Raw genomic sequence first — 144,179 nt, 5'->3', positions numbered from 1 at the left:
CTTATTGCCGAGTCGTAATGAGGTTCTTAGACCCTTCAGACGCTCTCGAGGTAAGAGACTTGGTGGCTAGATCAGCAGGATGTGCCATTGTATTTTTCTGGTCTTGATATCGAATCTCGAGAGCGACAAATAATTTTGTAATTTTTCTTTTTATTTAATAAATTTTATCTTTATTTCTCCATTAATCATAGAGTTACTATGAATCAATCCAAATCATATATTTCAAAACAATATTTTAATTTCAAAATATTTCTATATTTAATCGGAATTCCAATAATCAATTTCGCGCAAATGCGCAGAATCTACTCGTATTCTTAGCATTGTGCTTTTAAAACCCGATTTACACTGGACTTAAAACTTATTGCCGAGTAGTAATGAGGTTCTTAGACCCTTCAGACGCTCTCGAGGTACGAGACTTGGTGGCTAGATCGGCAGGATGTGCCATTGTATGTTTCTGGTCTTCTGTTCGAATCTCGAAAGCAACAAATAATTTTGTAATTTTTCTTTTTTTTTAACAAATTTTATCTATATTTCTCAATTATTCATGCAGTTATGATGAATTATTCCAAATCATATATTTGAAAACTCTATTTTAATTTCAAAATATTTCTATATTTAATCGGAATTTCTAGAGTCAAGTTCGCGCACATGCGCAGAATCTACTCGTATTTTTAGCATTGTGCTTTTAAAACTAGATTTACACTGTACTTAAAACTTACTGCCGAGTCGTAATGAGGTTTTTAGACCCTTCAGATGCTCTCGAGGTACGAGACTTGGTAGCTAGATCGGCAGGATGTGGCATTGTATTTTTTTGGTCTTCTGTTCGAATCTCGAGAGCGACAAATAATTTTGTAATTTTTCTTTTTTTTTTTAAATACATTTAATCTCTATTTCTCTATTTATCATAGAGTTACTATGAATCAATCCAAATCATATATTTCAAAACAATATTTTAATTTCAAAATATTTCTATATTTAATCGGAATTTCTAGAGTCAAGTTCGCGCACATGCGCAGAATCTACTCGTATTCTAAGCATTGTGCTTTTAAAACCAGATTTACACTGTACTTAAAACTTATTGCCGAGTCGTAATGAGGTTCTTAGACCCTTCAGACGCTCTCGAGGTAAGAGACTTGGTGGCTAGATCAGCAGGATGTGCCATTGTATTTTTCTGGTCTTGATATCGAATCTCGAGAGCGACAAATAATTTTGTAATTTTTCTTTTTATTTAATAAATTTTATCTTTATTTATCAATTAATCATAGAGTTACTATGAATCAATCCAAATCATATATTTCAAAACAATATTTTAATTTCAAAATATTTCTATATTTAATCGGAATTCCAAGAATGAAGTTCGCGCACATGCGCAGAATCTACTCGTATTCTTAGCATTGTGCTTTTAAAAATAGATTTACACTGTACTTAAAACTTTTTGCCGAGTCTTAATGAGGTTCTTAGACCCTTCAGAGTCTCTCGAGGTATGAGACTTTATGGCTAGATCGGAGGGACGTGCCATTGTATTTTACTGGTCTTCTGTTCGAATCTCGAGAGCGACCAATAATTTTGTAATTTTTCTTTTTTTTGAAATACATTTAATCTCTATTTCTCTATTTATCATATAGTTACTATGAATCAATCCAAATCATATATTTCAAAACAATATTTTAATTTTAAAATATTTCTATATTTAATTGGAATTCCAAGAATCAAGTTCGCGCACATGTGCAGAATCTACTCGTATTTTTAGCATTGTGCTTTTAAAACTAGATTTACACTGTACTTAAAACTTACTGCCGAGTCGTAATGAGGTTTTTAGACCCTTCAGATGCTCTCGAGGTACGAGACTTGGTAGCTAGATCGGCAGGATGTGGCATTGTATTTTTCTGGTCTTCTGTTCGAATCTCGAGAGCGACAAATAATTTTGTAATTTTTCTTTTTTTTTTTAAATACATTTAATCTCTATTTCTCTATTTATCATAGAGTTACTATGAATCAATCCAAATCATATATTTCAAAACAATATTTTAATTTCAAAATATTTCTATATTTAATCGGAATTTCTAGAGTCAAGTTCGCGCACATGCGCAGAATCTACTCGTATTCTAAGCATTGTGCTTTTAAAACCAGATTTACACTGTACTTAAAACTTATTGCCGAGTCGTAATGAGGTTCTTAGACCCTTCAGACGCTCTCGAGGTAAGAGACTTGGTGGCTAGATCAGCAGGATGTGCCATTGTATTTTTCTGGTCTTGATATCGAATCTCGAGAGCGACAAATAATTTTGTAATTTTTCTTTTTATTTAATAAATTTTATCTTTATTTATCAATTAATCATAGAGTTACTATGAATCAATCCAAATCATATATTTCAAAACAATATTTTAATTTCAAAATATTTCTATATTTAATCGGAATTCCAAGAATGAAGTTCGCGCACATGCGCAGAATCTACTCGTATTCTTAGCATTGTGCTTTTAAAAATAGATTTACACTGTACTTAAAACTTTTTGCCGAGTCTTAATGAGGTTCTTAGACCCTTCAGAGTCTCTCGAGGTATGAGACTTTATGGCTAGATCGGAGGGACGTGCCATTGTATTTTACTGGTCTTCTGTTCGAATCTCGAGAGCGACCAATAATTTTGTAATTTTTCTTTTTTTTGAAATACATTTAATCTCTATTTCTCTATTTATCATATAGTTACTATGAATCAATCCAAATCATATATTTCAAAACAATATTTTAATTTTAAAATATTTCTATATTTAATTGGAATTTCAAGAATCAAGTTCGCGCACATGTGCAGAATCTACTCGTATTCTTAGCATTGTGTTTCTAAAACCAGATTTACACTGTACTTATTGCCGACTCGTAATGAGGTTCTTAGACCCTTCAGACGCTCTCGAGGTACGAGACTTGGTGGCTAGATCGGCAGGATGTGCCATTGTATTTTTCTGGTCTTCTGTTCGAATCTCGAGAGCGACAAATAATTTTGTAATTTTTCTTTTTTTTTAACAAATTTTATCTATATTTCTCAATTATTCATGCAGTTATGATGAATTATTCCAAATCATATATTTGAAAACTCTATTTTAATTTCAAAATATTTCTATATTTAATCGGAAATTCTAGAGTCAAGTTCGCGCACATGCGCAGAATCTACTCGTATTTTTAGCATTGTGCTTTTAAAACCAGATTTACACCGTACTTAAAACTTATTGCCGAGTCGTAATGAGGTTCTTAGACCCTTCAGACGCTCTCCAGGTACGAGACTTGGTGGCTAGATCGGCAGGATGTGCCATTGTATTTTTCTGGTCTTCTGTTCGAATCTCAGAGCGACAAATAATTTTGTAATTTTTCTTTTTTTTAAATAAATTTTATCTCTATTTATCCATTAATCATAGAGTTACTATGAATCAATCCAAATCATATATTTTAAAACAATATTTTAATTTCAAAATATTTCTATATTTAATCGGAATTCCAAGAATGAAGTTCGCGCACATGCGCAGAATCTACTCGTATTCTTAGCATTGTGCTTTTAAAACCAGATTTACACTGTACATAAAACTTATTGCCGAGTCGTAATGAGGTTCTTAGACCTTTCAGACGCTCTCTAGGTACGAGACTTGGTGGCTAGATCGGCAGGAGGTGCCATTGTATTTTTCTGGTCTTCTGTTCGAATCTCGAGAGCGACAAATAATTTTGTAATTTTTCTTTTTTTTAAATAAATTTTATCTCTATTTATCCATTAATCATAGAGTTACTATGAATCAATCCAAATCATATATTTCAAAACAATATTTTAATTTCAAAATATTTCTATATTTAATTGGAATTCCATTAATCAAGTTCGCGCACATGCGCAGAATCTACTCGTATTCTTAGCATTGTGCTTTTAAAACCAGATTTACACCGTACTTAAAACTTATTGCCGAGTCGTAATGAGGTTCTTAGACCCTTCAGACGCTCTCGAGGTACGAGACTTGGTGGCTAGATCGGCAGGATGTGCCATTGTATTTTTCTGGTCTTCTGTTCGAATCTCAAGAGCGACAAATAATTTTGTAATTTTTCTTTTTTTTAAATAAATTTTATCTCTATTTATCCATTAATCATAGAGTTACTATGAATCAATCCAAATCATATATTTCCAAACAATATTTTAATTTCAAAATATTTCTATATTTAATCGGAATTCCAAGAATGAAGTTCGCGCACATGCGCAGAATCTACTCGTATTCTTAGCATTGTGCTTTTAAAACCAGATTTACACCGTACTTAAAACTTATTGCCGAGTCGTAATGAGGTTCTTAGACCCTTCAGACGCTCTCCAGGTACGAGACTTGGTGGCTAGATCGGCAGGATGTGCCATTGTATTTTTCTGGTCTTCTGTTCGAATCTCAGAGCGACAAATAATTTTGTAATTTTTCTTTTTTTTAAATAAATTTTATCTCTATTTATCCATTAATCATAGAGTTACTATGAATCAATCCAAATCATATATTTTAAAACAATATTTTAATTTCAAAATATTTCTATATTTAATCGGAATTCCAAGAATGAAGTTCGCGCACATGCGCAGAATCTACTCGTATTCTTAGCATTGTGCTTTTAAAACCAGATTTACACTGTACATAAAACTTATTGCCGAGTCGTAATGAGGTTCTTAGACCATTCAGACGCTCTCTAGGTACGAGACTTGGTGGCTAGATCGGCAGGAGGTGCCATTGTATTTTTCTGGTCTTCTGTTCGAATCTCGAGAGCGACAAATAATTTTGTAATTTTTCTTTTTTTTTAATAAATTTTATCTCTATTTATCCATTAATCATAGAGTTACTATGAATCAATCCAAATCATATATTTCAAAACAATATTTTAATTTCAAAATATTTCTATATTTAATTGGAATTCCATTAATCAAGTTCGCGCACATGCGCAGAATCTACTCGTATTCTTAGCATTGTGCTTTTAAAACCAGATTTACACCGTACTTAAAACTTATTGCCGAGTCGTAATGAGGTTCTTAGACCCTTCAGACGCTCTCGAGGTACGAGACTTGGTGGCTTGATCGGCAGGATGTGCCATTGTATTTTTCTGGTCTTCTGTTCGAATCTCAAGAGCGACAAATAATTTTGTAATTTTTCTTTTTTTTAAATAAATTTTATCTCTATTTATCCATTAATCATAGAGAAACTATGAATCAATCCAAATCATATATTTCCAAACAATATTTTAATTTCAAAATATTTCTATATTTAATCGGAATTCCAAGAATGAAGTTCAACACATGCGCAGAATCTACTCGTATTCTTAGCATTGTGCTTTTAAAACCAGATTTACACCGTACTTAAAACTTATTGCCGAGTCGTAATGAGGTTCTTAGACCCTTCAGACGCTCTCGAGGTACGAGACTTGGTAGCTAGATCGGATGGATGTGGCATTGTATTTTTCTGGTCTTCTGTTCGAATCTCGAGAGCGACAAATAATTTTGTAATTTTTCTTTTTTTTTAAATACATTTAATCTCTATTTCTCTATTTATCATAGAGTTACTATGAATCAATCCAAATCATATATTTCAAAACAAAATTTTAATTTCAAAATATTTCTATATTTAATCGGAATTTCTAGAGTCAAGTTCGCGCACATGCGCAGAATCTACTCCTATTCTAAGCATTGTGCTTTTAAAACCAGATTTACACTGTACTTAAAACTTATTGTCGAGTCGTAATGAGGTTCTTAGACCCTTCAGACGCTCTCCAGGTACGAGACTTGGTGGCTAGATCGGCAGGATGTGCCATTGTATTTTTCTGGTCTTCTGTTCGAATCTCAGAGCGACAAATAATTTTGTAATTTTTCTTTTTTTTAAATAAATTTTATCTCTATTTATCCATTAATCATAGAGTTACTATGAATCAATCCAAATCATATATTTCAAAACAATATTTTAATTTCAAAATATTTCTATATTTAATCGGAATTTCTAGAGTCAAGTTCGCGCACATGCGCAGAATCTACTCGTATTCTAAGCATTGTGCTTTTAAAACCAGATTTACACTGTACTTAAAACTTATTGCCGAGTCGTAATGAGGTTCTTAGACCCTTCAGACGCTCTCGAGGTAAGAGAATTGGTGGCTAGATCAGCAGGATGTGCCATTGTATTTTTCTGGTCTTGATATCGAATCTCGAGAGCGACAAATAATTTTGTAATTTTTCTTTTTATTTAATAAATTTTATCTTTATTTCTCCATTAATCATAGAGTTACTATGAATCAATCCAAATCATATATTTCAAAACAATATTTTAATTTCAAAATATTTCTATATTTCATCGGAATTCCAAGCATCAAGTTCGCGCACATGCGCAGAATCTACTCGTATTCTTGGCATTGTGCTTTTAAAACCAGATTTACACTGTACATAAAACTTATTGCCGAGTCGTAATGAGGTTCTTAGACCCTTCAGAGACTATCGAGGTACGAGACTTGGTGGCTAGATCGGAGGGATGTGCCATTGTATTTTACTGGTCTTCTGTTCGAATCTCTAGAGCGACGAATAATTTTGTAATTTTTCTTTTTTTTAATAAATTTTATCTATATTTCTCAATTATTCATGCAGTTATGATGAATTATTCCAAATCATACATTTGAAAACTCTATTTTAATTTCAAAATATTTCTATATTTAATCGGAATTCCAATAATCAAGTTCGCGCAAATGCGCAGAATCTACTCGTATTCTTAGCATTGTGCTTTTAAAACCCGATTTACACTGGACTTAAAACTTATTGCCGAGTCGTAATGAGGTTCTTAGACCCTTCAGACGCTCTTGAGGTACGAGACTTGGTGGCTAGATCGGCAGGATGTGCCATTGTATGTTTCTGGTCTTCTGATCAAATCTCGAAAGCAACAAATAATTTTGTAATTTTTCTTTTTTTTTTAACAAATTTTATCTATATTTCTCAATTATTCATGCAGTTATGATGAATTATTCCAAATCATATATTTGAAAACTCTATTTTAATTTCAAAATATTTCTATATTTAATCGGAATTTCTAGAGTCAAGTTCGAGCACATGCGCAGAATCTACTCGTATTCTTAGCATTGTGCTTTTAAAACTAGATTTACACTGTACTTAAAACTTACTGCCGAGTCGTAATGAGGTTTTTAGACCCTTCAGACGCTCTCGAGGTACGAGACTTGGTGGCTAGATCGGCAGGATGTGCCATTGTATTTTTCTGGTCTTCTGTTGGAATCTCGATAGCGACAAATAATTTTGTAATTTTTCTTTTTTTTTAAATAAATTTTATCTCTATTTCTCCATTAATCATAGAGTTACTATGACTCAATCCAAATCTTATATTTCAAAACAATATTTTAATTTCAAAATAATTCTATATTTAATCGGAATTCCAAGCATCAAGTTCGCGCACATGCGCAGAATCTACTCGTATTCTTGGCATTGTGCTTTTAAAACCAGATTTACACTGTACATAAAACTTATTGCCGAGTCGTAATGAGGTTCTTAGACCCTTCAGAGGCTCTCGAGGTACGACACTTGGTGGCTAGATCGGAGGGATGTGCCATTGTATTTTACTGGTCTTCTGTTCGAATCTCTAGAGCGACAAATAATTTTGTAATTTTTTTTTTAATAAATTTTATCTCTATTTCTCCATTAATCATAGAGTTACTATGAATCAATCCAAATCATATATTTCAAAACAATATTTTAATTTCAAAATATTTCTATATTTAATCGGAATTCCAAGAATCAAGTTCGCGCAAATGCGCAGAATCTACTCGTATTCTTAGCATTGTGCTTTTAAAACCAGATTTTCACTGTACTTAAAACTTTTTTCCCAGTCGTAATTAGGTTCTTAGACCCTTCAGACGCTCTCGAGGTACGAGACTTGGTGGCTAGATCGGCAGGATGTGCCATTGTATGTTTCTGGTCTTCTGTTCGAATCTCGAAAGCGACAAATAATTTTGTAATTTTTCTTTTTTTTTAACAAATTTTATCTATATTTCTCAATTATTCATGCAGTTATGATGTATCAATCCAAATCATATATTTCAAAACAATATTTTAATTTCAAAATATTTCTATATTTAATCGGAATTTCAAGAGTCAAGTTCACGCACATGCGCAGAATCTACTCGTATTCTTAGCATTGTGCTTTTAAAACCAGATTTTCACTGTACTTAAAACTTTTTGCCCAGTCGTAATTAGGTTCTTAGACCCTTCAGACGCTCTCGAGGTACGAGACTTGGTGGCTAGATCGGCAGGATGTGCCATTGTATGTTTCTGGTCTTCTGTTCGAATCTCGAAAGCGACAAATAATTTTGTAATTTTTCTTTTTTTTTAACAAATTTTATCTATATTTCTCAATTATTCATGCAGTTATGATGAATTATTCCAAATCATATATTTGAAAACTCTATTTTAATTTCAAAATATTTCTATATTTAATCGGAATTTCTAGAGTCAAGTTCGCGCACATACGCAGAATCTACTCGTATTCTTAGCATTGTGCTTTTAAAACCAGATTTACACTGTACTTAAAACTTATTGCCGAGTCGTAATGAGGTTCATATACCCTTCAGACGCTCTCGAGGTACTAGAATTGGTGGCTAGATCGGCAGGATGTGCCATTGTATTTTTCTGGTCTTCTGTTCGAATCTCGAGAGCGACAAATAAGTTTGTAAATTTTCTTTTTTTTTTATAAATTTTATCTCTATTTCTCCATTAATCATAGAGTTACTATGAATCAATCCAAATCATATATTTCAAAACAATATTTTAATTTCAAAATATTTGAATATTTAATATGAATTTCAAAATTCAAGTTCGCGCAAATGCGCAGAATCTACTCGTATTCTTAGCATTGTGCTTTTGAAACCAGATTTACACTGTACTTAAAACTTTTTGCAGAGTCGTAATGAGGTTCTTAGACCCTTCAGACGCTCTCGAGGTACCAGACATGGTGGCTATATCGGCAGGATGTCTCATTGTATTTTTCTGGTCTTCTGTTCAAATCTTGAGAGCGATGAATAATATTGTAATTTTACTTTTTTTTTTAAATAAATTTCATCTATATTTCTCCATTAATCATAGAGTTACTATGAATCAATCCAAATCATATATTTCAAAACAATATTTTAATTTCAAAATATTTCTATATTTAATCGGAATTTCATGAGTCAAGTTCACGCACATGCGCAGAATCTACTCGTATTCTTAGCATTGTGCTTTTAAAACCAGATTTACACTGTACTTAAAACTTATTGCCGAGTTGTAATGAGATTTTTAGACCCTTCAGACGCTCTCGATGTATGAGACTTGGTGGCTAGATCGGCAGGATGTGCCATTCTATTTTTCTGGTCTTCTGTTCGAATCTCGAGAGCGACAAATAATTTTGTAATTTTTCTTTTTTTTTAATACATTTTATCTATATTTCTCAATTATTCATGTAGTTATGATGAATCAATCCAAATCATATATTTCAAAACAATATTTTAATTTCAAAATATTTCAATATTTAATATGAATTTCAAAATTCAAGTTCGCGCAAATGCGCAGAATCTACTCGTATTCTTAGCATTGTGCTTTTGAAACCAGATTTACACTGTTCTTAAAACTTTTTGCAGAGTCGTAATGAGGTTCTTAGACCCTTCAGACGCTCTCGAGGTACCAGACTTGGTGACTATATCGGCAGGATGTCTCATTGTATTTTTCTGGTCTTCTGTTCAAATCTTGAGAGCGATGAATAATATTGTAATTTTACTTTTTTTTTTAAATAAATTTCATCTATATTTCTCCATTAATCATAGAGTTACTATGAATCAATCCAAATCATATATTTCAAAACAATATTTTAATTTCAAAATATTTCAATATTTAATATGAATTTCAAAATTCAAGTTCGCGCAAATGCGCAGAATCTACTCGTATTCTTAGCATTGTGCTTTTGAAACCAGATTTACACTGTACTTAAAACTTATTGCCGAGTCGTAATGAGATTTTTAGACCCTTCAGACGCTCTCGATGTATGAGACTTGGTGGCTAGATCGGCCGGATGTGCCACTGTATTTTTCTGGTCTTCTGTTCGAATCTCGAGAGCGACAAATAATTTTGTAATTTTTCTTTTTTCTTAGTAACTTTTATCTATATTTTTGAATTATTATACAGTTATGATGAATTATTCCAAATCATATATTTGAAAACTCTATTTTAATTTCAAAATATTTCTATATTTAATCGGAATTTCTAGAGTCAAGTTCGCGCACATACGCAGAATCTACTAGTATTCTTAGCATTGTGCTTTTAAAACCAGATTTACACTGTACTTAAAACTTATTGTCGAGTCGTAATGAGGTTCATAGACCCTTCAGACGCTCTCGAGGTACTAGAATTGGTGGCTAGATCGGCAGGATGTGCCATTGTATTTTTCTGGTCTTCTGTTCGAATCTCGAGAGCGATAAATAAGTTTGTAAATTTTCTTTTTTTTAAATAAATTTTATCTCTATTTCTCCATTAATCATAGAGTTACTATGAATCAATCCAAATCATATATTTCAAAACAATATTTTAATTTCAAAATATTTCAATATTTAATATGAATTTCAAAATTCAAGTTCGCGCAAATGCGCAGAATCTACTCGTATTCTTAGCATTGTGCTTTTGAAACCAGATTTACACTGTACTTAAAACTTTTTGCAGAGTCGTAATGAGGTTCTTAGACCCTTCAGACGCTCTCGAGGTACCAGACTTGGTGGCTATATCGGCAGGATGTCTCATTGTATTTTTCTGGTCTTCTGTTCAAATCTTGAGAGCGATGAATAATATTGTAATTTTTTTTTTAAATAAATTTCATCTATATTTCTCCATTAATCATAGAGTTACTATGAATCAATCCAAATCATATATTTCAAAACAATATTTTAATTTCAAAATATTTCTATATTTAATCGGAATTTCATGAGTCAAGTTCGCGCACATGCGCAGAATCTACTCGTATTCTTAGCATTGTGCTTTTAAAACCAGATTTACACTGTACTTAAAACTTATTGCCGAGTCGTAATGAGATTTTTAGACCCTTCAGACGCTCTCGAGGTACGATACTTGGTGGCTAGATCGGCAGGAAGTGCCATTGTATTTTTCTGGTCTTCTGTTAGAATCTCGAGAGCGACAAATAATTTTGTAATTTATCTTTTTTTTTTAATACATTTTATCTATATTTCTCAATTATTCATGCAGTTATGATGAATCAATCCAAATCATATATTTGAAAACTCTATTTTAATTTCAATATATTTCTATATTTAATCGGAATTTCTATAGTCCAGTTCGCGCACATGCGCAGAATCTATTCGTATTCTTAGCATTGTGCTTTTAAAACCAGATTTACTCTGTACTCAAAACTTATTGCCGAGTCGTAATGAGGATCCTAGAACCTTAAGACGCTCTCGAGGTACAAGACTTGGTGGCTAGATCGGCAGGATGTGGCGTTTTATTTTTCTGGTCTTTTGTTCAAATCTTGAGAGCGATTAATAATTTTGTAATTTTTCTTTTTTTTTTAAATAAATTTTATCTATATTTTTCCATTAATCATAGAGTTACTATGAATCAATCCAAATCATATATTTCAAAACAATATTTTAATTTCAAAATAATTCTATGTTTAATCGGAATTTCAAGAGTAAAGTTCGCGCACATGCGCTGAATCTAGTCGTACTCATAGCATTGTGCTTTTAAAACCAGATTTACACTCTACTTAAAACTTATTGCCGAGTCGTAATGAGATTTTTAGACCCTTCAGACGCAATCGAGGTGCGAGACTTGGCGGCTAGATCGGAAGGAAGTGCCATTGTATTTTTCTGGTCTTCTGTTCAAATCTTAAAAGCGCTTAATAATTTTGTAATTTTTTTTTTAAATAAATTTTATCTATATTTTTCCATTAATCATAGAGTTACTATGAATCAATCCAAATCATATATTTCAAAACAATATTTTAATTTCAAAATAATTCTATGTTTAATCGGAATTTCTAGAGTCAAGTTCGCGCACATGCGCAGAATCTACTCGTATTCTTAGCATTGTGCTTTTAAAACCAGATTTACACTGTACTTAAAACTTATTGCCGAGTCATAATGAGATTTTTAGACCCTTCAGACGCTCTCGAGGTACGAGACTTGGTGGCTAGATCGGCAGGATGTGCCATTGTATTTTTCAAGTCTTCTGTTCGAATCTCGAGAGCGACAAATAATTTTGTAATTTTTCTTTTTTTTAATAAATTTTATCTATATTTCTCAATTATTCATGCATTTATGATGAATTATTCCAAATCATATATTTGAAAACTCTATTTTAATTTCAATATATTTCTATATTTAATCGGAATTTCTAGAGTCAAGTTCGCGCACATGCGCAGAATCTACTCGTATTCTTAGCATTGTGCTTTTAAAACCAGATTTACTCTGTACTCAAAACTTATTGCCGAGTCGTAATGAGGATCCTAGAACCTTAAGACGCTCTCGAGGTACAAGACTTGGTGGCTAGATCGGCAGGATGTGGCGTTTTATTTTTCTGGTCTTTTGTTCAAATCTTGAGAGCGATTAATAATTTTGTAATTTTTCTTTTTTTTTTTAAATAAATTTTATCTATATTTTTCCATTAATCATAGAGTTACTATGAATCAATCCAAATCATATATTTCAAAACAATATTTTAATTTCAAAATAATTCTATGTTTAATCGGTATTTCAAGAGTCAAGTTCGCTCACATGCGCAGAATCTACTCATATTCTTAGCATTCTGCTTTTAAAACCAGATTTACACTGTACTTAAAACTGATTGCCGAGTCGTAATGAGGTTCTTAGACCCTTCAGACGCTCTCGAAGTACGAGACTTGGCGGCTAGATCGGCAGGATGTGCCATTGTATTTTTCTGGTCTTCTGTTCAAATCTTGAGAGCGATTAATAATTTTGCAATTTTTCTTTTTTTTTAAATAAATTTTATCTATATTTTTAAATTAATCATAGAGTTACTATGAATCAATACAAATCATATATTTCAAAACAATATTTTAATTTCAAAATATTTCTATGTTTAATCGGAATTTCAAGAGTCAAGTTCGCGCACTTGCGCAGAATCTACTCGTATTCTTAGCATTGTGCTTTTAAAACCAGATTTACACTGTACTTAAAACTTCTTGCCGAGTCGTAATGAGGTTTTTGACCCTTCAGATGCTCTCGAGGTACGAGACTTGGCGGCTAGATCGGCAGGATGTGCCATTGTACTTTTCTGGTCTTCTGTTCGAATCTCGAGAGCGACAAATAATTTTTTAATTTTTTTTTTTATAAATTTTATCTATATTTCTCAATTATTCATTCAGTTATGATGAATTATTCCAAATCATATATTTGAAAACTCTATTTTAATTTCAAAATATTTCTATATTTAATCGGAATTTCTAGAGTCAAGTTCGCGCACATGCGCAGAATCTACTCGTATTCTTAGCATTGTGCTTTTAAAACCAATTTACAATGTACTTAAAACTTATTGCCTAGTCGTTATGAGGTTCTTAGGCCCTTCAGAGGCTCTCGAGGTACGAGACTTGGTGGCAGGATGTGCCATTGAATTTTACAGATCTTCTGTTCGAATCTCGAGAGCGACGAATGTTTATATAATTTATCTTTCTTTTTTTTGTTTCTATCTTTTTTGAGCAAAACACTCGAATGCCCCAAATTGTTTATCGTTTAACGATGTGTTTGAACATTCTGATATTTTATCTTTTTTTTACCTTTCAGAAATTGGATATTCTGATATTTCATCTTTTTTACTTTATTTATACTGATGTCTTAAATTCATGAATGTTTTAGAGATACTGTATGTATTCTTTTATACATCAATTAATTACTTGTTTCAATATTTTTATAAACGTTATGCTCTAATCATGGCCCAAAAGCTAATTTTAAATCATTAGATTTTTTATATATTTTCAATTGAAACAGTGCCCAATATGATGATGTGCATAATTATATATTTTACTTGTTTTAGATCGTGAATGAATTGTTAAAAAATGTCCTACAAAATCTAAATATTTATGGAATTGCTTACTCCCCTTCTTAAGCCCCGGGGTGGGAACCTCGAAATAAGGATGAGATGCTTCCGGTATGGTGGTTGAATCTCGCCACCCTGGGGGGTACACAAAAAGGTGGGGGATCTTGCTCCTTCCATCGATGACGGGACATACTTCCTTCGGGAAGTGTTGTACCGTTGCCGGTGATGACCCTTAGGACTCAACCACAGTTCCCGCTGTTATGTATCTGGCAACAGCCAGATTAGAAAAAGGAACTGTTATGTATCTGGCAACAGCCAGATGAGGGAACCTTCCAGGCTGTGTGACGTGCTCGTGTTTTTTTTTTTACCTTTTTGAGTTCCGTAGTTCTTAGTATTGTACTTGTTCGGTGTAGTTGTTGTTATGCTCGTTCGTGCCTGTGCATCTTAATACTAATAAATGTTCTTTGCCTGTATGTAAAACGAATGGTATCGTCTCTCGGTCTACCTTGCATACATGACAAAAGAGTTGGCGACGAGGATGGGATCTTAGAACATTAGTTTTGAATCTTATGATGCGTCTGTGGAAGACTGGACCAGTTATGTGGAACGTTTAGAATCTTACTTCGTTGTTAATGGGATCGAAGATAAAATGAAAGTCCCTGCTATTTTAAGCCTTATGGGAGCAACAACGTATAAATTGTTAAAGAATCTGGCCACTCCCAACATTCCTTCTGAATTGACTTATCAAGATATCGTAAAATTACTTTCGGAACATTTGAATCCTAAACCACTGGAGATGACAGAACGGTTTCGTTTCTACAAGAGGAAGCAATTTGAAGGTGAGTCCATTGCAAATTATTGTGCCGAATTACAAAAACTGTCGATACACTGTAACTTTGGGAACAATTTAAGTACGATGCTTCGTGATAAATTGGTGATGGGTCTCAAAAACGAAAATATACAGAAAAAGCTGTTAGCAGAGGATAAGTTAACATACGAAAAGGCTAAGAGCATTGCATTCGCAATGGAATCTGTTCAGAGAGATGTGTGCGAAATTCAGAATCAAATGGTATCGATAAAAAAATTACATAGTTCGCAAGATAAAACTATCAAAAAAGACTTTTCTAAATTTAAGAAATCTGAACCTACAAAGAAGTTTGATAAATCTCGGAAATGTTACAGATGTGATAGTACTCAACATTTAGCTCACGAATGTAAGCACAAGAACACTCAGTGTAGGAATTGCTTAAAGAACGGGCATTTGGCAAAAGTCTGCCGCTCAAAACGTAACGAAACAGTTAAACAAATAGAATCTTGTTCTGAAACTGTACCAGTTAATAGCGTTAAATCACCACGACATGCAAGGGATAAGATTTTATTAGAAATTTTTGTTGAAGGGAATAAGTGTTTATTTGAATTAGATACTGGAGCTGCTATTAGTTGTATGAATGTGAATGAATTTAAGAAACTTTGTCCGGATGTAGCCATTAAGCCTACCAAATTATTGCTTAGGAATTTCGATAATTCTATGTTAACATCAGCTGGCCAAGCAGTGGTGCAAATTCAATACAAAGATCAAATTAATACAGAAACTATTTATTTGGTACATGCAAAAGTAAACGCAGTTTTTGGTCGTGAATGGTTGAGAAATTTCCAATTAGACTGGAGCTCAATTAAAGCAGTTCGGGTTGGAAATTGTAATTCTCGAACCAATAAATTAAATATCTTGCTTCAAAAGTATGAGAAAATTTTTTCTCCGGGTATCGGGAAACTGGAAAAGTTTTGTTGCCGTCTTCAAATGAAACCTAATTACAAACCGGTATTTTTTTAAACCTCGACCAGTACCATTTGCTTTAAAAGAAAGAATAGAAACTGAACTTAAGAGGTTAGTTGCAGAAGACATCATTGAGCCGGTGACATATAGTGAGTGGGCTACACCAATTGTTCCTGTTATCAAACAGAATGGGAACCTACGAATCTGTGGTGATTATAAGGTGACTATCAACCTGGGACTAAAAATTGAGCAGTATCCTTTACCCCGTATCGAGGACATTTTTGCTGAACTGTCAGGAGGGGAGTTCTTTACTAAAATTGACTTATCTGAGGCATACCTTCAAATGTTAGTTGATGAGCGGGACCGACATCTATTGACGATCAATACTCACAAGGGTTTGTTCCGTTACAAGAGAATGAATTATTGTATAGCCTTAGCTCCGGCAGTGAGGCAGAGAGCCATTGAACAAGTTTTATCAGGCATCGCGGGGTACACGTATTTTTAGACGATATTACCGTAACGGGGAGAAATGATCAAGAGCATTTTGAAAGGTTAGAATTAGTACTACAGAGACTAGAAGAATATGGTCTCAGAGTAAATAAGCGGAAAAGTGAATTTTTTAAGAAATCTGTGAATTATTGTGGTCATACAATTGATAAATTCGGCCTCCACAAAACACAAGAAAAAATCGATGCAATTACGAAGGTACCAGTTCCAAAAACTGTATCTGATTTGAAGAGTTTTTTGGGTTTAGTCAATTACTACGGAAAATTTATTCCCAACTTATCTACTCGTGTCGCTCCTTTCAATAATTTACTGCAGAAAGGTACTAAATTTTTGTGGACTGCAGAATGTGAATAAGCTTTCAAGGCATTGAAACAAGAAATTGCTTCAGACCGAATTTTATGCCATTATGATCCTAAGTTACCTCTTGTATTACAAACTGATGCATCACCAGTTGGAATAGGAGCAGTTTTAAGTCACATTATGCCAGATGGTTCGGAAAAACCAGCCATGTTTGCATCAAGGTCATTGACTAAAACGGAACGTAATTATTCTCAGATAGACAAGGAAGCATTGAGTATCGTATGGGGAGTAAACAGATTTTATCAATATTTATTTGGTCGACATTTTGATCTCATAACCGATCATAAACCCCTAGTATCAATTTTCGCACCTAATCGTAGTTTACCATGTCTATCAGCAACACGAATGGTTCATTATGCACTTTTTCTCCAAGCATTCAGTTATACAATCAAGTATCGAAACACAAAGAATCATGGCAATGCCGATACACTTTCACGGTTACCACTAACAGTTGACAAGGACTGTGAGTACTTGACTGAAGCAGACGTGACAAATATTTCGCAAGTTGAATTAATGCCTGTTACAGCAACCGACATAGCTAGAGCTACTAAAACTGATAGGAAATAGTTCGAACTGTATGAAAGTTTAAAATCTGGAACTGAATTACCTGTGCCTTGGAAAGGTAGAGAATCTGAATTTTCATTGCAAAATGGTTGCATAATGTATGGTCATAGAGTATGCATTCCTGAAAAGTACCAGAATCAAGTTTTGGAAGAACTTCATGTTGGACATCCTGGAATTGTCAAAATGAAGGCCTTAGCTAGAAGCTACTGCTATTGGCAAGGTATTGATGCCAGTATAGCCAATTTTGTTCAGAACTGTTCAGCTTGTATCGCAACGAGGAACGAACCAGCAAGGATAAATCGACATCCGTGGGAATGGCCAAATGGCCCTTGGCAAAGGATACACGTTGACTACGCTGGCCCTTTTATGGGGAAAATGTTTTTTGTAGTCTCTGATGCATATTCGAAGTGGATAGAAGTCATTCCGATGAAAAATATTACAGCTAGTTTTACAATTCATCATCTTCGTATTCTTTTTGCTCATTATGGAATTCCCTTAACTTTGGTTAGTGATAACGGCGCAAGTTTTACTAGTTACGAATTTCGACATTTTTTGAAACTGAATAATATTAAACATATAACTTCAGAACCTTACCATCCTGCTACGAACGGACAGGCAGAAAGAATAGTGCAGTTGTTCAAAGCTTCGTTGAAATCGAGTAGATGTGATTCTGGAGATCTAAATGTGAAATTACAAAGATTTTTATTACAGTATAGAATAACTCCACATTCCCTAACGGGAGAAACTCCGAGTGCCTTGTTTTTGAAGAGATGTATTCGCACTAGGCTTGATCTTTTTAAACCAAATTTGAGAGACAAAGTTGTTCAGAAACAGAGTTCGAGACTTGACACAGAATCTATCTTGCGTGAGTTTCAGGAAGGGGAGAAAGTAGCCGTAAAAAATTATTCCAGACCTAACAAATGGAAAATTGGAACCTTGAGTTATAGCATACAAGTTGGAACTGAAATTTGGAAGAGACACGTAGATCAAATAAGGAAATGTGGGAAGTCGATTGAATTATCCCAAGCTGCTACTGAAATTCCAATTTACGATAAAGAATTGAATTTTCCAGATGAGCCAGTATCCGATGATGTTGCTGAATCGGAACCGCCTGCACCTGTACCTGAAGTTGTCCCTGAACCTAAGGATGTACCTGTATCTGCCACTCCAAGTGATGATATGCCACCTAGCCCTGTACCAGATGCTTCCGGAAAGACGAAAACTGATGTGCTCCTCCGACGCTCAAACCGAATCAGGAGACCTCCAAAGAGACTCGACCTGTGACTCTATATTTTGTCGGGGAGGAACTGTTATGTATCTGGCAACAGCCAGATGAGGGAACCTTCCAGGCTGTGTGACGTGCGCGTGTTTTTTTTACCTTTTTGAGTTCCGTAGTTCTTAGTATTGTACTTGTTCGGTGTAGTTGTTGTTATGCTCGTTCGTGCCTGTGCATCTTAATACTAATAAATGTTCTTTGCCTGTATGTAAAACGAATGGTATCGTCTCTCGGTCTACCTTGCATACATGACAGTGTTGCTGTTGTGGTGGTCCGGTCATTCAGTATTATTTATCCATGTGCCTTCGGACGGGTTAGAGAGTAAGTGATATGACTTACTCCCCTTCTTATATTTAGTTATATATTCTTGTTATTCGATTTTAAATAAACTTCAGTGACCAGAACCGACTAAGTTACGAAATTTTGAAGCTTATTTTTAATAAAATCAAAAAAAAATTGCTTTGATACGTGGAGCGTCTATTGAAATGATTGAAGGTCATCTAACACAGAGATATTCAAAGTGTCATAACTCGATCACTCGGTTTTAATCACTGTAAAAAGATTTTTCTTTAATAAAGAGGGGCTATTATATTAAATATGATAAATAGGATAGAAAAAATATATAAACATTTAGACTTTTTACAATTTTTAACATTATATTCATGAATTCAAAAAAAAAAAATCTGGACTTATATACATGCGTCTAACATTTAAAAATTAGTTATCGGTTCACAATTACAGTTGATAGCCGGAATACATTCTGTCTATACATACATGGAACAGAAAGATACTAATTTCTGTGAAAAATCAACGTTTTATGCTTTGTTAGTTTTATGGATCTACAAACAATACTTTCGTTTAAATGTCATCTATTGCAGAATTTGAAAAAGAAATTGGAAGAATATATATTCTGAAATAATTCTATTCTCTATTCTCTTCTGAAATAATTATAAGATATTTCTTAAGATATTTAACAAAATAATGTATTTCACATAAAAACATTTTTTTTAATGGAGACCTAAAACACGTAATGCATTTACGAAATACCAATTTTATGAACAAAAGACACCGTTATCTAATAGCACGTTTTTAAATACATTTCCTTTCGTGTCAGCTTTACTATATTTTCAAACCCTGTATGCGAAATGTGCTCCACTGAAATGTTAACAAATGTTAGAAATTGTGTTGCTTGACAAGTAGTTTTTGGGATGAAGAATAGCACTGAGCAATGCAATGCATACTTTACTAAAAATGAAAACTAATTTTAATGGTTAATGATAAAAAAATTGAAAGTTCCACTTACAAAAAAAAGTATTATTTATTTCTTATTTATTTTCAGAAATATTTAACAAGAGTTTTAATCCAATAAATAAATCAACTGTACACCTGAAGATGATTAGCTCTTTTCCTGCCATAAAAATGCCCTATAAATAGCTTTTCCCATTTCCTTTATACTATATCTTATATATCCTTTTCAGATTATTAAATAATATCTATTGAAATACAACATACAAAGATCATTTTTATATAAAATTATTGCAATGTAGCCGACAAATTTACAATTTTATTAAGTCCCAAATTAATAACAAAGCATAAAAGTTTATCGTCGCCTTCAAATCTATTATTCTTTATAAGTAACTATTTCTTATGTCATGCAAAAAATTTGATTTAGTCATTTATCGAAATTTATAATCATATCGTGCATCAAAGGCAAGATCATAGTCAAATCTTTCAATTAAAATTCGCATTGAACTAAGTAAGAAACTGAAGAGTATTTCACATGTAATACTCTAGAGCTCAGAATTTGCTAAAGCAATTCAGAAAATTTTATGCAAGTGTTTATCTATATATCGACATTTTAGCCGTAAACCCCCACTCTGTAGAACATCTCTATTTTCCTACAACGCAATTGAATATATTTATATTCTTTTGAAAAATATAGTTTGTAAGCAACGCTGTGTTGATATATTATTTCATCGTTGAACTTCATTATAACTTATTTGAACCAGATTATAATAGCAAAATTTAGTTTGCTTGTTAAAGGAATGCTTTCTTTTGACACTGCCATAGAAACTAAAGACAAATGAATATAAATATTGTTTATAAACAACGTTGCGATAGTACATTATTTTATAGTTGAACTTAATTATTACATAACTCATTTGAACCAGACGATAATAGCAAATTTAATTTGCATGTTGAATGAATACCCTCTTTTGAACATTGGCATAAAAAGGGCAGACAAGGGAATATAAATGCACTAGAACTATTCTTAAGAAATAGGGCACCGTAAAATAAAAATGCTTTTGTAATTATTTCACGTTTTAACACCAAGTATTATATCTACGTAATTTATTATAGTTTAATAAGATAATATAATAATTATCTTATTATAATTTAGTATAGTATAAATTTAGTTTGCTAAATTAATGCACTCTTTTGACACTGGCATAGGGACTGAAAGTAAGGGAATATGAATAATATTTTTAAGCAATGTTGTAATAGTATATCGTTTTACCTCATAATAATAACCTGAACCTCATAATAATATAATTCATTTAAATCATATGATACAGTACTGTGCAAATTAATTGGGACAAACATTTTTTAAGAAAAGTGTTCCTTTCTAGGGGATTTTCTGCCTCAAACGGTTTCAACTGCATTTTCTTACAATGCGCGACTGACCTTGACTAGTCTAAACCGGTAATTATGACATATCTAAAATTTTTCCCTTCAGTTGCTGTAAGAAGCGGTCGCTTGTGTGTATTGTCTTCTTCTGACGTGTATTTAAAAAATGGATATCACTCCCAGGAAAAGGACTAGAAATGTTACCCTTTTGTAATACTTCTATGACTGTGAGGGATAATGCTGCAGCAGTTGAAGTTGGAAAATCCAGTGTTTCTAGGATTATTAATCAGCAAAAGCATTTTGGGACAGTGTCTCCAAAACGAAAGAGCAAATGTGGATGCAAACGCAAGACCACGCCTCGATCAGACAAATTTCTTGTACGAAATAGTACAATGCATCCTTACAAAACAAGTAGAGATCTTCAGAGAAAATTAATAGCTACTGGTGTGAACGTGGATTCATCGATAGTTCGACGAAGGCTTATTGAAACTGGGAGATTTCCTAGAAAACCAATCGAAAACAGTTATTAACACCTGCAAAAAGTGTTTGGATTGGCCAGGAAATATCAATCATGGACTGCACAAGATTGAAATAAGATTGTATTCAGCGACGAAACGCATTTTCTTGTTCAAGGGTTTCGACCAAGATTTTTCAGGCGAAGTGGTGGAGAACCCATCAGGGAACACCTTATTCAAACAGATAAGCACCCTCAGAAACAGATGTTTAGGGGGTTATTTTACTTCTGGAAGACATGGCAGCTTAGTACCAGTTGAAAGGATGATGAACTCTAAACAATACATTTCTATAATCGAAAGTAAAATTGTGCCTATGATACAAAAGTTCGCTGTTGGTGTTGGTATCTTTCAACAAGATCTTGCTCCATGCCATACTTCTAAGCTAGCAAAGAATTTTTTTAAAGACAAAAAAGAACGGTTTTAGATTGGCTTAGTAATTTTTCTGATGTAAATACTATCTAAAATTTTTGGAGCATTGTAAAGAGACGTCAAGCTAGAGGAGGACATATTTTGTATTAGATTGCTATATCGTGCATGTAAGTTAACCTATACTAATTAAACAACATTTGTGAAAATTTGTGTTTGTCCAAATAAATTCGCATAGCACTGTAGTAAGAAATTTAGTTTGCTTATGAAATGAATGCTTCCTTCGACAGTGGCATTCGGGCTGTAGCTAAGGGGATATAAATGCACTAGCACTATTCTCTTAAGAAATGGGGCGTACGAAAAACAAGAATGCTTCTGTAATTATTTCACATTTTAAGATCAAGTATTATATGGAATTAGCACGTAAGTATGGGATGATTAAAATGATTTCAATCTAGATTTTATTCATCTTTAACTATTTTATATAGCCGCATTGCTCGAAATTAATATGCATTTATGTATAATATTCTTATTTAAAAAATTAAATTTATATAATATACACAGTCTTTTTAATCCTTTGTCCTCGAGACCGTTTTCGTGTGGACGAAGCTGCAACCTGAGATGTTAATTAAATCTCGCTTTCTTCATTCATCGTTGATGAAAAATTGTTAAAAAACTATATATTGTTTATAACTTGATTGGGGCAGAAAACACGAAGACTAATATTAGGCATAGTTTCCAACTAGAATTGCGTGCCTGTACAAATTAGAATTGAAGATATCATGTTTCAAAAAATATCCAAATTAGCTCCTTAAATATTATTTAATTAACAATTAGTGCAATGTTTTTTTTCACTGAAATGAGTTTAAACATATATTAATGACCTGTGAAAAAACTGGATTTTTAAAGTTAAAATTTTTTTAAAAATTTAAAAACACCTTAATTCTAGAATGAAATTGTACACATATTAAATTATAATTTGTCTTACTCAAATGAGTGAAAATTACTTTCTTATTGCTGTATACAACTGAAGAGAATGAAAATTCAGTATAAATTGCTCGAGTTTAGAGTTTCCAAATTCTGCCAAATAAGGCAAGCATAATTCATAAGATGAATAATGCTAAATATTCGATTGAATACAAAATAAATGCGAAACATGAGCTTTATTTGCTAAATTTCTATATAGATACATGCAATGCAATAGTTAACAAGATTATTGCAGCAATGCAACACATCTAATAAATGTAGTGTATATAAAGTAAAATATCAAAAGCAGTTTTACATTAATAAGGCATACATGCATTTTAAGTAATACATTCACATTAGATTCATATGCTCCAACTTGGAATTAAATAGCATATATGAATTCTTAATAAAAAAAAACTAAAATTTTCATTGATGATTAATAAAATGGTGTGAATGGGGGGAAATCGCTGAATACATCTTTACAAATTACTATATAATGGAAAAGGATTTTTTTAATTAGAGGTTTTAAATGTATAATGCATATTAAAATATATGAACACTTCATTAAGTAATTAGGAAGAATGTTTCTTCCAAATTTAATTCATTAGAAACTCATAATTCAAAACTCAACTTCTCTCATCATAATTGAAAAATGGGAATTAAAAATTAAACTATACCATTCATTTCATCCATTACCTATTCCAGGAATAAAACAATATTCCCGACAGTCTATCCATACACTAGTTACGAGATTCTCTTAAAAAGACATTCTGATCACCGTGGTGATCAGGCACGATGATCAAATACTTTTTAAGAGTACAAAAGATATTTCCATTGGTTGGCCGGCCGAACCAATCAAAATGTCCTTTGTCCGCGGATCAAGATTTACAGAAAATTAAGAGCCAAAATATACAATATTTAAAACTCACGATTTAAAATTTTCCTATTGATATTGCTAAATTTTATTTTAAATTTAATAAAAAGATTTTTAAAAATATTTATAAATGGATGCAATGAATAGACCAAGGTGAAGTATTTCTAAAACTTAACTTATATGCAATAATTAAATTTTAACTATCTTTAAAATTTTAACCTAAAAACAATTACTAGAATTTAAGATGAAGATAATGCATGCAAAAAAAAATATTACAATACAAGAATTACATTATCTTTAATATAAAAATTGTTCTCAAGCATTCAAATTAAAAATTTGTTTAAAGACTTTGAAATGCGATTAATAATACTTCTATGTACTTGAATTATTTTTCAAAACTCGGGATTATTTTATGTATGCCAATACAAGATTTAATTTAGAGAAAAACTGCAATACTTTCAACCTCATTTCAAAAGATTAGAAAAACCAATATATTTGTTAACAATGCATCTTTCTACCTCGTATACATAATACAGAAGCATTTTTTCCTTTAAGGAATATTTCATACATTAATCAAACACAAGTACATATTAAACGCCACATATTATATTTTGTACAATTCTGAACTTTTAGATTGAAGCTCTGATTATCAAGTTTTCGAGTTTGATAACTAACGGAAATTTAAAGAAATTCCTTTACATAGTTGATACTAGCATTACAGAGATCAAAATCCTCACAAAAGCAATCCACACAAACTTCGTTATAGATACAGGAATGAAACACTTATTCGAACATGAAGGATTCTTTAATAATCGTCATTCAAAATTACTAAATGAAGTTTTAGAAATAAGCAAGGTCAAGAAATGGCTTCAGTTACAACGAAGTGGTGCAGTTTTATTCATAAAATTGGTTTGTAAATGGAAAGAAATTCTGCCGATATAATGGCTAAAAAGATTACAGTAATGAAATTCAAGATTTTTAAAATTGTATAGTGGCAATCTGTCATGTCAAACAATTCTTAGCAAATTCGGTAATAAATATGTTCTCAAATGCAATTTATAGAGGAAGGTACCACGAAAATTAAATCTAGGTTTTGTTACAAATTTGTTATGTAGCTGTATTTACAATATCCGTTTCTTCCATCGAGTCAATTAGTTCTTTTCGAGATTTGCTTGTGAACATATTGATAATATAAATTCAAATATAGTCTTCGTCCGTAATTGAACTGTGCAGCTTCCGCACTCCAATATGCGCTTGATGAAGGGTCCAGGTATTGTCTGTTATTCCAGGATCACTTCGATGAAAGAGTGTTCTTAACAGACACCTGAAGGGAATATTAAATATTTTAATCAATACAATTTCGATACCAATTCCATTGAATGCCAAATAGCATTAATATTGCTCATAAAATGTAATCCATAAATATGAAGATTATAGTTGAAGAAATTGCCTATTTAAATCTTTTTTCCAAGTTCATAAAAATTAAATCGTAATAAAGCTATTTGCACTACTTTAATTGCACTTGTAGAATTTATATAAATATTTCAATTATTGATCATAGTAAAACGCCTTTTCCTGAAAGTTTCGAGTATGTATTATTTAAGATAAACTGTGATGACCAATTAATAACTTTGCTTAATGAAAGATTAATAAACTTTTCAAAGTTTCTTCGCCAACCACCCTTAAAATACTCGCCAAATGTCTATACCGATACAATGAAATGTAGCTAGAAAAGCATTTAGTTTTCATTCTGTGGGCAGAAACCAAAATATTGGGATTTTCACATTAGACTCTTGAAAAAACAATGTAATTAATGCCCTTATCACGTTATTATTAACTTAAAAATAATGAATCATTGAGAAGAGGAAACTGAAAGTCTATAGCAAAAAAAATTATGCTCCTTGAAAATAATCCGGAAACAAAACGATTTAAAAGAAACGCAATTACCCGACATTTCTCATTCTGTTAGTGCACCTGAAGAGGCTTCTAGCAGAACAACATTTTAGTAGTGAGGAGGACTTGCAGAAGGCTGTCACACGGTAGATTCATTCTCCATCGACCGATTTCTTCAGACACTATAGTTGCAGAAGTTGATCTCGGAATGGCATCAATTTCGCCATTTCGCGTATTGAGAAATAGCTGGATACGCTGCTTCTTTTGGTAGATATTTACAGATGATTGTGGTTTGCCTCCTTACAGCTTACTGGAAATTTGCCTTCTACAAGAATAAAAATGATTAGAAAATGCCATGTTCTTGCTATTTAATTTGATTAAGAAGTTGAATGTATACTTGGATTTCCAATGTTTTGATATTAGTAGCGAGTATTTCATAGCATCCAGATTAGTTGCTGTCAGTTCAGAGCATGTGTGGAACCAAGAAAGCAGTATCTTCTGGTGATGAGTGATACGCCCTTAGTCAGAAACAGATCAGGACTATAGATCAAAACCTATTCGGAACCATGTTTAAAAAATATTAAGTTATAAGAAGTAATAAGTCAAATTATAAACCTATTTTACATTCGTAAAGTAGGTTATTTAATGATCAAATGTATGAATGAATATATCCTATATTCATTTCTGTATGACAATTACCAAAATTTTTGCAACATGCCGATATCGCTTCAGAATCATTCAGGTCACTTTCTTGTGTTGAGAAATAGCTGGAAAGCACGCTTCTGTCTTAATAGAAGCTTCCATATAAATTATATGTAGTTTGCATCTGTATGGCATCAGAAAACTTGCTTTCTAGAAAGAAAAAATTTGAAAATGCCACGGCGTTTCGATTATTTCAGATAATTAATAAAATTATGCATTAGTTATATTTCAAATAATTCAGTAACTGAAATTTAGCAATGCAAGTATATAGTCATTTTTGGTGAATATTTTACCACATTCAGCATAAACGGCGTCAATTCCAAAGCTATATGGTATCACGAAAGCCTTTACTTCATGGATGGATAACATGTCTTGATTCAGAAAAAGACGTTCAATATAAGCAGAAGGTACTCCAACATTTATATATCTATAAAAGCAAAATGATGTACATTGGTAAAGTTGCAATTTAATAATCAAATTCTATCTTTATTTTGGTATGGCTATTATCAGTTCTTGCAACTTACCGTTATCTCTACGATACCATTCTGAGAAAAAAAAGTTTCTCTATCCCCCAGATTGCTGGTAGAGAATGTCAAAAACTGAAGTAGTCACTACAAATGAACATTGACAGATCGTCAATAAGAATTTTATTTAATCAGGTGTACATGCATTGACATAATTAGAAATAAAAAGAGCAAAGTACACAAGAATTCATTTCTTTAGAAGCTATCAAACGCTGGCAGTATTTTAAATATATTTGTAAAAATATCCATCTAGACTTGTTATTAATCATACTAATGTGTTATTTCGAGAATCTTTCGTGAGCTATGCAAATGTTTAAGAACATAAGTTTTGCATTCAAAGTACAGTCAATAACTGTCTAATTAAGATTGCTGTACAGTTTCTCCACCAATCGTCGTTTAATTCTATTCAAATAAAAGAAATCATAAAGTGATTAAATGCAATTTCGTTTGAAAAGCATTTATTTTATGTAAGAAACCAACTGAAATTTTGTGCATTGTTATATTGAGACAATAGGGAAAACGTTTTGTACTTCTAATTAGTTGTATATATGCCTCTAATTAGGACTAATAGGATTAAAAATTGATTTTTTACAAATTAACAGTAAAATGTTTTATTCAGAAAATCAGATCCTCGAAAGCCAGAAGCTTTAAGAAATAATTAAAATTACCTGGAAATATTTCTTGTTCTATTTTTGCACTTTAAGAGAGGCTTCTGGAATGGCAACATTTTACTTGTGACGAGGAGACATGCAAAAGGCAGTCGCAAGTTTGTTCCATTCTCTGGCGATTGATTTTTTCGGTCCCTCTACTCACGAAAGTTGATCTCGGGATGGCATGCGCTTCATTTCCTCTGCTTTTCTATTTTCAGAAATAGCTGGAAATTCTGCATCAGTAATAGATGTTTACGAGTAATTATGGCTTGCCTCCTTTAAGTTAAATGTTTTCTGGAAAATTAAATAAAATAGTTAGATAATGTCATCTTTGTGATTTCAATATTATAAATAGGAAATAAAAGGATACTTGAATTTCCAGTATTTCAATGTCATCTGTAGTGAGCATTTTACAACATACATCGCAATAGATGTTAGTTCATAAGTGTGGGAACCGAGACGGCAGTCTCACTTTTGGTGTCAATGAGGACCCTTTATTCAACAAAAGATCATTACTATACATCAAACCTATTCCAACCTACATATACTTAAATAGTAATATAAAAAATAGTAAGCAAGTTTAATTATATAATAACCTACTTCACATTCGTAAAGTTATTTAATAATCAAATGAATAATTATAATCTAAATTCATTTTGATATGATAATTATCAAAATTCTTGCAACTTACCTCAATGATTCTGAAGAATATCAGCAACACTTGCTAAGTCTTATTCTTATGTTGACAAATAACTGGAAATTCTGCTTCTACTTTGATAGACGTTTCCAAGTAATAATGGTTGCTTCCTAATTTAAGATAAATTTTTCATTAGAAAAATATTTGAAGATACCACGGTGCTTTGGCTATTTCTGATAATTAATAAAATTGTTAATTATACTTCAGATAATTCAGAAACTATATACATGCGTTACCAAAATTGGTTTTTATTGAGAATTTCACCACATTCAGCAAGAATGCCGTCAATTCAAGACACATGTGGAATCACGAAAGTTGCATTACTTCATGGGTGGTTAGCACGTCTTTATCCAGAAAAACAAGTTTATATTAAACAGTATGTGCTTAAATTTGTATATACCTATAAAAATAAAGTATACGTTGTTAAAAGATGCAATTTAATAGGTTTTGACTATCTTTATTTTTTTTATGGCAATTATAAATTCTTGTAGCTTACCCTTATCTCTCCTATACCATGATGAGAAAAAGTTTCCATATCATCCAGATTGCTGCCGAATATGTGTCGGATATAGAAGAGTCACTCTACAAATGGACATGGGCACATCTCCAATAAGAACAGAAATTTTATTCCATTATTTAAATCGGATATACATGCAATCAACACAACCACATTTTTTTTTAAGTTAACAGCAATTTAATTCCCAATTGATAAGCAAACTACTCTCAGTATTTTAAATGCATTTGTAACATGTTAAAATAGTTTTATTTATCCTAGTGTTAGTTCTCAATCTTACGAAGGGTATGCAAGCGTATTATTTTAATGACAAATGTTGCCATCAATTAATTAATCCTCCTTTTAACAATCATTGATTATACTGAAGAATACAGTACAGTTTTTCCTCCGAGCGCCATCAAATGTCCTCCAAATAGAAGCCAGCGTAGTGATAAAATGAAGTTACGCTTGAAAAACATTCAATTTTCATTCTATCAACGACAGTTGAACTTTTGTGGTTTGACATATTTAGACGTTATAAAAACACTGCTTTGTGATCATAATGAGCCACATACACACATCTCATTAGGACTAATATAGGATTGAAGATTTTTTAAATCAATAGTAAAATATTTCATTCACCCATAAAAATTCTAGGGAAGCTGAAGACTTTAAAGGCAGAAAAAATTACCTGGAAAAGTCTATCCTGTTTTAGCACTTCGAATGGTTCCTTCCTAACCAGGCAACATTTTCCTGGTGAAGACGACATTCAGAAGGCTTTCGCATGCTGGCTCCATTTTCAGGCGATTCATTTATTCCACTGATGCATTTGCAGAAGTTGATCTTGGAATGGCAAGCCCTAAAGTTTCACAGATACTTATGTTGAGAAGAGGCTGGAAATGTTACATCTGTTACGATAGACGTTTCCAGGTAATTATGGTTAGCATCCGTTTCTTATGGGAACCCGCTTTCTAGAAGAATAAAACGATTAGAGAATATCATGTCGTTTTTTGCAATTTTAATATTATAATCAAGAAACCGACTATACTTGTATTTCCAATATGTTGATCATCTGTAGTGAGAATTTCTGTAGTGATCATCTGTAGTGAAGTGTAGTTGATGTCAGTTCAGTTCATGGGGGAACCAAAGAAGCAGTCTCCCTTTTTCATGGCGAGTGGTATCCAGAAATACTATAGGAAATAAGCGTTCTAACCTATGCCTACTTAATGTGCACTTAAGTTGCAATTTAATAATCAAATCGAATGTTTATATTCTATAATCAGGCATGAAAGTTGTCAAAAATCGTTTAACTTACCGTTATCTTCGATAGCATTCTGAGAGAGTTTCATAATCATCCAGATTGCTAGTGGAGAGAATTTGTGACAAACTGAAACGGCAATCATTCCATAGACGAGGCTTGAGGGATGTGTCATTGTTCCTATTATTAGTATCTAATGCATCTGACAATCAATTCACATGATTCGACAGAAACCTTCTGGTATCAGTGAAACATTTTAAGTTTAAGGTAACTCCAAATTTCTGTTATATTTACCCACCGAATTGCCTTTATTTCTTGCGCCAGCTACTACTAATAAACCAAAAAGTCGTAATGATGCTCTCTGTTACAGCAGACAACACCAAGTATCGCCTATGTAATTGTGGTAATATCACCGCTAAAAGGCCGCTTCTGCTAAATATCCAGACATTACGAACATTTCGTCCGTACTCAATCAGCATATCAAAAGTATAGATTTCTTCGGAATTCTGAAAACTTACGAACGATTCAAAACTTCATAACCAAGAAATTACATTAATCTTTCCAATACGGCATCTATTCAAGCTATGGCAGCGAATCTTACAAAATCAATTTCGGTTAGAATTTTTGAACTGAAGTTTTTAAGCCGAATTTATTCTTTATCCTTATGAAATCGTCTGCTCATTTTTAAGTTGACCGTTTCTATCGTTAATAAGTTAAAAAATACAAAATTTTCTAACTTATTCACCCAGTTTGTTATGAACAAGTTTACTCTTAAATAAAATATATTCAAGACTGAACAATATTTTCCTCAAGTTTCTTTTTAACATATCTATTCCTTCTCATAATGCTTTTAGTATATCTAAATAGAAAAAGGTAAAGTTTGATTCAAAATTGTTCAAATCGTTTCATTCAAATTAATAACTTAAATTTTGAAATACTCGTGATTTATCTCGAATGCTGCATCCAACACAATTATATTTCTTAAAATTCATTCCTAGTTCTATTTTTGCCGATTTCTCCAGGTCATTTAATTGCAATTTAAATATGTTCACATTAAAAATAAATTTGTATTAAATTTTTGTTTACTTGCAATACGAAAAATACAAACAAAATAAGTTCGAAACTAGCAAAATATTTCAGCTGAAGTAGGCTCAACTATTTGATTAAAGAGTTATTGCCTCTTAAATATTTGTACATTTTTATGGCGGATTGAGACAGAATAGAGCCAGACTGTGTGTGATAACGGATGAATTATAGGAATTATGAATAGGATCATTCAACTGCATGGAATAGCAAAACGTTCAGGCTTACTGGTGTAAAACTTGCCGTATAGGCAATAGAGGAAATTTCACTCCGAGAGTAAAAGACCTGAAAGTGTGAATGAGTTCAGAACATTTCGGCAAAACAGTATAAGAATATGTCATGGAAATGCAATTGGTACATTTCTGAATATTAAAAATTCCTAATTAATTTTTAAAGGAAATTAAACATCAACTTTTTAAGCAAAGATTTAGAAGTTTTGAAATGAATCTATGGTTAATTCTCAATCAATTACTCTTTCTATAACGTCTGGTTAAGCGAACGTATTCCAAGAAATTAGATATTTAAAGATTCCTATTAGACATTTCATAGAATTTAAATTTAAGAGTTGGGAAGGATTTTTTTTTATCAAGCTCTAGCACTAAGAAATTTATAAGGAATATATCTAGTGAAGTCACAAGAAATTTATAAAAATGCTACTTTATTCAATCCATTGAAGTAGTAAGTGCTGTGTGTCTGTCATTCTCGTACCATAAAGAAATAATTTCGATTATCCGTCGGAATCAACTTGAATTACGAAAGGTGACTAATACGATTCCAATTCAGATTGATTCTATGAAACACCGTCACAAACAGGACCTCGACAATTAAATCTACTTAATTAAAATTTTCCTCATAGTTTCCATAACCTATAAGTTAGTCAAATTCAAATACAAAAGTGCGTTTAATATTAACAAAGTTACATTTTCATTTAAAATTTAGTTAATTTTGAAACGACGTAGACATTCTGTTCTTCCATCATTCCCAATGGATACGGGCGTTTTAAATTCTTAACTGATGCCCCATTGTTTCGTCCTTTTTTCCTTCCAAGACCACAATATTTTTCACGAAGATTAATTTTCTTAATTGCTTTCATTTAAATTCTAATTTCCACAACTTAATTCAATAATTCTTACAAAATCACACACACTGGCCACATTGTCACCACGATGACTCCATCTCATAAGCACTCACACTGGCCACACTACAATCACAATTCATCTCGCACACAAATTTCCTACACCGCCTCCATACGACGACTCCACAGTCTCGTACACACGATTCCACATTTCTCGCACACATTACCCACGCCACCAAACAACGACACGATTCCACAGTTCTCACACTCATTACCCACGCCAACAAACAACGACACGATTCCACAGTTCTCACACTCATTACCCACGCCAACAAACAACGACACGATTCCACAGTTCTCACACTCATTACCCACGCCAACAAACAACGACACGATTCCACAGTCCTCGCACTCATGACCCACGCCACCAAACAACGACACGATTCCACAGTCCTCGCACTCATGACCCACGCCACCAAACAACGACACGATTCCACAGTCCTCGCACTCATGACCCACGCCACCAAACAACGACACGATTCCACAGTCCTCACACTCATTACCCACGCCACCAAACAACGACACGATTCCACAGTTCTCGCACTCATTACCCACGCCACCAAACAACGACACGATTCCACAGTTCTCGCACTCATTACCCACGCCACCAAACAACGACACGATTCCACAGTTCTCGCACTCATTACCCACGCCACCAAACAACGACACGATTCCACAGTTCTCGCACTCATTACCCACGCCACCAAACAACGACACGATTCCACAGTTCTCGCACTCATTACCCACGCCACCAAACAACGACACGATTCCACAGTTCTCACACTCATTACCCACGCCACCAAACAACGACACGATTCCACAGTTCTCACACTCATTACCCACGCCACCAAACAACGACACGATTCCACAGTTCTCGCACTCATTACCCACGCCACCAAACAACGACACGATTCCACAGTTCTCACACCCAACAAAAAGCTCAGAATCCTCGCTCTCATTACCCAACCCACCAAACCCGACACGATTTCACATTTCTCAAGCCGCCAACACCACACAACGAGTCCTCCGCTTTCACAACCATTTCTCACTCAGAATTGCATACAATATCCAATTACGCGATAAGCGATTTTCAGATATTTTTACTACCAGGCCCACAACACAACTTTTGAGTATGGCCAATTAATCCACAGCGCTTTCGCTCCACATTTCAATAGAGTCGGGACTTGCACAGCCTTCTTACCTACTATGATCTCGCACGGGTTCTGTTTCACATACAACCATCAAGTATATTGATTTAACGCCATAGATCGCATCCTTGGGCAAGATCGCATGACAACTTTCTTAATACTCATCAAAATGTAATTTTCCCATTCGCACAACGCACCTTTCAATCTGAGGATTGAATGTATCCTACTGCCCAAGTTCGAAAAACATTTCGATGAACATTTTATGTCCAAAACGATAATTTAAAATATTCAAAAACCCAGAGTCGATATTCCTAGTTTTGATGAGAGATGTATCGAGTTAAAGCAGGTTAATAGTAGTGCAGGATTTACGATTTATTCAACAGCCATAATTTTGTGGATTCTATACAAAAACTTCCTACATTCTGCGTAACTTACCAATTTATAAATTTAAAACATTCCCATAATCGGGGCAAGTACCGACAGCTGTAAACTCCCGGTCATGCACTTTGATAGCTCCGTTGGTTACAATAAAGATGCATTCTGAATAGAAGATGAATTAAGTTTAATTTGTATCAAGTATCAATTTCTAAATGTGAAAGCGATATTTGGATGCACGAGTCTAGTTTTATTGCATCTTTCATTTCTATGATTTGATGTTAAAAATTGACAAAGAAGTGAATACAAGATCAAATATATTTTTCTAAATTTCAACAAATTAAGTTTATTGTTAACCTAAGGCAGCTGATTTCGAATCAGAAACGGTTCAATTGAAATACACTTCGATTGAAATGTTAAATTACTTATGCAATAGCATATAAAATTCACCGTTTGGATACATAAAGTAAATAGATATTCATTAAGTCAGCAATAAGTGTAGGGCACTAGTAAAATATAGAATGTTGATATAATATAGATTTGTTCGATTAATGGGAACTAATACGTAGGACATTAAACCAGTTCACAAACAAGACTCACACGCGCATCGAATAAATGAATTTTTAACTCCGCAATTAAGAGTATATATGCAATTTAATGTATTAACTCTGCATGCAAAAATCATGAATACTTCAATACCTCAAGTATATAATTAAATAGCAAATGTCCCAAATATTTAAGAAGCTATATAGAATAAGAATATCAAGAATACAATAAAATAAGAAACTATTTTAAGAAACTGCAAAATCTCTGATCAAAGAATCGACACAAGTAGGAAACTAAAAAGACCAAAATACAAATTATTACTCGGCAAAATTAAGATGCATAGAATCTTGTTAAAGGATATAATTCAATTAAAATTTGTAGTTACTTCATGAAATGACTTATGCTTTATAGAAAAGAATTTCATGTTTTAATATATATCTAGCAGAGATTAAACCAAATTCCTGCAGGATTAAACTGACCCCTATTTCTATCGTGTTATTTTTTGCATCTTCTTTCATTGACCGAGTGGAGTTCTTAATGGTAAGACAAGCCTACTGAACATTTCTAGTAACAATTTGTCGCTTCATTGATATGCTAATTATATGCAGTTAAAAATTGCATAAAGTATTTTAAAATTATAGAATTTTTTCTTCCGGTTTAATAATTTATATCGCGTTTTAATAATAGAATGAATAAATTGATAATAAACCTAAAAAGATTGCGTATTCAATTTAGATTTTATTAGGCGACCTGAAATTTACCAATTCAATTTAAAATGAAGCTTTGAATAGCGACATGTACTGAAGGTTTCTATTGCATTTGAAAAAACTAAGCTCAAGGAAAGATAAACTAAAAACTCGAAAGATTATAAATTGAAGCATTCGAGATGCGTTAGTAATATCCCAAGTTGAAATTATACGCGAAATTAAGTTAAATACTTTGGACAAAGATAATACTTAATGGATGGACTTTTCACTCGGTTAGCGCTGAGAAATAGAAGGCGTTGCTAAAAATAAAACTGAATTTTAGTTTGAGATTCATTTTGGAAAATTACATTAATTCAAATTGAGAGAATACTCTAAATTAAGGAAAGAAAAATTTTAATTTTAAGGATTTTTTTTATTGCAAGGTCATTCTAGTTTTATAATTCTTATTCCTATACGAGAATGAATGTTTGAATTATATGATATTTTGAACTAAACGGAGGATCTTAACGCGTTAATTTTTGAACTCTAATATTCTGATTCAACAGGGAAGAAATATCCTTGATGTACGAATATTCCGCATAAACAGCCTCCGAGCAGCTAAAATACCACAATAAATAGACATACCCAGTGAAGTCCAGTTCGGCAGACGACAATATCCAACATTTTAGCCGTCATCCTTAAAGACCTAATATGGCGTGATGGCGTTTTGTCACGACATCGAGGAACTAGTATTGGATTTTAAATAAGCAACATGGGAGAGTGTCACTTGCTGCGACTTCGGCTTCAACATGCGCACAATCCATCATAAGGAGGGTTATATCTGAACTTTAAAGCGAATATACTTCACCAAGCAAAGAATCACAAAATAAAAAACTAATCATTTTCTGAGACTTTATCAAGTTGTATGAGGTAGAAAGTGTTCATAAATTGTTCTCTTCTTCCAAAAATATATAAAAGTGGCTCTGCAGCAAGAACGAGGAATTTTTAAAAATTACAAAAATTATTATTCGAATTTGAACCCGAAAGGAACATCCACAAGAAATATAAATTTTTTAAAATAAACAACAATTATTGCGCCAAATTTAAAAATAAATCTACCAAAACTAGCGAAAGGAGAAATAAAGGTGGTCTGTGCTCATACCATAGACAGAATGATTACTTTAAATATTATCAACTGGAATTTTATGTCAAGGGCATCAAAAAAAGCAATGGTAAGCAATATAGATGTAAATGAAGAAACAAGATGAAAATATTTGGTTTCGAATTTCAGCTAACCTTCGTTGATATTCCTGCATGACATCCTCAGGGCACTACGGTGGCCTAGTGGTAGGGTCTCTCCCACGTAATTGGAAGGATTCAGTTTGGAAATTCGATTCTACTAAAGATTCATCGTTAATGCAGGCCGTGTGAACGCCAAACAGCTATTGCAAATATGCAAAATTTTGGAGAGAAAACCCTACCAGAGGTGTCACCCTCATCATCGGAGCTCAAATTTACAAGGTCCATAAAATATGATAGAATCTAAAATACTAAGTTAAAAAATATGAAATGACCTAAATTATTTCAGATTAATGCTATCTTCATCAAAAAAGGGATATTAGTAACAACTCAGTGATATAAAGATATGATGAAATGAGGGGTTAAATTATTTTAAAAAAATTCAATTCGCATTATACTTTTAAAATACGTTCCTAACTCAAAACATGTATTCTCAGAATCTAAAGAAGTCTCTTCGAAAGTTTCAGAAAGGATAAGCAGACATTAAAAAAAAATCAGATGTCAGTATGTTGTTTCATTGACCTCTATGCATCGGATCAATTTCTTTTTTTTTTTTTTTTTTACTGTCCTTAAAGTAAAAATCCCTCTAATAATGACATTTGTTGAATGAAATATTTTTATCACATTTTCCTAATATTCAACCAAAGCTGGCAGATTTATTTTTAAATTTATAGCAATAATTATTGGTTATTAAGGAATATTCTTATACTTTATGCATGCTTCTTCCGGGTTCAAATTTGGAAAACTGTTCTTTATTTAAAAGAAATATCCATGCTTGCTGCAGAGCCACCTTGCATAGATCTTTGGAAGAAGAGAAGGCTTTTTAAAACTCGTCAATATCTTTACTATTTAAAAGTTTCAAAAGATAGTTTTGTAGTTCTTTGCATGCTGTAATAATTTTTTTTATGATTTTTGTAAAAGTTTAAATATTTTGAATAATGCTGGGATCGTTATATTTTATAATTTAGTATCTTTTGCCTTATTAAGTGATATCTTAGTATTTTGATGCCATATTGATTGTTAAGCGGAGATAACCATTGAACGGTAAATTATAATGGGTAAGTTGTATTATTTCAAGTTAAGTTTCAAGTAAGTCTAATAATAACTATAAATTGTTTTTGCGTTTTAAATCTATTGTAGAATATTTTGCTCGCTAAAATATCCATTTATATTAAATGTTTCTTTCGGAAAATCTGAACGGTGCTACTATTTTAAACCCAGACTTTCTTTTTTTAAATGTTTCCATAATTTATATAATTGGCGAAAGATCAATTTTATACATATGACACCTTCGTTTACTAGAAAATTGAATTAATAAATAAATTTTAACTCTGAAATAAAAGTTTTTGTTAACTCTATGGGAATACTTTGTTAAAACATTCAAATATAAAATTAGAAAAGTCAACTATTTTTTTTTGTAAAATTTGCTTTGGCCGAGTGAACAGAATGATTTTTATATAAAACATTTGTTTGACATCTTAGTTTTAACATGTAATATTTTGCTAATTAAATTTAAAAAATCAATTCTAAAAGAGAAGTCGCTTTTTTTATTAGCTTATGGGAATTCTGCTTATTCTAAAGAATAGAAAAGTAAAAATTTTGTACTAATACTATATTACTGAAATTTTCTAAAATCAAATTTTATTTTATCTATTTGATGAAATTCGATGTAAATTTTCGCTACCAATATGTAAGATTTTGGTTTCAAAGCTTGTCAAAAACGAAGAATAGTTCATATTACCACAAAGTTTTGAGGTTGATTACTACAAATAATTTACTTTATAACTACAAATTTTTCATAGCTGCATGTGACCATATTCTTCTGTCTTAAAGAATTTTGATGGGTAAAAACGGTATCTGGAGTAAAAGTATGCGCAATACTCAATAACCCGTAGTTTGACCAAAAACTCCTTTCCTATTATTTAAGCATTTCATTAATGAGGCAATTACTTCAATGACGAATTCAGATTTATTTTAGTCTAAAAAAAAAAGAAATTTAATGTTTCGGGCAATCGATATTACACATATTTTGAACATTTTATGATTTATGTTAGCTTAGTTCCGTTCCCTTTGCTCTTTTATTCTACCTGAGTGTTATAATGTTCATTCTAGAAACGTCTGAAATTTAGCTAAGGAGCCTTTCGGGTTATCTGAACTTCCAATATAGCACTAGCTTATTAGGATAGTTATAAATGATTGTATTTTATTCTGTACAATAAAAGTAGCAAAAATGGTAAACTCTTACGTTAGAAGATCTGAGGATGACCAACTCAAATTCATCTGCTTGAGACTACCCAGCTTCAAAATATCGAATTAATTCAGTATTGTCATTGATAAAAAACATTTTATTAGGCGGTCATTTCTATTTATTGTAATAAATTGTTCCAAACCATAGCTATATGTCCAATTATAAGAAATGTATATTCTGAGGGGGAAATGTATCGGAATGACCATTGCAATAAAAGCTCCATAATTATTAATCGGTATTTATAGTTCAAGTATTTAAGAATTGGAATTCATAAAATTCACTTATTTATAGTAATAAAGATAATGGAATCTTATTTGAAAAACGTTTATAGGAATATATTGTAGTTAATTATTGCAACTTCAAAAAAAATTTCATTTATAATTAAGGAAATAAAAACTATGAGAATCGCTGAAAGAAGTTATAATGGATGTTTTCATTATTGCAAAAATGAATAAGTTATAATATTTCGTCACGATCTGACTGTATTTCGTTCAAACACGTCAACTAAATTTGACTATTTTTCAAAACTTTACATCAAAAGAAATTTTAAATAATTTGATTAGCATAGACTTTACATTTAGCATAGACTGTGGATGAATGCTTCATAAATAAAATCTGATAATTAGCATAGACTTTACATTTAGCATAGACTGTGGATAAATGCTTCATAAATAAAATATGATAATTTAAAACTTCTCTTTTGCATTAGAAAAGTAGACCTAACCAATAAGTAAAGTTTCCTACAAATTGTTTCCAAAAAATACTTAGTTCGTTTAATTTCAGGTTTCCAGATTGTCGAAGCGAGCTCGTAGAAATACGTAAAGCATTTAATATTTCAACAATATACACTTTGCAAAACGTGTGCTACGAGTGTCTTGAATGTTTTATTTATCTTAATGGTTTGGTAATTAAAACTCCAAGTAACTATGCATAAAAATAGTTGAACTTAAGCATCTAATAGTACAAATTTGTCTCGTATTGTAAACATAACTTTTCAAAAGTGAAATTTTACAATGTATTGTGTATTACGAACTTTGCATTAAAATTCTTTTCTGCCAAAAAATTCTTCTATAGAATTGGTAACCAAATATTTTTTACGCATTATAATGTATCCTCTTTAGAATTGTTTATTTATAGTCGCTTTCTATTTACATTATATTTCTTGTTGGTTATAACTAGCAAATACTGCCTGAAGTTGTATTTTTTGAATTTGTTTTATTCATTTCAAACACTTTCGATTCCTAATGATTTTACTTGCCTAATTGTTTTGGAAAAAACTCTCTTAAAATTTTGAACCTTTATTCAAAAAATTGTATCATAGTATTTCGGAATTGAATCGTCTGTATTGTCTTCGTCTAGTCGTGTTACCTTAGTCATTGCATTCTATGCAGTAATTTTACAGAAAAACCAGCCTGTTTTCAATAAATGTAAGTTATTCTTTGATGCCTATCCAAAGTTTGTCATTTTTATAGATTTAAAAGTGGAGACGAGAGAATGACTTCATGAACTTAAAGAATTTATTTTTCAATGAGTGTAAAATATTATGATTTATTAAAATTAAATTTGAAAAACTGAAATGAAAGAAAATTTATAATAAAATTGATATAAGCGAAAAGTTAATACTTTAGTTCCTGTATTTTTATGCAAAATGTTCTAAAATTTTTGAGGGCATTAACTTCCAATTATTTTAATACACCCGAAAATTCAGATTTATCATTTAAAGTTTTTTTTGGGGGGGAGGGACTTTATTTTTCAGAGACTGCTCCTCTAAAAAGAGTAAAATTTGTCTTCATAGAGACGGGTCCAATCGCTTGTCTGAATAGCGTTGCGTTTTGTGCATAATGGCATGATTATACCTCGCAATTTACGGAAAGTACGTTAGTTTAACAATATTGCTTTGAATACATAAGAGAACTACAATGCAAGATTTTCTTATTTTAATAACCCAAGCTTTTCTTAGTTCCAGACCAGAAGTTTTAAAAACGTTTTTGTATCAATTTCCATTCTGTTTTGTATTGTTACTTTAATGTCAATGCACCATTTTTTCTCTTGACTTAGCAAGATGTTAATGTAAACACATTTTTATGGCACAATGTAAAATGTAATTCGAGAGCATTTCTGTAAAATAAAATGCTTGCATATTTTCATGACATTCTAATGTTTGCTTTGTAAATTTACTCTAATATAGAATATTTAATTGTTCTGAATTCAATTAGTAGCGGTTGAATCACCCGTATTAATGAAATTATTTTTAGTTCGTAATTTATCATTCGTCCACTGGTGCAAAAGTTACTTGGTTAAGGGCGATATATCGGCTCGTATGACGCTTTTGTATTCCGATCGCAGTACAAATTTATCAGATCCGTTATCTACTTTCAAATAGAATATTAATATAAAATTAAATCATTCAACTAAAGATTAAATCAAATTAAACTTGACTTTTACCATCTAAGCTGCTGCTCAACTATAAAAAAAATCGTAAAAATTGCAAAGAGTTTGTGTTAAATATGATTCATAATTGTTAAAATTCCAGATTTTTCTCATTCAAAGCAATTTTTTTTGTACTTCTGTCCATATGAATACTTAATATATTCTTATAAATGGATTAAAATATTTTTCAAATTTCCTTAAATTTTTTCAATGTTGTTAGCTCAAATATTGACCATTGATTATCTGCGCAACGATTAACCATAATCTTTGACAGCTCTCCTGCTTACGATAATTTGTATTCGAAAGTAGAAGCGGCATCTGCATCATTATGTCCAACACTTGCTATGTGATGAATCGTGCATAAGTTGAAACCCTGGTTCCTTCAAGTGGCATTCTTCCAAGTTTGGAATTGAAAATCCTGTTCCAGTTCAAGCTGACATAAAAAAGTAATACTAATCGCTATTTCTACACGCCATGTCACTTATGGTTGACGGAGGAAGGCATTTTCATGTGGATTTCCTTCTGTTGTATTGAACTAACCAGGTATATGTCTATATAATTGTGGCATCTAGATGTTCGGAAACTACTTCTGTAGAATATTTGGTGATTAGAATACTTCTCCCTTTCTCATTCAGAAACCAGAGGTTCAGATTATTCTTCATTCCAATAAGTTTCTAATTCTTAAATGGAAAATTGAGTCTAGTCTAAGAAATTGAAATCGTAGAGGCAAAGTTAACTCTGCGCTAAGTGAAATTCCCTAGAAATTAAAAAGCATTTTACTAATATCAATATTTAAATCGTGGTGGTAGATTTTTCAGAATAAATCTAAAATTAAGTTGCAATTTTTTATATATATTCTTGGTTCAGAAGTAAAGTCCATTGCCAATATTTGATTAGTGAACTGGCTCATTTAATTAGTATTGATTATAATATTCTTCTAAGAACTTTAATAAAGTTCTGTCACTTCATTTCGGGATATGTCTAATTCATCTGAAATTTCCTATCCAACTTATTAACAATACTTTGTTTCCACGGAATCCAGCCTTTTTATGGCTTCAATTTATTCAAATATAATAGATTTATTCATGACATTCGGTGTACGTGCTGCTTTTCAAATTTTTGCTTGCGAATTGTTATGGAAAATCACGGATTACATAAATTAAGTTCTTGAAAAAATTTTTTGTTTATTCTGCGGGTAGATTCAATTACTTTTTCAAAAGGCGACTGTATGAATTGCACCTAAAAATATATATTTGATGTTTGAATCAAAGCAATTTTTTTTAGGATGAAAGATAAAATGTTTCTCCAACAAAGTAAATGGTAAGCATATGAAAAACCTAAATAATGAAGTCTTAAATTTTTACATTATAGATGGAGAAATAAAATGATTAAATATGTATTGAAAGCTATGTTAAATGCTTAAGAATATATCAATATAACTATAGATTACGTATGAATGATAATGAAACCATATCAATTATTAATGGCAAGAAATTAAAAAAAACTTTTGATTTGCTTTCTGAAATGACAGTAGTATTGAAATTAACTTTTGACTAATTCTTAAGTAAATTTCTCTCTAATACTCTAGATGAGACAGATGAATATAAGAAAGTGTTGTTGGAATTCTAATTTTTATCGTTTTATAAGGCGTTGGTTAGTTGTTTAATAACTAACGATAGGTAAAGAATTGAACTTAACCATTCCATACGTGATATTTATTAGACTTATTTAAATTGCCGCTCATAAACGGAAACTAAATTTCCTTGCTGTTTGAAATAATTAGTCGTGTAGTATTGCCTGAAATGTCTTTCAGCCATTTTCTTGGTTTCAAAGAACATTAATGCTATTAAAATTAAGGTAATTCATTCCGGTTTGAGTTAAATTATGTTAACATTTATTAGTAAGCATGTCAGCACTCTTTACTTAGTACTATTTAATGCCCATTTTCGCAGTATTTATCTTAATTATTGAAGTCGAAAATTCTTTACATGTTATTGCTTAATGAACTACCGTAACATTTCGGCTCTAATATTTAAACCATTCCCGCCATGAAGTAAATTCCCTTAACATTAAATTTCGAGTCTTTATTGATTGAAATTTAAGAAAATGCATTTGGTATCGTTTCTGTTATAGGAAATTTGAATATCCTAATTGTAATTTTTTTAGGACAGAAAACCGTTATAACGTAAAAAAAATGTCCCATAATGCGCCCTCGAGTCCTCTTGCATCGAAATATCAATGTTCAATTTTTTAATTCCTATTCACTAATTCATCCTTCATATGAAATAAGTTTTATATTATTCGATACAAATAATACTTAATCCAGCGTCTAATTTGTCTTTTCGTTGGGTTAAAAGGAATTATCAAAGAAGCAAAGGCATCTCAAAATTACGAGCTGTCAGTCTTTGAATTGTTAGGTACGATGTTTAGAGGAAATTTTTTAATACTGATAAATTTGTAGACTAAGCTGTACAAAATGTAACTGGTGATTGTAAGGAATTTTAGTAGTTATGTTCTTGAGCAAATTGCTTGTCTACTATCCTGCATCAACTCGGCATTCCATTCTCTAAATGGGAAAACAGCACTAGGATCGTAATTTACGAGCTTTTGCGTACCATTTTCAACTAGATGTTTGGTCGATGTTGAATTAAGCCATTGTGATGTACACCTGAAAGCTGCAGATTCGTAGTGGTGGTGGTGACGGCGTGGGTAATGTGTACGAGAGCTGCAGATTCGTGGTGGTGGTGACGGCGTGGGTAATGTGTACGAGAGCTGCAGATTCGTGGTGGTGGTGACGGCGTGGGTAATGTGTACGAGAGCTGCAGATTCGTGGTGGTGGTGACGGCGTGGGCAATGTGTACGAGAGAGCTGCAGATTCGTCGTGGTGGTGACGGCGTGGGTAATGTGTACGAGAGAGCTGCAGATTCGTCGTGGTGGTGACGGCGTGGGTAATGTGTACGAGAGAGCTGCAGATTCGTGGTGGTGGTGACGGCGTGGGTAATGTATGCGGGAGCTGCAGATTCGTGGTGGTGGTGACGGCGTGGGTAATGTATGAGAGAGCTGCAGATTCGTGGTGGGGTTGATGGCATGGATAAGTTTGTGGGTGCGAGAAATGTAATGGTTTTTATGTTGGCGATGTGGGAAATGTGAGGATTGTGGATTTGTAGAGGTATGGATAGTGTGTGTGTGTTTGGGGGGGGGGGGTGCGTGAAAGAGAACGAGGGAAGTGTGAGAAACTGAGTGACAGAACAAAGGATAGCTTTTTTGCAAAAGAGTTGCTTATTTCATTCATCTAGGGCTGATTACAACGTTTTTTTTTCGTTGAAAATATTTTAATGCTTGGTAAGTTAGGATTCAGGAACATCGTTCGAAACTTTGCATTGAAAAAGAAAAACAAGAAACAAAATATATCTGAATTAACCGGTTCTAAGATGAGATTATCTTTTAAAAATATTTTCTTTTGAAGGCTCGCTAATTCTGTATTTTTATCTGATAAAATTGCGTTCATGTAACTACGTTCCCACCGTTCACTCGAATTTCAAACCAGAATGAAGCTTGAACTTTTCATTATGTAATAGAATTCCTGACGATTAGATTTGTCTAATCAAATGACATTTTATATTGATGGCAGAATATTAAATTTCTTTTTGATATGGAAAGAAAGGACATGCATTTTAATGACTCGCAGTTTATGATGGGAAGAAAGAATTGTACATCTTTAGGTAAAAAAATTTTCCTTGATTGGCAAGAACCCTTTTGTTTACGATTTTTTCTCAGTGACGGAACCTGAATAAGAAAAATACTAGTTCATAAAAGAAAATCCATGACATGTTTAAGGTTTTAAAAAAAATTCTTAACTTAGCATTAACCAGTCATACTTAAGAGATTGCTAATTTTTCTATTTCCATCCTCACAATTATAATTTTCAAAACCCCCTCTGAACCCCAGTGTCAATGTCAACTTTTAATTATTTTCTGAATTCTAACTCACTACTCTTGTCGTCCAATACTGCTACGGTTATGTGTTTAAGATGCATATTTTACCCAAATTTAATTTTTCAAAATATTCAGAGTTTTGTCGTGATTTTTAATCATTATTTGTTTCATTTCAATTTCGTGGCTTCTCTAACTTGTAATATAAAAGTTAGCCTTGCTTCGTTGTTTTGGATTTTCGTATGTTAGCCCATCTCCTAGTTAAAGGAACAATTTATCTGATATTCCCTGAAGACTAGTTAGATTCCATTTCGCAAATCCATCAGTCATAATAAAAAATGAATATTTGAGGTGCAATACATACAAATCGTTTTTGATATAGTAACTGCCAAATAATTGATTTAGTATATTTAGCAAATATTTTAATTGCTACTCGTACCGAATTTAGAAACAATCTTTTTTTCGTAATTCTATATAACCCGTTTTCGAATTGTAATACATCAAATCTTGGAAGTTTTAACGAAATATTGAATGCGAATTTAAATTGAATTTTGATGAATGAGATTTTGAAATCGACAAAAGGAGCTAGGCAATTTTTGCAAATGTAATTGAATTAGATTAAACAATTGGAGCCGAGTTTTAAAAAAAATACTGGGTTTCTGTTTTTTGTCTTTTATTCTAAGCGATGGAAATGAAATAAAATCTTAAGGATCGGGTATATATGTAAAACGTGAAATATTGATCTTAAAGGCCGAATTTAAAAACAAATGCATTTATAATAAGCAAGATGTAGCCATTGGGTAACAAAATTTCTGCACCGATAGCGAAGTCGTCGATTTCAAAAAAGACCAGCGAGCTCTATTAAGACAAAGAATAAAATTTTGAGAAAAAAAACTTCAATTAAAAACTACTCAAACAATCCAAACCACTTCAAAACCAAATAACTGAATTAAATTCTAACAGAAATTGTTCTTTAAAAATTACTTGAAAAGAAATAATTCATCAAATATCCAATTTTAACAGCAGGGAATTTCACTTATTATAAAAGCACTTAATGATTTGGAAGTTGCTTTCATCTGATAACTGTATTCTGCGTGAAGATGTTTAACTGCCTTTGAAATCTTTCAAAATTCAGTGTAAATCTACACTTCTGGTATGTTGAGTGAGAATGAAATATTCGTAATGTCTTGATATTCCATACATGTGGCTTCTTGGCGACGATAACTGTCAGAATTATGTAGGGAATACTTAGTATAGCCTTTGCGACAGAAGAACATCATTGAGGTTTGTCTGTTCATTAAAAGTAGCTGATACTAGAATAAATGTAAATTAAGGAGGTAAAAATAGCAGGAACTTGAAGTTGCGTAAATTTAAACTGCTTTAATTGTAGAATGGTACCCCCCCCCCAATCCTCGCCTATTTAATGACTTATTTTTTCGTTTTTGTCACATTCTATCAACTAGCAATTTGGATGACCAGAAAACTATCAGACTGATAGATAACGGTAAGTTAAAAGAATTTTGTTAATTATCATGCCAAAATTAGAATATAATCTTTCAATGTGAGTATTAAATAATTGTAACCTTACTAATGTGGACACTTAAGTATATATAGGTTAGAACACTAACGACCTTTTGCTGACTAAAGGCTTCCGACTCGCCAGAAGAAGTGAGATTGCTTCCTCGGTTCTCTCATGTTCTGAGCTGACATGAACTACGCTGGATGATGTGAAAGGCTCGCTACAGATGGCAACAATATATTGAATCCAAGTATCCAGATAGTTCCTTGATTATAATACTAAAACTGTAAAAATATGACATTCACTAATAATTTTATTCTTCTAGTGAGTTGTAAGTTATAAGGAGACAAACCATAATTACATAGAAACATCTATCGAAACATATGTAGCATTTCCATCTATTTCTCAACATAAGAATCAGTTGAATAGAAAAACGGCCATTCTGAGATCAATTTCTGTAAAGGGCCGAATAAATCAGTCGCCACAGAATGGAGCTAGTATGAGAGGGCCTTCTGCAAGAGGCCGTCCTCACCAGGGAAAGGTTACCCGGCAAGTAACGAACCACTTGGTGCTAAAACAGGAAAAGAAATGTTTCCAGGTAATACTGTTAGTCTTTCGCTTCCCGGCAATTTATTTTCTGCGAGAATGAGATTTTATTATTGATTCTTAAACAATTTTCAAGCCTCTTTTACTCCTAATGATATATATTTAGGTCATTAATATCATGAAACAATGTTCTTTAACTTCAAAATATTTCAATCCAGAAAACTTTAGTTGCTCTCTTACAAAACGAAGATTCAATATTTTTCAAATGAATTTCATTTTGTCACTATATAGTGCTCTCCTTTTGGAGGACGTCTAACGGCGCTTGACGGAGAAACGGTACTGTAATCTTGAGTATAATCAATGATTGTTAAAATGATTAATTGATGGCAACATTTGTCATTAAAATAATATGCTTGCATAATCTTCGTAAGATTGAGGAACTAACACTTTGGTTAGGTAAATAACATGTTAAAATACTTTTACAAATGCATTTAAAATATTGCGAGTAGTTTGTTTACCAATACAGAATTAAATTGCTGTTAACTTAAAAAAAATTGTATTTGGGTTGAATGCAAGTATATCTGATTAAATAATGTAATATCTATTTTTATAGGTGATGTGTCACTGTCCCGTTTGTAGAGTGACTGCTTCAGTTTCTGACCGATTCTTACCACCAATATGGATAATGGGAACATTTTCTCAGTGGTATTGATAGTTAACAAGAATTGATAATCGTAATACCAAAATGAATAAAGGATTTGATTTTTAAATTTTAACTTTGATTAATGTACATTTTTCATATTTTTATAGGTATATACAAGTTCTAAAACCTACTGCTTATATTAATGCTTTTTTCTGAGTGAAGACATCCTATCCACTCATGAAGTAAGACGGCTTTCATGATTCCACATGTTCTGAACTACTCCCGCTACAAATGACGACACATTTTGGCAATGAAAGTACGCAATCAGTTCCTCAATTATTTCAAATATAATTAATTTTAAAATTATTTAAAATAATTTGAAATAGCCTAACAGCCATTGCATTTTCAAATATTTTTTTAGAAAGCAAGTTCCCCTTAAACTATACGGAGGCAATCCATAATTACTGGAAACATCTATCAAAACAGAAGCAATATTTTCAGCTATTTCTCAACACAAGAATAAGGATTGAAAAGTGTTGACTCGTCGATTCCGAAGCGATATCGGTAAGTTGCAAGAATTTTGACAATTGTCATACCAAAATAATTATAGGATATAATTATCCACTTGATTATTAAATAACCTAATGCATTCGTAATGTAGATTATATAATTTAACTGATTTGCTACTTTTTATATTAAGTGTATATAGTTTAGAATAAGTTTTGATCTATAGCCATGCTATTTTGCTGAATAAAGGATCACCACCCTCCACCAGAAGCGAGACTGCTTTCTCGGATCCACCCATGTTCTGAACTGGCATCTACTGAGCTGGATGTTATGAAATACTCCTACAGATATCAAAATATTGAAAATACAAGTATAGTCAGTTCCTTTATTATAATACTAAAATTGTAGAAATGACATTCTCTAATCGTTTTTTCTTATAGAAGGGAAGTTTCCAGTAAAGAGAGAACCATTATTTGTAAATCTTTTATCAAAACAGAAGCAGCATATCCATTTCTCAATGTAAGAATCGGCAGAACTGCAGCACGTGCCATTCGGAGATCAAATTCTGTACAAGTAAGGGTTAAATAAATCAATCGCCTGCATATGACAGCCTTCTGCAAGTCGTCGTTCTCAAAATGAAAATTTTGTCCTGCCAAGAACTTTCTACTGTATTGAAATAAGACACGTTTCCAGGTAATTTTGATTCTTTTGACTTTCTGGAAACTTATCTTCTGACCAAACGAATGAAATATTTTACTGTTTGTTAAAGCTTTTTTCAATCCTATATTCTAATGAGATGTAGTGCATTGAGATCACATTTTTTTTTCAATCATGTAACTATGACAATCCACAAAATTCCACTTACTCTCTTGCAGAATGAAAATAGAATGTTTTTCAAACGAAATTTCACTTTGTCATTATATGATGGTCTCAATTTGAAGAGCATTGAACGACAGCCGATGGCGGTGAGAATTGTAATTTAATATTGAGAATAAGACTATTAAATGGAGGATTGACTTAATTTCAACAATTGTTATTAAAGTGCTTGGACAGCCCACGAAACATTTAAAAGCCAACACTTTAGCAAGATCATTAACATGTTAGATAAATTGTTTTAAATATATAAACAACAGTAATAGTAGTTTAATTGCCAGCAGAAAAGTTAATTTTTAAAAAAAGTTAACTATGGAGTTGAATGTTTATTTGTCTTATTAAATAATGTAATTTCAATTCTTATTTTAAAATTATTTGCATAAGCTTAAAGAACAATTTAATTTTGCGCTTTGGCATTTTATCATTCTTGATAGGTCTATTCATATTTGTGTAAATTGAAATATTAAATTTTTTCAGATACCTGCTAATATGTAGAAGTATGACATGAATATCGCCTTGCAAATTTTATCAAGCGTATTCTGGAATTCGAAGCCCCTAAAGTAAACTGGACAAAGATCTAAGATCCAGGTAATAGTTTGTAAAACCTGGTAGCTGAGTAACAAGTTCAAAATGTGTGTTTAAAGACGATTTAATATATGGTCGCCTAATTTGATATGGTCTCCAACTTTATTCACTCGATTTTGCTCAAATTTTGAATTTGACTTATTAAAAGGTTGAAAGTGTGATGCATTTGACTACAACATGAATAAAATCTACTTTAAAGTTCACGAGTATATTACAAACAGAATCTTGATTCAATAGAAGCGCTTTTAAATATATAGTTAGAAAACTATAATTATGGAAATAAATAACGGCTAGTTCGAGAATTTTAGTGATTGTTATACTGAAATGAATGCAGAGTATAATCATTTGTCTTCATTTATGCGTAATTTAAACTTAAAAATGTTATTTTTATTAGATATTCATAGGTTGAACAACTTGGGACCTACACAAGTGCATCTTACTGAATGAAGACTTTCCGTCCACCAATCCCGTCCAAGGACAATTGTTTTCTTGGTTCTGCGTACCTCAGTAATTTACACTAAGGATGCTAAATGTGCTGAATTACCCGTCAAGGACATCAAAACATCAGGAATTCAAGGACATGGTAAGTTTTTGAATTATAAGTTTTCTAAAATAACATGGTTATTTGGATACAAATTTATTTTCTTCGTTCAAAACAGTAAATTTCCCGAAGGTCTAATAAAGTAATGAAGCCAAAAATTACTTTATTAAAATGGATACAGCACTTTCCGTTATAATTAGACACACGATCAATCGGTATTGAAGTTCTTGTCATACTCAGATATCGACTTTGTATAGATATCGATTCCTTGAGAATGGAGCAGCCTATGAAACTTACTTTCTGGAGAAATCAAATATTTTATTCTAAGTATTTCAAAATGTAATTTCTCATATTTCGTTAGCGCAATAACTAGTAATCACGCATTCCATTAAAATTATTTTGTTGTTATAATTTCTCAGTCGTAAATTTATAATCAATATAAGTTGAAATATAGCAATCCATAACTAAAATCGTATTTTTTTTAATGCAAAGTTAATTTTTTATTATTGAGAAGAAGTCCGTTTGGAGAGCATTTTTATTTTAAATTTACTTACTTGCAGGTTTAAATTCTAAATACAATAGAGGAACTTCTCAAACATTGTAAGCGAAGGGTGAATAGATTGCACCACTTAAGATCCAGTGGAGAAATTGGCTTCATAATTTTATGATCTTTAAAAATTCTTGTGCAACTTTTGCTAAAGCTAAAGCTCATTTCTCTATTTCATGTCATTATTGATGCATTCTATTTCAATTTTTCTTTCTCTTTTTTAGGTGTTATTTAACATGCTTCAACCGAATTGATGACAACAAAAGTGGACACGATTCGGAAGTTTCATCAAGCTTATCTTGGAATCGGAAGTCTTTACAAATTATGGACAAAAATTCAAAAGCTGCAATTGATATTTCAAGAAACTTGCGATTTATACCAAGTTTAAAATGTATCGATTAAAATGATAAAAATTGGATTATAAAACCAATCTGCACAGTAGAAATGATATTTAATATAATCAACATTTTTGGCTGCTAATATATTTTTGAAATGATTGCTTCTATTGTCACTCCAAATGATGGATAACATTTATTAAGAACTTCTCTGAAAAATGCAGAAATTCGTTTACAAAAGTTTGATGTTTAATGAAGTATCTTTCGTGCATCGCAGTTATCATGCATTCAAAATAAATGTTTGGCTCGTCAATTAATATTTCGTCGAGAAATTTTTCAGAATATTTTATTCAGGTATCAACTCTGTTAATGAAACGGTAACGTATTGGTGCATATTACGTTTATTCGGATATGAAGCAATCCGTTTTCTATTCTGCTTTTCAAGACCTTGTATCTGAAAATCTAATTAGCTATGAAATATGCTATGGGATAGATAAAAAACCTATTTTAAAATCTGCATTATTTGAATCTCGATATGTTCACAATCGTAGCTTGAACAGAGCTATTTCAATGATGGAAATGGACGTTGTATCTATATTTAAAGCTAAAGAAAATATTGATACCCTTCGTTTTCATTTTGCACTGAATGACGGTGCATGACAAAGCAGCTTAATATGGTTCATAGTTAGTCTCGTCTTAAGATGTGGAGTTATTTTGATACTCGCCCTATAAAGGTTTTTGCAATGTTATACTAGAAATATTCACTTTTTACACGAATTGACTTTGCATTTTCTTTTATAAGGATCCCGAATATATTCTTAAATATGTGAAAGAAATTTGTCTTGTTAGTTGAAATCAAATAGTATAAATTTTCTGTAGGCTTTAGTAGTAAAGCAAATATGACGTATTAATTATTTAGACGTAAATAATGCGTATAATGTATATGAAGTAGTAAATAGCTAATGTGTATGAATAACCAGACACATGGCTAGAAAACGCATTACATTTATACTGTATGTGGAAGACAAGGCAAAATGATCGATGCATTGTTAACACATGCGTTTTCTTTCTGTAAAATGTATAAAATATTTTAGAAAATATTTGCAACCATTATTTCTGAATCCTAAAATTTTTGTGTGTATTTAACTGAAACAATTTTATCTAAGTTAAAAAGATATATTTTAAATATTTCTTTTAAGAATTGCTCGAATCGCAATTTTAAAATTGATTTTCCATGTATTCCTTTTTCACTGACTTTCAGAGCTTTAGATCCCATATCTTAAAATGCCTGCCTTTTAATTACTCTTGGTTGGAAATTAAGAAATGATATAGGTGCTCAATTTTATTTCAATCTAACTTTAAGCTTTAAAAAGACTTTACCATAATCTCTCTAAATATATTAAAAAACATAATCTATTCGTTTCATCCATTTATAAACCCTTCAAACGAATTTTTTAATATCTTTAAAATTAATTGTGAAGGTAGTTAATTATATTAGAAGTAAATTAAAAATTTTGAATTGTGAAAATTTCACATGAATTTCGGTTTATAATTTTTCGTAAATGTATATATCCGTGAGAAAGGATATTTTGATTGGTTCGGCCGGCAAACCAATGAAAATATCCTGCTCTTAAAAAGCATTTGATCATCGTGACTGAGCACCAAGGTGATCAATGTGTTTTAAGAGGAAAAATGACGTGTTCTCATAACAATGAATTAAAATTATTGCTCGGTTAGACATCCGGTAATAAGATGCCCTCTTTTTAAGGAAAATGATAAATGGATGTGGCGAATAATAAAGAATGTAGTCGGATTGCCTTTTTTTTTCAGTAATGAGAATTTAGGGATTTTCAAAGACCATTTTTCTGAAATCTTAAATTTTCAAAAACTATTATTTATAATAAATGTTCACTTGTTTTCAACGGATAAACATATTCAAAATTATTTTTTTGAATTTTCATTTAAAAATTTGTTATACCAATACAGAGTAATTTCTGTAAATATGTAACGTGATTCTAATTAAATCTTTAAAAAATTCATGGATGCATTCATTTGTAGAAATTTTAAACTTAAATGTTTCATTTTACTTTGAATATTTTTAGAATGTATAAAATGTTATGACCTTGATTATATTAAATTTCCAAACTGAAGTATATAAATTTTATGTAATTTAATGCTTTACTTTAAAACTCTCTTGACTTCTTATTTGGTTTAAAATGTCTACTGAATTATTCTAAATGTATTCATATTCCATTTTTATTGCTGTAATCTTCTTACAATTTGTACAATTAACTTGCAAATAAAATGTGTTTTAAATTCATTCTGTATTTGTCAAAAGTATTCTCAGTTATTTGTCTTTTGATTGTTAAATGTTTGAATAATTTCAAATTTAGTTGCTTATTAAATAAAATGTACACTATTTTCCCTCGCTGTATGTATAGAGTGTTAAGTAGGTATGTTTTAACTCATTTTGCAAAGACTGGATTGATTAAAGTTGGACTGAATTAGTAGAATTCTATTTCTAGTTCTATAACTTTATTCCAAGAATCATTTTAATTATAAATTACAAGAATTTATTGCATTACAAGGATATATTTATTTTAAATTAAGCCTACTCTAGATATAAAGGGAAATGAACTTTTCTATAGCCTTTTGAATTTTATCAATATAAAATATTATCAATTATTCGCAATTAAAACTATACGGATTAACAAACCGTTTTCATCTTCCTTCGGTATTCAGCAATTGAAAGTGAATAAATTTTTGCAAAACATTAACAAAAATCTTTTTAATAACTGAATATATTTGCTATAAATTGTATTTTATTTAGAAACGTTGCATATTTTTTCCCCGGATTGTTCAATATTTCCTTATTGTGAAAATATGTACATACCTCCACTTTTTCGATTGAAACTCGTGTCCTCTTTTTACTCTTTTAGATGTTTTTCTTCGATTTATATACTGTGGACAGATCGAATTTTCATTAATAAGAATTCAGTTATCTCTTGGGAATTGGGTAAATTTCCGCTTCATAAAGATTTTAGTGGAAGCTCTGTGTATCGTGCTAGTATACGGTAACAGAAATGAATAAATTTCTTTTTAAGCAACGGAATAAACTGCACATGAATATCAACGGTTCCCACTCTTCAATTTCTTCTGTATCTTTTGATTAATATATTCGAATGCGTTCTTTCATTCTATTTCATCTGCAAATTGTCTCTTTACACAAAAGAATCTTTATTAATAATGGCTAAATTTATTTCTTTAAAGGATTCGAATAAGCTTGATCTTTATAGAATTTACTTCCGATTCTTCATTTTTCTATTAATTTCGCATCCAATTTTAAAGAATGCTCTATTTTGGTAATTGTTTATTGTAATTTAACAATTTTCATGCATTTCATCCTTGCACTTTAAAATGCATTTCTTGTATACCGCATGTATTTCAAAGATTTCTTTTTAAATTACGGTCGAAAAATGTGCAGTACTGTACAAATTTGCATAAACATTTTCACACATGTCATTTAATTAGTATTAGTATCACTGACATGAATGGCACAGCAATTTAGTAAAATGTGCGTCATCTTCTAGATTTAATGATGTCCTATATACAATTCGGTATGAATTCTAATAATTTAAAACATAATTTTTAGCATTCTCATTTTTCTCTTCTTTCTTAGTTGTGATTTTTTTGAATGAACCTACCCCTTTTAAAGGAAAACTACTTTTAAAAATGCCAGCTTTCTCTTCAGGCAAAAGAAAGAAAATTAATAATTAAAATTAAATCCGATTTTTAATTTATAAAAATGTAAATGTATTTATGTAGAATTCCGCCTTTTTAGAAACAATATTGTATATACTCAATTTTGTGACTTTGGAATTTCCAACTTTGACATAAAAATGACTGTAATAAAAATGTTATTGATTTCTCCGTTTTTTTTTTAAGCCTAATACTTTTTTTTAATATATATTTTGTCGTTCTTATAAATATTAGCCATTCATAGGAATGTTAAGACCAAAAAAAATAAACTTAAAGAACAAAGAGTATAGTGTATACTCAATTTTGGGAGCCACTGTATATCATATTGGATATCTCTAAACTACAAGCTCCTTCGAGGCTGTGTGCGACGTAATTGCCGCTCATCATCCGGGTACGCTTCTAAAAAAGCTATTCTTTCTCCTTCTCTTCGGAACCCTCTCGCGCACTGCCTCGGTGAAAATCGTAGTAAAAATCAAATGTCTAATTTCTTTAATTAAAATGTAAATACAATTATTTTTCTAAAACGTCCTAATAATGGGAGTCGCAACAAGTACACGCAATCCTAATTATGACAAAATAAAAGCTTATTATCAATAAAAATTTCTCTAATTAGAAATTTTAAAAATATGTGGAATGTTGTAAACTCAATTTATTCATTTGAAAAGTAATATATAATTTAAATTATTGTGAACCTATTGATACTCGCAATCTTCAGGCGAGGATGGAAATCTGATGTAAATTAAAATAATTTTTTTCATTAATACTTGTGCATGATCAAGAATGAAAATATTCATATTTGCAGTTATTCAACAATTTTATCATTAACAATTCTACAAGAAAATGTTTACAAATTTCATTATAAATGCAAACAGTCTTCGCTACTCAAAATTATTAATTAAACATTAAAATCAAGCTAATAATTTTTTCCTAAAAATGAATATATAAAATATTTTGTTTTATGAACGCCTTGTATCAGTCATTTATATAAAAGCGGTCGAGTTCCACATGCCATTACAAGTTTCGGAAACTAGTAGCATAGTTGGTTCATTTGTTGGGAAACTAGATACAACTCACTTTGTCATTTCGAGATAGCCTGGTTTAATGAACAATCAGATAAAACACGCGATGAATAGTTGGATAATTTAAACAACCCGTTTCTGTCTAAAATAACATATACGACTTTGGTCTGAAATGGAACTGCAATTTGACCATCTAATTAATCATTCTTGACTGTCACAATAAACTGAAGGAATGAATGCAATTTAAATAAAGATTCTGACAAAAAAAATTGTAATAACGAAGAATTTAATAAAATTTTAACCCCTTAATTGTTTTATGTTCTTTACTGTACAATTAACTGACATTTACGATTTCGAATTGAGCTGTCGTACTCATTAAACTCGGAAACCATATAATATTTTATATTATGTGGATTCATTTTTATATCGAGTGATTGTACCCTTGAATGATTTCCTTTTAGTCTATATATTTAAGAAGCTATAATTAATTGCTCGCATGGCCTACGTGCGAACGGTTTTAAAAGCAGTTTGGCATATGTATAAAGGCGATATGTTATCTGTTTGTAATCATGCGACTAAGATAAACTCTGAAACGCAAAACGCCGTATAGATAAAATTTCGCGCATAAATTTTTCATCAATATTATATATATATATATATATATATATATATTAGCTATAATTTTAGATGTATATTAAATTCCGACCATATCTATCAATGAATGTGGTTGGTCTGTATATTACCTGTCTTACTTGTGATTTAAATAAAATTTGGTATGTGGTGTTTATGACAAAATTATACATCTATATTAAGTTTGGGATCAAATAGTTCTTTTGATCCCAATATTAAATGGGATCAAAAGCAAAGCGTCCAAAATATATATTCAGATTATTTTATCATAATAAATTATATCATATTAATTCAAATTATTTATAATTATTATTATTTTATCACAGCAGTTTGTGTAAAAACGTAATATAGAACAGAATATGTTTAAGATGCGATAGGAGGAAGTAGCTTATAATTAGCATGTTGTAAATATATGTAAATGCTAAACTTGCACTCGTGGCTTCACTTACTTTTATCTATTCTATGTGTATATTTAGAAAAAACAAAACACAAATTCTTTTATATCACCCAAATTTTATGTTCATTTCTTTGAAATGAGATTCACCTGTTAGTAAGTATTAATCTGAAGATTTCAGATAAACAATTTTAGTCTTAAATTTGGAGCATATATAAATATATAAAGAATGTTTGGAGCTAATAATATATAATTAGCCATTGGAGAAACATTAAGTATCTAGTTTCAACTGCCAGTTTTAAGAAATTACATTTTATTTTAAGGTATTAGCAATGTCAAGAAAACCTCAAATGAAAATCTCTTTAATGTTAGGCAAAAGATGCATGATTTAATACTTAATGTTATAAAACATATAGAAATCTAAGCATAAACTGAAATTGAAAATTCCACCAATTTAAATTCAAGTAAAATGCAAGCAATGATTTTTCCAGTTGTAAAATACAAGGCGATATAATTGAATGCCAACGTAAATGTAAATAAATATACAAAGTTATAAAATATTTTTCTTTGAGTTTATTTATTTTTTGAGAAATATTTAGATTGTTATAATTTTATATCTATAACAATCCTTCCTATTCCGTAAATTTTAGGTATTTTCTATAATGTATAATTAAATCTTTAAAACATAATACTTCGTTGTTGAGCCTGATGGTTTGGCAACAGTGGTTAATAGGAGAAAAATAAATGTTCTAGATAATAACGAAAATTAAATAAAAGCTAAAATAAAAATATGAAAGAAATTGTTTGTGTGCCTTTGAATGAAATATGCTTTTGTAGATAATTTGATAAAATATATTATAAAGATCAAGGACAATAAAATCGTATTTAATAAACTTAATCTAAAACGATATATTTCTGTTGGGATTATTAAGACCTTATTGAGTAGCATAGGATTACTTTGATTTTAGCTTGATGCACATTATACAGTGAAAAATTGAAAATTATAAATATGTAAATAAATACAAGATTCATCGGAATGTCAAAGTATTGCAAATATATATGCACAGTTTTCCTGGACCTGAAAAACTGCATATTATTTAAGTTGCCGGTGCAACATTCTATTTACCTTGTTATTTGATCTATATAAGACAAAATTAAAAATTTTCTTTTTTTCAGCGCAAGAAACGCAATTGAAAATAAACAATGGGCTCATGGCAAAAAATCTTTCTACATTTTATTCTCTTTAAATAATCTAAGCGAACTTAATTTTTATCATCTTTCATTTTTTTTTTATTTCACCTTATTTTTTGCGAACATAGAATGTCAATATTAAATTCCCTAAAATTGATTAGAATTTTTCAAGCTTATTTTAGTTTTTCAAATATTGGAAACTTATATTGACTTCACGCTCATAAAAACTAAAAAAAGTTAGAAATGGTGGTAAGGCTTTAAAAATGTTTCTTTTCACGTATAATGCTATTTTTATTTTTATTTTTTCATTCAATTTTCGCTTATTAATTTCATTACTTCCCCTTGCGTTAGAAAAAAAATATATAATAGTTTCTAAAACGTTATCTATTCCGAATTCTTTTTTCTTACTTTCACATTCAGTGCTATCATTTTCATTCCTTAAAGACCAGATTTAGGGGTTACTTTTGGAACACTGGAAAATAGTAATTAATAATAAAACATGTTCTGAAAATAAAAATTATTTTTCTATTATTTTAAACACAAATGGAAGTGAAATTAAACCCCGGAAGACTATTAAAACATTCATAGATAAGGGATTGTGTACATGTAGTTAAAACTACAATGAATACGATATGCAAATAATGATTAATAATATTATTAGCCAGTAAAAAAGAGTGAAAATTTAGCGAATTCTGATTCTTTGACCTTTTCTCCAAAATAATTTTGTATTGTTTAAATTAATAAGAAAGTGGTAATATTAGTTCGCTTCCACGATTTCATAATGTTTTAATTTTTCTATTTAGTTAAAATTTTAAAAAGAATGCTTTAATAAATATCCTAAACAAACATTCGGTAAAACTTTTGTATTAGTTTTAAAAAATATCCTTTGGATAGAAATAATACAAAAGATAAAATAATCGTTTAATTGTTCCAAAATGATAGCAAGCCAACAATTTACAAAGATTTAGATAATATGCCCGAATATTATTTGATTATTAGCCAATTTTTCTTTATATCTAGACACGCGTATATTCATTATTCAAAAAAATATTTAAAAATTAATGAAGTCAAAAGTATTACCGATAACTGAATTAAATAGAAGCCTGCGGAGTCATATGTATACATAATAGATTAATGTTAATTTTCTTTTTCAAAAAAAAATGAAAAATAAGTAATTGATTTATGAGCAAATATTTTATGAGCAATGAAAACAAATATGAATCTCATAATATCCGAATATTTTAAAGAAATACGATGCGAATCTAATCAACTATTCTAGGCAATGGTTCCTGAAAAATATGCAAAGAAAATACATTGCCTGTCCTAAGTATCAGCTAATAAAAAAGACTGGATGCCATGCATTCTAATAACGATTCGAGATCAAGTACCATACTTCCACATGAACCAAGATTCCATATATCAGTGGGTTATTCTTTATTATTGTCAATGTACCCTTCACAAAAAAGGTTCCACCTCGAGCAATAAGTAAATGGCGTCTTAATAATTCCATATACAATTTTAAAATAATAATTTGTGGAGTTTCTATAGCAGAGGAATGTTAGTTGGAAGTTCAATAAGGATGTGAGAGTGCATTTCAACTCATTCGAATGATGCGAAAGATTAACTTTAAATGAAAACAAGTAATATAAAAAAATGTTATTCCTACTTAGGTCAACAAAGAACAATTTTATTTTAATTACTTTTTATTAAATAATTATCAAAAAATTATTAAGTATCAAAAAAATTATTGATTTTCGCATGAATTGAAATCGCATTCTTCACCTTCACGTGAAAAATACTGAAATCCTTTCATTTTACCGATCGAGTTGTTGATTGATTCTTGAATTTTCATTACAAACTGCTAAAACTCTCTTTAAAGTATTAAAAATTAATTTAATTTAATAATTAAGGAATTGATATTTGGAAAAAGTTTCAACTTTCCACTACAAGTTTAAAAAAATGTATTTGAACATGAGTGGATGAATAAAAAGTATTTTATTAACGATTGAAAATTTGAACAAGATATATAAATATATATAGGGAGAGTGTGAACTAATAGTAGGAATTGAAAAAAGAACAGTATGAAAGTGGGAGAGAAAAAAAAGAGTAAACATTTCGACATATAGATTTTGGAATGCTCTAGAGTGTTATTTGATTAATACATTTCGGAATTTATCAGCCCACTCATCTCCTTTCAGTATAATAAAATTTCGTTTTATTGAATTCAAATGAATTAGTGACAATTATAATGGGAACACTTCTGCAAAAAAAAACTTGCAAGGTCATATGTATTTTTTTAACATTTTATTGACAATTTTTTAAGCCCAGAAGATTTCTGCATTTATATTAAAAAAAGACTAACATTGAAGCAAATAATACACATTTTCAATGAATCCAAAATATTAATCTACAATATGATTCTAACAACAATATAATTTGCATGAAAGCTAACAACACGAGAGTGATATTGTAGAAAGAATTTCTTAGAATAGTTCAATTTTTTTATTGTTTAGTTTCATTTCTCTGAGGAAATAATGCCTAATAATTTAAATGAGAGTAATAAATTCAAGAATAAGTGATGTTTAAGGAAGAATATTTTTTTCCGACATCTACATCTTTATCTTTACATCCTATATAAACAGAGTTACTATTAGTTATTTCAAATCATATATTTCAAAAATATTTTTTGATTTCAAAATATTTCGATATTTAATAGGAATTTCAAGAGTCAAGTTCACGCACATGCCCAGAATCTATTCCTATTCTTAGCATTGTGTTTTTAAATCCAGATTTACAACATACTTAAAACTTATTGAAAAGTCGTAATGAGACTCTTAGATCCTTCAGACGCTCTCGAGGTACAAGTTTTGGTGGCTAGATCGGCAGGGTGTGGCATTGTATTTTGCTTTTCTTCTGTTCTAATCTCGAGAGCGACAAATAATTTTATAATTTTTCTTTTTTTTAACTAAATTTTATCTATATTTCTCCATTATTCATAGAGTTACTATGAATTATTCCAAATCATATATTTCTAAAATATATTTTAATATTAAAATATTTCTTTATGTAATCGGAATTTTAAGAGTCTAGTTCGTTCACATGCGCAGAATCTATTCCTATTCTTAGCATTGTGCTTTTAAAACCAGATTTACACTGTACTTAAAACTTATTGCCGAGTCATAATGAGACTCTTAGATCCTTCAGACGCTCTCGAGGTACAAGTTTTGGTGGATAGATCGGCACGGTGTGTCATTGCATTTTGCTGGTCTTCTGTTCGAATCTCGAGAGCGACAAATAATTTTATAATTTTTCTTTCTTTTTAAATAAATTTCATCTATATTTCTCCATTGTTCCTAGAGTTACTATGAATCATTCCAAATCATATATTTCAAAGCTATATTTTAATTTCAAAATTTTTCTAGTAATTATTTATAGTATTTATTTATTAGTAATTTTAAGAGTCAAATTCGAACATGCACAGACTCTATACTTGATTAAATTATAATCAGTTAATATTCTCCTCTTTAAAGTTTTTTTAATTATATTTTGGTTGTTCATCTGTTAAAGAATGTTATAATTTTAAGACCATCATCCTATTTGAATTATTAATATTTGGTTTAAAAACCAATTTGTTATTAATAGAATTTGATTCATTAATGCTTGCTACTCGATGGTGTTCGGTAGAATGTCACAGCATTTGCGCTTTTCCGAAGCCTGAAGACCAAACAGAATCTTTAGAAAATTTCAAAAATTTAACTAAAAAGCATCTTAAGTATGCCTGTAATATTCACTTAGAATAAAGTTTAGGAAAGAATAGATAAATATTTGAATAATTTTAACTAAGTTTTAAAAATCTTCTGACACAAAATTATAAGTCAATCCGTATCAATTTGAAGTGGCCATTTTCAATATTTTGTATATCTTAAGATTTTTACAAATCTCCAGATTGCACAGCTCCTTCATTGGAAAGACACTTTTTTGATACTATTATTATCTATCTGCCTGTGAATGTAATATCTCCGAACCGATTTGGGCTATATGGAGGAAATTCGATATACAGTGTTTGAACTAAAGTTATATATTTATAAAACCTGTTCACATGAATGTCATGCCTGTCCGTTTAAGAAAAATTAAAACGATATTTATAATGCACAAGGAACTGTACAAATAAAATTTTCTTTCTAAATTTAGCATCTTAAGTGTTGATTTTGATCCAATTTTTGATTAAATCTGTCAAAAAGCTCATCATTCCCTAGATTTGTGTTCTCTGAAATATATAAAAGCAATAACTCGAAAACACGATGATTTAGATAAATGAAATCTGCTTTGTGATCTCGTGACTAAAATTTTAATTTAAGGTCAAATTTTAAGTTTATTTCTTTGAAAAAAAATTCTTCTAAAATCCATGCTTGGTTTTTCTTTTCAAAGCATAAATTGGATTTATGAAGAACTCTGGATATAACAGGATGAGCACTCGCGGTATCCATGGTCTAGCCAAATGTCACATTGTTTATCGAGGGAAAGGAGAAACACATTTATTGGCGAGTATGCTAGAAAGTTTCGAAGCACTACACGTTCTAATTTTGTACTCGCTTATATGTAGGCATCTTTCCTTTTATTGCCGGTGAAGGATGTTTGAGATTTGATGATTGTGGTAGGATGACTCTTGATTTGATTAAAGAAGCTTCTAGATAGTCTCCGAATGTAAATTTGAAATATAGAATTACATAGAAATATGTAAATAAGTATAAATAAATAAAAAAGATACATACATGTAGAGGTTTCTAGAGCTCAAACTCCAGGGAAATATCAAACTTTTCTCACCACAGGGTAACATCTCCATAATAACGAAAATAAATCCTTGAAAAGCCGCAGACCCAGACAATGTTCTTAATAAATCCATTGAATATCTTTCTCCACTAATTGAAATCAAATTGAACTCATAGCAACAATTGTAGAAATATGAAAACACACCAAATTTCATTTATCTGAAATGCTTGAATGACTGTTTTTACATGCATGCAATGGTACATAGACAGATGATAAACATTTTATAAATTTTCTTACAATTCTAAAGATTTTATAGATCGCTTTATAGATTATCTTCCAATAATTCCAACATTGATATATACACAGTAAATTCTAAACTTGCACACCAAATTTCATTTATCTAGCTCTTTTTGTTTTATAGTTTCATCTTTATCGTGCACAACTGTATTCGGACACTCATACAAACTTCATTTGAATGAATTTCTTTCAAAATTTTATAGTAATATATATTTAACTAAAATATCACATGCCAAATTTCATTCGATTAAATCAACACTTTTTTTATTTATCATATTTATAGAAAGGCAGACATAATCCAAAAAATACATTGAAAAATACTACATTACATTACATCACATCACATACATTATAATACATTGATAACTGAAAAATCCATTAATGTTTAAATCCTTCCCGTTTTATGTAAAGTTTGTCATGGAAGACAATAAAATTTTGAACTAAATAATTGATTGATGGATTGAATTGGAAAATCTGGAATTTTCAGCAGCGAAGGCCGTTACCCTTTAATCTAGAGAGTCAGAATTAATAAATATCTAAAAACTTCAGAGAATGGAGAAAAATTTGAAGAAAGCGGTAATGAAACATAGTTTTGATGATCAGAATTATAAGAGACGAGGTTTCTTGGCGATTGAAAGAGTGCCTGTTCCAAGGGTATGTTCTTTGAGTTGAATACTTGAAAAAGTGCACGAGAATATGTTCAATGTCAATTTTTTTGGTTATCGGATGCGAACTAAATAGCTGATTGTTTTGGCAATGTTGAACGACATAATGTTTGAAAATTTCAACAAGGATTAGCCAAGATTCGATTCCAAGTATTTTCATTTTTTCTTTCACTATCACTTATGATTCTTGTCCCTTATTTTTAGCCCTTAACATAAAAATCTAACAGATAGTGTTTAAAGTAATAGTCCTATTTGCTGAATTAATGATAGCCCATCAGTATTTTACCCTTTTCTTTATTTATACAATAGCTGACAAACTTATTTTTATATTTATTGTATTAATTGCTGTTTATTTAGCAGCATTTATATTTCTTGTGCACTTTTCTTTCGGGTTCAAATTTGGATAAATATTTTTTTTTGATTCCTTAAACTCCTTGCGCTTGCTGAACTGCCACCTTGTAAAGATCTTTGGAAGAAGAGAACGATATATGCAAAATATCCATCTCTTTATTACCCTATAAAAATTCTATAGATTTATCAATGCTTCTTTTGTAGTTCTTTGTGTAACCCTATTGATTTCTTTCATGATTATTGTGGAAATTGAAATAGCCACAATGCTGCAATTAATATATATTGACATTTGTTTATATTACGGGATTGAGTAATATAGTAGAGAAGATAACCATTGATATTTATGATTATATTGGGTAAGTTTATTTGCGTCATTAAATTTCTCAATGAATTACGATTTAGTTGTTTTATTTAATATTTATTGAAGATTGGAAAACTTTAGTTGAAATATCGGTTCATAATAAACTTCTTTCTGCCGAAAATTTTTAACGATGTTACTATTTAAAATCTAAAGTTTATTAAAAAAAAAAAATGTAGACAAATAAAAAAGTTGATTTTAAATGCGGAAATTGAGTTTATTAGCTCTCTAGGGATTTCACTTGTTCTGAAACAAAAAACGTAATATATCGCTGAGAAATCTTGCTTTGGTATCAAATTTATTTCTAAGAATTGGGCATTATTATCATTCTGAAATAAAACTTGTTTGGCATTTCTGATCTCATACGGAATATTTTTATTCGTATGAAAGTTTCATTTCAAACATCGAAAATTTTTGAGGTAATTCTATAAACATTCCTAGATTATAAGAGTAGTACATATATTACTTTCTGCATAAAGAGAATTCTAATTTAGGAGTACAAACATTGTGTATCCTTTTAGATAACATATAAAGACTTTTGTAATCTTACGAAGTGTGAATGAAATATTTTTATACTCGTATCGATTTGAAGCATGGGGGAAATTTCTAAATTCTTCTATTCGACTGTAAAGTATTTTCGGAGGGTTGTTTTGATGATATTTCGAGCAAAAAATAAAGAACGTATAATGGAGTGCTTCATATTTTGCTATATGACCAGAGTCCTATTTATTCAATGTTACATTCATGAATCTAAAAATTTTAATTTTGATATTAAGCACCTTCATAAAGTCAGAGGCATCTTATGGGGAGCCAGCAATACTTAACTTTCTTGATTTACTTAAATACTTAAGTAAATGCAATGGGGGAGACAATTCTACCTGAAAACATGAGGGGTATTTTGGAAGCATTATAAATATAACTTAAACTATCTGCATGTTATAGTTTAAATAATTATGCACTTTTGTGCAATAAAGTTCTAAAAAATGTTCTTGTATTAGGAGATTCGAGGTTTTCCAATTCGAGTGCATATACTTGTGAAAGACCAGCTTCAAATTAAATAGCAAGACCTTTTTCCATGATTGAAAATTATGTAAGACTTCAATTTTAATTTCTCGTTTGTTTTTAACTGTACTAAAATATCGCAATGTACCCAATAACGTCAATTCAATGAAAACGGTTTATACGAAATCTATTGCATTATAAATTCTAGCTGCTCGGATATTTCAAGTTTTCAATTCGTATAATTAACAAATGTAATAAAATATAATGAAATCATATTAGATATATATATACCATTATGTACCAATAAAATTTTTGGTATATGCATTTAAAGTAAAATTGGAAGTAAAATGGTTGGTATTGCAATTGGAAGTAACATCTATTGAGCAGTTGAAAGATTTATTTTCGTTGTATAAATGTATCAGTCCTGATGGTTTGTTTGCGATTTCGTTCATCTGAACCTTACATTTAAAAAGTAATAGATATTTTGAAGTATTTGATGAGCACTGGTATTAAGTGTGCAACAGGATGCTTTACAAAACTTGCGGATTAAGAAAAAATTCTTTGGCATTAGAGAGGCTTAACAAGGCAGAAATTTTCCTTCAAATAATCTTGAAAAGAATGACTCGAATTCAAGCAATTGCCTGATTTATTTCGGGTTTTGACCGTCTTGTTAAAGCAAGTTCATAAAAATGCATAACGCATTTAATATTTCAATAATAAAATTTATGCAAAAAAACTATATAGGATTCAGAAAATTTGAAGTATTTTATCTATCTTAATGGTTTACTTGGCAATTCGAATCCAAATAGTCCGACTTGTGCATCTAAGGGAGTCAATTCATCTCATACTTCAAAAAGATGGTCAAAATTGAAAATTAAATAAAAAGAAATATTATATCGTGCACTTTATGTTAACAAAGGATAAGTCTTGTCGTCAAAAGGCATTATTTCATAAAATTGGCAATTCAATTCACATTGGATTGCACATTGAACTTCGGCTTCCGATTTAAAATTGCTTCATTTCATTCCGTTTCCTATTTGCATAAGGATGTTATGTTTGCTGATACCAGCAGCTTTAAGTTAGGCTCCATCTTTAAATTTATGTTCAATTGTAAATTTTGTTAAATATTTGCACCATTGTATTTCGTAAAAAATAAAATTAAATATAATAAAAATATAAAATTGTGCAAATGATTAAAATTAAGGAGACACTAAAACGTTACGGAAGTTAAATGTCATTTTAATTCGTGCACAAACGATGCCATGTATTACGAAATGATTCACAAGAGCTTTCAAATTGCAAAATTCATCCGAATATATTTCTCAAAGGTTTCTCTCAATTAAAAAAAATCAGAAAATTCTTCCATGGTGACAGCCTTTTCCTTAAGTTGTCCATTATGATCCAAATCTGTTAACTCTAGGTCTAATTCTGTTCGAATAACGTTGAATGCCGTACATAATATATGTAGGATTGCATCTTGCAATCCACGGTAAGTATGTCAGCCTGATATTAAGGTGTTATATAGGACTAAAGCATGCCTTTGAATTTCGACATCGCACAATTATCATAGCTAGGGATCGTTAGCTTCAAAAGGTTTCCGTACGATAATCTTTTTCTTTGTAGGAAAATGTTTAAAATTTAACAATAGATTCTTATTTATACTGTTCCAAACGCTGTAAATGGAATTGTCAACTCCATTAATAGGGTTTTGTCGCTTGGATTAATGAGGTTACATTTTATTAGCAATAATTGTTTGTTTTTAACACTTGTTCCTTCTTTCGTTTCTGGAGGGAAGGCGTGCCATATCAGGTATTGTGTTCATCTGCTGATCATGGTACAAAATTAATTTACTTTCAAATGTATTGTTTTGCAAAACGGAATATTAATAAAATTAAACCAAATGATCTTGCACTATTCCATGAAATGGTATTGCATGTAAAGAATTAAAGAGAAATATTCTTCTTTAAAATGCGAACATGTTTTAATTCAGAACAGTCTGTATTTCAATGTATGGAATATCTTGTGTATTTTCTTCTATTGGATTCATCTGTGATTTGAACTGTTTGCCTTTCTTTGAAATCATTGCATTAAACTAATGCTAATCCATTTTTGAAATGTTAATATCTATTCATAATTAATCTTAGCCAGCATTCACTTCAATTTTTCTTACAGATCATTGCGAAGAAGATAGTTGGAATTATGCGACACCTGCATCTTTACTTTCATATTTTATGTAACTGAATGCGTTGCCATTCTTCATCATGCCAAGTTAAAATCCAGTGCTAGCTTCTCTCTGTCTTTAAAGAAACGCCTTCTGGATCACCTTATCATACCTCAATGTGCCATTCGAATCGCTTATGGTTAAAGGACGGATCTCCTTCTGTTGCATTGGACTATCCAGGTATTATGTCTGCATAATTGTGTATCTAGCGGCTCAGAGGCTGCTTTTATAGAATATTCGTAAATTGCGAATATTTTTCCGCGTTCATTAAAAAAACTAGTTTCAGGTTCTAACGCTCTATTTCTAATTTGATTAATAATCCCAGGCATTTTTAAAATAAATTTCAAATTCTTTCTGAAACTTGATAACGAATTAAGATCTATGCGATACCGTGAATTTCCTCGGAGTTGGAAACGAATAGTTCTTACACAATCTTTATTAAAACGATGGTAAATTTTCAAACGAATCTTGATGAAAAGTGGAAAAATTTCTTTTAATCTTGGTTTAAAAAAAGTCGATGCTAATTTTTTAGGACTATTAGTATGATAATCGGTTTATCCACAAAATATAACTTCGAACTTTACTTAAAGCGTTTTCATTCAGTTCCCAGTACAACTTCATTTAAGGATATTTCCCGCTCATCGCCAATTAACCATAAAACGTATTTACAATTCCTGCAGATTTTTCCTGATCCAACTTTTCATTGAATATTGTAAATTCAAGTAATAGATTCGGTACAAATCGCTATTCGTTTAGATATTATGGTACTGTAAATTTCAGCTTACTGAATATAAACTGAATTTGTTTACCAGCAAAGTCTGTATTTATTGACTGCGTTCAGTTATTTAATTAGATGGTTGATTGTAGGTATTGCATCTGGAAAATTAGATTATCACTGATTTTTTATGGGGTTAAAGCAGATATTCTATCAAATATGGAGACATCTTAAATTTCCGAAGTTACAGATTAGAATTTTTTTAAATATAAATATAAGCGATTATGTGAATGCTGAATAACATCTCGGCTAAATAATCAAAGTTTAAATATACACTAAACTTTCACAATGCTAGATTTACGATTTAGAAATTAGATTACAATTTTTCGGTACTTCTTTAGAAATTAATTGATAAAGTATAGTGCATCTATTTTTCCTTTTCACGTCTAAAAAATGACAACTGATCCTCTAATCTAACTTTGTCAAATATAAAAGTTGCTTTAATTTAAAAAATACTAGTGGAATTCTAATCTTATTAACCTTTTTATGCTAAATAAAATTATCTCATGCTTATTTTATGTAGAAAATCTCACTAATTTATATTGTGCCTTCTCAAGTTGCCACTCGAAATCCTAAAGAAACTTCCTTTCTGTTTGAAATAATTCGAAATTGTTAGGTTTTCTTGAGTTTTATTAAATCTGAATTATATAACTTAAAATGCTTTTTATTAGTTTCTGTAATTAGTATTAGTTTCCTATTTATATTAAGTCCTTGACTTCCTTATTAGATAAATATCCCCAAGATTTCATTTCAATTCCTGTAATATACAAGGCATTAGAAGTATTGAGTTTTGTGACTTTCGAATTTTAATCGCTTTCATTTAAATGCAGAGACGACTTAATGCGATGCGCATTTCGGACACCTCATATGTGTAGGAGTGAAAATCGTTAATGTTCAACTTCATTAACCTAGTAAATTTAAGCTTTAATTGTATATTTTATTAGTTTCGTTTACTTAATACCCGATGCCATTACGTGATCAAATCCTAAATTGTCAGACATGTTATATTAAACATAAAATTTCAATCGATTAAGGCTTAAATTCGACTTATATAAATTTCAAAATTTTGATTGCATTTTAGAAAAATTTCCTATTGGTCTTGTATCCATTTATTATAGGTAGTATAATGCTCTCGGATGGCTAGATTCCAAATTAAAGTGCAAATCCTAAAAATGTCACGGAAAAGCTTATTAGTGATGCTATACGTCTTAAAACTAAGTGTTGCATCCAAATATCACTCTTTGATTGGAATCAAATCACTCTTTATTTTATTGAATAATATACTTAAGCCAACTCGGATTTTATTTGCCAGTTTTGACAGTAGTCAATCACGAGATGCGAAAGGAGGAACTAAGGATTAACAATTTCAGAATGTCAAATTTGGTACCGAACTTCTTATAAATTGTTGTATAGTACAGAACATTGGAAGTATTTAATAGAATTTATAAAATTAATGGATTTAATAAGTTTCACATCCTAGGTTTATTACCCTTTAACTCTTCTCGCACATTCAAGTTGGATTAGCGGTGCCGGGATCGGTATTTTTAAAAATTCGTTTTCATGTACCTATACATAGGCTAAATATTTGATCCCTCTGGCGAAATAAAGCACTTGGATAAATTCATAATCTGGGCTAGATGTATTCGAAAGCGGAATTGCCTTTTGATGTGCATTACGAAAATAGGGCATGATGTACGAAGTAGTAATTGGTAGTTCTGCGAGCAACGTAATCTGTACAGCTTCTCGGTAAGCGGGAGTGGAGCGAAAGCATAAGTGGAAGTAGACAAGGTGTAGTCAAAAGCTCTATGGGTTTTTGCAGTGGGTAAATGAAAAGTGAATGCATCATTGTCAATCGGTCATGTTAAATATTTTCGTAATGCTGAGTAGTGTGGATTTGAGGACGCGGGTAATGTGTGATAGCTGTGAAATCTCGGTAGTTTCAACGTGTGAGGAGTGTAATCTGGTGGAGTTTCGAGGCGTGGGTATTGAGTGTGCGAGCTGTGGAATGTGATGGGACTGGTGGCTTGAGCAATGTGAGTGGAATTGTGGTGGGGCTGGAACAGTGGGCATTGTGTGCGAGAGCGAGATGTGGGATCTTTATGGGTTTGTAGAGGTGTGAGTAATATGCGAGAGAGCGAGATGTGGGGTCTTTATGGGGTTGGAGAGGATATGTGCGAGAGCGAACAGTGGAATCGTAGTTGAGCTGGCGGCTTCAGCTATGTGTGCAAGCTGTAGTCATGGTTGGGTAATGTGTGAGATGTAGAACCGTAGTTGGGGTCGGTGGCGTGGGTAATGTGTGTGAGATGTAGAACCGTAGTTGGGGTCGGTGGCGTGGGTAATGTGTGTGAGATGTAGAACCGTAGTTGGGGTCGGTGGCGTGGGTAATGTGTGTGAGATGTAGAACCGTAGTTGGGGTCGGTGGCGTGGGTAATGTGTGTGTGTGAGATGTAGAACCGTAGTTGGGGTCGGTGGCGTGGGTAATGTGTGTGTGTGAGATGTAGAACCGTAGTTGGGGTCGGTGGCGTGGGTAATGTGTGTGTGTGAGATGTAGAACCGTAGTTGGGGTCGGTGGCGTGGGTAATGTGTGTGTGTGAGATGTAGAACCGTAGTTGGGGTCGGTGGCGTGGGTAATGTGTGTGTGTGAGATGTAGAACCGTAGTTGGGGTCGGTGGCGTGGGTAATGTGTGTGTGTGAGATGTAGAACCGTAGTTGGGGTCGGTGGCGTGGGTAATGTGTGTGTGTGAGATGTAGAACCGTAGTTGGGGTCGGTGGCGTGGGTAATGTGTGTGTGTGTGAGATGTAGAACCGTAGTTGGGGTCGGTGGCGTGGGTAATGCATGTAATCTGCTCGGGATGATTGTTTCTCTTTTAGCTTTTATTTCAGGCATTGAATGTAGGAACAATAAGGCTGCAGAGATTGGCACATATAGTTGAATTAGGAAAGCAAAGAAATGAGTACAATGAATAAGCAGTTTTAATGTGCTCTAATATTTAAGAAATACGTTGTTCATAATTTTTTTTAATTAATGCTCGCTTGATTTTAAATCTCGCCAATTTGGCAGTAGGATTTTTATCGGACGGATACAAGATCAAATAATGCTAAATTCCCATCTTTCTTTAGAATAATTTCAAATTGCAAGCGCGGTTTAACAATAAATTTATAATTCGATTGAACTGCTGCAATTTTTTTGACAGGGCTATTTCATGCTCTCGCAATCGCAACACTTAGTCAACGACTGTAATTCATGATTGTAACAAATTATTGAATCGGCTCTTTCTTGTTTGGGAAGAATAGACACATGGGATTTGACTTTTATTCTGATTGGCAGAACAGAAATTTTGTTGAAATTCTTGTCCATGGACTGACACCGTTCTTTGATTTACAATCTCTTAAAGGAGTCAAATAAAGACCATAGCTTTTAAATGTCTAGTTTCTAGTTATATTATCTTGCTGTCCATTTTAAAACTATAGTTAGTATCTTATTGCGATTTAGTCATTGATTATTCTAAAGCTTCTCCACATTTGTTAAAAGAATTATTTCGGCTTAAGTTTAAAATCTAAATCCACTTTTAACCAAATAGAATCTCCCTTTCCAAGATGCATATCTTTCGTTATTCTTACTTGTTCTGAAGCTTTATGCAGATGTAATACTCTTTTTTATTCATAAAGTTAAATTCCGCTGTTAACTTGTTGTCCGCTGTAGAATTGAATTCCGTTGTCATCTTTATTAACCCATAACTAACGAACTAATTTGCGATTTCTCAAATTCTAGTCTGACTAGGTCTTGTGTATTATTAAAATATGAAAACGAATTAAACTTTGAGGAGTAATTGTGTTTGCTTTTTCAAAAATTAATTTGTAAGTAGAAGTTAGAATGAAAACATGTAATGAATGCGAGCGAATTAAAATATTTTAAACAACGAAGTGGTCAAACTAGGATCTAGGTAATCTTTTAAAAATGTAATTTCTTAAACGAAACATTTCGTTTTAATTTTAAAATGTCCTAACATGAAACTATGCTGGAATTGCAAAAAACGTTTTGGACAAAATTTGGTTGTACTTTATCTATGTGCTAATGTATAATGTTTACAATATATATTTGTATAAGATGCGATAGGCATTTAAAAGGAAACTTGAAGAAAAATTGTTGTGCTTAAAATGAAATCAAAACAGCTTGAACCAATTTTGAGCAAATTAGGTCTTAAAATGGAGAAGGGCATGAAATAGTGCAGTTCCGTCCGTCTGAAATCGGAAGTGAATTTTAGTAGGATGAATATTTAAAATCGCTATCGTATAATTCCTATTCTAATTAGTACAAAAATTGTTCCTGTAAAATTACTCGATCGTGTAAGATCGAAGAAATACTCAATTAGGTTTCCTTACTCTTTTGGAAATTCACTTCTGAGAATTTTCTCGGATGATTTTTAAGAATCATTTGAAAGCTTTCAGAATGCATTCGAATTAATATTTCCGATATTCTGTTAAAATGCGAGAGAAATATTCGTAATCTTTGGATATTCTATGCAAGTGGCCTCTAAGTGGCCAGATTGCTACAATTATGTGGTCATTCCTTGGCATTGTCTGGTGCAATGGGATCTTTGCTGTTTTTCATGCCATGTACTTGAGAACAGAAAGAATAAATAAGAATGACATTTTTGGGAACTTGTATCTTCAGTTTGTACTGCAAGAACTTGCTCTATGTTTTTAATGTTGATTCATTTGGAGTCATTACCATATGCATTGGTTATCTGTTGGGAAAAGGACATATTCCAATGCCATTTCAAACACTGCTGTTTGGAATTCAAACTCGGATACTATCGAAAGCGGATACCTGCATATCCAAGAAATCATTTCAGGATGGAATCGAAATGATATCGGTAAGTTTTCGTGAATTATAATTCTCGCACTGAAATAGTTAAATACAATTTTGTAATTGCTCCCTAATTAGAATTTTATGAAGGTATTCTTTTTATTTTATTTGGTATTTATAGGTTGGAGAACATAAAACCTGCATTATTTCTCTTCTGGTGAATAGACGTGCCATCCACCACAAGGCGAAAGACTGCTTTCTACATTACTTATGAATTGTCAATTTTATTTTCAAATCGCCTTATTTGTTCTTCCAGAAGAGATTTTCCAACTTCTGTAAATCATGATCGGAACACATCTTTCAAAATAGTTACAGCACATTCAACTGTCTCAACACGCCTCGTCCTGAGATCACTTTTGTCTATAGGGACAGAATTAATCCGCGATCTGAGTTTGTCAGCGTGTTACATCCACGAGGAAGATGTTCTTCAATAGGACAGTGTTCGGCTAGGAACATAAGGAGCTGAGCACTTAGCAGAAGAAATGTTTCGGGTAAACTGAGTTTTATTTTCTCTGTACCGTCAAGAACTGTATTAAGAATAGCTTATTTAGATGAACTGTTTCAAAGGAATTTTTCTAATACCGGGAATAATTTTACTATCTGCAGATAAATTTTTAAAAGCTCGGAATAGTTCATTTTCTTAGTTAAAAAACGGATATATATTTCGCAAATAAAGCAATAAAATTCATTTTTATTTGAATTGTATACATGTCTAAAGATCAAAAATGAAATCGGTTACGCCATTGCATTCTTAATGCATGCATTTGTCTTGGTTATTTTAATCTTCGTGTTAATCATTCTAATTTTCTAAATTGTTTAGTGGTTAAAAATCGTATATAAGCATTAATCGCACCTTTTTTTTTTTTTTTTTTTTTTTTTTTTTTCTTTTTTTTTTTAGAACTGTTACATGCCTAGTATCGTTGAGGTTTTTTTTATGACTATAGATTGATATACTTCTATACGCTTGGATTTTGTAGACGTACTTTGTTTCGAGTTGTATTAAAATATTTGTATCAATTTAATAAATGAGTGTGAAAATTTAGCCAAATCGGCTTTTGTTCAATTAAACGCAAATTTATATATTTATATATTTGAGATTTTTCAGATACCTACTAATATGAATTAACCAAAATGGGCGAAGCAAAATAATTCTCTGGTTTTCGTTCAGCATTTTGAAATTATATTCCATTTATGGATGGAAAACCAGAAGATACAGCTAACAATCTGTAAAATCCTCAATGCATACAGTTGAAAAAATGTTTATTTGTACACTTCAATTTTGGAATATTATAGCAAAATAAAATAATGTAACTTAGTTAAAATTGCAGAAATATATTGTAGTGAGGTAAAATAATAAAACATCAACAAAACAATCACACAAACTTTAGTTCATTAATGAATAAAACTTTATAAAAACTAGACAAAAAGAGTATTTGTACACGTACTTAGTGACAAATTTTAAACATAATTATAATTATTTTATAGTAATTTAATACTTTGTATGCATTCCATTGGCTTTTACAATTACTTCAATGCGTCTTGGCATTGATTCTATTAACTGGCATTGATTCTATTGGTGGTTTCTTAATCTATTTCTCCCCAAGCTTCCATGAGTGCTTCTTTCAAACTATTTGTACTTGTAATATTTTTTTTGGACTTGAGCATCCAATAGCATCCACAAATTTTCAATTGGATTTATATCCGGGGATTGTGGTGGAGTTTCAAGGCGTCTTGGCCCATTATAAAGCAACCATGTTTTAGTAACTATCGCAGTGTGTTTTGGATCGTTATCTTGTTGGAATAAGAAAGTGTCACCGATACCCAATTTTCTAGCACTATCTAATAAGTTATGCCGCAACACATCAATGTAACCTAAAGCTGTCATTTTTGGGTCAATAAAGTGTAATTTTCCAACACCGCCATGAGCTACACAGCCCCAAACCATCACATTTCCACCACCATGTTTCAGGGTTTGAAGTACATTTTTACTATCAAGGGCTGTTTTATTTTTTCGCCAGATTTTTCGGATACTAGAGGATGAAAAAATTTCAAACTTACTCTCATCTGAAAAAATAACCTTTTTACAGAAGTCCATCAGTTTGTCTTTGTATTTCATAGCAAATTCTAGACGCTTTTTTCTATTTACTTCAGATATCATTGATTTTTTTTTTTTTTCTCGGAGTTCTGCCTTTTAAACCAGCACTATGTAACACATTTCTTATTGTTTGAGGGGTCACTCTAATGTTAGAAGATGCAAGGAGGTCATCTGCAATTTTCTGAGCAGAAATTTGTGGTTTTCTAATAGCTGCTTTAACAATACTTCGTTTATTTATGAAGTTAATTTACTCGGGCCGCCTGGCCTGCTTTCATTTTCAACGCGTCCAGTATTTTTATATTTTCTTACGATGCAACCAATAGTTGTAAAGGGTAATTTAACCATCTTTTGAATTTAGAGATAAGATTTTCCACTTTTATTAAGGTTAACAATATGAGCTCTCATGTCTAGAGAGACTCCCTTTGATTTCGTCGCCATTTCTCAACTTTTCTCTGCGAGTGACCTTCACTGTTAAAAAAGATAACCTTCAATGTTTAAAAAAACTGTCCAAAAAATTAACTATAATGTGAAAAATTACATGAAATGATAGTAATACTTACCGGAGATATAGGTGTACAAATATACTTTTTGCAAGAAATTTTCCAAGTTTGTTAGATTTAGATTTTATTTTCAATTATTTCAAAATATTTTTTTCGTTTACTTAGAAATAAACAACAAACTCAAGCTCACACGTCGCAATGAATAAAATAGCTGCTTATATGTTTCTAAAACTTTAAAAAAAATGGTGTACAAATCATTTTGCCTACTGTATATCGCCAAAAAAAAAAAAAAAATGCGACTACGAATACGGATCTTCAGAACTAAACTAATAAATAATGCATAATCCATTTCTCCTGTGTGGATTCTTTATGTGTGGTAACCAATATTTTTAGATTTCTATACATTTCTGATAATTTATATGCCATTTTAAGAGATTAGATATTTGTATTTTATTTCAGTTCCCGACATAAATTCTGTGAATAACAATTTTGATTGCCAGAAAACGATATCTTCGGTATCAACCTGAGAAATCGGTATGTTGCAATATTTACTATCATTTTAAATGAATATAGGGTATAATCATTTGATTTCATAACAATATAATTCAAAATAAGACTTAATGAAATTTTGAAAATCTTTAAATTGATATTCATTGGTTGTGTATGAATTTTTGTCATCAGCCATCAGAAGACCGGCTACATTCTCAACTCATTTACGAAACGGCACAATTTATAACGAGATACAGAAAATATTGACGATGACGTCGAAATACAAATACAGTAAGTCATGAATTTTAATAACCATTGCCAAAACATGCTATTCTTAAATGCTTGTGATCCTTAAATATTTTCTTGAAGCCTATGATGCAGATTCAAGCCATAATTACTTGGGAACATTTATTGAGACAGATGCAACCAACTATTTCCCAATAAAAGAATCGATGAAATCGAAACACGTATCATTGGATCAACTTATCCATGTGAGGGTAGAATTGATCGGTCGCCTGAGAATGCTACAATCGCCTACACGCTGTTGCCTTCCAAGTACCTCTTCAGATAGTGAAACTGATGGGATAAGGATTGTTCCCAGGTAATTTTAATACGCCTGTTTTACCTTCCGGAAAACTTTTCTGTACGAATAAAATATTATACTATTCACAATTAAAATATCATATTTTCAATTCTTTTCTAATCGTAACAACTAGCAAATTTATATTTTACTGTAAGTTTTCCAAGCGTCTTGATAGTAATCGAATGCAATTCTGTGTAACAAATAAAATGCTTCTCGAATATTTTCATTAAACATACTGCTTTCCTTTCGGAAAGCACTGTAAATGTTGAAATCTTAACATAATAACCCTTATGGCTCCTCAGTCCACCTTTCTGGTGGTTACATAAAATTTAGACACAATGCATTCTTATTCGACTAGAACTGTTTTAATTTTACAACTAGCTTTCATGTTAATCTTTTTAGGAATTCTAACAAATTAAAAATTTCCAAGGTTTTGAAGTCTTAAAAAGATGTCTTATATTCGCATAAGTATAATGCATCGCATTAGTTTTCGGAGTGGGAAGCGTTACGTTGAACCATTTGAAAATGAGAATTTATTCATGTATGTATTCGCAACCCATGACTTGCCTAGACTGAATACACGCAGAACTCCCGAAGTATGCAAGCACTGGTTCTTGAATGAAATCAAAAGTTCATTTAGATTTTTTCAAAGGAATTTGAATACTTTTGCTAGTAGGCAACTGAAGAGGGAAATATTTAAAGCTCGCAACAGTTCAGATTTGTATTCAATTCCGTATATAATTTAATGAAAAAAATTCTTTTTTAGAATCTATATAAATTAAAAAGCAAAATCGTGAATGCTCTTGCATTCATAGCACTCTTTAAAGAAGGAATTGTATCCAACTTGCATTAACCGAAATATTTTTTCAGATGCCTGTTCACATGTTTCAACTGAAATGATTGCAATAAAGCAAACGTTTTGACCCTTCAACAAAAGCACTTTTGGAATTCGAAGCTTCTGCAAGGGAATTGTGAGAGAAGATTGAGGTGATCCAATTGATACATTCTAAAGCTTGTGATTAATTTCAAGCGCAATGTGACATTAAAGATATAAAACCCCAATATATGAACAATCATCTAGAAATGTGTTACTTCTGCAATCTGCGTTATTTTTGAATATCGAAGCGTGTTTAAAATGTTTGCTCCTGTAATAAGGTTAAGCGAAATTTGTATTTACTTTTTGCAGAATACTATTGACAAATGGTGAACTACTTTGTTTCAAACTCTACGAAAGCTTGACGTTAGAGCTATAACTTTCGTATGTTTTGTATCGCTATTTTTTTTAATTCAAAACGATTAATACATCAATCAATATTTAATCTTAAAATCTTTGCTATTTACGTTTTATTCAGATAGAAACTGAATATAATTACACGACATGTATTGTAATGCCTGTTCAGTTCTTTCAAAGCATATTTTGTACTCTTTTGAAAAGAAGCTTTGGAAATGATTTTTAGATTGTAGCGAAATTCTTGTTGATATATTTTGTTGTTCACCATTTCACTAGCAATTCATTTTTCTTAAAGGGTGGAAGCACAATACATTTGTTCTCTGTATAATGAATAAAATTTTTGTTTAAAATTCTACTTGTGACCATGCCTATTTGAAGCGCGGCATGTTAATTAGCCTATTATGTGCTCTGTATTCATAATTATTACAACTATAACTTAGAGCGGAGAACTGGAATTATTCCAGATATTTTCCCCAAAGTATCTTTTATGACGTCTTCCGCCATTAAATGCAATTTATCATTTGTATTATGGTATTGGTAGTTTTTTTTAATCTTAAATGACGGACTGCCACTGTATAATTTTCAAAATGGAGCTATTCTATTTTTGAAATCGTATTCTACCGATATAGCAAAGTCTAACATCTTGCTGTTTAATCTCATAAATTTTATAAAATTTCTCCCATTTTTACTGTAGTATCGAGTGAATTTCCCCGCCTTTATTTTGTATGAAATGAATATCAAAGAATACTACATGCTTCAAAATACAATATGGATAATTGTAGTGCATACATCAAATTTGGTATTTTTTTATAAGAATCTTGATATTCCCATTTGTAATAGTTTTGACTTAGGACTTGTTTATTTTATGTAATCGAAAATTTCGAGATTGATAAGAGCGTTATTCAAAAAGCTCTCTAAAATAAAATTGTTCAATATGTAATATAAATTGTGTAATGTGTCTTCAGTTAATATAATGCATGAATAGTCTTCCTTAACGGAAGAAACGTGTTTGTATTATGTATAGAAGACGAGGTAGAAAGATGCGTTGTCAACATTCATATTTGTTTTCCAGAAGATTATTAGAAATAAGATTGACCGAAATTCTAAATTGTATTAAGGAGCATGCAACAATGGCTCGTTTTGATAAAATACTTTAATATTTATTGTATAAAAATATTAGTAATCATATTTCAAATTTTAACTTAATTTGAGAATATTTCATAATTGTTAACGTAATTATTTTAAAGTGTTTCAATTTCTTTATCTTAAAATTCTTAACATTAATTTTTTGCTTTGAAAATAACTATGCTCATTAATTTAAATATAAGGAATATTCTGAAGGTTCTCTAAACATTATTTCATTGCATCCATTTTCCAATGCGTTTAAAAACTTAGAAGTAACAAATTTAATAATATAAATAGCAAGTTCAAAGTTTTAATTTTAAATTTATCTATATTTCGGCTCTTAATCTATGTAAATGTTTATATCCGCGGATAAAGGATATTTTGGTTGGTTCGGCCGGCCAGCCAATCAAAATATCCCTCTACTCTTGGAAAGCATTTGATCATCGTGTCTGATCAACAGGATGATCAGTATGCCTTAAGAGTAAGTATGAAGTACTCGCATGACTAGTATTTTTTAATCATTTTAGATGGTAGAATTAAAATTATTGCATGACAAGCATCTTATTCATTTTAGATTTTAGAAATAAAATATCGCTCTAATTGATCGGTGAATGGATGTGATGAATAGTAAATGTAGTGTATTTTGCTTATAAATTTTTTCATTTTACGGTAGTAAGAGGGTAAAATGTTTCAATATAGTCGATTACTTTTTAAGGCATCTTAATTTAATATTTTTTCTTATTCCACATTCCATTGTTATTTTCAAATCAATTGTCCACATTCCATTTCTTATTCCTCATTCCATTCCAAGAATTTCAGTCGCTATATTCCATTTTAATAGTTGTGTATGCAATAATCATTAAATGTATTTACATTAATATTGTTAATGAATAAATTGTTATGAAGATTCATTTTCATAGATTAATGTGAACTTTTTTTCTTTAGAATATTAGTAATATCCCATGAAGTAGATAGCTTTCGCATTCAGTGAATGCTTTGCATGAATTCTTAAGACTTGAGTAAAACTGAAATTTTATTTAATGTTGAGAATGTATTGAAATACGAATACACATGCACTTCTATTGTACTCATCTTGTAAACAAATCCATTTTTTCGTAAATAAAACTTATTTATTTCAAATTCATGGTGTATTTATTCAAGTATTCGTAATTACTATATTTGCATTATTTCAAAGAATTTCTATAAACTTATTTGTGCACTGAATTTCCCCTCAAGAACTTAATTCAAATTAAATTATCCTCAAATGAATTGGAAATGCATAAGAATTAGTTTAATATTGTCATGCTTTGGAAATTAACTAATTCATATAATATCTTGTTCTTTGCACTCCCTTTTAACCCAAGTTTTTAGAATATCGTCTATTATTCGAATTTAAAATGAGAATTTTAAATATTTTGAGAGTTAAAAAATTTGAATAGGAAGTAATCCTATAAATGTTTAATTTTAGCTCATAGCATTCAATTGACTTCTCAACAGACCAAAAACTATTTAAACAATGCCTTATTAAACTGAATGAACGTCATTATCAAAGGATCAATGTTTCGTAATTTTAAAGAAAATTTGGGATTCTTGAGCTTACATTTGGAGCTGAGATTTATCAAAAATCGGTCTTTTTTTGAGCATAATCTCATTAGTCAAGTCTGTATCGAGATCAGTAGGATACTTGTTAATATTCTGATCTTATTCGTATATTAATGCCTCTTTCTAAAAATTGCATGCGTGTAAAACTCATTTTAATATAGTTCGATATTCTTCAGTTGCACCAAATAGCATCATGGGCATTCATAATTAAAATATTACAAAAAATTTCGAATTTCTTCTCCAGTTTAATTTCTTTGGATCTTCCGTTATTAAAAGGGCATTCAAATACTGTTTAACACTCCAAATGTTCACGTAGTTGCGCACATTAATCTATTGCAAAAATTTCCAAATTGTAAACAGTATCCATTCTTTCTATATTAACTTGATAAATCAATTCCAGTGAAGATGTTTATCCTATGCTTTTCCATTAATATAATTGAAGAAATGTTGCGCGGTTATCATGGGAAATATTTGACAAATCTCATTTTTTATATGCTACTACTAGGATTCTTTGTCGGAAGTGTGACGAAAGAGAATTGCTTGTTCCTTTATTTCTATGTGCATTGTTACTGGAATTTTCAGCTAATTTTCTTGTCTAGTTATTATAAATTTACTTTAAGTGAATAATGTAAATTGCTATGGGGAGCAATATAAAGTAACACGAATTGTAAAATTGCCCTCCGTATAATCAAAAGCGATGCAAAGAATATCACTCAGATTCTAAATGATTTCCACACATTACGAAGTAAAAACGTTTGATTACTTTTAGATGCGATTTCTGCTTTAGTACATCCAACTTTTCCCGATTCTCATTTCATTTTTAAATCTTTATATTAGACTTTAAAGATTTCTCTTGGAAACGCTCAAAATACCCGCTAGCGCAAATTATGGCTGTCTGCCTGAATGTTGTTCGAAATTTCGCCTTTCATTGGATAGATTGAATACACTAGACTGAATTGCTTATGAGTATTCACCCTGGAGGTTTGGAGCTTTGCCGACAAACAATTCATTTTAATATCTTTAAATTTCGTCATCTTTTCTGAATAAAGTCTAAATAGCCGATGACTATTGAGAAGAGTTCCCTTAACAACAAGGCTTGTCATTTCAATTTTTTAGAGACTAAATTTTTCTTTGAAAATATTACTTGCATAGCTTTGAAAGAATTAGGGGTCTTCAATATTCTGAGGTCCCCAAACTCCATTCCTAGACTAGAAATCAAAAAACAGATAAATTGTCAGAAATAACACGAATATAAAACATCTGAATTATTTCACAAAAATCAAAAATTGAGCTTTATCAAATTATATATATAATGTGCCTAGTTAAAGACGTGTATATTAAGCTTAGATCTCATTTTCACTTTCTTTAGTAATTAAACAACATTCTTTGCCATTAAAGCATCTGATCATCCGAAGCCGCGGGAATTATTATTATAGGGTTAAAATGAAAACTCACTAATTTTAATTGGATTCCTAGGATGTACACTAATATGCGTGCCACACATACTCTTTACTTATGTCTGTATTAGGTATAGTTTTATCTCCTTCAGAATTCAATACATTAACAAGCTTTCTAATTTCAGATCTTCCGATTCCTGCATTGCCAATAAATTCTGAGGAAGAAAAATTAATCATCTTCCGAATTTACGTGTTTAATCTTGCCAAAAGATATTCTCAGCTCATTGGCTTCGATTGGCAGAATGTTTAGTTTCAAGGTAATTCATTCTCTCCTGTGCGATATCGATTTCTAAATAAAGATGATAAACGTTCCTCTTTGATTAGTAAAGAGATCGTACATAATCTGGAGGATATTACTATAATAAAGTTTGGATTTATGATGGTGATATTCATCATACGAAACAATGTATTTTATAATTAGCATATTTAATAAAGTACCATCGTTTTTTTGAGAAATTTGAAGCAGCTTCAAAACAAAAATTCTGATTTAACATGGCATAAAATATTTCTAAGCAAATTAAACAATTTAATCAGGATCGATACTGTATTAGAAAAAGTAAGAAATAATTGGAAGAGTTAGGTATGTGTTGTAGCATAGTATATAGATAAATTGAGTAAAAAATACACGTTTAAGATAAATGATTAGTTTTTGAAGTTTAAAGCACAATAATGTATTGAAAAATGTAAATCTAATTAAGTTTGAATAATCGAGTTTGCATTGCCATTCAGAAAAGAGAATGTGTTGCTGATAATTTAATTCATGCCTTAAATTTAAATAAGTTTTGTAAATATAGAAAGGAACACACAGTTTAATTTTGAATTCTAATACATTTAATCCTCTTTCGTAGACAAGTAATTATCAAATTCGACAAAGGGTATGAAATATCAAAGGATCATATTCGTCTGAGGCTAAATTGTGTTTTAAGAACTTGGTAAATTACCCATTTTATTTCTTATACCTTAAGAGAAAATCCCTGCTTAACTTGAAAAGTATCGTAGTCATTTCATTAATGACAGCCCTCGAGTACCCGCGGTGTCCTATTTTCTTAGAAGCAAGCAATAAACTCTAAAGCACTATTATATTTCAAAATGGAATGATGAAACTGCCGTTTTCATGACATAATTTTTCCATCTTAGACTTTTCATAGTTGGGTATCGTGGATAACTGTGTAGTCATTTGATGGTTGCAATACACTTATTGCATTATTGTAGACAAAGATAAGTCCGAACTTTTGAGAACCCCATACAATCAAATCCTTCAACTATCTGCTAGAAAACCAAAACTTTTAGATAGACTCCTATAGGAAGACTACATATTGCAATGGTTCTCATGACAAGACTTTGAGAAAATTTCTGCAGTTATTCAACGATCAAGGAAAAAACAATGCTTCATTTAAAATCATATATATCTATATATAATATAACACTTTTCCCATGTTATCTTGTGAACAAGAGATATAAAGTCACTTTGTTTGGATTTTAACCAACCAGGAATATGTTGTAAGAATTGTAAAAACCTTGGATGAGTTCGTAGATGGGCCATCTAGCTGAAAGAAGGGAAATGAAGGAAGGCACACATTTTTATTTCTCTAAAACTTATAACAAGATAATAAAAAATTAACCAAATTAGCCCTTTATTATGGCGAATAAACTTTCTATTTAATTTTTTTGATAACTGCGATATCTAAGAATTTAGGCTCTAAAAAATAATTTTCAAACGAATTTTGATGATTCAGTTTTGACTTTTTCTAACATTTATGTCGCCATTTTTGGGAAGAAAAAGGAAATAAAACTTTTCTTTAATTTCCTTAGTTTGAAATTGCTTAAATGCGCATTGAATGAAGATTAAAAATTGAATAAAGCTAATTAAATAAAAAATAAAAATAATAATAATTTAATAACAACCTTATGTAAAAATGATCTGTTAAAAAATTACCAGAAGCTGCGTGATTTTAGCTCGTTGTGTGTATATATATATATATATATATATATATTAAATGGGCCTTTAAATGAGGATATTTTATTAATTTGATTGTGATTTCGTTTGATGTCTGTTGCATTATTGAGAGTACACTATGTTTAAAAGTATTTTATTAATAAAAGGCAATCGTTATGGATTTAAACCAAATATTCGCACTTTTATCTACCATCAAAATTATACAGATAAAATCTTAATTCTGAAAATAAGTAAAGAAAACATACGACTTTTCTCCTGCAATGTAATTGAAACAACAACTGATAAATGCTTAATTTGTATAATACAACTTTATTGTCAACATTTAATTGAAGAAGAAGAATTGCAAACGATAATTTATTTCTACAAATGTGTTTAAAATGTAGACGATAAATTGCAAACGATAATCAGTTTTTTCAAAATATGTTTAAAATGCAAACGATAAATTTCTATTTCTTACCGCTTGATAAGATCGTTTACCATTTGCTTATAGAATTCAATTTTCGCTACTATTTTTTAAACAAATCCGAAAAGAAAATAATTCTGCACTAGTTAATCAAATGAAAACCTCGAAAAGATATTGGAATATGATATGATATTGTTGAAAAAACGCTGCAGAGCTGTCATTCAAGGTAATTTTTATTTCATTTTCTTGTACTTGACTTTTTAAATACAAATTGTCTGTTGTTTTTAATTTTTACATTTTTTTTTTATAAAATTTTAAAAAGCTGCATTTTTTTTTCTGTTTTTCAGTAGTTTGATTATTTGCAATTAAATGAAAAATAGCGTCATTTTCATTTAAATTACTTATGATATTTGATGTTTATAATTCAACCATCAGAATGAAACTGTGATCGACATTAAAATTGTGTTATAATAATGAGATAAATTTATTCTTTACATTATCTATCTGAATCTTTTCCATGAAGTAAAATTCTATGCCATCATAGTGAAAATAACAAACTGTCCAAGTAATTTATCCTCTATTGACATATTGCCTTTTGTGATTTCATTTTCATATCACTTTAATAAAACATGCAGATAATGAAAATGGATTGCACATACATATAAAGACATTCTGTAAAGAAACACATCTTTAAAAATTGATGGAATTTCAAAGAAAATGATTAACATTAAAAAATACATTTTTAAGTTTCAAAACGGTGTACTCTTCCATATTCACCTTTCTTTTCGCTTGATAGAGGAACAAAATGCGATAGTTACTCTAATTATTATAAAAGGAGATAAAGTTACTTCCTAGTACTTTTAATGGATCTTCTGAATGCCCTGTGTATATTTAATAGTTACCTTAAGAAAATAAAATACTAATAAAAAATGAAATGTGTGGCTAAGTAAAAAGGAGGTGCTATAAGCAGATTTCATCCGATATTAGATAGAATCTAATCTTAGAAATGGTTAATCTAAACAAGATTTTCTTTTTTTTATTTTGAATACTTAAGAAATTTTGCTGAATTTTGATAGATATAAAATTTTTGTTTTAGAACTTTGTAACGAAATTTATTGTGCTTTTTCTTAATAGACGTCTATTAAGAAATTGCAAATATCCAAAATATTTGCAATTTCAAATATTTTGGAACAATTTAGAAATTAGACGAAACTACGAGAATTTTTATACCATCTGATTAATTATTTAATCATTGTCTTCAACGATATGAAATGTTCACACACTGACGTTAAACTTACACTTCTGCTATCTCATCTGTTATATATGAACGAGAATTGTGAAATAATGGGTCACATGACATCTGTGAAAATAATTTGTCTAAAGCTTTGAGCACGATAATTAAACAAGCAGTATTCAGGCGTCTTAATCCTGGCAGCTTTTGCTATCATGGCATGATGAATTAAGCATCTAAAATGGCATGCTTCAATGAATATGGAAGTAAATGTTTGCCAAGAATTACTTATAAGAAAAAATTTTGGAATTTCTATGTGAGGGAGTTTTTGAAAACCAACAGACCATATCAAAAATTGACTAAAATAACTTAATTACTAATACATTACACTTTCTTATATATCCTAGTAGCATATATATATATTGCAATATATGTAATATATTTGTATTATATTAAACAATATTCGCAGTATTGTAAAATATTGGTGAATATTAAGTGTTATAATATAATATTGTATATTATTTTGAAACAAGATGTATTAACTAGGATGATACCCGTGAAAATAATTTGCCTAACGTTTTGAGAACGATAATTAAATCTCCTGGACTACGCAAGAATCTCTTCATGTAATAAATTAATTTAATTCTAGTTTACTTATCTATTTTACAATTATTAAGGAAAGATCATGTATTGAGAAATTCAGTTCAAAATGAGAAGTCGTATATTAAAATTGTTTTGTAGTGTATATACAGTGGCTCAAAAAATTGAGAGTACAGCTTACTTTTATTTGATAAATCCGACTTTCAACATAAATAACACATTACCAAGAAGGGCAAACATATTTTTATTTTTACCCATAACAAATGGTTTAATTTAGAGTAAAACTAAAGAAAAATCAACGAAAAACTTCTAAACTGAAAAGTTTCAGAAGCATTTCAAAAAAACATACTCTTATTTTTGCTTCAAAAAATTGAGAGTACACGAATGAAATGTTTGCAATATCTCGCAAAGAAACAAAGTGCCAGTGTTAAGCTGCATGTCTTTTGGCTCCTATAATGGCCTCTAAACGTCATGGTACCGATTCGACCCATTTTTGGCGGAATCTGAAGATATTTTATCACATTTTTCTTGCAACACTTGTTTTAAATGGGCTTTGCTTTTAATTTTGTGTTTTTGAGCCACTTTTACGAGTATGGCCCACGAATATTAGATGGCATTCATGTCGGGTACCGAGGTAGTGTGTGTAACTGCTGTTTACAATGAAAAAGACACCACATTTTGACGATAGGAACATTCTGTTTGGGGTCGTTATCCTATTGGAAAATGAAATTCCCATCTAAACCCAAAATCTTAGCACTTTCCTTTAGATTGCTGCGAAGTGTATCCAAGTAAACCATATGATTTATAATGCCATCTATAAGAATTAAATTTCCTACCCCGGATGAAGCCATGCAACCTGAATTCATGACTTAGTCACCACTATGTTTACCTGTAGGATGTATATTTTTTGGATCCAAAGCAGTATTAGGCTTTCTCCATACAGTACGATGGCTGTCACAGCCAGAAATGTTGAGTTTTCTTTCATTACTAAATATAACTTTCTTCCAAAAGCAATTGGTCTTCAATTAATGAGTTTTTGAAAACTTTAAATGCTTTATCTGAATTTGCAAGCTGATGAACGGTTGCTCTCTAACAATGCGACTTTTATATCCAGCTTGCCTAATGGCATTTCGTACAGTTTCAGCACTTACACTTTTGCCTATGATTTGAGAAGTTTCTGCAGCAAGTTGGAAGAACCATGTGGTCGCAGCAATCTAAAGGAAAGTATTATGAATTTGGGTTTAGACGGAAATTCCCTTTTCCAGCAGGACAGCGATCCCAAACAGAATGCTTGTTACGTCAAAATATGGTGCCTTTTTCATCGTAAACAGCAATTACACACACTTCCACAGTACCCCGACATCAATGCCATCAAATATTCGTGGCCCATACTCAAAAAAGTGGCACGAAAACGCAAAATTAAAAGCAAAACCTATTTAAAACAAGTGTTGCAAGAAGAATAGGATAAAATATCTTCAGATACAGCCAGAAATTGGTCGAATTGATACAATGACGTTTAGAGACCATTATAGGAGCCAAAAGACATGCAACTTAATAGTGACACTTTGTTTCAATGCGAGATATTACAAAAATTTCATTGGTGTATTCTCAATTTTTTGAGGCAAAATTCTGCGTATGTTTATTTAAAATGCTTCTCAAATATTTCAATTTAGAAATTTTTCGTCGATTTTTCTTTATTTTTACTCTAAATTAAATCGTTCGTTATGAGTAAAACTAAAAACATGTTTGCTCTTCTCGGTAATGTGTTATTTATATTGAAAGTCAGGTTTATCAAGTAAAAGTAAGGTGTATTCTTAATTTTTTGAGCCACTGTATATCTTTTTGCTACAAATATGGAGAGGATGAACCCTTATTTTATGCAAAATAATTATTAATATTTTAATTCATTTTTCTACATTTGTAAATTTTATATCATTAATTTAAACTGTTATGTTTGATGGATCGAATCTTGACCAGTCATTACGATATTAATATCTAAAGAGACAAATCATTATTAATTACAATAATATTGGTTACATTTAGATTCTTTTAAAACACTTATTATAATGCCATTTGTGAAAATGTTATTTTTAAATCAATTTTCTCTTCATTTCTTTGTGGGGAATAGTTTTGAAATGTTTTACCTTCATGTATTCTGGATTCTTCAATATTCTCTTTTAATATTTTTAGGACTTATTTGTAATTTAAGAAATTATTTAATTAAAGTTTAATTTTATATGTATGAACACATCTTATCGTGATTATGATAACAATATAGTTAAAGGAATCGATAACATTTATTATGTAACCGATGATCTATTAGTCCGATATACATTTGAGTTTGAATGCGAGTATTAGGCTTACTTGCACGAATTAAAATTCTGCTTTATTATTACATTTTTAATTTTTGTGTTGTCAATCTGTATTTTAAAATATTGATTATGTGCATGATACATTAGGTTGAATTTGATTATAAAATGGCTTATTGAAAATATATTTAAATATTATTCTCTTATGTATACAGTTTTAATCATAAATTACAAACAAGTAGAAATTAAGAAATAGAGAAATTTCTACATTTTGTTCATTAAGAAGTGTTTTTTCACTTATTTGTTTGTACTAATCGGAAACATCTAATTATATATGAAATTATAAAAGACAACCGTATGTAGAAGTCTAAAATGCAATTTATCTTATTATTTAATATTTATATCTTCAGATTGGTACATTTTACAATACCCAATTGAAAACATTAAATATGCCTCTAATACAAGAGCGATCGGATTCTCAGAACATTTTAAACACAGGCAGTATTTTTCTGCTGATACTCTATACATTGATAAAATTGCAACTGTGTTAAACTATAAAAGTCTATTTACCGTGTTACTTATTCTATGAGTCAGAAAATCGTTTGAAACTCTCTTGTTTTAGCACAAGAAGCACAATTTACAGCAAAAGACGAATTATAATAAAAAAAGTCATTGTGCATTTTATTCACATTAAATTTGTGAAGTAAATCAAATCCTTATCAGTGTTAAAATAATCCTTATCAGTTTTTCATTTTTATTTTACTCCATTTAATTTTTTATGAAGGTATAAAGTCAATATTAAATTTCCCGAAATGGTTACAACTTTTTAGCTAATTTTAGTTCTTCAAATATTGAAAGATTGTTTCAGTTTTCACGCTCCTAAAAAGCATAAAAGATAAGAAATCTTTTTAAAACCTTTCTTTTTGCTACTATCTACTGCATTTTTTCGTCGAATTTAAGCGTATTAACTTCATTGCTTCCACTTTTAAAAGATTAAAAATTTCACTGAAATATTCTGAGGTTTCCCTCTTGTTTCTGCTTTCAACTTGTTATCCTTTGTCATTCTGTGATGATCAAAATCGGGAATTACTTATGGAATTTTCGAAAATGGCCATTTATTATAAAATATGTTTTGAAAATTAAAAATTAGTGCTTTTTATGGCTTTAAAGGCAAATATATGTTAAAATGAATGCAAAGAAACAATCAAATTATTCATGTGCAAATGATTATTATACAGTTTGTTTAAACTACATTGAAATCTATGTGTAAATAATTATACTATTAATAATACAATTAATCAGTGATGTCAATCTCATTAATCAGTAATTAAATTCGATACATTTACTCAATTTTGCTTCTTATCAGAGCAATGCATTTTAAATATATTTTGCTTTATTAAGCTACATTTGAAGATTCTAACTATTTCAAAAAAACCTTTCCTCCTATAGTGAATTTCACAGAAACATATAAACATGAGGATAATATTAGAATTTTCAGAATGAGTTGACTTCTGGAATATTGTATATATCAATCAAATTACTCAGGTTCTTAATTTAATATTTAAAAAATTTCTCTGTGTTGAATGAAATCTAGATCATTACAATGTCGACTTTCGAGAAAATATATGCAAAGGCATATAATTTTCTCACGCTTCATTATAAATTCTTTGAACTTTGTAGAATTCTGTTTTTGTAATAAATAAAGGCAACACTGATACCTTCCTACCCACATTTGTTTTAGAAAACCCAAAATATTCCTGTTTAATCAGTTTCTACAAATGATATGAAATTTTAACAGCAAGTGGTTTATATAGTAAATATATAGTGCTTCTTAGTTGCCTACATTTTTTCCTGTCTAGTTTCCTTTTTATGGCAAGACAAAGCTTAAAAATTTAGATGTGGGTAATAAATTCTAGGATATATCATGCCGGGGGGGATATAATATTTTGGCCACTTATATTGCATTTTATAAAACATAAATGAGATTTATTATTATATTCGTATTCTTAGTAATTCCAATGGGGATACTTGGCACATTTTTTAAAATCTGCCCCCCCCCCTGTTATTCAATTATTCACATATTAATCGATTTAATATAAAAAACAATAAAGGTTTTTGAAAAATAATATTTAAATTTAATAATTTAATTTAATACGTGTATGTAAATCAATTTTATTTATAAAGAAAGGCAATTTAATGGACTACACAAAATTATGGATAGACAATGATTAATTTTAATATGAAAAAACAAATAATATTGGATATGTATGTAGGTATGCACATGCCACATCTCCATCTAAGCGATAGGGCCGATTTCACCCACTCTTAGCGCACATATTCTTTGGGGCAAAAGAATGAATGCAATCAAATTTTTCGAGCGCAAAAATTATTGAAATATTGAATTAATCAGAAATTATCCACCATTTTGTTGCTTTTTGTAGAATAACTTCAAAGCGAATTTTATTATCAGCGAATAACTTCAAAGCGAATTATTTTTTTTATCTTAAACTTCAAAATGTTACTGATTCCGCTAAATTCCATCCTGGATAAAATTAACTTCAGCTATTAATAATTATTATTATTAATTATTTAAAATTTTACATTATCATTTGATTTTTTAAAATTCGAATTAGGTATTTATTTAACGGCGCCTAAAAGGATGAAAGAAAGAAAGGATTAACTTAAATCACTTACTACGGGAAGGACTGATTATCTTCAATATACAGTGGACATATTTCTTAGACTGAATTCTTACGTAATATTATCTAACACTGAACAAAGCCCCATACAACTGATTAGAAAAAAACTTTGACGTCTCTCCGAAACGAGCCACGCTGTTTCATGTAAGTGTAAAGAGGATTATTCCGGATATCATTTGAAATTGTGGACCAATAACTAATTTTTAAGCGTTATGACATATGTATATACTTCATAAATAATGTTTTATTTTGTTTAAGATAATAAATTAACTGCTAAAAAAACAATTAAAATTTTAAATGTTTATGTATTTCCTCTATCTTATTAGTCGTATTTAATAAAATAGTTAATCTGTAGTCAAAAAAAGAATTTAAACTTTTATTCTTCTGCGATCAAAACCCACCAAGTTATGATACTTTGAATTTCTCTATATTAAATGATTTTAAAACATTTCTATGGACATTCCAAGAGTCATAGCAGCACATTTCTTCGATATGCCTACTGGTTGAGTCAGAGCAATAAGTGTCAAACTTCATAATGTAGCCAATTATAGTAGTAGGAGAGTAAATCTTCTATTCTTTAAAATTGATCATCAAGAATACTTTACTAAATATAGCGATGTTTCGAATTCGCTGATTGTGTAAATATTTAGATTTCGCAGGGTCTTTTTTTATCAATTTATTAAATTACTCAAACAAATAAGACATAATTCGGTACATCATTTAGATCACGTTCCCTATGGGAAGTAATTACTGAAGTCAGTTGTCTTAGAAAAAAGAACTATTGGGACAAAGTTACAATGAGCATCTTTTATAAATATAATAAAATAAGCGATGTTTTGATACATAAAAGAGTATATACAATTAAATAAATTATTCAAGAGATTTCAATGTCATTAAAACAAAGTAATGAAAATGAAATTTCAAAATGAACAATTTTAATAATTAGTTTGTTAAAAGATAAAAGGAATTATGATATTCCTTAGTGTTCTTTTGTTCAAAAAATATGTAAATTTCAATATCCCTCTTATTTTTTAAAATTTTTTTAGTTTTCATAGCATACATTTCAATTACAATGTTTTGTTATATTTAATAAAAATACATCTTTCCAGAAAAATACTTTTTACCTTTTTTTTTTATCTCAATGATTTTATCTATCAGTTTGTCAAGCTCGTAGTAATCCATGATTCATTTTTCACAATTCTGAAGACAAAGTTTTCGATTTCTTCTTTGCATTCATTGTGTTACATCTTAAAGATATCCCATCGAAGCTTTGTCGTACAAAGAGGAGAACTTTGAAAATTCTATAAATCGAAATAAATGTGGCTTTAATGTTTATCTTGGGTTACAGTTAACTTTTCATTTAAACTACGATTTCTTAAGCAGAAAGGTGCTTTTCTTCTGACAAGAATTCTGAATAAGTAAGTTATAAAGATGAATTTTAGGCTGAAAATATTTACCCGTTAATCTTTCGGTGTGGCAATATGTAAAATAGGGAACAAAATGGAAATAAAAAATAAAGGTCTTAAATTTCGTTTTAAGAATAGGCTCTTCTCAGAAAGAGAAATTATGTTTTTAAAAATTACACTTACTATTTTGTGGAGGGTATTTCATATTTTTTAAATATAATTTTAATCTATTTTTCAAGGTTGTTGCACGTATAATAATATACAACGGATACAAAAAAATATGAATAAATTATTAGATGGAAATTCATGCATTACTATATAATGGTAAAATTTAGATAATTAAGAGAATTTTAAAATTATTTATTTTGCTATATAATATAAATTTGAAATTGAAGTCTTAGAAACTGTTGTAAAAAGTATAGAAATGCAATTAAAACAACAAGAAATACAGTAAATGAAAGGAAAATGTGTGGTAATGTGTAAATATTTTATATTACATCTGGATGTTTTTCCAATTAAATAAAATTAACGCTAAATAATCAAATTTTGCTGGAAAACTACCAGTGTTTCATGTGGATAAAAAAAATTTCCCCAAAAAAATTTATTTAATATTTCAAGATAATTTACTGTTTGTATTGCTATTCATCTTTCAGACTTAATTTTCAAAATATTCACTCATCATATAGGTACATCTTTGTCTCTTTCCATACATTCTTGAGGAAAATAAACTAATTTAAATAAAATTTGTTCTTATACAAAACGTTTATGTTTTTGTTATGATGAAGTTGTGTAAAATGATGGAAAACAGTTCTTTTTTAATGATTATATGGTAATCCACTAATTCATTTTATTTTGCCTATAAACGTTTCTTAAAGTATAATGTCAGAATCATTTGAGATTTCTTTTAAAATTTCTTTTGAAATTATTGACACTTCGAAAAAAAATAATTCAAAAATTAAAGATTTTCTTATTATTCGAACTTAATCAGAGAGACATATATCTTATTAAACAAAGTTCAATCAATAATTTAATTATGCAAATAAAAAATGAAATTGCAAAATTCCCTGATTAAATATTTTGGCTTTACACAAATAATTGATATAGTGCTGAAAAAATATTGAAGTGAGATAATAGTTTAATAAAAATACTCTAAATTACACACTATTCAAATGTTGTGTTGAGTTAGCACAGAAAATACAGATTTAATATTTAAAAATCTTTAAATTTTACAATTTCGCTAAAAATTAGATACAATTTATGAAAGAATTGGCTGTTTTAAATAAAACTAGCAAATCAGAGATCACTTCAATTGACAGTAGTTTTTTTTTTTTTTTTTTTTTTTTTATCTCTGAATAGGAGTACAGCATATCATTTAAATAATTATCCTAGAATGTAAAAATAAATATTTCTTGGAACACTTCTGAGCGGTATATAAAAATTTTTAATCACTTTAAATGGCTCGCTATTAAAACTTCTGAAAAAATTCTTTACTTAGAAATCAGTTCAAAGATAATCTTTAATAAAATTATTTACGAAAATAATTGTTTTAAGCAATTTTAAAACAACTTTAACCCAAAAAAGAAACCATAATAATGTCTCAAATCGAACAATAATAACGAATGCACACATTGATTCTTGCTTAAACAACTTCTTCATAAAAGTGACTATTCCTGCGAATAATTATAAAGTTAAAAGTATAAAAAGGATAAATAACTAACTCATTTTCTTAGATTCTGTGTTTGAAACAGCTACAATACACTTAATTCTTTTATGATTATTTTTTTTATTTCTTTACCGATTTATAATTAATTTTTAAATGTAGTTAAAATTCACTGAATTTTATTCTGTCATTTGAAAAAGTTATAAACATAGGAAACTTATAGCACAAACATTAGATCAATGCCACAAAATTTCATTTTTAAAAATCGATTAAAATTTACAAGAATGTTTAAAATATCAAAAATGAAAATGTGCTTTCCCTACAGTTTTAAATTTTAAGTTAAAATAAATATGTTCGTTCACTGAGTCACGATTGTCATCCTAATTGACAAAAAATTGATATTCTACCATGCTCAAGATGCTTTGAATAGGTATTTGGCATTCACCACAAAGTTAATTTATTGAGTCAGATCTCATCATCTCCTGTTAAACAACATAGAAAAGTGGGTGATAAATCACAGGTTATGTAAGCCGGATCTCACTTTTCTTGAATTTATAATAATGGTTCGAGATCAAGTTATTTCTATTTCGCTTATTGTACGTACTTTATCTCCAGCAGGAAATGATGAGTGTTGGTAGCTCTTAAGAAACCATTTTCAGTTTCATTGTGATATCGTAATTACCAGAATAATCGTAATCGCGAATAATTATCAAAATTATTTCAGTTAATTTCACAGGAAGGATGACTCTTCGTGTTATAGCAGTGCCATTTTCTAATTCCAGTTAGCAAATGTATTTTTGAAAGCACTGAATCATTGAATAATTTAACCGTCCCAAGAAAACAATATAGCTAATAACTTGGTGAGCTAATAATCAAGAAACAAAGTTTTATTTGTAAGAAATAGATTTATAACATTTTCAAATGTATTTATGAAGAGTCGGACAGGTTCTCTAGGATATTTCTTTGCCACATTTTATTCTTCATATATTGCTGCAAATAACAGAAAAAACTTGTTTATTACAATGAAAATCTGATTTAATCAATCTTGTTCATAGCTTAATTAATTTTAATTAACAATCTTTGCTATTTGATGATGAATATTGTTCAAATATCTATATATTATTTGACATTGGTTTTCATCAAAATATAAAATACATATTATGTGAATAAAAACATTTAAAAAAATAAGTAATATATTTTGCTAATTTATGACCTTTTTTTCCAATGAAATTCTTTAGATAAATATTTAAACTAATTTGCTTCATTTCTATTTTCTGCATAATAATCAAACACTGTGAAAATTTATTGTTTTTATACATTCAATGTATACTACATTTAAAAAATTTGATATATTCTTAAAGATTAGTAGGGATGAAAGAAGTCTGGGATAATTTTTTTCTGGGAGGGGAGTTAATAGTTATTTTAAATAAATTTCAGAAAATGTCACAAACACTTCAAAAACTATTTATTCAAAAGCATTCTTAGAAACACTTAATCATAGCTGAAACTTGATATTCAGAAATTCCTGGTAAATTTTTCATAGTTCAGAAGACTGTACAATGAATGCAAACATTTCTTCCGTGATTTTCATGGGAAAGCTAGCCAAAAATAGTTTAACCATTGACTTGAATTCTGTTAGAGCACCAGATCGCCTTCTGGCTATTTTCTTCAACACCGGATATTAGAATAGTGGTTTTTTACTCTTTTCCAGACCAAAGAAAAAGAAAATCAATTTTACAGATCGACATGCTTTGCTAGGAGTAAGCAGTTGAATGCTTTATAAAGAACACCAAAGCTTTAAAAATTGACTCAGACTAAATATAAGATAAGGATTCCTTAGGGCACTTAATACTAAATGATTGATTCTTTAAAAGTGAAACTCCGAAGAGAAACGGGATTGATTTTTCAGAGTTTTAAGCTTCCTATAGAGAAGCATTGAACTCCTTTGAGTTGGAATTATTTAATTGGATTTCAACTATGAGAATGTAATGAAGAAGAATATACTATTAATCCTCTTTTTTTCGTCTATGCTGGACTTAACTAGCATTCCTAAAAGATAAAAATCCACAAGTTTACATTATTGCAACGTTACGCTGTTTACACTACAGAGAGAAGTTGGAACTGAAAATATTGAAAATAAATGGTGTTGTACTGAAACCAAAAACGCTTCGAAAAATTCATCGGTATGGGGAAGGGGTAATTTAAATTTTGAATTTGACAAGTAATAAAAGAATAAATGCTATTAGAAGAATAAAAGTTTTTTGATGTTAATAATAATGCCTAATAAATTTTTTGAGAATATTTAATCGATTTTAAACCATTTCAATGGCAGACATAGAATATAGAAAGATTAACATAAAATTTCGAATGGATTTGAATTTTTAAGATTTTCGACAAATTGAGACTGCGTGCTCTTTAAGGAATTTACATTATAAAAAATAGAAATGTTTGCGTAGCATTAGTTGCATTTATCTATTTAGTATTGACTTTCCGTCATTGAGAAAATAAAATGAAAAAATTGTTCTGATATATATATAAATAATTAAATAAAACATTTTATTTCCAAAATTTTTATTTATTATTTTTTATTTCAATTTTCATGTTTAAATATGGAATTCTAGAATTCTATTAATTCATCTCTGTGTTCAATTTCGAAAAGATTCATCTCTGTCCCCTTCATTGACAGAAGAACTGGAAAACTAAGCACGCAAACACAAACACACAATATGCTTTGCTTTCTCATGAAAGGTTTTGGAGCATGGAAATACCAGTTTAAAAAGTTTTCAGAAAGATGAATCTTCTCAAATGTATTTAGTTTTAAAGTGCTGTTTATTTAAAGAAGCATATTTTTGGCTACTGTTATATTGTTAATAATAATCGTAAAATTCGTTTGCAGTTCCCATATAAATATATAGATATATTTCGAATTCATTTATTTATTTATTTATTAACATTCTGAATGCGATTCCACAAGCAAGTCAGATTTTTTCAAAGGTTAAGAAAACAAGATCTCAGTTTATAAAGTCACAAAAAAATAATGTTTCATTCAGAATTGTAACTTTATTTTTAAAGTACTGCATATAAAGCAAGTGTAACGGTACTTAACGATTTTTTTTAAAAAATACGACTCTCAAAATTAAAACACTCGCATATAAATACTTTCTTTTTTGCATATTGCTAAGTTTCTTTATAAGCAAAAATTGTTTTGAGAATATGCTATATGTGGTTACGAGGCTGATATATTTGCTATGCAATATCTCTTAAATGTCATAATAATATTGTAAAGCATTTTGTGCTATATAGGTAAAAAGCAGTCATAAATTTTTTCCATCAACCTTTCAAGAAAAACAAACAACAAAAAATTGAGATTTAGAACAAAATACCAAGCAGTTCATTAATTTAATGCTAATTCAAGGACGTATTTAAAATCACTTTAAAATATATTCATTGTTAGTTCACCAGAAAATAATTTAAACTTTCAGTAAATATTTTTTATAAAGATAAATAAACATAATAGCCACTTTTAAGCCGAACTTATCCATAAAATCTTTTTTATTATTAAGTAGAAAGAAAGAAAATTGTATAAATAAAAAATCAAAATATTTTATCAAAATCGGAAATCTAAACTAAAAAATTTCTTGTATATCTAAGGGATAGAATAAAACGAAAGGAAGTATTGATGAAGAAAGCAATTTTCTAAAAGAAAATCCCACTGTTATGTCTTTTTCATATTGCGTGGGAGATGCAAAGAGCATAAAAATATTAAATCTGTGGAAACTCTATTTAATAATTTGTTGTTAAATTTATTTTACAAAAAAAATACTGAATTGGTCTTGACTTTAGACAAATATTTATCATTTTTCAAGGCAAATATTTATTATTTACAAGTCATGTTACAGCAAATCTGATAAATGTTTACATTCTAAAGAAGTAAATGAATATTTTTGTTCATAATATTAAAAAACAGAAATCGATACGTGAAATAAAAAGAAACAAAACATTTTTTTTAAATTAAGAAATTAATATAGAAGCATCAATTGAATATAATAATTGAATCGTAGCATTTGAATACTGACATTGTAATATATGACGTAGGAACTGTAATTAAAATAAGTTAATTTATATTTGCATGATGATTATTTTTTTTCTTACAAATTATGTGAATTCCAGAATATTCCGATAAAATTATACTAACAAGAACTTTTTTAAAAGGTAGAATATATTATTAAAAGAATATTATTAGAATATATATTATTAAAAGGTAGATATTCTCTTCTTCTAAAGGTAGAATATAAACAAAAATAATTGTAAACTTTATGTTAAAAAGAAATAATAATTTATAAAGGAATTAAACAACTAGAAAGGATAATAGATTTTAAAAAAATAAAAATTTGGCGAAAAACAATAAATGCAGAAAGATGATTAATGTCAAACTATAGAGGGTTTTCTTGTGAAAAATGTCATTCTATTTCTACAAATTTAATGACATTTATCACTATTCTTCAGAAACTGATTTCAAATTTTTATTGTTTAATTTGTTACATTTTATTTACTAATGCATTAATCATTTAATTTATTAGTGAAGTTGTCTTTTTTTTTACTTTGAGAACATACAAATCCTTTAGTGAGAATATTTTACCCATGGCACTAACAAGATTAAATTTTTTGACTGAGCATCTAAAATTTTAAAAAAAGAATTTTTATCATTTTAATTATATTTTATCAACCAACCTGTATTATTAAAACGTCACATAGCTAACAAGATTAAATTTTTTATCCGAGCATCTAAAATTTTAAAAAAGAAGTTATATTTTATCAACCAACTTGTATTATTAAAACGTCACATAGCTAAATCTATTACAAGTTCCTGCACCACTTTTAGCGTAACTTGAACTCGTATATAAAACATATTTTATAGCAAAACAGAAATCTCATTTTAAAAATTCCCCCGGTATGTGTAAAAAAAACTGACACTTTAAAAAGCATAGAACATTGTGACGATTGATTCATTTAATAGCCTTTGAGGATATCCATGGATACGGAAAATGCCTTTGATGCAATTCCATTCTTGTCCAGTGTAGACCATTTTGATTATCCCCTTCTGCTCACGATGTAGTTTAGCTTCTTACTAATACAATTCAGTCTAGTTGGAAGAACGTGCTGGGACTTTTCCTACCATCATGACTTTCAAGTGAAGCTTTAGACCTTGTAGTTTTAGTTTGTTCTAACTTGCCGTGACATCTGAGGTCCAAGCTCTTTATATTTCTCTTATAAATCTTCAGATTTTTTTTTAATGTTTGTTTCATTAAATAGCTAAAACTACACACAATGCCATATATTTCTCTGGAAACAGCCATATATTCTAGGATGTATTTTCAATATGTTGTCCTATCTCTGGAATAAAATATATTTAATATAAGAAAAAAATATCAAAATCGCTTTATTCGGTATATTAAAGTATTTATTTTATGTTTATTTAAAATTAAAATATATAAAATAATTTGTTATCATGTGAATATATTAAAGTGTAAATTTAAAAAGAAGTATTTTGAGGAAATCGGAGGCTACAAGCAACTTTTAATTTCTTTAAATTTTATTTCTGTGCATTCAGTTGATTTTTGGTATGAATTCATCAGAAACTGAAACTAAAGAAAAACATGGATATTTGTAATAACGACGATATTCGGTTTTCTCTAATCAGTTTCTTCCAAAATTTCCTCTTGATACAAAATTTCATTTTGTAACTGACATTAATTCTAAAAAAAACAGAAAAAGCTGCATTTTTTAAACGAAATTTCTTATTCACAATTTTTAATTTAATGAGATTTAATTTTCATATTCACGCATCAATAAAGAATAAAAATTTTATCTACAATTAGTAAAATACTTAAAATAAGTCAACTCCTTTTAATCATACATTTCGCCCCGTATTGATATGAAATCTTTCTCTCTTTCAACTTCAGTCAATCAAATGGTTTAAGTGATCTGATACGCGTCATTTCATTTTTTACGCCCTTATTACTTATAGAGTACACAAAAAAGGTACACAGTGTATCAAAAATATATATGCCGAAAGTGTCAAATTTTGTACAATGTGATTCGAAGAGTTTACAAAACCTCTTGTAATGTTTAACTTTAAATGAATTTCAGATCACCGAAGACAATACATTTTTTTTAAGGACATATGGTGGAAAATGTCGTGTAGGCATAATAGAAAGCGATATTTGTCCTGGAATGACTCGGACAATTCAACCATAATTATTCCAATAAAAGACAAAACGAATTCAAGATTTAGAGAATAATATTGAGATGACGGGTATAATATTTAGAATTAGAATGTCAGCGTCCTGGCATAGGGGTAACGCGTCTTCCCCGTGATCAGGGCGTCCTGGGTTCGAGTCTCGGTTTGGGCATGGTTGTTTTTCCGTTGTTCTATCTGTGAGATGTGTGAATGTACCCTCCAGTAAAACGGGGTTGTGCAAGCGAATGAGTGATATGTGAGTAGCAAAGTCGTACTCTTGGCCCTAGTTGGCGCTACTATAAAAACAAGAGACGCTCCCTCTCAGGCTTAAATCAGCTGTCTTCGAACAGAGGGCTTGGTCGTGGCAAGTGCCATAAGAAACAACAACAACAGAATTAGGATAGCTGACAGAAATGAGGAATAACAGTTCATTTGTAAACAGACTATATCTCACAAAGAATAACTTACATTTCCGTTACCAAATTGAATCGCTTAAAACAAATGTTTGTTGTAAATGTTAATATCGAAAAAATACCAATTTCTTAAAGTTTCGATTTTTACATTTAAACAATTTATTGTTTGCAAAAGCCTAAATGGGTCACTGTGCGCCGGTTTCCATTAGTTTCGCCATGCTTAAAATAATATTTTGACATGCCACATTTCTGTAAGATTTCCTTTACTGTGTCTTTTACTGGAATAATAGTGGACAGAATGACCCAGAACCCTTACGACGTACAAATCCACATGTGACGTTTTTATTTGTTTATTCCGGTGTGAAATTGATGTGTTCTTGTACACTTGATTTATATTTTTAAATCTGTCGGTGTGTATTATGTATATATGCATATATGTAATGTTTAGAAACTTTTCTCCGTGGAAACAAATTAAATATAACAAGTTTTAAATTTAAAAAAATAGTGTGCCAACTAAAGTATTCGTTTGGAATAAACTTTCCCTAAGGGTAATGATTAAGAGAATAGCAATTTTTAAACTTAGAATAGCAACTATTCTAAGTTTATTTAACTAACTTTTTCAAGTTTGTAAACTTGTAATTTTGTAATCATTCTTCACTCTATTTTTTACCAAATATACTTAGGCGTTGAAATGTTACTCATGTATGTATTCCCGATTAGTTTAGTTTAGTTATAATAACGTCCCGTTGTAAAGCAACACTAGGGCTATTTTGGGACGGACCTCGTAATTTTGAACCACGGTCAGATGACGAGGACGACACCTGAGCTGTCACCCCCCTCTCCACACCACGCCACACCAGCGGGAGGACGTTTGGCCCTGACGGATTTAACGTGCAACAGACCCCCTTACACGACGGTTCTTCGGTGGAATCGGGTCTCGAACCTGAAACCCTACTGCTCACAAGCCGAGACCTTACCACCAGGCCACCGCGGCCCTCAAATGTGTTCCCAAGGGCATCACACAATACATTCAGAGTTTAATTATTATTAAATGAAATAAATTTAGCAAATGTTTATTGGTTTTAAATTTTGTATAAATTGATAAGTAAAAGGAATAAGTAATTGAATAAAAAGAACTACACTTTAAAGCAATACATTTTTAGTACACTTCCACACTTTTAGTACAATAATAAAAAAGTTACTTTTAAAACATTATTTTTATTAAGATTGTTTATTAAATATTCATTCAGAATTTTATTTTTGGCTTAGTAAAACTTCATTATTTTGGTGAAATTTCAACAAAATTTGCTAGTTGCGTATGAATAAAAATAATTTTTTTGTAGAGGGAAATTAATGATAGGCTAGATATTTTCCATTCTAATTAATTAATCTGATAAATTTTGAATTATGTGAGAATAACTTACTTTTTTCATGTTCATCATCAAACTCATGAAGAATTCACTGGAAGGATGTATTTATTACATTATTGTTTTTTAACCATACAATAATAAAAAATAATCTCCAAAATGTATTTGAAATTATACTTTTTGCATAGAGCGAATGCATTCCCTTTGACAAACCAACTTACTGTTTTTCTGTTGATTTTTTTGTATAAGAGGTAAACTTATTATACACTTCATTTTAAACTTCGAATTTGTGCTTAGTAATCCTTAGTAACAACACTAGGAATACTTCCGAATAGATTAAATAATTTTATAACATGGACCGATAATACTTGAGTATGGAACAACTTCAAACTTCAGACACTATATAATGGGATGACATTTGAAACAGGTTGTATTTAGCTTACACCTTGCTTCTACTTGCTTGCTTCTAAAGAAAAAGATTTCAAATCTGGAAACTTCCAGATTGGAAACTACCACCAAACCAGTAGGATCCTCTTCGAAATACAAAGTTTTTTACAGCTAATTATTTTTTTTAAATATTCCTTAACTACTCCTTAATTGTTTTTAAATTTCTCTCCAAAAAATTGGTCTTCAGGCGGCAACGTCAATTTATAATGAAAGAATTGTGTTTATAAACATAACAAAAAAAAATGTTCATCTTGGTAAGCTGGAAGAAAAAGGTAGATTCCTTTACATGTGTTATTATCTGGCAACAGAAATTGCTGATGTTAGAAGCAGTCAATATTGTGGCGTCCAAATCACTTTTCAGTCTCTAACTTCTAGGATATTGCTGTTATCAAAACATTTTAAATACAAAAGTTGTCCATCTCAATGCGGCACTAGTTGGATTTATTTTTCTATCTTCAATATTAAGAAAGTAATGAGAAATGAAAATCCTCCCCCATTATTTCCACCCTCTTTGAGCGAGATGGGCCATTTACAAACACATCCGAGATTTTTAAATATAGTCATTTTGGGTTCTACGGACCATGATGGGTGAAGAACTGAAAAGATTTTCCCAAAGTCTTGCCATGAGAACCATTACAATAAGTAGTCTTCCTTTAGTGATCTGCCTAATAAATTAGAAACATAATTATAAATTTATTTGTTATTTATACTAATCGAGTTGGATTTAAGAGTTTGTCATTTTTATTCAATCATTTTTTTTTATTTTCTCTTTGATTACTTTTTAACTTCACAAAAATGGTGAAAGTATTGACTTCCTTATGGAATAAGCTTTTCTCTCATGTATTGTTCTCATCTCTCATTTCTCTAATTATTCCTGAAATGATTAAAGTTGAAAGAGTTGAAAAGTTAAACTTCTCTCATTCCGGCTTCAAAGAAATTGCCTTCAACGTAGTCGAGAAGATTGCATTCAGTTTAATTTCTGCGAGGAACGATTTGTTTGAGATCCCTGTCGGATTTCCGTTTGTCATCAACACACAATGTTGGTTACACAACGCTGTATAAAATAGGCTAAGAATAGAATGCAGCATTTGTGATGCAGGTGTTCGCTTTCAGATGTTCCTTTATAAATGAGATGCAAATATCAGGAACTTCAAACGAAACAGTAGACGAAAAGGTCATTCATAGCAATTGTGTATATCAGGGGTAAATCATCATAAGTGACAATTTTAACATTCCATAGAAAAGAGAAAATAAGTTGCAGACTCAGCATATTTTTTGCCACGTGTTATTGTCTTGATAGTAAGTTTTTTTTTAGGTTTGCAACTACGAAGAAATGGTGCAAACATAATAAGAGTATTAAAACCAGCAGAATTGGATGTACGTTAGTGAGGTTTTGAACTCAGAATTCTAAGTCTTACCAATTTTATTAGGTTATTAAATCAAGTCAAATATTTTGACACCTATCAAAGGAATTAAATTCAAGACCAGGGGAAATGTTTACAAGGGCAAAATTATTAGCATTTTCAAAATAAATTGCAACTAGATATTTATTATATTAGGTTAATCCCAGTTATTTTATTTTGCAATTTAAATTATTGTAAGAAATATTACAATATAGTTTTAAATCCACCACAGTTTCTTTTCGTTTAATAGGAAAAAAAAATCAATCAACCAATCAGTTTGCCCTTAATTTTGCAGTATCATTTAGTGAAGCAGCATTACAAAGTCCTGGTGTAAAATGGAATACCTCAAGTCTTTGCAGCTAAATATAGTTGAAGTATTTATCTTCTTACTGTTGTTTATAAGGAAATTACAATTATTTATAATTGATGGAACTTATCTGAATAGCTTTGCACAAAATGGCAAATTAGACAGAAATAAATAATTTTGAATGTAATACTTTTTAAAAAAATTTTGAAATGAACAACATTTTTAGTTTAAAAAAAATGTTGCAATATCGGCGAATATTTTCAGAATTATACTTTCATATATATGTAAAAGTTATTGCAAAAAGTTAGCAGAAGATTAGATAATTCATTAAGAAAATCTATTGCTGATTTATACAGAATTTAGTTTTTTTTTTAGGGTTTTCTGATCATTTTTTAAACCTGAAGGAATAAATTCGAAGTTTGAAAACTTTATTTTTATTAAAGTCAAAATATTAATTATATGTGCTTCAGAGAATTCTCCATTGTTGTCTGTAATATTTTTTTTTTGTTTCTTATGTAGTTGTCAAAGCAAATTTAGAGGTCCGAATTTTTCAGATAATTTCTCTTTGACATCAAGCAACGGTTATGAATTATTTAAAATTTAAATGTTCAGAATATGAAAAACGAGTTTGATATTTCTGTGAAAATTTTATACTTTATAAAGTTTAAACAAATATTAAGTATTAGATTTGAATAGAAAAGTTAATATAAATTAATAAATGGAGTGTAAATGTTTTATTTTCAAGTCCATTTTAAGGATGAAACCCATCACTTAGAAATTGTTATTATGTCAATTGTTTTCTTTAAGATGTATAGGTTATGATAACGGATTAACTACAAGAACACAATTATTAAGATATTTATATAAGCCAATGAAATATATATATGTTCATTTTTTTAGTTGTGTATGCTTCTTAGCAGTCCCTTGTTTTCAAAGATTACAAATTTTTTACACGTTTCATTCTCTACGATATTAAATTTCCGGTTATATCTATCACATTGATTTATTTGCTGGCTTAAATGTGTGTCTTAAGATGATAAAAATGGGATCCATCTATATTGATCATACTACTTTTTTTAGATTTTTTAGAAATATTCCAATTTTTGTTAACACTGCTCAGAAAAAAACGGATATGGTTTTATAAAAATATGCATATTCGAAAACAATTCTTTATTCCAGTGTTAATACTGTCGGAATATATTTGATTTCCATTAGAAAAAATGAACCTTTCGATTTCAGCTGTCATTGAAACATCTCTATTGCACACACTTTCCTTTCAAATGCTTTCAAAATGAAATTTCTTAAGAGGAAATCCTTTCTCTTTGTACCAAATCCAGTTCCCTTAAAACTTTTCTCTGAATGGTTTGTTTACCCATATTTAAATTGATTTTTCAAATTTGATTCAGACGAATAGACATTATATTTGTTTTTGTTTATTTGCTATAATAATTAATCAGAAAATGATGCATCGATACCAAATTAAGAGGGAAGAATCTTAATGTTTATCGATCACTTCATAAGGCAATAATACTATTCTCTACTTTGGCATTCTATTTATATGAAGGAATCAGTTTTGGAGAAATACTTCACTTACTCAGTGAGGAAAAGTACATCACTCGATATAATTTTTTTTCAGTGTTGACAGACATTTTCTTTTCTTTTAAAACAATGGAAATTTAGAGATTCATTCTGATGAAAAAAATTCAGAGATTGGTTGTATCATGATGTGGAATTCATATTTAAATACAGAATGCTCAAACAATTTCAATCAAATATGAATATTTTTCATACATAAACGGATTGTTGATTTATTTTGAAAACCCTTTACCTTTCATTTTTAAAATTAAACTATGTTGAGTCTTCAGATTTAAATTTAACTTCGTTTTCAATTCCATGGTATTTTAAAGCTTATTTAAAAATTTTCTTAGAAGAATGGAGTAACTGGCAAAATATTATTACATTTCTGATATATTGACAGACGATGGTTTGGAAATTTGAGGATCGAATCAAACTAATGGCTAATTTATTATTTTTTTTTTTCTTTTCTTAGTTAATTTTACAGAAAATCGAAAAATTCTAATTTCTCATTTCTTCTATTCATGAAAAATATAAATACAGTGAGTCTGTAGATTATTGTTTTAAAACAAACGACAGGAATTCGCTTTTCGATGTATACAGAATTTCTTCCATAGGAATACATTTTGCATATCTTCCAATATTCTTCTTGCATGTCGGATAATGAACAGCAAATGATGAAAATGTTTTGCTTCAACGTCTCAACGTGAATCGGTGGAATTGCTGGTAAGAGCATACGCTGTCGACTATGGTTTTGAGATTTTAGGTTCGAATCCCGTTTGTGGCAAACTATTTTTTTCTTTTTTAGTTAATTTTACGGAAAATGCAAAAATTCTTATTCCTCATTTTTTCAATTCATGAAAAATATAAATATGATGTTGTTTGGAGTCTATTGCTTTAAAATATACTGCAAGAGTCGCTTTCGAAAGTGCACAGAATTTCTTCAATATGAATACATTGTGCAATATTTTCAATATTATTCTTTCATGTTATATAGGAAGGAGGGAATAATGAGACAAGCTGTATTCGTATTCAGCGTGTGCAAGGTATGGTCTAGTTGGAAATAGCTTTGGCATCATCATTTCGATTCAGAATTTTAGGTTCGAATCCCATTTCTTTCCAATTTTTTTTCTTTGTTAGCGTTAAATTTCATGGAAAATAGACTATCTTTTTTTTCTCTTTTTTTGTATTTCATGAAAAATGTAAGCCTAATGGACTTTTAGATTATTGTATGAAAAAACGGAAAGAATTCTAAAATTTCTTTTGTTTTCTTAACCAAATTCCAATTTTATATTTAAATATTTTTATCACGAGCTCTAAAAAATTGGTGAATCCTATGTAAATCCCATGCTAAGAACGAAGGAGAATAATCCCTAACATTTACACATTCTGTTCAAAGATACCTAAGATTCCCTTTCTTGAGTCGATAAGTATCAAAGATGACCCTATCAGAATCTCACAGTAACATCACTGAAGGAAAAAATTTATGCTGTTTGGGTTTTGTATTCTGGTGAGAACATACGCATTCCACCTTTCGTTCCCTTATAAAAATTATAGTTCCCGTTGTCAGTCAATTCCTTTGTAACCACAGCTAACTAATGTCGATGTTTTATGCTCATTGTTAAATAAAATTTGGAAATGTAGTGAATTTTATTGTGAAAAAATGTTAATACAAAGAAAGTGGCAAATTAAACTGAATACTTATTACCTTTAAAAACGTGGCAATACTTTTTAGGATTTTATACCGCAAAATTCCTTTTTTTTCCTTTGTTTATGATTGAAGAAATCTATTTTTTTAAATAAAATCTTCATGTATATATATACATATATATATACAGGTAGTTATCAAAATAATGGAAACACCTGTAAATAAAAGTGACATTTTTAAATGTGCTTAGTAATCATTAAAATATAATAATAGCCACCAGTTTTTTTTTATATAAATAGCAATGTATATATTCGTATATACATTGTGTACATACATATATATATCGTATATACATTCGTACACACACACACACACGCGCACACACACACATACATATATATATATATATATATGTCGGACTTCTCAGATTTTCAAAGAGGCCAAATTGTAGGAGCCCATCCAGCTCGTTCAAGTGTGACCTAAAACGTCCCAACTTCTAGGCGTTTTTAGAGGTACGGTGTCTAAAGTCCTGACAGCAAAGACACAGCGCGGCAAGACCAGCTTGGCAAAGCAAAATAATGGGCGGAAGGTGAAACTCAATGAAAGATACAGACGAGTATTGAAGCGGATTGTAATGTTTAAAAAGCGAACAACTGAAACAAAAGTGACCTCAGACCTCAATACCCATCTGGATTCTCCGGTGTCAGTGATTACAGTTACAAGGCACATTCATAAACAGAACATTTATGGCAGAGCAGCAATTCCTAAGCCACTTGTCACAGATGTTAATGGTAAACATTGTGTCTAGTGGTGTCACACTCACAAAACTTCGTAGATTGATAAGTGGAAGAAAGTAATAAGGTCTAACGAATCGTGTTCCATACTTTTTCCTGCAATAGGACGGGTGCACGTTTGTAGGACGCCTGCACAAGCGTATGATCGTGATTGTATCCTTCCAGCTGCCAAACATAGAGGTGGATCTGTCATGATATGGGCAGCCATGTCGTAGTTTTTGCTGGACCAATCGTAACCCTAAAAGGAAGGATAACTAGGGACAAGTATAGAGAAATTTTAGCTGACCAGGTCCATCTTATGATGAAAACTGTTTATTGCAAGAGATGGAATTTTCCAGGAGGATAATGAACCTATCCATGCAGCGAGACTTGTCCAACCATGGTTTGATGAACACGAAGAGGAAGTTAAACATCTGTCTTGACCCGCACAGTCACCCGACCGTAATATAATTTAACCGTTATGGTCTATTTTAGAGCATTCTATACGGAATCGATATCCTACACCGGCATCTTTCCCAGAACTTTCATGATATCTCCAAGAAGAATGGTACAATATTCCTTAAAACACTATTCAACACTTGTATGAATCGATTCCTATGCGAATCCAACCTGTATTACATGCCAGAGGCGGTCCTACACCATACTAATAAGGGATTCTTTATAAATCTGAGGTGTTTCCATTATTTTGATAGGCACCAGGATATATATTTCTATGCATGTGTGTGTGTGTGTGTGTGTGTGTGTGTGTGTGTGTGTGTGTGTGTGTGTGTGTGTGTGTGTGAGAGAGAGAGAGAGAGAGTGAGTGTGACTCAGAATTGACATTGTTAATAAATTATATTTAAACCCAACAAAATTTTTTTAATTAAATACCTCTTTAAAAATTTGTTAAATATTTTTTGGACTTTTATGGTATGGGACAATTAATTAGCAAAAAGAGTCGCATGAAAGTTTTGTTCTTAATGTAATTAACTTAAAACCCGGCATAATAAGCAAACTTCTTCGAAATCACCAGCTATATTTTTGAACTTTTTCCAAGATCTTTAAAATGTAAACTGAAGCAAATGTTAAAACTTCTGAAATGTAAACTGAAGCTGTAATTATCGACTAGTGATTTCTGAGTCAAGTAGCCTTAAGGTCTTTTAAAGTAGAAAGCAGCGTGTTGGGGGGGGGGGAGAGGAACGTCTTCTGCCATCAAAATATACAACATTGAAATCGTCCATTGAAAACTAAAATCTATTCAAACAGAAAACCGCAGACTATGTGATCCTGAAACTTATACCATGTGAAAATTGATTTTATTTCAAAATCAATCCCTTCTTAGGGTGACATTTATTAGATTTTCAAGACGATATTACCACTCTGTTGAAAGTTTCTAGACTAAGAAAGAAGTATACTCGAAATCTTTACTCAGCTGGTAAACATATAGACATTTTAACATATTTTGTATCAAAAATTTTTATATAGTGTAAAATTAATCTACAAATCAATTTATATTTAATTAAAAATAATAAATATTCAAGTAAATATATTATTTCCAAATATGTATTTGTATGCATTTTTTAAAATTCTTTCTAATTATTTGAAAATTTTTTGAATTGTAATGATACACAGTTAATATCAGTTATTCAGGTTAATTTTTTTATTAAAGTTAATATAAAGTTAATATTTTTTTACTCAATTTCTTTTTCAAATTTATTAACCTAAACACCTAAATAATAAACAAGCAACACATTTATTAATTATACTGAATAACGACTATTTTCAATAACAGTGTTTTACAATTTTTCAAAAATTATTTTCTACTTTTTATTTCTTAACATCAATAATGTTTCTAAACCTAGCTACCAGATGACGTCACGTATATTGCTTAAAAATTCAATTTAATTCATAATTAATTTATAATTAATCTCTGAAATAAGTAATACAACATACTGCATCGAGAATTCAAATGTATTTGAAATGTCAATCCGTTCGCCTTAAGAAGAGAGTGACATATCAATTTAAAAAGAGCTTCTGCCATTAAATATATAAAATGAATAAATTGTTGAAAAATTAAAATTAAACTTTTTTCATGAAGCTCAAAGTTTTAATTCTGGAAGTCAAACAAATCCAGTTAATTAAATCCAGAAATAACAACTAATTTTATGTTGCAAAGAGTGTTAGTAATTTTTGTTTCTTACATACATATATAAGATGGATAAGAATTTTCATTACTCGTCAAAATTTACATTAATAATTATAAAACTGCATAAATGGACAATGTATTTTTTATCATTCATTTGAACGCAGTTATAAAATTCGAAACCTTTGTTCAATGTTTTAGCTGCCTTTAGAAAATAAATAAATAAGTAAATAAACGAAATGTTATATTTTTGAAAAATTAAGTGGTGTTTAGCAAATAGATTGTCTTGCAACGGTTTGAAGTCGATTCGATTTTGTATGACAGAAAACACATATCTTCACTCTTTGTGATAGTGACCACCAAATCCTTAAAGTCGTTGTTGACTCCCAATGCTATTAGTCCACACCACTGTCGTCTCATTAATATTCATGAGAAAACATTTATAAATTTCCTATTTATACAAATATTATTTTAAATAAAAGGATTGTAGTGAAAATTATTCCTATCGAAAAATAATCAGATTATTTATGTACTATGCTGAGTTTTAGTCAAATATCAAAAACTTCAACAAAGAGTATGTGGCTGATTGTTAGGAGCGAGGATAGAACCTAGGACATTGTGGTTCGCAGCCCAGTAACATGACCACAATACAAAAGCAATTGCTCGGGTAACGTAGCTGTTAACTGGCTTATAAGTTTTCACCACAAGTACAATGTTATAAATAACTGAATAATAGTCTGAAATACACAGTTTCAGAAAGAAAAAATTCAGTTCTAGCACCAAACTTTTTTTATTATTATTATTAACTCAACTTTAACATGCCATTCAAAGATTCTAAAAAGGTATTTTTCTGTTTGCATCATAAAAAAAATGTCAGCTCGTCATTCTGGTGACGAAACGCATTCTAATATAATGATGAAGAAAAAAATCGAAAGATCTTACAGAAAATGTTTTCAGTTTGTATAACCGAAACATTTTAAATCTGAGAGAGCAAAGTTGTATTCCATGTGTATCATTTAAAATCATTTCTATTCGATCCATTTTGCAATAGGACATTTCTTTAAAATCTTAAATCTTCCTCGAGTAGGTATTCCTTATAAATAGCACAATTTCGGAATTTGAAATTAATATCTGTTTAACAATTATAAATACAAAAATTTATAGTTACAAACAATCTTTACCAATTCTTAATTAAAAACTCTATTAATAGTTAGAAGTTAAATCAAATTTTTCAATAAAATAATTCTAAAAATGAATGGGAAATCTGCAAGTACCTGATATAAAATCATTGGAATACAGCCAGAAAACTTATTCAAATATCACATGCTAAATTAAGCCGTGTCTCATTCTTTGACAAATAAAAGTAGTATCAATTTGTCTTAAAGTCATTTACATAATAAATAAAAAGCATCATTAAGAATCTTCTAAACCTCCATAAAATTTTTTTTTAACTTATATTAAACGCAGAAAGTATTGTCTAGACAAAAAAGAAAATTTGCTCAGAGCTACTGAATCCAATAAAACTTTTGAATTTCGTCTCTAAAGCAGACAGAGAAAAATCCATTTCTCAAGGATTTCTGTCAGTGCTATCTGTTTGAAAAGAATTATTTGATTTTGATTTTAGTGTCCACAGCACTGGCAAAGAGAAGAATTATAACCTTATTTGTAACATTCAATTTTAAATCTTTCATCTCATCCGACAGAAAGATTCTTTTAGGATAAGTCAATATATTGGCTTCACACTAATCGTGGCGAATCAATTGCGAATTTCTGAGCTGATAAAGATAGGCATTTACTTTCAAATAGAAGAATGGCCTGAGTGTAATAAATAATTATACCTCATGTTTTTTTAATAAATGTTTTCTTGAAACAAATTATGAAATCTAAATCTCATACTGTCCCTTGGCTTTATTAGTCATACGCAATCAAATATTTTTGGCACTTCAACACTTTAAATGACTATTTTCACGGTGAGTTTTTTGAAAAACGTTCGAAAATAGTTATATTTTTGAATATTAACATAAAAAAGATTAAAAAAACATCTATGAAACCAAAGTACACCAGTTTGGCAAATGTTTTTAAAAAATGGAAAAGGGGGGGGGGGTGTCAAAAAAAGAAAGAGATTTAAGAGATGGCGTCCTGGCATAGGGGTAGCGCGTCTTCCCCGAAATCTGGGCGTCCCGGGTTCGAGTCCCGGTTTGGGCATGGTTGTTCTTCCGTTGTTCTATGTGTGAATGTACCCTCCTGGAAAAAGGGGTTGTGCAAGCGAATGAATGATGCGTGAGTAGCAAAGTCGTACTCTTGGCCCTAGTTGGTGCAACTAAGAAAACGACATTCACCCACCGACTTAATATCGCTGTCTTCGTAACAGCGGTCTTGTACATGGCAAGTGCCATAAGAAACAACAACAGAGATATAAGATTTGGGCTAAAAAGAGATATAAATAAAAAAAATCTTCAAGTTTAGAGGTTTATCATATTATTTGCTTAAAATTTTGCATATAGCTTAAGAAATATAATATTTTATTCCTGAAGTAAAAAAATAAGCTATATTTCTATCCATTATTTAAATACTGGGATTTAACTGATAAAAAACACAACAATTTCAATTTTTTTTCACATTATAAATCACTAAAACAATTATAAAATATTTCTAAATGAATAGATGACTTATTCTCTGGTTCAAAAACTTCAAAATATATTGGGTAATTATTATACAAAATTCGAGCAAAAATTATGCATTGAATTTTAATTTATGAGGTTTTTAGTAAGAAAATTCTATCAAAGATTAGAATTTGAGAAAATAGCATCTAAAAATGTAAAATAGCATTAAGATTATATATGAAACTTAATTTTTTTTATTTGAAACAAATCAATGAAAGCAAATGATCAAATATTTCATTTTATTTACCATATTTTCTTAGAAATTATAATGGAAATGTTCTAAAATTGTTTCAAACTGGAATATTTTAATGAAAATCAGTTCCATTCTTAGATAACTATCTCAATGACAATTTCCGGGAAGCTCTGTCAATCAATGCTCAGTTCTTGCTCGAGGCAATCATTGATTGGTTTACAATAAAGAAATTCTAAGCTTCATAGTTAGGATAGATTTATCATAGAAGAATGACTTTTTAATTAATTGATTAGGTATCAAAAACATTTTACTAAATGTATACCAAATTTACCAAGTATACCAAATTAGATACCAAATTTTATTTCAATAACAAGTTTATTAATTGTAATAACATAATTCATAAAGTCATTTCAAGAACTTTACGGAATAGAAATATAATCCTATCTCTAATTTTTTAAATACTAGCTACTTAGAATTAAGGTGAACACTCGTGTAATATGACTAAATCGTATTTATGAATAATGATTCTTTACTGACTTTATTGATTGACCGAGTATTTATGCATCATAAAAAAAAAAAAAAAAAATTCCAATTCTTTTTTTTTTTAAATTTTTGGATTATTTTTTAATTATTAGCATCTTAGAAAATGTCAGTTTCTGCAACATGGATAATGAGATAAACAGTGTGAATTATTTTGAGCCATCTAGCCAATATTCCATAAAACAATATTTATCAATATTCAAAATCCAACGGTTTTTTTCAAAAAAAAAAAAAAAGGAAATTCCAGTCTTAAGTGATGTTTCAAGAGGAAGTTCTATTCTTTTTTCAATGAAAATATGTGGATAGTTTCACTACATTAGGAGAAGCTACATTTTTGAAGTATCTGGAGGTAAGTCTGCCATCTGACTCTCCGACCCGCCACGAAGGCATACGAATTTAAACCATAAAAACTGAATGACCGGACCGCCGCAACAACAACATTGACGCGAACTGTGGTTGAGTCCTAAGGGCCATCACCGGCCACGGTACAACCCTCCCCGAAGGAAGTACGTCCCGTCATCGATGCGAGGAGTCAGATCCCCCAACCTATTAGTGTACCCTCCAGGGTGACGAGTCCAACCATCATGCAGGAAGCATCTCATCCTCATTTCGAGGTGCCCCCCGGGGGTTAGTATCTGGAAGTAAGTCACAACTTTCTAAATTGGAGAATTTGAATTTTGAAACTTGTTTCCATCTTGAATCCCCTATGCATCTAAACCTAACAGAATATGCAATCTGACTATCGATAATCAAGCCTCTTCTCATTAGTGTGTTGTTGAAAGCTGCAAACGGATGTAGTCTCAAATGTTACCTTCATCATCCTGCTATAAATCAACTATGTTTTTACAGCTCATATTGAAAGTTCGGCACGCAATTACGGTTCATGATGTTCTGGAAATCAATTATTATTATTTTTTATATAATAATTTATATTTTATTTATATTTATTATAATTTAGATTTTATTATTTTTTCTATAACCTCATATTGAACAGATTTAAATATCTCATCATTTTTTATTAATTTTATTTCGTTATTTATCTTTAATTTTGCCGGCGTTCTTGCATAGGGGTAGTGCATCTTCCCCGTGATCTGGGCGTCCCGGTTTCGAATCCCGGTTCGGACGTGGATGTTTTTCATCTGTGTTCTATCTGTGGAGTGTGTGAATGTGCCCCCCTGTAAAAAGGGGTTTTGCCAACGAATGTGTGAGTTTCATCTTCATAAGAGCTAGAAGTCAGACTTCTGCCCTCGGGTGTTCAGGGGTCTTAACCTTCAGAAGCTACTGCTCCCCCTTTTCGTGGTAACGCGGACACGACGTTGTCATCTTTAATTCTAAGTTTTTTAATATTCCTGTTATGTACTTTTATTCAATTATAATTGTTTTATGTGTGTAAAGATGAAATTCTGCAACTTGAATTCTATAATACTGTCCATTCACTTCCTGAAGAACCACGGTTCTGAAATTTTTGTACACGCTTGTTTTTCCGACAGTAATGCTATTTTATTTTATTTTCGGAATTTAATTATGCGTAAACTGGTTGTTTTAACCAATTTTTGATTCTATATCAATCGTACCACTTGTTCAGAAATGTAAGAAAATTAATTAACTATATTTTATAATACTTAAAATGATGATTATAAATGAAATGGAAACAAAAAGAGGCAAAAAATTCATACTTTTTTCGGGCACTAATAAAAGTAAATTTAAAAATTGTTTTCACTAATTATATTATTTATTTCCTTTATAGTTGTGAGAAACATTACGTAATTGAGAAGAAAACGTTAACGCTAATTATTACTTTGTAGGAATATTAATCAAATTATAAATAAATTACTTCCAAAATCTAAATCTCTTGAATATTGCTCATTTTTGCATTGCGATTTTATTTTTTTATATTTTTTGCCTCAAAAAATAACATGCATTTTTAAATAACTAATTTACATGAATTAAATTAGAGGTCGGTTCGTTAGAAATTTTTATTATATTTAACATTATAAGTACTTTCATTAAAGAAAATACTAATTCAAAAATTATTATTCATGATATAGCACAACAATTGATTGAAAATAATTGAAGGAAACGTTAATTAAAATGAGGGAGAATTAAAATTAGTTGAAGAGGTTAGTTGGATGTTGTGAAAATGATATCTTGATAGCAAAATTTAGGAGAAAAGAAAAGATAAAATATAAAGAATTAGAAATCCTTTCTTCTGTTTTTATATTTTAAAAGAGAATAAAACAACATTTAAGTAATTAATGAACAAATAATGATTTTTAAATAACGCTTTATTTAACAAAAATTAAAACAGTTCACATAATTGTAACCTTTCTGTTTTTACAGCATAAATCATAAGGAAATAAAAGTTTGAAAAAAGATAGAAAATATGTTCTGATTTTTTATCTATATTTAATCTTATCTTAATTTATATTTTATTTTATCTTTTTTTCACTTTATCAATATTTAATTGAATATAATGAATATGACGAAAATATATTAATTAATTAATTGATAATATAAAGCATCTTCGTTAAAGAAAATCTGTTATAAGCATTGAATAAGTTCTATTTCGAATATTAGCTTTGAAATTTGAACTGATTTATTCTTTCGAAATGTCTTATCGGATAAATGATTAAGAAAGTGTCTCGACTTTGAATTACAATTCAGTCAGTCTGATCTGAATGGCGAGACTACTACTTTTCGAAAAAGATAAAAGCATTCTCCTTAACAATTTTCAGGCTGCGTAATTTATTGACTGACCGAAGAGATTATTGAAAAAGAGAACACTCCTCATTTTCTTTTTATATGATTTTTTCATGATTTGATTTTGTGTTTCCAAAACTGTATTCTAAATACTTTACAGAGTCTGATATTTTTAAGAATGTTCCACGACAATTAACTATTTATATTTTAAAAGAGAATAAAACAACATTTAAGTAATTAATGAACAAATAATGATTTCGAAATAAAGCTTTATTTAGAAATCTGTAATTTCTGTGTATAAAATCTATAGAAAAATTACTTAGGGAAATCAAATTAAATAATAAAACTAGTGATAAATAATTCAATTCTTAGTTTGCATAACTAAGTTAAATTTTAAAACTAACTTTTAAAAGCTTATATTTATAATTTAATTAAAAATGACATGCATCAAAGAAAACACATGACACAGTGGAGAATTTAAAGAAGACAATACCACAGATAAATATATTTAGCAATTTTAAAAAGGAAATGCCAAGCAAGTAATAATAATTATTAAAATTATCACTAGGCCTTTCAAAAGATTTATATGCGAAGTTCAGATTTTTGTTAATACACTTCTGGCTTTTAGCAAGAAATCTAGTACAAGCATCTTTCTGCTGATAAAAAGAATACAATTATTTCAACCGTTAAATTAAAATTTTATGAAAATCTATACCAATCTTTACTTCTGTATATACTTCCGTACTTCTGTACATGCATACACAATAGTGTATGCAAAAATGGTCGAAGTCTCATAGAATTTGACATGTTTTCATATGAACTGGAAAAAATATTCATAAGAACGTTATAAAACGTCAGATTACATATATAGAAGTAGAAGGATAGAAAGAAATCATCATATTTGTTGGATCTGCAAACATTTTTCTCCTTACAGCACTTGAAGGATGCAGCATTTCAACAAAATCCCGATACACACGTAATTATACAATTATTCATGAAAGTGTAGGCAACAGTCTAAAATGTCAGTAATAATTTCGTACTTTTCTTGCTATGTATCACTCTCTGAATATTTTAAACACTTCAAGAGCTTCAATTGCTATTCTTATAGGAGAAAATGCGAAAGATAAAGATTTATTAAATTATATTTCCTCGTGTTAGACTTAAATCCAATCAATGTAAATTCCAGTTGCCGATTAGTGACTTCTAAATCCAGAAAACCTTTTATGATGACATCTAGAATTCAAAAAATTTACGGGCTCACACTTTACTTTAATGATTAAAAGTTGATATCGTTTGTTCATTATTTCTTTTGAAAAACTGAAAATCCATCTTAGGATATAAAATTTTATTTAAAATGATATTTAGATGCATCAAGTTCTTCAAAAAAATTACATGAAGCCTTTGCATTTTTTTTTCTTATTTTCAAGAATTTTCTCTCCCTAATATGATGAATATTGATTAATAATATTATTTTTTTCATAATTTCATAATCTATCCATTCAATATTTATCAATTTATTTATTAATTTCTTTATTATGTAAGCAGGCATATTTTATAACGTACCCATAATTCGACTAAAAAAATAGACAACTCTATATTCTTCACGTTTACAAAGAAAAGAATACATTCCATATTCATTTTAATTATAGAATTCTTTTTTCCTACATTTTAATTCTAAAAGAACTATTTCTCAAATTGATTTTTCAATGAGTTTTGATAAAATAAATTGATAACTTGTTCGCTGAAGTCCATTAAAAGTTGTGAAGGGTAAGCCACTCTTTCGTAATAGTAGTAAGAAAGTTGAAAGCTAGTAGCATGTGTCACAATTTGTCTTTTCTGTGCAAACGATTTATATCGTCTCGGCGAGCAGAGTTCTCTGAAAAGTGGATCGAAGAATAAACGGAAGATATTCACTTTGGGAAACGGCTGCAATTTCAGACAGGTGAAACTAATGCAAAATCATTATCGTAATACTGTGGAACAAGAGATCAAAAAGAAAAGAATAAAAATAATAAAATCTGTGAATAAAAGAATATCAAATGTGAAATAAGCTTCTTGGATTTTAGTAAAGAACGGGAAAATGTATAAGATAAGTCAGATTATTTTGGTACAAATTAAGCAAAAAATGCTAAAGTTGGTGAAAGATATTATGTCTGAAACTGCATTATAAAAACTGACGGTAAACTCAAAAACTGTAATTAAAAATCTTGAAAAGAACTTGTATATATATTTTTTTAGTTGTACTTGGACCCTCAATGGAAATATAAGAGATATTTCAATGATTATTTTTAGAAAAGAAATATTTTATTTAATAAAATTTTCTAATATTTATAAAAAAAATCTAAATTTTTATGTAATTTTTTAAAGGCTTGCTTCCATGAGATTTGATATAGAATGTAGAGGAGTATAGTAGGTCAAATAAAGAAAGTATTGATTGTCCAAATATAAAAGAAATTCGAAGAGAAAATACTCCTGCTTGTTAATGGAAAAATTTATTTTTATTATAATCATTTCTAGCAAGTGCTTTTGATCTTTTTGAAACGATTCCTACAGATGATATTGAATATATGATTATCACAATTCCATTGATGTTTTATTTCTACCTATGCCGCTGTCTTTGAATTTGGACACATGAATACATGACAACCTTTTCGCCATTTTAAGCTGTTGGGATAACTATCTGAATTTGCCACTATAATTGCACGCAGATATTGAACCAGATTATAGTAGCAATCAGCTGAAACAGTTGAAATGTTGGTTTTTCTCAGATTAAATAAAAAGCTATTAGTTTGAAAGAAGTAATTTAAATAGGAAAGTTACAAGTTTTAATAAAAACTAAAAAATGAATTTCCAATGGTTAAGATAACTTAGTTTACAATGAAACAATATACTTTTGCACGATATTATATATATATTTCAACAATATACTTTTGCACTATATTGAAACAATATACTTTTGCACTATATTGAAACAATGTACTTTTGCACTATATTGAAACAATATACTTTTGCACTATATTGAAACAATGTACTTTTGTACTATATACTTTTGCACTATATACTTTTGCACTATTTTTTGATATACTTTTGCACTAAAATTAGGTTTTACAATAAAATATATATTTTTTAAATTCCCAATTTTTTCCATGGAAAAGTTAAGCAATTGCACAGATATTTATTTTTATACTAAATTAATTGTAAAATTTGTATTTTTGTACTAAAATTAGGCTTTACAATGAAATATATTTTTATTAAAAATCGAAATGGTTTCCTAGGAAAAGTTAAGCAACACATGAGTTTCAGAATTACACGTACGATGCAGTATTTAAAGTAATTGTGAATTTTTGAACATAAGTACTGACAAAAATATACTGAGATTTTGTTTCATAGTCTGGTATCAGCTTACAGATGTATGTCAAGATAAGTTTAATTTTTTTTTCACCTTCTCTCCCGACAGAGACAGATAGTTTTCCTATACTAATGTTTTATATCAAGGAAGATTTAGCTTGCAACGGTATTCTATGTGAGAAATAAGTTGGCAGTTCTCCAACTGATTAAATTCAAAGATGACCAAATCCATTTATCCCCTATGCACAAATTGAATTTCGAATTTAAAGGATATGTGTTTTCTATTTCTTACAAGTCCCAAGACAATTTTTATTTTCTCGTATACTAAGTAAGAGAAAGTTTTATAATCATTAAAAAGTTCGAACTCGAAATTTTGACGAATCTCCGCATTTCAGACTTCCCTGAATTCTTAAAACTCATTTTTGGAAAAAATTCGTCTGTCTATATTGAAACAATATACTTTTTTGTTTGTCAGTGACAAAGATAACTCAAAATTGCTTTCAACTAGAACAGATGAAATTTGGTATACAGCCTTTACGTTAAATTTGTAGATTTTTTTCAAATTTTGAGATTTAGCAAAAATATTGAATTTCAGCCAAAAGTAGATATTTCGTAGCTTTTGTACTCCAATTCCAAGAAAGGTATTATCTGGCATGACAAGTTTATTAGAGAGTATGGGAGAAAGTTATAGCGAGACTACTTCCACTGGTTTTGTAAATTGCTATAGTATGACAATTCCAAACACGCTCTTCTTATTAGAATCAAAATAATAAAAGACAAGTAATATTTGAAGTATACATAGTCTTCAGATCCGTATAACATCGTCATAAATCTCTTTTATAACTTTTTAAAATCTTACCACTTTTATTTCAAATCCTATATCTTTACAGAATAATGCTATTTTCTTTTTTTATCAATTGTATTAAGATAAAAATAAAATAGAATTCTGAAAATTGTGACAGAAAATTTAAATTCCAAGAATGTGAAAAAAATAACTTTAATATCTACAACAATAAAATGATGAAAAATTTCTCATTTTGTAATTTACTATAATGTACTTCCAAATCAATCGATGCTTAAATTGACACTTTGTCAGATAGTCAAAAATTTTACATATCGTCACTTAGCACGCAAAATTCTCTACTCCAATTTTCTAAACTTTACAAGATGAATTAAAAATAAATGTTTCGCAATCATTAATAAGTATAACAGAATTTTTTTTCTCATATCTGGTTTAAGCATGATATCCCGCATCTGTTTCAGATGTGAAAATAAATAAATATTAATAATCGAACAATACGTTTAATAAAAATAAATCACGATAACTATTATCTAACAATGGATGCTGATGCTTTCTTTACAGAATAAATCTATCCTACAAATAATACATGTATTTCAATTTATTAACTAACAATAGAGCGAGATGTTAAATACTTTTTGTAAAAAATTAATTCACATTGAAAAGTTAGAGAAAATTCTAAAAGATTATTTTATAAGCTAAAGCAATTGCTATCCTATTGATTGCTGTTGAAAAAACAGCTTAAACTTTTCTCACACAGATACATCTAATCTTGCACTTTGGTGAGATGAGTATTCAAAAGAAGTTCAGGTAAAAGTCAGAAAAAATCTTAAGTACTTCAGCGTAAATATCTCTTTATGATATTTCTAGCTCTTCCCTGCATTAAAGAAAAATTGCACAGCGTACACTTTGATGCAAGGATGCAGATTCCATTATAATCATTTTTTAAAGATTATTTATAGAATACTCCCTTTTAAGGAATTCATATATCAGTTTAATATACATAAAGTATCTGTCTTCAAATGAGCTGAGATCACACTCATAAATTACTTCCTTTTAAAGGAACTTATAAAATATAATATTTGTATGCCAGATCTAGATTTGCGAGGTAACCAAATGATACAATCCTAATCCAATTAAAGAATAAGTTCAATTACAATAGGGTATGGATTATTTATGAATGGTGTATTTATTTTATGTTTTTATTTATCAAATATCCCATAAACATTTTGTATTAAATATACCCTTTTACTATTTTACTAAAAATAGCAAACAAATTCTTTTATATATTAGAAAAAGAAAAATATTAATTAGTGATTTTCAACAAGATCAAAGCAGATGCTCTTTAACAAAAATTAAACATATATATCTTATAATATGCTAAAAAGTTATTTCAAAGCATCTGCTTCACAGCTAAGAGTGACGACGTAGCCTTCTCCAGATGTTTCGTAATACATACAATATTTTTTCCTGTGTTACAAAGTTTATTGTAAAGAAACCTTTCTTCCAAGAAAGTATTATAAGAAATTGAAACCGGAATGACATAACACAAAAATAAAATGGCAGATAAAAAAAAAAGGGATTCGTTTTTATTTTATCTAAGCTGAAGTTTTTTATTTTGAGTTATAGTCTCCAAGTCCAATATTCCAGAATAGAACTGGGTTGCATCTTTCACTTCTTCAAATGGCCCTTCCCATCAGTGATCTCTGCTATGTTTTGTTTCTTTCTCAGCCACATTTTCTTTTATTTATAAAATCTCTGGGAATAAAAAAAAAATGTTCAACATAAAAACTTCTTTAGAGATATATATCTAGAATACTTTTCTATAAATAGTAACAGTTTTGTGAATGCGAAATCTTTACATTTCATTTATTATTTGTATTTAAAGGTATAATCCTTTAATTTCTTTAAAATTATGGTATTGTTTTAGTAAAACCTGATATTTAATCATGCCTAAGCATCATCTTACTATAAAATATAAAATAAAGCAACGTTTACATAAAAATATTAAGCAATTTTATTTATTATAAGGGCGCAAATTAATTATTTATGTACAAAGTGCCAGAAACTTTTAACCAAACAAATTTGTTTTATATTCTTCAAGATAATATTAATATCAGGTTTTAATTACTTCTTTTTCTTTTTTTTTTCTCTTGAAAAATATTTTTCTCATTTATTTATTTACATTATGTATATTTATGCTACCTTCATATGATCAACAAGACAAACAAAAGTTCTTAATTGATTTTTGATAATTGTGTAAATATCTGTTGTTAAACTTTTTGTGAAACTTTTTTTAATTCAAAGTCAACTTTCGTTGTAAGAAAGTTCTTCATAACCAGTAAAGCGCATAGAAGTATCCGACTACACATCTACATGTTATATTTTTTTCCAGTAAAATCGATATTCAATTATATTTTAGTACTGTTATTTTTAGCCCAAGAAACGTAGAGATTGAAATGTTCTTTTCAACGGAATGCAATTCTTTTTTATTATAACAAACACACAGACGACTACTTATCTTCAGCATAATATCTTTAAAAGATTTTGTATTTTACGAAATTTTATACAACAAATTAGTTTAATATATACAAAAAAATTCAGCTCAGACCCAATTAGGAGTTATTGGAAGCTTGATACATGCGAATCGACTTAATAAATTTGAAAGTTGGACAGATAACGACAAGGGTAACACTTCTTGAAAAATAAAAGTTTGGTTCAGTTATATTAGTTATGTTTTAAAGTAATAAAATGCTTGCTTTAGGTTGAACGCGTATTTTTGAGCCATAATCAAATGACAAGAACACTTTTATAATACTTTTATATTTTACCTGAAAAGGTAGCTTTCGTGCCAAACTTCTGCACCACACCAGCAAAAGAAAGTATGTCCACGACTGATTTAACTTACAATTAGAGGTGTTTACACATAGTTCTTAAAGGAAATTGGGTTTCGACACAGGAATTTTCCGGTTCTGAAGTTGAAATCTTACCACAAGATCACTGCTATCACACGAAGCATTTTAGAGTTTTTACATTTAACTCAGATAGATTCAATGGCAGTTAAGCTTAAATACACAATAGCATTTGATCGAAATAGGTCTCGAACTCACATGGTTGTCATGTCCATGTAAATGTTTTAATATCGTAGCTGGAACAGAAGGTTACTATGAATGTGTGGTGAAAGCTTATAAGTCAGTTAACAGCTGCACTACAAGAGCAATTGCTCTTGTATGTGGTCATGTTACTCAGCTGCGAACTACAAGGTCCGAGGTTCTATACTAACCCATAACTATTCGCTATGTTGGTGACCTCGGACAATAAACCTTCAAACTTCGTACAGCTGTTGTGGCGCCATCTACCCACAGCAACACAAAGTCGTCAGACTCACTTGACGCAGCAACAGCAATCACTCACCCATACACGCTAGCCATAACGCTTGGCGCTACTCAAATGGGTACAGGCGCATTAGAATCAACAGCTAATACATCACCACTCAACAGACATATCGTTCGACTCACTGGAGGGAGAGTCTGTGGTGAAAGCTTATAAGCCAGTTAACAGCTACGCTACATGAGCAATTGCTCTTGAGTTGTGGTCATGTTACTCGGTTGCGAACCACAAGGTCCAGGGTCTATCCTCGCTCATAACAAACCGCCACAAATGTTTGGTAAATATATAAAATAAAAATATAAACTTTACATTTATGTTATCAATATTTATATACATAGTTAGTAGAACAAAGTTTGCGTGATATTTTAAGCTGAATTTTAAAATATATACATAAAAGGCAGTGAACAAATGAAGATTAAGTTTAGATTCTACAAACTCAATATAGTTTAATTTTAAAAATAAAGGGTAAGGGCTTCTCAGAATAGATTAACATTGGTTTTATTCATCAGAAATATTTACATTTGATTGAAATTATTTGCATATTATGTTTCTAAATAAACAGTCCAATCATGATACAGCAATCTTTGACTGTTTCTCAGAACGAGGTTCCAAATTTCCATTGTTCTAAAATTAAAAAAAAAAAAAAAAAAATTAGCCATCAACACAGTAAAAGAAAGTCGTACACGATGATTTACTTTCGTTCCTTGAGTAAGTGAAGTTTTCTCCAAAAGTAATCCTCCGAGAAAATGGAATGTGGAAGTAGAGAAAAGTATTATTGCATTATGGAACGATCAATAAGCATTAAGATTCTTTCCTCTCAAGTTAGTATCGATGTATCATTTTCTCATCATATTTGTATCAAATAAATGGAAACGAATGTGATTTCTTTTTATCTGAAAGAAATTCGGAAACAGAATTTTAAGGCGAAAAGAAAGCCATTGAGAGAAAACTTTTAACGGAAAGGATTTGGTTCAAAATATGATTTAAAAGTATTCTCTTAAGAAGGTTTAACTTTAAAGTTTTCGAAAGGAAAGTGTTTGTAATAGGGAAATTTTAGAAGCGAGTGGAATCAACATGCTCAATTTTCTTAATGTAAGCACAGAGATAAAATACCCACATATACCTACAGCATGAATATTTGTGTTGCCGAAGAATAATTTTCGACTATGCATGTATTTACAGAAAGCAGTTTCTATTAGCAGTTTCATTGGATATTGGATCGTTTATATAATATTTCCACAAACTGTATGACCAATAATGAAGAATTTCATTATCTCCATCCTAGAACAAATATAAACAAATAAAAAATAAATGTTTTAGATATAAATCAAATTAATAAAATTGTTAAGAACGAAAATTATACAAATTCGAAATTTTTGTACTAAAAATAATAATAACGGTATTTAACTGAAAATATATGAAATAAATATTTAATCTCTCTATATAACATCGTTCATTCTTGCAATTACGCGTATTCACTTGAAAAATTGGGCAAAATAGCGCCTTTTAGGTTATAGAGGGTTTTTCCCCCATCACTTTTAATGGACTTAAAAATAAAATACCCACATTAAATATATTAATATTACTTTCCTTCTATATAAAACTATACAAAACTTTGCACTATTATTTGTTTAAATTTTGAAAATATGAAAATCAGAAATAAAAAAAAATATCTTTCCCAGATTTTACTTATATTCTTAATAAAATTAGGATTTAACAAAATGAATTGCAATTGAATACACAAATGAACTCATACATTTCAAATTCTTATTCAAAGTGCGTGCAAAAAGTATTAGGACATGCGAAAAATCGCCAAATCTAGAAGTCTTGTTTATAGAATCGTGGTCACATGTTTAAAGTAAAAATAGAAGTAAAATTTAATTATTCACGTGTAAATTAATTAAAACTTTCAAATATAAATATGTTTAAATTTTGTTTGGTTTTTCTTTCACAATTATTGCAAAATTTGAAAACAAAATGACAATCTCAGATATAAAGACTGATTTGTACAACAAATTTCGCACTCGTCAAATTTCTTTGTGACTTTTTAACGACTCCCCAAAGTAACTCATCTTTCTGACTATGAAAAAGGTAAAATTATTGGTTTTCGAGAATGTGAATTAAGGGGAGGGAAATATCGGAAAGAATAATGAGATGTAAAACAGTAGTTCACAATTTTCTTTTAAAATATCCTAGAATGTATGGCATGAGAAAAGAAAACGTAAGACCAGAAATTTTCAGTGGTCAGCAAAAAAGAAAGATTAGAGATGATCTTGTCAGAAAGAAAACTGCAAATGAAGTTAGACAAAATTTGAATGTGCCATGTTCTTCACGGGCTGTTCAAAGTGTTTTGAATAAAATTCCTCTCATATTTTTTTATGGAAATTAGCGTCACATCCGCCTCTTTCAAATCAACATTAGAAAAAAAAGAGTTTAATTTGCCAAAAAATGCATTTCTCTCAGTCAAAAATGGACTGATGTTATTTTTTCTGGCGAAAAAAAGTTCACTCTTGATGGGATTTGTTATTTTTGGTTAGGTTTGATGGTTTTCGTTAGTATCTACGAAAGAAAAATGAAGTGTTTTACAAGCGCGGTAATGATTTGGAGCGCTTTTGTTGCAAATGGAACCACTCCAATAGTCTTTAACAACAGTTAAATGAATTCTGACAAATACTTGTTTGTTGATATGTTAGTAGAAAATTTGCTACCTGAAGCGCCACTGATCATTTCAAGGGCCTATATTTTTCAACAGGATAATGCATCAATACTCTTTCCTAAGGAGTCCTGATCTGAATCCGATCGAAAATTTATGGAAGCTTCTAATTTAAGAAGTTTATAGATAATAGCATACAATATCAATGCAACCAGGATCTTGTATTTGCTATCAAAGATGCTTGGGAAAAAAATTGTGTGGACACTTTAAAAGAGCTTTCCTGATTCATGACCTCTCGACTTATTCAAGTGATTGAAAAAAGGTAGTTTTCTTGATTATTAAAGAAAATGTTAAGTATATTAGAACATGTCTTTATACTTTTTTCCATATTTCTTTTAATGATAATTTCTTTTCTGATTTCTTTTAATTTTTTGTTGTAATATAAATTTTATTCGAACTAATATATGTTTTTATGTGCTATAAGTGGTATTCTAAAGTTATGCAATAGAAGTCAAACATATAAAAATTTTATATAGATGAAATGAAAATTAAATATATTTCATTGAATTTAATGTTATTCCTATACTTTTTCGCTCTCTAAAGTCACGGTTTTTCGCCCCTAGCGTCGATTTAAAAAAACTATTTGAGCATAATTACCATATAAAAAAACTGAAATTAAAAGTTTAAATGAAGAAGATTTAATAATAATCTGTGTGCTATATTTGTATACATCAAAACAAGTCTCACTTATTTTTACTTTTTCTCTTATATCTCCAGTTATTGTGAGCAACATTTGTTTCAATTTATACATGCGGATTTCTCATTATTCAGAATCATTTAAAAGACAAAAAATATTACAGGATGTCATAGGAAAATTTTAAGAAAATTTATAGATTATGCAAATTAAATTGGCAAATGACCACTTATGTAAGTGCTCTTTGTGTATTTTTAAAGAAAAAAAATACTTCTATGTTTAATTTTATATTTTTATTGAATTTAGTTTCCATAGATTTGCAGAAATTAGAAATGTCAGGATACTTTTTTTACCGACTGTACAAAGATATTCAAATCAATTGCACCAACTTAAAACTATATTATATTTTTTAAATAACAATAGAGAGATTTGTTTGTCTTTGGGATCGTTGTGGTAGTTCATTTTACATCATGAATTGTATAGCCGTTGATGTGCTACTCAATGCTGTTGATATGCGTCAATATCCATATTCCCTCTCTGTATTTGTCTGTTTAAATACTCTAAATTTACTTCTTGTGTCTTCATTTCAATCCAAATATGTATCGATGTATATTCAAAAAAAGTAAAAGAACTGAAAACATGCCTAGAGAGCTGTTCTCAGGATAGTGAAATAGATTACTGTCCTTATGTTTACCAAATGAAATGTTATTTATCCTTATGTTATTTGACCAAAAGAAATCACATAGAACAATTATTACTTACGTAAGCAAAACTTTAATCTCTTTAATGTGCTTATTGTGCTTCGGAGTTGCTCTAATATTTGTGCAGAAAGAGGGTGTAGCCATTTGTAATTGGTGATATTGTTTTGAATTAAACCTAAAATAGAACTTTGGTATCTTCTTGGTTTTTACAAATTATAAGAGCCAGTTGATTTTAAAACTTTGATAGATTAATAAATTCAATTTATCAGAAAATTATCAATGAGTGTAATCGATAGGATTTTTCGGTATCAGTTATTTATTCAAAACTGTGTCCCTTTACTGCTCTAATAGAAAATAAACTCCTAACATACCGGGTGTTTCAAAAATGACCGGTATATTTCAAAAATCAATAAAAACTAAACGGGTAGCGATAGAAATATACCGTTTGTTGCAATATGTTTGGAACAACAGTAAATTTTCAGGCAGACAAACTTGCGAAATTAGTTACAATTTACAACAGCAGATGGCGCTGCAGGCGATTTGAAAGATATAGAAGAAAACGCAGTCTGAGTTCGCCATTCTAGTCGTCTTTCTGCTTTAAGCGTGTGCTGTTCACAAATTGCAAGTTTGTTGTGAAAAAACGGTTTATTCCTTAGAACAAAGGATTTTTCTGGTGTTGGAATTCCACAGCGTAGAACACAGTGTTGTTGCAACAAGTCGTCAAATTTTTCAACTCAGGATCTTGTGTATTTAAACAAGGAATCTCTTTCTATATTTAAATTTGATGAAAGATGATCCAAATTGAAATGTTTCAAAAAAGTAAAAGAATGTTTCACAAAATTTTTTTTTCTTGAAATCATCTTAAATATTATTCTAATAGGTTACATTAAACTGTCAGTTAAGTTAAGTTGAATTTTTAAAATAAAAACCTCTTTTTTAAAATTTTATATTTGCATCATAATTTGTAGAAATTTGAATTAACTCGGATAAGTTATTATCTATACTTGTTTTTCAAATTCCAAAATTTTCAAATCCCAATTAATCTATTTTCTTTGTTTTTCACACACTTCTCAGAATGTCTTAAAATATACAAAATTAAAAAAGGACTTCTGTATACAAAAATCTATTTTATTCAAATTTGACTCGAAAAGTAACATATATGAATTACAAAAGAAAATTCTGACAGAGAAGTTACAGCTTCTACAAGCATTAAAACAAAGTTCCATTAAAGGTACTTTAAAATATAACATTCATGCTGATTATTAATTCAAAATTCTTCTACAAGAATTACAAGAAAGTGTCAATAGAGGTGCAACATTAATGCTGATTCTTAATACAAAATTCTTCTATATGTGTCTTTTTATTTCTCTAATACATATACATATTGTGATAAGATAATGAGCACATAAAACCACTAAAAAATAACTACACTGATATGAGCCATACATGCATGTCATTTTCTATAAATCATAAAAAGAACAACATCAAATTAAAAATACATTTGATTTTCAAAGATGGGAATAAGGAATTATTTAGTCATTTCTATACAGATAAATTCAAAAAATAATCAGGTAGAGAACACATTAGAAATAATGTTAAAGTTTGTTATGTAATGAGAAGGAAAACATTAATAAAAATTGGGAATCATTTTCAGCAGATAACAAAGATCAAAATTTGATTTCTTTAAAAAATGTTAATTTTATACACATTGTTGAAGATTAAAGCTGAAGTAAACTGATATTGTAAAAGAGATTAGCTATATTGAGCAACTAAGCACATTATTATATCACACAATTTATAAGTAACAAAAGTAATTTCTTTAAATTTCTAATTATTAATCATAATAAAAACTGCAATAATTCTTTTTCTATAAAATAAATAATAACATAAAAAAATCAATTTACTAAAAAAAAAAAAAAAAAAAAAAAACTTATATACCCATGTGAAAACAGTGTACAATCATGGAAATGAGTCATACAGGAAAGTTTCAAAAATACAAAAAGCAATCCTGTATAATCATCACCAGACAGATGAAAAAGATTTTTTTGTTTGTTGCTTTTCCTTCTTTTATTTCTTTTCTTTTTTTTTTCAGGAGGAAAAGGCTGTTCCTTATTTCTTCCATATCTTTGCAAGTCTTTAATCTGAGAAATGTGAAATAAGAATTAATTATAATATTATAAATAACTAATGAAAAAAATTGCTAATTTAACAATAATACTTACATGACATACTTAAAAATTGATAGTATAAACACAAATATTATAATTTGTTTGATTATAATATTAAATATTTTAAATATTATAATATTTGATATAAGTCAAAAATTCCATTTTTTGTAACTAAATTTAGAATTCATTTATACAGTACTTTTTAAAACTTTTATATATATATAAAAAAAAGACATAAGATATTCTATTCTCAATCACTAGAAATGTGCATTCTAAAATATTTGTAAGTGATTTCAGATAACTTTGGAAAATATTCTACAGAAAGAATATTTTTTTTCCTAATCTTAAAATATTATTTGTTCAACGAAAACATATTTATTATTTAGGTGGTTGTTTCTCAAAAACCCTTCTTGCTTTATTCATACAAAAATCTGCCATAATCTTTGATATACAGTGGTATAATGGTAGGGGTAGAAGAATAAGATTTTTCAATATGGAATAAAGCATAATTGAAATTTTAAGTTTATATTGCAAATAATCTTTAATACTTGAATTCTTTATTATATTTTTACAGATTTACAAAATTGAAAAATAAAAGGAGCAAGGTTAAAATTGATTAACATGTACACTGTCTATGTAAAGAATGGGAAAATTTTCTTATAGCATAACAAATGCAAAAACTGTTACAGATGAATTCTAGTTATAAAAGTAATATTAAAAGTTAATTAAAAATGATTTGAAAAAATATTACATACTTACATTATCAATTTTTAATAACTTATATCGCCATAATAACATAATTAAAAAAACTATAAGACTACACAAATGATATGAATATGTATAGATATCAAATAACTTATTTTATTAGCAAGTCATTAGATTAACCAAATAGAAAATATGCAATAAAATGTTTTTAATGGAAGCATTTTAAGGAACAAAAAACTGTAAAACAGTATTGACAAAAAACATTATAATCGTACTAAACTTGATGAGTTTTCTAAAAGGTATTAATAAGTTTAGAAAATTCTTTTAATTATAATTTCTTTGCTTCAAAAATTTGAATGTTCACGGAATTAAACAAATGACAGATTCTAATTTTAATTCCAGAAAATAATAATCAAAAATCAACTCGGATATAATAACAATAAAAAGGGATTCCCATATGAACGATGTAAAAGGGATAAATGTAAACATACCTCAAGTCGCTCAGATTCATTATTTGGTAGGTAAATGAATCTTGGCCTCATTTCAGCTATACATCTAGATACTTCATTTATAGCCCGGCAACATGATGACTGGCTAGTTTGATCGAAATCACCAATTATTTGTTGATGACTTCCTGAAGCAAAAAAACGTAAGGCAATACACAATTTCTCTTCAGTAGTTACAGCACTGTTTCGTAAGATATTGATGCTTAATTTCTCCTTCTCAAAGATAAAATGCATTGGAAACAAAATCACATTCATCTAACAAATCCAAATCAGAAACTCTGTCAGTGTAAATTATTCACCTCCAATCTGATATCAACTGCAATAATTCCAATGTATCTAAATCCTCCATGTTTGTTTGAAAACTAATGTAACAGTTGTCCTTCTTGATAACTGCGAATGCGGAAAACCGTTGATCAAATTTGATCATCGGAAGTTCGTGAATCAAAAAATGGGGCAAAACAGGGGGAAATCGTCAACCGATTTGGTGTGGTGAATACCGATTTGACTGCTGATCAGCGTTTAATCATCAGCTGACGTTTAACAACGGTTGGTGAATACGGCCGTTGGTGGCTAGATCGGTAGGATGTGCCAATGTATTTGTCTGGTCTTCAGTTCGAATCTCGAGAGCGACAAATAATTTTGTAATTTTTCTTTTTTTTTTTAAAAATTTTATCTATATTTCTCAATTATTCATGCAGTTGTGATGAATTATTCCATATCATATATTTGAAAACTCTATTTTAATTTCAAAATATTTATATATTTAATCGGAATTTCTAGAGTCAAGTTCGCGCACTTGCGCAGAATCTACTTGTATTCTTAGCATTGTGCTTTTAAAACCAGATTTATTCTGTACTTAAAACTTATTGCCGAGTCGTAATGAGATTTTTAGACCCTTCAGACGCTCTCGAGGTACGAGACTTGGTGGCTAGAAAGGCAGGATGCGGCATTTGTATTTTTCTGGTCTTCTGGTCAAATCTTGAGAGCGATAAATAATTTTGTAATTTTTCTTTTTTTTTTTAAATAAATTTTATCTATATTTTTCCATTAATCATAGAGTTACTATGAATCAATCCAAATCATATATTTCAAAACAATATTTTAATTTCAAAATATTTCTATATTTAATCGGAATTTCTAGAGTCAAGTTCGACACATGCCAGAATCTACTCGTATTCTTAGCATTGTGCTTTTAAAACCAGATTTACACTGTACTTAAAATTTTTGGCCGAGACGTAATGAGGTTCTTAGACCCTTCAGACGCTCCAGAGGTACGAGACTTGGTGGCTAGATCGGCAGGATGTGCCATTGTATTTTTCTGGTCTTCTGTTTGAATCTCGGGAGCGACAAATAATTTTGTAATTTTTCTTTTTTTTTTTAATAAATTATATCTATATTTCTCAATTATTCATACAGTTATGATGAATTATTCCAAATCATATATTTCCAAACTATATTTAATTTCAAAATATTTCTATATTTAATAGGAATTTCTCGAGTCAAGTTCGCGCACATGCGCAGAATCTACTCGTATTATTAGCATTGTGCTTTTAAAACCAGATTTACACTGTACTTAAAATTTTTTGCCGAGTCGTAATGAGGATCCTAGAACCTTCAGACGCTCTCGATATACGAGACTTGTTGGCTAGATCGGCAGGTTGTGCTATTGTATTTTTCTGGTCTTCTGTTCGAATCTCGAGAGCGACAAATAATTTTGTCATTTTTCTGTTTTTTTAAATAAATTTTACCTATATTTCTCAATTATTCATGCAGTTATGATGAATCAATCCAAATCATATATTTCAAAACTCTATTTTAATTTTAAAATATTTCTATATTTAATCGGAATTTCTAGAGTGAAGTTCGCGCACATGCTCAGAATCTACTCGTATTCTTAGCATTGTGCTTTTAAAACCAGATTTACACTGTACTTAATTTTTTTTGATGAGTCGTAATGAGGTTCTTAGACCCTTCAGACGCTCTAGGGGTACGAGACTTGGTGGCTAGAAAGGCAGTATATGCCGTTGTATTTTTCTGGTCTTCTGTTCGAATCTGGAGAGCGACAAATAAATTTGAAATTTTTCTTTTTTTGTAATAAATTTTACCTATATTTCTCAATTATTCATGCAGTTATGATGAATTATTCCAAATCATATATTTCAAAACTATATTTAATTTCAAAATATTTCTATATTTAATCGGAATTTCTAGAGTCAAGTTCCCGCACATGCGCAGAATCTACTCGTATTCTTAGCATTGTGCTTTTAAAACCAGATTTACACTGTACTTAAAATTTTTTGCCGAGTCGTAACGAGATTTTTAGACCCTTCAGACGCTCTCGAGGTACGAGACTTGGTGGCTAGATCGGCAGGATGTGCTATTGTATTTGTCTCTTCTTCTGTTCGAATCTCGGGAGCCACAAATAATTTTGTAATTTTTCTTTTCTTTTTAAATAAATTTTATCTATATTTTTCCATTAATCATAGAGTTACTATGAATCAATCCAAATCATATATTTCAAAACAATATTTTAATTTCAAAATATTTCTATATTGAATCGGAATTTCTAGAGTCAAGTTCGCACACATGCGCAGAATCAACTCGTATTCTTAGCATTGTGCTTTTAAAACCAGATTTACACTGTACTTAAAATTTTTTGCCGAGTCGTAATGAGGTTCTTAGACCCTTCAGACGCTCTCGAGGTACGAGACTAGGTGGCTGGATCGGCAGGATGTGCCGTTGTATTTTTCTGGTCTTCTGTTCGAATCTCGAAAGGGACAAATAATTTTGTAATTTTTCTTTTTTTGTAATAAATTTTACCTGTATTTCTCAATTATTCATGCAGTTATGATGAATCAAACCAAATCATATATTTCAAAACTCTATTTTATTTTTAAAATATTTCTATATTTAATCGGAATTTCTAGAGTGAAGTTCGCGCACATGCGCAGAATCTACTCGTATTCTTAGCATTGTGCTTTTAAAACCAGATTTACCTGTACTTAAAATTTTTTGCCGAGTCGTAATGAGATTTTTAGACCCTTTATACGCTCTCGAGGTACGAGACTTGGTGGCTAGATCGGCAGGATGTGCTATTCTATTTGTCTCTTCTTCTGTTCGAATCTCGAGAGCCACAAATAATTTTGTAATTTTTCTTTTCTTTTTAAATAAATTTTATCTATATTTTTCCATTAATCATAGAGTTACTATGAATCAATCCAAATCATATATTTCAAAACAATATTTTAATTTCAAAATATTTCTATATTGAATCGGAATTTCTAGAGTCAAGTTCGCTCACATGCGCAGAATCTACTCGTATTCTTAGCATTGTGCTTTTAAAACCAGATTTACACTGTACTTAAAATTTTTTGCCGAGTCGTAATGAGGTTCTTAGACCCTTCAGACGCTCTCGATGTACGAGACTTGGTGGCTATATCGGTAGGATGTGCTATTGTATTTGTCTCTTCTTCTATTCGAATCTCGAGAGCGACAAATAATTTTGTAATTTTTCTTTTTTTGTAATAAATTTTACCTATATTTCTCAATTATTCATGCAGTTATGATGAATCAATCCAAATCATATATTTCAAAACTCTATTTTAATTTTAAAATATTTCTATATTTAATCGGAATTTCTAGAGTGAAGTTCGCGCACATGCTCAGAATCTACTCGTATTCTTAGCATTGTGCTTTTAAAACCAGATTTACACTGTACTTAATTTTTTTTGATGAGTCGTAATGAGGTTCTTAGACCCTTCAGACGCTCTAGAGGTACGAGACTTGGTGGCTAGAAAGGCAGGATATGCCGTTGTATTTTTCTGGTCTTCTGTTCGAATCTGGAGAGCGACAAATAAATTTGAAATTTTTCTTTTTTTGTAATAAATTTTACCTATATTTCTCAATTATTCATGCAGTTATGATGAATCAATCCAAATCATATATTTCAAAACAATATTTTAATTTAAAAATATTTCTATATTTAATCGGAATTTCTAGAGTCAAGTTCGCGCACATGCGCAGAATCTACTCGTATTCTTAGCATTGTCCTTTTAAAACCAGATTTACACTGTACTTAAAAAATTTTTCCGAGTCGTAATGAGTTTCTTAGAACCTTCAGACGCTATCGAGGTACGACACTTGGTGGCTAGATCGGCAAGATGTGCCATTGTATTTTTCTGGTCTTCTGTTCGAATCTCGAGAGCGACAAATAATTTTGTAATTTTTCTTTTTTTGTAATAAATTTTACCTATATTTCTCAATTATTCATGCAGTTATGATGAATTTTTCCAAATCATATATTTCAAAACTATATTTAATTTCAAAATATTTCTATATTTAATCGGAATTTCTAGAGTCCATTTCGCGCACATGCGCAGAATCTACTCGTATTCTTAGCATTGTGCTTTTAAAACCAGATTTACACTGTACTTAAAATTTTTTCCCGAGTCGTAATGAGGTCCTTAGACCCTTCAGACGCTCTCGATGTACGAGACTTGGTGGCTATATCGGTAGGATGTGCTATTGTATTTGTCTCTTCTTCTATTCGAATCTCGAGAGCGACAAATAATTTTGTAATTTTTCTTTTTTTGTAATAAATTTTACCTATATTTCTCAATTATTCATGCAGTTATGATGAATCAATCCAAATCATATATTTCAAAACAATATTTTAATTTCAAAATATTTCTATATTTAATCGGAATTTCTAGAGTCAAGTTCGTGCACATGCGGAGAATCTACTCGTATTCTTAGCATTGTGCTTTTAAAACCAGATTTACACTGTACTTAAAATTTTGTGCCGAGTCGTAATGAGATTTTTAGACCCTTCAGACGCTCTCGAGGTACGAGACTTGGTGGCTAGAAAGGCAGGATGCGGCATTTGTGTTTTTCTGGTCTTCTGGTCAAATCTTGAGAGCGATAAATAATTTTGTAACTTTTCTTTTCTTTTTAAATAAATTTTATCTATATTTTTCCATTAATCATAGAGTTACTATGAATCAATCCAAATCATATATTTCAAAACAATATTTTAAATTCAAAATATTTCTATATTTTATCGGAATTTCAAGAGTCGAGTTCGCGCACATGCGCAGAATCTACTCGTATTCTTAGCATTGTGCTTTTAAAACCAGATTTACACTGTACTTAAAACTTTTTGCAGAGTCGTAATGAGATTTTTAGACCCTTGAGACTCTCTCGAGGTACGAGATTTGGTGGCTAGATCAGCTGGATGTGCCATTGCATTTTTCTGGTCTTCTGTTCGAATCTCGAGAGAGACAAATAATTTTGTAATTTTTCTTTTTTTAAATAAATTTTATCTATATTTCTCAATTATTCATGCAGTTATGATGAATTATTCCATATCATATATTTGAAAACTCTATTTTAATTTCAAAATATTTCTATATTTAATCGGAATTTAGAGAGTCGAGTTCGCGCACATGCGCGCAATCTACTCGTATTCTTAGCATTGTGTTTTTAAAACCAGATTTACACTGTACTTAAAATATTTTGCCGAGTCGTAATGAGGTTCTTAGACCCTTCAGACGCTCTCGAGGTACGAGACTTGGTGGCTAGAAAGGCAGAATGTGCCATTGTATTTTTCTGGTCTTCTGTTCGAATCTCTAGAGCAATAAATAATGTTGTAATTTTTCTTTTTTTTTAAATAAATTTTATCTATATTTTTCCATTAATCATAGAGTTACTATGAATCAATCCAAATCATATATTTCAAAACAATATTTCAATTTCAAAATATTTCTATGTTTAATCGGAATTTCTAGAGTCAAGTTCGCGCACATGCGCAGAATCTACTCGTATTCTTAGCATTGTGCTTTTAAAACCAGATTTACACTGTACTTAAAACTTTTTGCAGAAACGTAATGAGATTTTTAGACCCTTGAGACTCTCTGGAGGTACGAGACTTGGTGGCTAGATCAGCAGGATGTGCCATTGCATTTTTCTGGTCTTCTGTTCGAATCTCGAGAGATACAAATAATTTTGTAATTTTTCTTTTTTTTAATAAATTTTATCTATATTTCTCAATTATTCATGCAGTTATGATGAATTATTCCATATCATATATTTCAAAATAATATTTTAATTTCAAAATATTTCTATATTTAATCGGAATTTCTAGAGTCAAATTCGTGCACATGCGCAGAATCTACTCGTATTCTTAGCATTGTGCTTTTAAAACCAGATTTACACTGTACTTAAAATTTTTTGCCGAGTCGTAATGAGATTTTTAGACCCTTCAGACGCTCTCGAGGTACGAGACTTGGTGGCTAGAAAGGCAGGATGCGGCATTTGTGTTTTTCTGGTCTTCTGGTCAAATCTTGAGAGCGATAAATAATTTTGTAATTTTTCTTTTCTTTTTAAATAAATTTTATCTATATTTTTCCATTAATCATAGAGTTACTATGAATCAATCCAAATCATATATTTCAAAACAATATTTTAATTTCAAAATATTTCTATATTTTATCGGAATTTCAAGAGTCGAGTTCGCGCACATGCGCAGAATCTACTCGTATTCTTAGCATTGTGCTTTTAAAACCAGATTTACACTGTACTTAAAACTTTTTGCCGAGTCGTAATGAGATTTTTAGACCCTTGAGACTCTCTCGAGATACGAGATTTGGTGGCTAGATCAGCAGGATGTGCCATTGCATTTTTCTGGTCTTCTGTTCGAATCTCGAGAGAGACAAATAATTTTGTAATTTTTCTTTTTTTAAATAAATTTTATCTATATTTCTCAATTATTCATGCAGTTATGATGAATTATTCCATATCATATATTTGAAAACTCTATTTTAATTTCAAAATATTTCTATATTTAATCGGAATTTAGAGAGTCGAGTTCGCGCACATGCGCACAATCTACTCGTATTCTTAGCATTGTGCTTTTAAAACCAGATTTACACTGTACTTAAAATTTTTTGCCGAGTCGTAATGAGGTTCTTAGACCCTTCAGACGCTCTCGAGGTACGAGACTTGGTGGCTAGAAAGGCAGAATGTGCCATTGTATTTTTCTGGTCTTCTGTTCGAATCTCTAGAGCAATAAATAATGTTGTAATTTTTCTTTTTTTTTAAATAAATTTTATCTATATTTTTCCATTAATCATAGAGTTACTATGAATCAATCCAAATCAAATATTTCAAAACAATATTTCAATTTCAAAATATTTCTATGTTTAATCGGAATTTCTAGAGTCAAGTTCGCGCACATGCGCAGAATCTACTCGTATTCTTAGCATTGTGCTTTTAAAACCAGATTTACACTGTACTTAAAACTTTTTGCAGAGTCGTAATGAGATTTTTAGACCCTTGAGACTCTCTGGAGGTACGAGACTTGGTGGCTAGATCGGCAGGATGTGCTATTGTATTTTTCTGGTCTTCTGTTCGAATCTCGAAAGGGACAAATAATTTTGTAATTTTTCTTTTTTTGTAATAAATTTTACCTATATTTCTCAATTATTCATGCAGTTATGATGAATCAATCCAAATCATATATTTCAAAACTCTATTTTAATTTCAAAATATTTCTATATTTAATCGGAATTTAGAGAGTCGAGTTCGCGCACATGCGCACAATCTACTCGTATTCTTAGCTTTGTGCTTTTAAAACCCGATTTACACTGTACTTAAAATTTTGTGCCGAGTCGTAATGAGATTTTTAGACCCTTCAGACGCTCTCGAGGTACGAGACTTGGTGGCTAGAAAGGCAGGATGCGGCATTTGTGTTTTTCTGGTCTTCTGGTCAAATCTTGAGAGCGATAAATAATTTTGTAATTTTTCTTTTCTTTTTAAATAAATTTTATCTATATTTTTCCATTAATCATAGAGTTACTATGAATCAATCCAAATCATATATTTCAAAACAATATTTTAATTTCAAAATATTTCTATATTTTATCGGAATTTCAAGAGTCGAGTTCGCGCACATGCGCAGAATCTACTCGTATTCTTAGCATTGTGCTTTTAAAACTAGATTTACACTGTACTTAAAACTTTTTGCAGAGTCGTAATGAGATTTTTAGACCCTTGAGACTCTCTCGAGGTACGAGATATGGTGGTTAGATTAGCAGGATGTGCCATTGCATTTTTCTGGTCTTCTGTTCGAATCTCGAGAGAGACAAATAATTTTGTAATTTTTCTTTTTTTAAATAAATTTTATCTATATTTCAAAATTATTCATGCAGTTATGATGAATTATTCCATATCATATATTTGAAAACTCTATTTTAATTTCAAAATATTTCTATATTTAATCGGAATTTCTAGAGTCAAGTTCGCGCACATGCGCACAATTTACTCGTATTCTTAGCATTGTGCTTTTAAAACCAGATTTACACTGTACTTAAAACTTTTTGCAGAGTCGTAATGAGATTTTTAGACCCTTGAGACTCTCTCGAGGTACGAGATTTGGTGGCTAGATCAGCAGGATGTGCCATTGCATTTTTCTGGTCTTCTGTTCGAATCTCGAGAGAGACAAATAATTTTGTAATTTTTCTTTTTTTAAATAAATTTTATCTATATTTCTCAATTATTCATGCAGTTATGATGAATTATTCCATATCATATATTTGAAAACTCTATTTTAATTTCAAAATATTTCTATATTTAATCGGAATTTAGAGAGTCGAGTTCGCGCAGATGCGCACAATCTACTCGTATTCTTAGCATTGTGTTTTTAAAACCAGATTTACACTGTACTTAAAATATTTTGCCGAGTCGTAATGAGGTTCTTAGACCCTTCAGACGCTCTCGAGGTACGAGACTTGGTCGCTAGAAAGGCAGAATGTGCCATTGTATTTTTCTGGTCTTCTGTTCGAATCTCTAGAGCAATAAATAATGTTGTAATTTTTCTTTTTTTTTTAAATAAATTTATCTATATTTTTCCATTAATCATAGAGTTACTATGAATCAATCCAAATCATATATTTCAAAACAATATTTCAATTTCAAAATATTTCTATGTTTAATCGGAATTTCTAGAGTCAAGTTCGCGCACATGCGCACAATTTACTCGTATTCTTAGCATTGTGCTTTTAAAACCAGATTTACACTGTACTTAAAACTTTTTGCAGAGTCGTAATGAGATTTTTAGACTCTTGAGACTCTCTCGAGGTACGAGATTTGGTGGCTAGATCAGCAGGATGTGCCATTGCATTTTTCTGGTCTTCTGTTCGAATCTCGAGAGAGACAAATAATTTTGTAATTTTTCTTTTTTTAAATAAATTTTATCTATATTTCTCAATTATTCATGCAGTTATGATGAATTATTCCATATCATATATTTGAAAACTCTATTTTAATTTCAAAATATTTCTATATTTAATCGGAATTTCTAGAGTCAAGTTCGCGCACATGCGCACAATTTACTCGTATTCTTAGCATTGTGCTTTTAAAACCAGATTTACACTGTACTTAAAACTTTTTGCAGAGTCGTAATGAGATTTTTAGACCCTTGAGACTCTCTCGAGGTACGAGATTTGGTGGCTAGATCAGCAGGATGTGCCATTGCATTTTTCTGGTCTTCTGTTCGAATCTCGAGAGAGACAAATAATTTTGTAATTTTTCTTTTTTTAAATAAATTTTATCTATATTTCTCAATTATTCATGCAGTTATGATGAATTATTCCATATCATATATTTGAAAACTCTATTTTAATTTCAAAATATTTCTATATTTAATCGGAATTTAGAGAGTCGAGTTCGCGCAGATGCGCACAATCTACTCGTATTCTTAGCATTGTGTTTTTAAAACCAGATTTACACTGTACTTAAAATATTTTGCAGAGTCGTAATGAGGTTCTTAGACCCTTCAGACGCTCTCGAGGTACGAGACTTGGTCGCTAGAAAGGCAGAATGTGCCATTGTATTTTTCTGGTCTTCTGTTCGAATCTCTAGAGCAATAAATAATGTTGTAATTTTTCTTTTTTTTTTAAATAAATTTTATCTATATTTTTCCATTAATCATAGAGTTACTATGAATCAATCCAAATCATATATTTCAAAACAATATTTCAATTTCAAAATATTTCTATGTTTAATCGGAATTTCTAGAGTCAAGTTCGCGCACATGCGCACAATTTACTCGTATTCTTAGCATTGTGCTTTTAAAACCAGATTTACACTGTACTTAAAACTTTTTGCAGAGTCGTAATGAGATTTTTAGACTCTTGAGACTCTCTCGAGGTACGAGATATGGTGGCTAGATTAGCAGGATGTGCCATTGCATTTTTCTGGTCTTCTGTTCGAATCTCGAGAGAGACAAATAATTTTGTAATTTTTCTTTTTTTAAATAAATTTTATCTATATTTCAAAATTATTCATGCAGTTATGATGAATTATTCCATATCATATATTTGAAAACTCTATTTTAATTTCAAAATATTTCTATATTTAATCGGAATTTCTAGAGTCAAGTTCGTGCACGTGCGCAGAATCTACTCGTATTCTTAGCATTGTGCTTTTAAAACCCGATTTACACTGTACTTAAAATTTTGTGCCCAGTCGTAATGAGATTTTTAGACCCTTCAGACGCTCTCGAGGTACGAGACTTGGTGGCTAGAAAGGCAGGATGCGGCATTTATGTTTTTCTGGTCTTCTGGTCAAATCTTGAGAGCGATAAATAATTTTGTAATTTTTCTTTTCTTTTTAAATAAATTTTATCTATATTTTTCCATTAATCATAGAGTTACTATGAATCAATCCAAATCATATATTTCAAAACAATATTTTAATTTCAAAATATTTCTATATTTTATCGGAATTTCAAGAGTCGAGTTCGCGCACATGCGCAGAATCTACTCGTATTCTTAGCATTGTGCTTTTAAAACTAGATTTACACTGTACTTAAAACTTTTTGCAGAGTCGTAATGAGATTTTTAGACCCTTGAGACTCTCTCGAGGTACGAGATTTGGTGGCTAGATCAGCAGGATGTGCCATTGCATTTTTCTGGTCTTCTGTTCGAATCTCGAGAGAGACAAATAATTTTGTAATTTTTCTTTTTTTAAATAAATTTTATCTATATTTCTCAATTATTCATGCAGTTATGATGAATTATTCCATATCATATATTTGAAAACTCTATTTTAATTTCAAAATATTTCTATATTTAATCGGAATTTAGAGAGTCGAGTTCGCGCACATGCGCACAATCTACTCGTATTCTTAGCATTGTGCTTTTAAAACCAGATTTACACTGTACTTAAAATTTTTTGCCGAGTCGTAATGAGGTTCTTAGACCCTTCAGACGCTCTCGAGGTACGAGACTTGGTGGCTAGAAAGGCAGAATGTGCCATTGTATTTTTCTGGTCTTCTGTTCGAATCTCTAGAGCAATAAATAATTTTGTAATTTTTCTTTTTTTTTTTTAAATAAATTTTATCTATATTTTTCCATTAATCATAGAGTTACTAAGAATCAATCCAAATCATATATTTCAAAACAATATTTTAATTTCAAAATATTTCTATTTTTAATCGGAATTTAGAGAGTCGAGTTCGCGCACATGCGCACAATCTACTCGTATTCTTAGCATTGTGCTTTTAAAACCAGATTTACACTGTACTTAAAACTTTTTGCAGAGTCGTAATGAGATTTTTAGACCCTTCAGACTCTCTCGAGGTACGAGATTTGGTGGCTAGATCAGCAGGATGTGCCATTGCATTTTTCTGGTCTTCTGTTCGAATCTCGAGAGAGACAAATAATTTTGTAATTTTTCTTTTTTTAAATAAATTTTATCTATATTTCTCAATTATTCATGCAGTTATGATGAATTATTCCATATCATATATTTGAAAACTCTATTTTAATTTCAAAATATTTCTATATTTAATCGGAATTTAGAGAGTCGAGTTCGCGCACATGCGCACAATCTACTCGTATTCTTAGCATTGTGCTTTTAAAACCAGATTTACACTGTACTTAAAATTTTTTGCCGAGTCGTAATGAGGTTCTTAGACACTTCAGACGCTCTCGAGGTACGAGACTTGGTGGCTAGAAAGGCAGAATGTGCCATTGTATTTTTCTGGTCTTCTGTTTGAATCTCGAGAGC

General features: G+C 30.1%; 1 protein-coding gene and 4 long non-coding RNA genes across 6 annotated transcripts; 4 read left to right on the top strand and 1 right to left on the bottom strand.

The window, feature by feature from the left end:
• Nucleotides 1–17,360: 17,360 nt before the first annotated feature.
• LOC129968349 (uncharacterized protein K02A2.6-like) lies at nucleotides 17,361–18,548 on the top strand. The gene has a single exon (XM_056082206.1). It carries the CDS (start codon nucleotides 17,361–17,363, stop codon nucleotides 18,546–18,548), a length of 1,188 nt encoding a protein of 395 aa, XP_055938181.1.
• Nucleotides 18,549–24,241: 5,693 nt separating this feature from the next.
• LOC129969164 (uncharacterized) lies at nucleotides 24,242–29,937 on the bottom strand. Of its 2 annotated transcripts, XR_008784470.1 has the most exons (11): nucleotides 29,897–29,937; nucleotides 29,540–29,819; nucleotides 28,852–28,959; nucleotides 28,350–28,755; nucleotides 27,677–28,150; nucleotides 27,009–27,095; nucleotides 26,778–26,911; nucleotides 26,482–26,634; nucleotides 26,180–26,336; nucleotides 25,837–26,107; nucleotides 24,242–25,213 (listed from the first exon to the last, which is right to left on the bottom strand). It is a non-coding gene; the product is annotated as an uncharacterized LOC129969164 (long non-coding RNA). The 2 variants fall into 2 exon arrangements; XR_008784469.1 differs by having other exon boundaries at nucleotides 25,837–26,336.
• A 15,671-nt stretch (nucleotides 29,938–45,608) lies between these two features.
• LOC129969186 (uncharacterized) lies at nucleotides 45,609–48,881 on the top strand. The gene is made up of 5 exons (XR_008784473.1): nucleotides 45,609–47,105; nucleotides 47,667–47,758; nucleotides 47,864–48,012; nucleotides 48,118–48,260; nucleotides 48,453–48,881. It is a non-coding gene; the product is annotated as an uncharacterized LOC129969186 (long non-coding RNA).
• Nucleotides 48,882–49,543: 662 nt separating this feature from the next.
• LOC129969187 (uncharacterized) lies at nucleotides 49,544–51,888 on the top strand. The gene is made up of 3 exons (XR_008784474.1): nucleotides 49,544–49,664; nucleotides 50,056–50,244; nucleotides 50,974–51,888. It is a non-coding gene; the product is annotated as an uncharacterized LOC129969187 (long non-coding RNA).
• A 21,779-nt stretch (nucleotides 51,889–73,667) lies between these two features.
• LOC129969375 (uncharacterized) lies at nucleotides 73,668–79,099 on the top strand. The gene is made up of 5 exons (XR_008784502.1): nucleotides 73,668–73,877; nucleotides 76,441–76,515; nucleotides 76,663–76,761; nucleotides 76,840–77,071; nucleotides 77,924–79,099. It is a non-coding gene; the product is annotated as an uncharacterized LOC129969375 (long non-coding RNA).
• Nucleotides 79,100–144,179: the final 65,080 nt, after the last annotated feature.

Source organism: Argiope bruennichi, chromosome 5, assembly GCF_947563725.1.
Source record: "Argiope bruennichi chromosome 5, qqArgBrue1.1, whole genome shotgun sequence".
NCBI lineage: Eukaryota > Metazoa > Arthropoda > Arachnida > Araneae > Araneidae > Argiope > Argiope bruennichi.
The sequence above is the reverse complement of the archived record's forward strand: the minus strand, read 5'-3'. Positions and strand labels throughout refer to the sequence as shown.

Excerpts from the sequence above, each read along its gene's own strand:
- LOC129968349 (XM_056082206.1), top strand. The coding sequence starts at position 17,361 with ATGTATGGTCATAGAGTATGCATTCCTGAAAAGTACCAGAATCAAGTT.